Source organism: Falco peregrinus, chromosome 1 (genome assembly GCF_023634155.1).
Source record: "Falco peregrinus isolate bFalPer1 chromosome 1, bFalPer1.pri, whole genome shotgun sequence".
Lineage (NCBI taxonomy): Eukaryota > Metazoa > Chordata > Aves > Falconiformes > Falconidae > Falco > Falco peregrinus.
In genome coordinates, this window is record NC_073721.1 from 24,703,962 (window position 1) to 24,848,140 (window position 144,179).

At 42.1% G+C, this 144,179-nt stretch overlaps 3 protein-coding genes and 1 pseudogene across 4 annotated transcripts; 1 reads left to right on the plus strand and 3 right to left on the minus strand.

Moving 5' to 3' along the window:
* Positions 1-7,807: 7,807 nt before the first annotated feature.
* On the minus strand, positions 7,808-27,435 carry DRGX (dorsal root ganglia homeobox). The gene is made up of 6 exons (XM_055813243.1): positions 27,232-27,435; positions 24,373-24,470; positions 24,077-24,178; positions 21,331-21,503; positions 20,909-21,021; positions 7,808-10,665 (listed from the first exon to the last, which is right to left on the minus strand). Exons 1-6 carry the CDS (start codon positions 27,263-27,265, stop codon positions 10,400-10,402), a joined length of 786 nt encoding a protein of 261 aa, XP_055669218.1. The 5' UTR covers positions 27,266-27,435; the 3' UTR covers positions 7,808-10,399.
* An 11,878-nt stretch (positions 27,436-39,313) lies between these two features.
* Positions 39,314-44,310, minus strand: LOC106112594 (bone morphogenetic protein 2-like). Its single transcript, XM_055819031.1, has 5 exons — positions 43,839-44,310; positions 43,505-43,647; positions 42,635-42,751; positions 41,254-41,455; positions 39,314-39,805 (listed from the first exon to the last, which is right to left on the minus strand). The coding sequence occupies exons 1-5, from the start codon at positions 44,308-44,310 to the stop codon at positions 39,363-39,365; spliced, it is 1,377 nt and encodes a 458-aa protein (XP_055675006.1). The 3' UTR covers positions 39,314-39,362.
* A 7,268-nt stretch (positions 44,311-51,578) lies between these two features.
* ERCC6 (ERCC excision repair 6, chromatin remodeling factor) lies at positions 51,579-102,502 on the minus strand. 2 transcript variants are annotated; one of them, XM_055803649.1, is made up of 22 exons: positions 102,415-102,502; positions 101,866-101,942; positions 100,910-101,346; positions 98,309-98,429; positions 95,650-95,758; positions 93,022-93,745; positions 83,643-83,768; positions 79,526-79,684; positions 74,732-74,867; positions 67,869-68,039; positions 67,237-67,413; positions 65,806-65,922; positions 63,144-63,239; positions 61,084-61,302; positions 60,211-60,321; positions 59,669-59,788; positions 58,516-58,610; positions 56,650-56,795; positions 55,836-56,567; positions 54,999-55,200; positions 54,554-54,632; positions 51,579-54,111 (listed from the first exon to the last, which is right to left on the minus strand). In XM_055803649.1, the coding sequence occupies exons 3-22, from the start codon at positions 101,338-101,340 to the stop codon at positions 53,683-53,685; spliced, it is 4,500 nt and encodes a 1,499-aa protein (XP_055659624.1). In that variant the 5' UTR covers positions 101,341-101,346; positions 101,866-101,942; positions 102,415-102,502; the 3' UTR covers positions 51,579-53,682. The 2 variants fall into 2 exon arrangements, with proteins under 2 accessions (XP_055659624.1, XP_055659615.1); XM_055803640.1 differs by lacking the exon at positions 102,415-102,502 and having other exon boundaries at positions 100,910-101,343.
* Positions 102,503-125,812: 23,310 nt separating this feature from the next.
* LOC101911404 (uncharacterized) lies at positions 125,813-126,895 on the plus strand (annotated as a pseudogene).
* Positions 126,896-144,179: the final 17,284 nt, after the last annotated feature.

The window sequence follows — 144,179 nt, forward strand, 5'->3', positions numbered from 1 at the left end:
TCTGCCCCGGGGGGGCTCCATTTTCCCCCTGGCTTCCCATCTTCCACTACCCCAGGGAGACAAATGTTCGCCTCTTTCCATATTCTCACCAGGACCAGGGGGTGTACCTGGGATACCCCCATATCTCCATCTCTCCTGCTGGAGGAGTGAATGGTCACCCTCACACAGACTCCTCTTGCTAAAGGTGGTGCAGCTGGTGAGTCCTGAGCAGTCCCCCAGGCTAGGTCAGATGGGACTTTAAAGGGAGATGGAGAGACCCTTTTGCTTAATATTCTCCCTTCATGAAACCACTGCATTATTGACCCGAGACAACAAACACTTGTCCTGGCAACAGGATCAGTCCCAACAGTCCATCCCAGCAGCATAACTGGCCCTAGTACTGATCCTACTAACAGTAAACTCCTTACCTTAGCAACCAGATGAGAACATAAACCAAGCAGGATCAAATACCAGCTGGAGTACTGGCCCAAAAACCTACTAACATAGCCAAATCATGTGACTGCACCTTAGCAGGAATTTTCCAATCAAATAGCTTCTCCACTGAAAAATTAAAGGCTGCTTTGACAACACCGGTGAAAAAAAAAGGCACATTTGGCATGGTTTTTTTCAACCCCTATCTTTTGAGCTGGGAAATTTGCTGAAAATTTATTGAGAAGTCCTCATTTGCTTACATAAGTAAGTAGTCCTAGCCCTTTTATTTTGGACTGAAACAACTTTTTAAATAAATCATTCATTAAAACATATGTATTAAGAAGTTGAAACTAAAGCAAAAGATTTTAAATATCTCAAAATCTTCCAGTAGTCCAAGCTGGTTTAGTATTTTGTAGTTTGTTGGGCTGAATATTGCTTTGGCTTTCTTTTTCCGGTGTTTGGTTTTTGGCATGTTAAGGAGGAGGTTTTCCCCTCCTACCCTTTATGTTCAACTGGTCTGTCAACATCCCAGGCAAGACGAGACCCTTGCGCTCAGCCAGCCTGGCCCACGGAGGCTCTGCTGGGCAGCACGCTGCAGCCAGGTGGCCTGCCCGGCCTGTCGGGGGTTCACGATGACAGTCACTGCTCAAGTGCAACTATTCAAATGTCCACAAACTCACACAGAACAGGTCTTGGCTGAGAATTTTTTATTGTACTGGGCTGTGACAGATGAAGGTTTGAGGTTGCTGTTGGTAGTGCACTGACTGCAAGAACGAGTGTGAAACAGTACAGACACGAAACCTAATGGCTGATAAAAGGCAGTGGCAGTCAGCGTGGCTCTTACCCAACAGGTGTCCCAAGGGGCACGGAGGAGACAGGGCTGGCCCATTGGCTAGGCCCAAGAGTTACAGTGGACTCTTCCCTCACTTCTCCCCTTCCAAGCTTACTTTTACGCTATTTCTTTGCTTCTAGGTGGAGCTTGAGTGACCCTAGTGTACACACACTGACAGGTGTAAAATTCTCTCACTTTACCTTTAAAGGTACAGTCAAATAAAAATACAAAGCACATGCTCAGCAAGGGGGGATCGTACCTTGGGGGCAGGCAGCTTTGGGGTAGAGCTGTGCTTTGGTGTTACAATGAAATTATAATAAGCAAAGTCCACCCGAGGGAAGCAATTTCACCATAGTTGCTGGCTCAACAGCCGACATCTTCCCTTACCTTCCTGGCTGGACAGCTATGATGTGGTTTATCAGTATGTGGTACCACCAAGTTCCCCCAGGGACACAACAGGGCCTGCCCACAGTGCCCTCACTCCGCTCCAAGCTCCAAGACCATTCCAGTCCCTCTTAGCCTGTGCTAAGGTTGCAGGCTGTGTTGCCTGGGGAACTACTGGGGAGTAGATACTGTGCATACCAACTGCATTCCACCCTGGAGGTAGCGGCTGCAGGTTTACCCTAAAATTTCCTTAATGTTATAACTTTAGTCATTTTTCCACAATTTTCTGTTGGGTTAGGGGGGCTTTTTGTCCTATTTGGAATGAGGAAGAGACGTCACCATCACCAAAATGGCTATGTGAGGGGAAAACAGTTTCTCATCCAGTCACAGACAAGTGCTCTTAGGGCTGGCTGCCACCCGTGAGCCACTATGGAGCACCCTCTCCTGCTGGACTGTCCATATCTCTGGATACAGCTGCCATGCGATCAGCTGCATGCTGACCGTCTTGTTACTAACGCTGAGGGGGGCTATTCCTGCTGCTAAGTGTGTTTTCAAGTGGTAGAGGAAGCTGGCAGTAGCTGTATATCCTTCTGGGCATCCAAGACATGTTTAATGGTGTGAAATATCTGCATCCCTGGAGTATACTAAGAGGGGTTATCTGATTGTGCTCAGTAGGACACTAACCACGTGGTTTACACTTGTCAATTTTTACACTTCTCATCTGAAAAACCTAAACAACAGCCTGGTCCTTGAAAAGCTTCTTAGCCTCATTCATGCTGGGAGAGTAGGGCTAATGTAAGAGCAGTTGTATATCCATACTGCACTTGAAGCACTCCTTCAGGGGGCACAGCTTTGCCAGTAAAACTGGTCTTAGTACCATGGCAGTAAGACCAACCTGTAAATAAATCTGACTCAAGTGGTAAAACAAAGGTTTTATACACTTGACTGCATCTGTACTACAGGCTTTTGCTGGAACAGCATTGTCGGCCAAGGTCATGTATGCCTGATAAGGCTGAGCAGAAGAAAGCCTGTGATGTTCAGAGGCCATAGATAAAACCACACAGATCCCAACATATGCTTTTTATTCCCACTAATCCCAAATCCAGCCTGAATAAAACTAAACCCTTGTTCATTACCCCAAATTAATGCCCACCTTGCTGTGTCTACGTTGTTAACTAACACGGCACACAGCAGACATCATCTTCCGTACCATGCTAGGCGCTTTGAAGACTTTTCTGCCCCTTGCTGCTTATTGCTGTCTCTGCCAGCAGAAGCATTTCACAAGGGCTTCCCGGTCCACCTGCAGCAAGCACAAAATGTTCCCTCCTACTAACAGAAGCGTAAGGAGCTGAGCTCAGGAAGAGAGAAGGTCCCAGGCAGAGGGCAGGGGGAGAGAGTAAAGAAAGAGCAATGTGCTTAAAAGGTGTCATCATCTTTGTAGCATCTGGCCAACACACGAGCCCTTTGTGGCAGGTGCTAAGGTTTGTTTTCCTATGAGCCTTGGTAAATTGTGGACCAGATATATCCACCATGACATGCAGGAATTATTTCAGTTGAGCACATATAAGTCACAGAGGCAGAGACTATGAAACCAAGGCTAAATCACCTGCCTGTGCAGTGGCAGTAGGAACAAGGTGTCTCCAGTACCTTGGCTCCTCCTTTCCTGGCTCATTAACATAATTCTAAAATCTAATTAATAGCAATGACTCATTTATTCAATGTTTATTCACTCCTTTCCTGTTTTCACGGTGTCTGGCAAATGGTGTATTGCAGAACAGAAAAGTGCCAGTGTCACCAAAGTAATTTTAATATGTATCTCATTCACTGACCTGGTGCAAAGGCATAGCTCTTAGCTCACTGGATTATTGTTTTTAAAGTTTGATTTCATTTGAACTGGGTAGAAATTGGAAGATTTCCAGAGTTTCCCATAAACAAGAGGCTTCCTAGCCTCAGCAGCTCTCTAGACATTTGACATTTGCACAGAGCAGCAGACCTATGCATTTTAACAAAACAAACTGAATCCAACCATCACTACCTCAAAAGAAAATTTCAGACCAGATCTAGTGATTCCTTTGTGTGGAGCAAAGAGCATCACTTGTACCTTCAGCTGTACTGCTCCTCATCTCTGGTGACAATGTGATGCAGCCAAGGCAGTGTGGCATTGAGCAGCAGGGTGACACACTGAGGCACTGAGGGGTTCCAGATGGTTCATGAGCCCTCACTGAGAGGACAGGAAGCCTCCCAAGCTATGGAAGCTGATTCAATTACCGAAAAAGGGGACCACTTAGCAAGAAATGCCTCCCTTTGGTATGTCTGCACTGAAAAAAACCAGAGTTACATAGGGCTCAGGATGGCTGGGCAAAGTGCAAAGTGATCACTAGTAAGAGAGCGCTGAGTAAGAAACCCTTCTCCTTCCTTTCCTTCCAGCTTGGACCCAGGTTGTGAGTTCCATCCCACGGCCTCATAGTGGAGGTAGGGACAAAACATAGTGCAGTGAGCCCTGGCAGAGAAACAGCTCTGTGGGGTGCATGAAGCTGACCCACAGGGGCTGAGCCCTGTGGAGGAAAACCCCACAGAAAAAGAGACGGAGCTGTGGTTTGCACATGTGCACATGCACACACACAAACCTGACTGCTTGTTGTCTGTGTTATCTGTCTGAACAACAAGCTGCAACATCGATCTGGATTACTCCCAGGTTCAGCCCCACAGAAGTATTCAGGTATTTATTTGGTTTTCCAAGTGGGATTTTGAAACTTTCCTTTCTGACCCCTGTCAGATGGTGATTGTGAAATCCTTCCTGGAGAACCTCTGGCTCAGTCCCAGTTAAGTTTAGCTCTAAACACAAGTAATGGTTCAGAGGAGAAATAGGATTAGCTCTTTTCTACTGTACATCTTCCTTCCCTGCCAGCAGCCGGTTTCTTGTGCAATGCTACAGAAATATTTCTAATAAAAATGAACAACTCCCAGGGACACTCCTATACCTTGCTGTGCCAAGGACTGGTGATCACATCAGCATCTTGGTTCTCAAGCATCTGCCAAAACCTGACGGCTTCAGCCAGCACGACAGAGGAAGGGTGAGCCAGCTGTGATATAACAGGCAGAGTTCAGGTTTCTGGGGAGTCTTCTTTCAGAGATGGGCTTCTTCATTTAATGGGCTTTGGATCTTATTTAACACATCGGCTCATGTACAGTGCAGGTGTAAAGAAGCTATGTGCATATAATAAAAAAATTCAGCCTGTTCAATACCTAGGGGAGTCCTAATAAATTTGCCGCTATAGCAAGTATTAGTCTTTAGGGCCAATACTGGATGCTGGAGTTTAATAAACAAAAATTCTGAAGCAAGAGAACAAAAAGGTAAATTAGTTCAGCTGACAAAGCAAACACAATTTAATTAGAAATTAAAAGTTTTCTCCCAGTGTCTCAGACTGGTTGTGTCTGGGCTGCCTTCTGATGGCTGCTCTTGGGATGCATTTTCTGACTATACTATCAGAGGTCTCCCAACCTGGGCTGAAGGGCACTGCTCCAAGTACACAGGAACTTGAATACCAGAATAGACCTTGTCAGCTAATGAGCTATATATGTCCAGGCCATCCATGGGGCAGAAGATGGGTAAGTCATGAAGGATGACATACTTCCAGGCGTCCAATTGTATACAGTATTAAGGTCACAGTACTCTGGCTTATGCTGGGGCTTAGAAAGTGGGCCAGTAACAACCACCCTGCCACTAGACTAGCCCAGAGAAGTGGGTATTTCCTCTGTACAAATAAAGCTGTCTCAGTCTTAGGTGCCTCATGATCCATGTAAAGGCTTCTTTGGTTGGTATCAGGAAAAGATCATATTTTGTGGTAATATGGTCACCTGAAGTCAATATTTTACTACAGTGCAAAGGAAGTTTTTAACTCGAAAGAATAAAGCATTGTTTATTGTACTCTGCTGCTCTTTTATTTATGGCAGGGGTGTCAAACTATTCAGTGGAGAGGTCTGAATTATGTACTTGGAGCTCGATTATCAATTCAGGGCTTCTCACTTCCCCTGCTTCACACACTGCTTCTACCGCACAAACAGCCAGACACAACAGGATCTTTATCGAGTAACAGCTCTTTTAGAGGGAGAATGTGCCACAGCAGCACACCACAAGCATTTCATCTCCATCCCCTGCTCCCTCGTGGTCCGCCTGGCAGCAAACGACTTCCTCCTGCTCTGTGCTGGCTTCTTTCTGCTGCAGGGAAGCAGAAAGATTAAGCATGCAGCAGAAGTGCAAACTTCCCAGAGACACAGCCCTACCAACAGGCTTTTCTCCCTGCCCCTGACACGGGATGGGGAGTCCTCTGGGAGATGCAGAGAAGGTCAATGCAAACTCACCAAGGGCAGCAACCTGTAGGGAACACATAGGGAAGGGCACCAACTGCAAGAAGGAGAAGTTTAATGGTATACCAAGATCATTTCCTGCATGCACATGGCCTTCAGCATCATTGTAAATAATACTCTTAATAAAGAGCCAATTAGCCTAACAATCTCATTACTATCCCGCATGCAGTGTAGGAAGAACTAGCCTACAGCGTGACTGAGCTAAGATGCATTCTCGACTGCACGTTTCCTGCTATAATGTATGTAGGCATAAGGAGGCCTAAATAGATGTGCAAGAGGCAAAAAGCATGGAGAGCTGAGAGAGTGGCATGCAACTTTATAAAGAAGGTCCCTTGGCCTGGAGCTTTGCATCAACCCTCATTAACAAAACCTAGACCAACTTGCTGCAACAGCCCCGCACACCCCCTCTGAGCACCGACTGCCTGGCTGGCTCCACAGCCTCCCGGTGCTGGGCTCGGTGCTGGGGCAGGGCTCTGCACAGGGCAGGAGGGGCTGTGGCGGGGGGGTGGCACAGGCTGAGGGTCAGTACCAGAGCTGCAGGCAGGACCGCAGGCTTGCTGCAGAGCAGTGAGCGAGGATGTTGGGACATGATCCGAGCAGGGAAGGTGGAGGGTGAGGAGAAATCTGGGCACTGTGGATGTCTGTTATTTCTTGAGAAAAGAGTCCAGGACTGGAGATGCTTTGCCAAAATCATGCAAGTGACATTTGCACAGAGGCCATTCATGTTACACGTGGCTCATGCTAGCATGGAAATTCACAGAGAATTATTGCATAGGTTCTAGTGACAATGCAGTAAGACTTTAAACAAAACGGTTTTGTCTTATATCCGTCCCTCAAACCTCAGGCTTCCATTTTTCCTTCACAGAACTGAAAAAATATGCAGGCTGATTTTGGAGTAGCTCGCATGTAAATCATCCCCTTGGGCTTGGGCCTCTCATGCTGGAGTTCAGCCTGAGTGACTTTTTATAGCTGAGTTATAAACTTTTAAATGCCAGACTTAATCAGAGCTACCGAGATGGCCATTACAGGAGCGGTTTAAGTGGCACAGCCCTGATATATGATAGCACAGAAAGAAGGTAGGTGGCTTATCCACAGTGAGCAGGCTGTCTGGAAGGGAGGGGTCTGGTGGCTGGAAGTGGGCACAACTGGGTCGCAGATCTTCTGAGTTTTGCTCTTGCCCTTGTGCTACTGCTCATTGACTTCGAGCAAGTTCCCTCAGGCTGTACTGCCCTGAGCAGACAAGTCTCAGACCAAAATCTGAGAGGAAATTGTGGCTCACCATGCCCTGGTTTTCCCAACATGCTAATGAGAATGCAAATATGTATCTGCCTCCCCCAGGGAAGTCGTGAGAATTGTTGGTGAATTGGACTGGGGTTTAACGTATGTCATGCAGACTCAAAACATACAAATCTGAAAGCTTCATTTATGGTGGACTTAGAGCAACCACCCATAAAAATCATACTGACTAATTATAATCACAGACACATCAGACACTGAAGAGTCTAAAAGACTTAGGGCTCAGGTTTAAGGGGGACTAATGCTGCTTTGCTCTGAACAGGAAGCTTTGCAAAACTTCAAGACCCCTAATTTTGCAAGTTCTGAGACACCCAGCAGGTTCCATCTGTGGATCTGAGAGCCTCCCCAGCTCTGCAACATCTTTGTGGTCTAAGCAGAACTGGACAGTCATCGGTGTGAGAGCAGATGCTTGGACAGAGAAATTGTTCTGAATGAAAACAGTACAGGAACTTTTCAGGGTCTTCTTTCTAAATTTATTCAATTATTAAACAAACAGAAACTACAGCATGCATCAGATACTTTTTTTTATTGTACAACAAAACTATGGACTTGTTTGTATTTGCAGCATTTCCAGCAACATCAGGCAGACTAGTTTTGCACAGTCACTAGAGTGTCGCATCATGAATTATTAAATCAGTGCTTCGTGGTAATACATAATTTCTTATCAATTATTCATGCTAATGTGTGTGTAGTTTACTTAATTGTGTTATTGATGATCAAAAGTAATTTCCTGAAAATCCTCAAGGACAGAAAATTTAATCAGCGTAACTACTTTTCAGATGCAATGCTGTTAAGTATTCTTAATTTGCTCAACAATTCACTTATTTATGTACCTTTCTGGAGGAAATACGAGTTTAATCAAACAATTAGATTGAAGAGTTAGTGTACAGAAGGGCTGAAGTTCAACTGAATGCAAGGTAATTATGTTGAAATGAAGTTGGGCCTGCCTCTTTGGAATGGAATATTTTTTTAGTCTTTTTTTTTTAGAGAGGGGGCGCACAAATAAATTACGGTTGGGAAGATGACTAAGAAAACAGTGATTCTCTCCTCATCACAAAGCATACAGCAATTGATTTTGTTTTGGTGGAAGAAAAAGGTTGTCGTTGTTGTTTAAACTAAGCCATAACTTGCAGCCAAAGAAGCCACCTCCACCTACAGTTCAGCAGAGCAGCTCCTGAGGCTGGAACACAAAGGCCGATCACAGACTACTGCGTCTTCCTCCCTGCCATTAGGACAGTTCACGGTTGCCAAAAGAAACACACGGTGTGGCAAAAGTAAAGCAAAATGACTCCATTTGATGAAAGTGGGCCCTGTCAGACTTTCATTTGTACTTGGATCCAAGGGCAGACCCAACAATGCCCTCTCTGTTGGCTTGTGCCCAGAAGGTGCAAACGCCACTGTGGGGGAATGCCTGGTACCCTTCGCTCCTGGAGCAATGAAGGTGCAAGGTGCTGTCAAGCTACTCCCTGAAGACCAGGGCTTCCACCCTTTGAGTGGGTGCTGACACCGCGCCCTGCCTCAGGGAAAGGAACCTCAACACCAGGGAGTACGGGAGGGTCCTGTGAGCCCCAGAGAAGTCTCAGGTTCTGTGAAATTCCTGGTCTGAGATCACCTAGGTGGGGGAGAGACATTTTTGCTGCCAACCTCACTTGGAACTGCCTTTCCAAGGACATCCCCCAGCCCAGATCCTGTGAGTAGCCAAACAGAACCCCACATAAAAGCATGTGCTCAGCACATTGCAGGAGGTCCTCAGCACAATGTGCAGGATCAGAGCTGACAGGAGTCCTTCCACTAGTCTCCATGTTACTTGGCCAAGTCTCAAGAGAAGTGTTTTCACTCTGTCCTCCGGGGACACCTGCAGACAAACCTAAGGAATCTGAAAAGACACCTGAGAAAAGCAAGTCCTTGTCACTAAGTTTAAATCTGCATGTGCATTTCCCATGTGAAAAAATGTAGGGCAACCCAGATTAAAATGCCTGCTCCAGCATCAGATCTGTCTGCTTTGCTTTTTGGGCAAAGGTGAGTTTTGGGTCTAGATAAGACTGTATTTCCTGAGGCATCAATTTCTCCTTTGCACTGTGCTCACTCTGTAATAATTAAGACATTTTTCCCATCTAGATTCATTACAACAAGCCTTCAGTGAATAGAATAGTCTGATTTTGGATGACATAAAGGAATATCCTTCCAAGCTTTATTTCCTCTTTATTAAAAACAAAACATGCAAGGACATATTTGCAGTATTGCAATGCAGGATTATTTTGTTTTCCAGTCTGTCTCTCCGACAGAATGGTACTGAGTTACTCCCAGATTTGTGCAGATCTAGACACAACTGCACTCCCCATTAATTACCAGCATTACCGTTTGGAGCTACGAACGCTGCTCGGGAGTCATGTCTCTTACGTCTAACCCAGGGAATAGCAAGAGTAACAGGCTAATAATGTTCACATAGAGACTAGTGCAAGGATTTTATTCACAGGTAAACTGATCTCAGCAAATTCCTGGTAACCTACTCCGTGGAAAGTTTCCATTTTGGGGAAAAGAAGGGAGAAGGGGAAAATTATGAAGAATTTTGTTCTGTTTGCTGCTTCTCTTACCTCTTACACCTGGCTTGCCTGGGATAGATTTGAAGTCAAATGCCATCAGAAAACAGTAGGCCAAATCGGTATATACCTGCATGTTCCTTCACCTCTGCTGCGCACAGTGGGGTAAATGGCGCCTGGATGCCTCTGCTGCCCCAGACCTCACTTCTGGAAGCGCTGCCCCGCTGCCAGCCCTCCAGCTCATGTGGGACGGGAAGCTGAGACGTGCGGGAGCAAGCCAGGATCCCGGGCGGTTTGCTTTATCTGGGATGCAGAGGCAGAGCTAAAAACAGTTTCACGAACGTTTCCAAACACAGATAGTGCCGATAAATCAGGGGAATGAACCTACAGCAGCGCAAGAAAAGCAAGGGTGCGTGAAAGGCAGCCTGAGAGGCCGCTCAGACTTGCCGGGTCCCTGGCAGCCCCGTGATGTCCTGCCGGCCCGTGATGTCCTGCCGGGGCACGGCCACGCTGCAGTTCCCTGTGGCAGGTCCCTGCCCTGAGCTGAGGGGCCTGTGCCAGGCCGGTCTCATACACTCTTCTCCCCTTCCATGTGCTCCTTGGCTGGGGGGGGCTGCTTGTCCTGGCCGCCCTCCAGGCCGGCTTTGGCGGGAGGAGTGGGGCTGCTGCTGGCGGCGGGCAGGAGGTTGGCGGACTGCAGCACGGCCTCCGAGTGCTCCCGGGCCTTCATGCGCAGCGCGGCCACGCTGGCGGTGCGGTTGCTTTGGCAGCCGTAGGTGGGCAGGAAGGAGAGGCCCATGGGGTCTGGAACGCAGCACGAGCACAGCGGGCTCCCTGCGGAGGAAGGAGACAAGGCAGCATCACTGATGGGGGAGGTCATGGGCACTGTCCGACTGTTCCCTCCGTGGTCAGTCTGGAGAGGGCAGAGTCAGGGTTGGAGTCTCAGATGGCAACAGCCCCTTCTCCTATTGACCTGCAGTGGGTGCACAGAGGTTCTCTGGGTCAGGGCTAGAAAACAGCAGATCCTGTTCTGCTGAGGCCCACTGCGAAGGACCTTACACCATGAGTCGTCCAGGGTGGCAAACAGGGTGAGCGAGGGTAAGCAGAGCCAGAAGGGAGCAGGGAAGTTTAGACCACGAGTGAGACTTCCCCACAAGCAAGGCTGAGCTTGTCCCCTGCTCTCATACCCAGCTGCTGCGCTGTGGCTACCCTCAGCCCCATGCTGGAGGCATCCCTGCCTTCCCCTGCACACTGAAGCCTGATCACTTTGGGCAGCTGCATTTGCTGGGTGTGTGGGGGTCCCATCACCTAAAAGGCCCCACAGCTGAAAGATTATTGTGGAGAGAAAGGTGAAAATATCCTGATTATTATGCAGGAACTAATGATGTTTTCCTGTCTCACTGTAGGATGAGATATGCTTTTCCTTGGCCAGGCCCCTCCCAGATACTTGGCGTCATGTCTACCTGCAGGTGTCTGTTCTGCCTTCACCCACCCAACATCTGCGCTGCTTTGAGGATGGCACCTCATAAAGAATGGCCTCCAGAAGTGAGCCAGGGCCACCTAAAGCTACTGCTTGGCTTAAGGGTCCCTTAAGGGTCCCATCTTTCCATATGGAAAGATGGGCCAGACCATCTCTGCCCTGTCATCTGAGACACATAGGTTGTTCCAAGCAGGCAATAAAACACTGGAGAGAGGGTAAAGTGGGTATTTCTCTCCCTTTAAACCAAAAGGCTCCCCTGCAACCCACTGACAGAAGCAGTCATCACTCCACCAGCTGCCTTCCTGAACTGGACCACTGCATGCTTTTCCTCTGGCTTATCTTTGATAACCCTGGGACCTGGGACAGTTCCCAAGCGAGCACATCTGGAAGTGTAGGCTGACCACTGCACAGGACATACAGTCCATCCGAAAAGCCACCCTCATACCTAGCTTAGATGTATCTATTGAATGAAAGAATGTGTCAGAGGAGTAGGGAGGGGAGGCAGGGTGGGATGGCTGAGCTCCTGCTTTATTTTTCTCTCTGGTGAGAAATGTTGGGTGACACCATTTTTCCAGGGGTCTCAGAGGCTACACAAATGCCACATCCTCTTCTATGCCCCAGCAAAAGCCTGTCCTTTGCTGATACACTGCCTCCCAACAAGAAACAGCCTGGCCACACACATCCTGACACAATGCAATGTCTTCCTCTGATCTTTCCAAGCCAAGGACTTGCTTTAATTTCTGCAATTAATATTTGAGTTAAATGGCTCATGACTAAGTGATGGAACTAATAACCTGCAGGGAGCAGGTAGTCTTTCTTTTACACTTCTGCTCTCGGTAGCAACGGGTCAGCACCCATCTGCTAAGGATGAAGGCAGACAGTTGTTTGTTTTTAGGATGTTGGCAAGACTTCTCCACAGCAATTGTCAGAGATTAGCAGCTTGCAAGTAACATTCAGGAGAAAGTACTCTTTGCATTTTAAAAAACAGAATCTACAAGGGACAAGTTATTAATATAACTGGAAAGTCTTCTCTTCTCTTCTCTTGTAATACTCCTCTGACAGAACATATGAGCAGCAGACCAACCTTCCATGGGTCCAGCCATTCAAGTGAATTGCACAAGCAAGTTTCAACACTTGGCTAAAATCCTCCATTTTTGCTTTTAGCACTAGAAAGCTCAGTCTTGAAAGTTGTGGCTGCTTTGAGCAGGTCAGAAGGAGGGTTTATAACAAAATCCACTCAGGAACACAACTTAACAGTTCTTGCCACCACCAACCATGCTCATAAAGTCATTTTTCGCTCTGCTGAATTGCAGCCACTTCAGGGGTGCTGGACAGCCACTGTTTTAACAAAGGGGAGGAGAGGAAGATCGGCACTTCAGAGTCCGTATGGTATGCAGCAGGTCTCTAGCTGTAGAAGCCACACAGAGGTCTGTTTTTTCACTACTGTTAATCCCCACTATCTTCAGGCTCTGCAATGGGGGAGCATGGAAGCCTGCCTGTGCATCAGCTGGTTTTGCACTGCTGCTTTCTAACACAAACTGAGTGAGACTTTTGAGTGTGGCTGTTCAGCTCCCAGGCTGAGGGGAGGGCTGCCCCACCGGTGGTACCTAACGCAGGACTGAGCACAGACATCATCTGCTTAGTGGGAGGTGGGGAGAAGTGCAAAAGAGTCTTCCCTTTTTCAAAGGAGCAGGAATCATCTCTATCCCCTAACAGTGATTTTCATTCCATTGTTAGAGAGGGATAAAATATTTATCAGTATTCAGTACCAATCTAAGCTCTTTGTTTAATAATTAGATCTGATATTACCTAGTGGCTCTGCAACCTGAGGGTGCAGCTACCTGTGGTGGAAACTAGGCTGTCTCTAGCAATAATTCACCTATAAACCATTCCTTTCATTTTCACTGAGGTTAAAACACTTGCAAACAAGTGTTCACACCCAAAATAAAATGTAAAGTAGCAAGTGTAATTTGTCCCAGGGTCCAGCTAGAATACAAGACAGTAGGATTTAGCCCTGTTTCTTTTTAATGCAGGTTGTAAGGCAATTTGAATCTACCTTACAATTGCCTGTGTCTGTGAGTAGTAACTCCAGTGAAATCTATCGGCCTTTGCTGGCACAATAGCCAAAACAAATGATGGGAGACTGAGGAGCCCGAGGTCTCTACCTGTCCTTCAATCAGACCACGCTGGACAGTGATGTGACTTACATCAAGAAAGAAGCATCCACATACAGCAGACATCAGCGGGTTTTTTACATCTTATTGCAGTAACCCTGAGTCCATAGTGGGGAAGGAATCACTCCTACTTATTTTGATCTTCAAAGGGGTTTAGGCTCCCATCAAAATTAGTGAGGGTTTAGCCATTAGCCCTAGACCTTGATCCAGCTCCCACTAACACCTATAACAGTCTGATATTACTTTAATGGGATTTGGAACAAGTTGCTACAATACTGACAGGGTACCATTTTCTTTCTTTCAGGAACTTACTGCCTCCTGTACACAAAATTAAAATACACAATTAGATTTCCATTAACTTACAGCAAATTCTGCTGAATTGATCTGAACCTCCTTGTATTCCTATATGAGATCATACTTTAAATGCTCAGCCTGAACATAAATACTTAATGTAATAAATACAGTCTGAAATATTTGATCCACTTGGCAGTTTAATTGATCTACTACAGAGACTGACAGGAAAAATTAAATTAGTTCTGTCTTGTGTCTGCCAACATCACATTTCAATTGTAAGAATATTTGATCTACAATTTTGGTTGTGGACCCTCTTGTTCAGTTTCAAGGTTCAGTTTCAGCTGAGAAGAGTGGGGTGGGAGCAGGGCCCATATTTAAAATATATGGTTTGTATTTCAACTCAACAGTTTAAAGAATTTATTAGATTAGATAGCCTTTCCAAAAAGCAAAACCCCAGTTCCTTTCCTTTTTCAGTATTTGTGCATATCAGCATTTGATGTGGACAGCCGAATAGCAACCTCTCATGGAGGTTTAAAGGAAAAAATTCCATTTAAAATCCTCATCTGTCAATGCATGCTGTTTAGTTTTCAGAGAAAATATTATGCTTCGTTTAAGTATTGTTTTCTTCTGATAGTAATCACATTGGTTTGCTTGAGCTCTAAATCCTCATAAACTCTGAAATCCCTTTCAGAAAGGTTGGAAGGTCAACAGCAACCTCAAGTTCATACTGTCATGTACCAGTGAGCTGATTCAAAGGGAGCTCCCTCTTGATCTTCATACATGATGTCAACACTCCGTCTAATAAAGTCTGAGGCACAAGCAGGAAAAGAATAAGTGGCTTTATCCAAATCTTCTTGAGCTTTGAAACAGGAGGTTCAGAAAAGCAAGAAAGGCATGAACTTAAAGCCTTATACGGAGAAGCGCCAGATGTTCCTCATATAATTTAGGGTAGCCTCAAGGCTGCTAAAGTTGAGCTAGATAGTTCCTCCTTCTAGTGCCTAAGTTGGTTAAGTGTGGAAGGCACCCTGTGCTTCCCAGAGGCTGGAAGAACACTTCAGAGCTGACAGCAGAGTCCAAATCTTATAATTTCACATCTCCTTGGCTTGTGAAGCCTACATGCCCAATATAAACAACAGAGAGCTGATGATCTGGTTCGGTTGCTCTAGCAGGAGTCTTTTTGTGTAAATAACTTGATACTGGAACTAGAGGATTTCATCCTCCTTTATTTGTGCCATTAGTACTGTTTCAAAAAATAATTCAGAAGCCAGGACCTTGCCTGTTTGGACAGGAAAGCTGGCAGCAAAACCCATAAGAGCTGGAAGAACAGAACCAGTCCTTTGAATACTGTCAGCTCAGCGATTTACCACTCTTCCCTTGCACATCAGAAACATGATCTGACCCTAAATACTGCTGATGTGTCACTCCAAGACACTGTCCAGCTAAGATTTACTGAGCTAATCAAGATTTTTCCTGGAGGAACAAGTCATCACGCTTTTCCTTCCCACGGCTCTTAGGGCTTCTAGTATCTGCATATTCTCTAATATTTGCGATAAAAGACAAAAAAATCTACCCGAAAGGTAGGGCAGTGCTAGAGTCGAGGACTGATGTTATGGGAATCAAAGTAATTTGCTGAAGGTCTGTGCCTCTGCAGCAGACTAAATAAATGTTATAAATCCTCTAAAGTAGCAGGTAGACTAGGGAAAAAACAGAACCTATTTGATATATTTGCTATATTACCTGAGAAAAGTCAAGAAGTACATAATCAAGAATGACAGAGAAAATAAAGGACCCCAAGAGTTTTGATTCCTATTTCCCAGTCTTATGGTAAGCAGTGGGAGTTCAACCCAGTAAACACCAGTTCAAGGGTAAGTTAGGTCCTTGAACACTTCTTTCTCAGCTTTGGCCATGGGAATTGCCCAATGGAATCAGGCAAATTTTCTTCATCTTTCCATAATAGAAATTGAAATGTAATGGGTGGGCAGTTCTAGTTGTTACGAGGTTTTTTTCCTGGATACTGCAATTAAGCCTCCCTAATATGAACAACAGCAACCACAGCAGCAACAAACCATAAAAGAGCCTAATCAATGGTGCCCTGGAATATCCACTTTGATGTGCATAATGCAGTCCTGCTTCTCTGTCAGTGGTGTGGATGTGCCGTGAAAACCAACTGAGCTATAACTTGCACAAAGAAGAGCTGTGGGTGAATTATGAAAGTAATTCCCTGGCAAGTGTAATTATTTCTCTCCACATACACTTCACTCATCACGGGGTCTAGGGAAATTTCAGTGGAATGGAACAGACACACTCTTGGCCTCAGCCACCAGAATGGTAGAATACTTCCGCTAAAAAATGGAGATTCTTGTTTACACCCATTAATAACATCTTCTACATTAATGAATTGCATTCATGCTGTCATCCATTAAGAAGGTACTTTGAGGTCTCTCTCTACACAGAACACTAGCTTCTCCTGATGACTCTATTGTTATACAGCCCATAAATAAAACAAGTATTTTCCCTTCATATTTGAGGTCTGCAATTAAATCCACTAAATGGACTGCAGATGCATGGTTTACAGTAAGTGATGCATCTTGGAAGATCATGGAAATGTCAAAGTCACCACAATGAAGTAGCATAGTTGTCAAATTAGGGCAATTTCGGAGAGTAACAAACACCAGAAATTTCATTTATGCAAACCAACCTTCTTCATGACTATGGACAGTGATAAAGAACTAAAACCCTGAAGCAGGAAACCCTGTATACCACAGAAATTATAATCTTATGCTAATTTTTCAAATGAGAAATCGTATTTCTTGAAAGAATAGTATGTAGTGAGGTGTTATGGTAGCTGACAGATGCTTGCTAAGTACAGCCGCCGATGTGCTAAACTTCAGGGAGGGAGAGGACTCAGCTAAGGAAAGGAGAAGGTCTGTTGTATTACTGAATAGAGAATGATTGGTAGAAACAAACTGTCCAGTGGTAATATACTCTTCTTTGGAAAAGTCTAAGCTCTGAATTGCAGTTACGGTTGCTATTGTATAGCCAGCCTGCTTTCTTCACAGAACACCCTGTGATGGTAACACCATCCCTTTGAGGGAAATATAAAAATCTCCATTTCAGAGATAGCAGGGTTCATGGGGCATAGTGCTTAGGGAGAACAGCTTTCTCCTCATTCATCAGAGCAGACCTAGTCTCAGTCTCCAACACTATCCCCCATGTACCTGGAAGTGGCACATGTGGGGTTCGGATGAGCACTTACCGAGAGCCCAGAGCCACACAAAGCATAAGGCAAGCTTACAGTGCACTGCACAGTCTTTCCAAAAGCGAAGTTGCAGGCTCAGTCCCTGCCTCATGCTAGGCCGTCCAGAGATTTCTTGTCTGACCAACTTCACCGTCAACTGCTATATCCTTATACTACAAACTAGATCCAGGAGCCATGTGTCCTAGACAGTTTATGTAGCCTTGGAAATCTGGGTCTGGAGCCAAGCAATCAAAGTCAGAGGAGAAAGAGAGGTATTAGTTTCTTTACAGAAGACAGAACTCTCAGGTGGCAGAATGAAAATGGTCCCTGAGAGCATAAAATAATTATTAATTAGTTACATCACCATCATCACTTGTTATCCACTGTATTGATTTTAATTGTCTCCTTCTAAAGCATCAGTGAAATATTACTCACTGACACCAACAAAGTGTTGGCTCACAAGCCCGACAAAGCATGTCTTGTCTCCTCAAAAGGGTAAGAAAACAACGTAGACTTCCCAGTAGTGTCTGATGTGCTGAGAGTGCCCATTTGTCTGCAGGCAGCTTTTACAGCCTTATTGAAGATAAGATCCCCTTTAGTGGCCAGGATTATTCTCCCAAAGGTGGGAATACGTATCTATTTAGGGGATCCACGTAGAGGAGCTGTATTTAATTTGACATTTGCTTAGAAGAAAGTGGGGTTATGCATCCATTGGTAGTGAAGTGGTGCTTCGATTCTGGAGCAACTATTTTGCTTTCAAAAGCACAGAGAAATCCTGGTAGTTTCAAAACATGGCTGGCACAAGAGAGATACCAGGTGCTCATCCGAACCCCACATGTGCCACTTCCAGGTACATGGGGGATAGTGTTGGAGACTGAGACTAGGTCTCTTGATCATTTCACTCTTCAATAAAACTTGCAAAATCTTGAAAAGACTTCCTACTTGGTGAATTTGTCCTCATCCAAGCAATCAAAAAATGAAACAGCTCAGAATTTTATTCCCTGTGCTGAGTTTGATGGGATTTCATGTAGCATGAAGTCCTATGCCCTCAGAAACACTGTGGCAGAGTTTCCACTGCAAAACACGACTAGATTCTCAAGGTTTAGATCAAGGTTCCTCAAGGCTTAGGTCACTTGATTAAGACACATAAGGACACAGACTAATGCCCACCTCAGTGCAGGGTTAGTTCTTGTTTGACAGGCCTGAAGCGTACAAGTCAGCTTCTAGCTCAAAGGGGGAAATGAGAAGGGAAATTCAAACAGAGTTGAGCAAGACAAAGAAGGTCATATAAAGGTTTTGTGGACACTGTGTCTCTCCCTGTCCTTCCCTTCCTTCCCACAACCTTTATCTCTTCTTCCAGACTGGCATGTGAGCTTGGCCGTGCTCTCAAATGCATTGGTTTAGATGAGCCATCATTCACCTCATGTTTCCATACCAAAGAAAAACAACACACAAATCAGGCCTGTGATACTTTTGGTCCCCTCAGAATCTCTAGAGACCGTCCTATTCATCATTGACAATTAACAAGACTGAAGCTCAGGTTCTGAGGTGCATAGTCCCTACCCCAGCCCAAGTGAATTCCTCTTGGAGATAGAGGGAAATAGGAACTTGTGGAGATGAGCCAAGGAAAGAGGAGTCAATACTCCACATAAAAATACCACAGGAAAGATGCTACAATTATCCTCTGCTGAAAAAACGATCACATTTGCCACCTTATAGAATAAGAAATTCTACCCCCTTAACCTCAAAGCCAAAATTTGACATTACCTGAGACCTAGCTGCAGAAGAAAAAGACCTCCCCACAAAGCAGGAGCTCAGCCTACCAGTTCTTTGCAAGTGTAACAATATGCTGACAGGTATAGGCAAAGCTCCACAAAGTAGGTGGATATGCAGATATGAACATCTGTAGCTGGATTTCTTAAAATCAGAATATACTATGTTATCCCGGTCCCCTTGCATGTATCTGGAGATTTCTGGTAACAGGCAGGAATTATAAACCAGACATTTCAGCAATGAACTGCACACGTAGCTGACAACATTCGTCAAGATCACATGCATGCATCTAATAACTGACCATCATTATACAAATTATAAAAAACCTAAGTTTACAGTGGGGACAAATTTTTCAGGGGCGCTGCCTTTTAGCCTGGGCAACTGACTATCTAATAAGTATCTCTATAAGAGATTCAGGAATAGGATTTTTCCTGCCCCTAAGTTGTAAAACTGATATCAAGCAAAAAGGAGCAAATTATTAATTTCTTAGTTTAGCGGGTGAGCTGTAAAATCAGAAAAAAATATCTGGAAATCTTCCAAATAAATAAAACAGAGGGGGGGTGGGAAACTCATGACAATTTTTTCCCATTCATTTCTATTTCACTTTGCTTGGGTTTTTTTTATTGAGGTTATTCTTCTTAAAATTTAGGTACATTTAAACATGAAACAAGTGAGAACAATGTATTGATGCACTCAATTTTGAAAATGCTTAAATGTAAATTTTAAGGAAAAGAAATCCCTTACTTCCATCCAAAATTATTCATTGAACACAACCCCATTTCCACACCTTTACACCCACCTGAGACTACATTTACCAATGAACAATCTTATTGCGTGAAGAGTTTCACCTGTATCTACACCAGAGATGCTGTTCCTGCCCAACAGAAGGCAAAAGTCTCTGCCCCAAGACTTTGCAGTCAAGGGGCAGAGAACAAGAGGACTCATGCAGTCCAGCAGCCCCTGACTGCTTACGGGGTTTAGGTTGACAGTCATCTTTAAGTTTTAGGGTTCAGGTCACTCCTGTGCGGCTTTTCTTGATTCAAAATCACAGATCCCACACCTATCAAAATAGCAGTAGCTGTATGGTGTGCCTGACTTCAGCTTTTCTGGAAAGACACAAAGGAAGGGGGAACAGAGATCTGGACACTGGACTTAATGCAGAACTCAGCATTTCCAAGCATTTGCCTCAGGAATATACCTTGGCAATCCTGAGTTAACTGGAAATACCCACAAAGAGCATGAGGTGTGCCAGAGAACATAGTGAGAGGTATTAGAGGACATTTGTGTTCATAGCAGAGGGTCTTAAACTGGGAAACTTTCCTCACAAATTATTGCACTACATTGGAGCATAGAATAAATGTATGTGCCACTTTGTGCTTGGCAGTGCTATGAGGCTTAACATCCTATAAATCTATAAATTGAATTCATCCTGCTTACACCCTTAGTCTTATAAATTGTTAGACTAGGAACAGCTAATGGATCAGCTGGCGATTTATTTTTAAAAGATGCATACTGCTGCTTTCTGGGAACTGGAAAAGATATGGACACTGGATGTACCCTTCCTGAAGCATGGGTCCCAAGTAATGAGGAATTACTTTGTATCCTCCCCTGTCCCCACGTACAAGCTTTATTCAAGTTCTCAAAGGGGACCTACTGTTCAAGAAGAGAAAAGTCTGGCGTTGTGCAGAGATGTACTGCAAAGGAAACCGTATGCAAAAAGCGGATGAGGCATCAGTAACGGTGCCAGGTAATGTATAATGCAAAAGGATGTGTATAACTAATTTATTAGTATAAATTCTAGTCTGAAAATAAAAGCATATGCAAAGAAGGCTCTGAAGGATCAAACCCTGCCTGCCTTGCTCCCTGAGACAAACCCTGACCCCACTAAAACTAACTGCGTGAAATGAAGGAGCTTCACCACAAATGGTGCTACAGGTTACAACAGGAGACTCACTCCTGTACCTGCAGCATTGGTTAGTGCAATTACTGCCAATCATAACAGAAAGAAGGATCCATCATTTCCCAAAGGCTTCCCCACTGCCTCAAGTGGGACCATGCTGCTTAGCTTGAGAGAGCTGCTCTTTGAGCTTACCCCTGAAGTTAAACCAAGTCACTTACCTTTTAGAGAAGCGACGTGAGATAAAGCTTGTGCATAGGTGGCTGTGTTGAGAAGAGTCCCTGGGAGGCAGGAGGGGAAGAAAGGTCCTGTAGGACCCACTGCTCGACTCAGGCTGATGGAGAAGAAAAAACAATGTCCTTAAAATACAGAACAAGCTGATGCCAAAGACAGCATTTGTGCATGCACACAAACACCTTGGTTTCTCAACATCCAACTAGACAGGACAAGCCTAGATAACATTAACCTCCCACAGCCACCAGTTTCTCAGCATCTCCACTGGGAGAAGTGAGTTGAACAAGAGACTTCTTCTAATGATTTGGGCTGTACCTGAATATGATACTGCGTAGGTCAAGACTTAGCAGCAAGCAAGTCTGTATGCTCGCCTCAAAGAAAGATAGTTGATAACAAGTATTACTCTTACCTCTGCTGGACCTCCAGACCCTCTTTTTTATTCCTGGCTTGATCTGCTGGAGAAGGGGAATTTAAATTCCTCGCAGGAGGTGCCACCTCAGCCATTGTTTCCTTAGAGCCCTCTTGGTCAGAAGCACCCCTCTCTGTTTTCCTCCATTTAGCTCTTCGATTTTGGAACCACACCTGGAGCAGGAGAGCAATCCAGGCTGAATACCATGTCTAGCCAAATGCGAAGCAAGGAAATTGTAAATTGTTACTTTGCTGAAATCAGTCAGTTAGAAACTTGGCTAAAACTTCCTCTTCTTTTGTGTCACCATTGTTATTCTAGTTGAGCCTTAGGATTACATTTGTATCTGGAATATTTCTGTGTCTGGAAAACAAGCCAAGAATGTCTAAAGTTTTTTTATTAAAAAGTAATAATAAAAAAGAGTTTTAATGTTATTGTGCCAGTTAGCAAAATATTTTAATGTGGCCTTGCCTTTATGCATACATTGAATTCTCAATGATTTCTATGTTTTCACATGTCTAAAAGCCTCTAGTATAGAGATGGACTTAAATACATATCTAAGCACTCTGATGAAACTTTATAAAAGTCTTTAAGTGAGCTGCTGCTAGAATCAGAGAGGTCAGAAATGAAAAGGTATGTATTAGGCCATCTTGTCCAGCCCGTTTCCTGGAGAGGACTGATACTTGCTCTTTTTCCTCCAACATATTTTTCCAGTCTGCATTTAGAAGACTCAAAAGGTGGTAGATACTAATTTCAGAAGATCATTCTGCACTTTAATAAACACCAGTTTCCAAAACTTATTTCTTTCCTGTAATGCAATACACGTATTCAGGTTCTTGATTTTATCCCCTGACTTTCAGTCCAAACACTTTTTTTTTTCCCCCTTTTCCCTTGGAGCAGATGCTCTGAAAGCACCTTACTTGAGGTGGAAAATGCCAAGCCTCTCTTGAGGTCAGGAAATCCACATTTTAATACATGACTTCAAGTATAGGCGAGATTGTTATTATTATTATTGTTCTCCTCCTACAACTCCATTTTAGTTAGCTGCCTTTTAATTGCGTGTATCAGCAAACATTGAATAATGATTTTATCTATATTCTAAATTTAGAGCAGTTAAATGCAAAGCAAAATGCAGACACTTTCTTGTGTCTTAATTGAATGAAGGTCACAGCTATAACAACATTTAATTGAGCTATTTTTCATTATCATATTTTAATGACTTTGCACTGACAGTTCGCCTGCTTCTGAGGAAAGAGCATGATGAAGTCGTTTATTTCCCTATTTAGTTATTGTTTGACAACATCATCTTCGATTAAGACTCTGCTTTATAGCACATTAATCATATTTGAATGAGCAAGGGGTATAAATGTAAACATATCTCCCATCCTCTGTGTTTCCCCATGTCCCTGCATGAAAGCAGGCTAAACAAATGCTTGCATCTATTGTCTGTTTGCATAATAGCCAACAACAAGGCTAAACACCAGTCCTCAGCAATCTAATTGTCACCACCCCTATCTCACCCTTGCACCTTTCAGGAAGAAGTTATGATCTTCCACTTCTGAATGCTCAATAATTGTCCCATTTATCTCAATTTGCAGTTCAGTCTTTAGGCACCAATAGCCAAAATGGCATTTTTTATTATTTTTTTTAAGCCAGTACCTACAATGCAGTGGCAAAAGGAGATTTTCATTTCCAAATAATAATCAGTTTAATTTGCCCGCATATGACCAATGATTCATGTTCAGATTTAATAATCAGGATCGCATAATCTGATTATAGGAGAAATAATTTGTTTACAATCCCCAATTTACTGCGGTGAATTCCATTATCTCTCTTCAGCCATTGGGTTTTAAGAGATACTAACATGACCCTAGGGAACAAAAGGCAAGCTATTATATTTCCTACAATTAGATCTTTGCATAGTTTTAACCCCAAGCACCCAAATAAAAAAAAAATACAAAAACAGCATGAAGAAAAGCCCCATAAATAAAATGAGTATATAATTGTGTTCAAAAAATGGTTTGCAACTCTGCGGTGGATGCCTGCAGAGTTATAGGGATCCATCTCTGACAACTGCAGGGCTGCTGTTCTTAGCAGAGCTTGTTGACAAAAGTTAATCGCTGGATATGAAAAAACCACACCTGGATTAAAAAAAAAAGGGTGGGGGGCGGGAATGGAGAAGGAAGGAAGAAAGGAAGGGGTGGAAAAGAGCAGGGATGGAAAGAGGGTAATCGTGGCCAATGGTATTTACTGGCTATATCAATGGTGTGAGAAATCGCTCTGCAGGCTCCTCAGCTGTCTCAGTGTTTAGAAAGAGGGCGAAAGGGAGAAAAGTTGAAGAGGTGCAGATTTCTTCCTGGCAGCTGGGCTCCCTGCAGCTGACTAACCCCATTGCTCGACAGTGGTCATAGTTGCTTTGGAGAATCACGTCTCAGCTCTTTTCTCCACACACACCCCCTCCAAAAGCAAGGAAATGGATGTGCATTGATGTAATTTAGTACCTTGGAGACGCGGACAAATTAGTGTAGAACATTATCACTAGTTAATTATGAATGACCGATTAATCAACCTAATCTAATATTCCACATTATGTTGATGTTATTAAAGTGCATCATGAAAATGACAGATCGTCTTCATTTGCGTTCTTTGGCCAAATGTGCACTCTGCAGTCATGATGTCAAAAAAAAAAAAAAAAAAAAGTTTGCCAGTTTGAATACCCGAGAGTTAAATAATTGCCCAGAATGTTTACCTGTACCCTGGCTTCCGTGAGGTTGATTTTCATGGCCAGCTCTTCCCTAGTGAACACATCGGGGTAGTGGGTTTGAGCAAAAACGGCTTCCAGTGCCTCGAGCTGGTGGAGGGGAGGAGAGCAAACATCTGTCAGGGGCCGGGCACGGCCCCGGCAGGGAGCAGCCCCCTCGGGGGGCGTCTGTCCGGCTGCCCCGGGGAGTTTCTGCCAGCGATGCGGGGAGCGGGGCCGCCCGGGGCAGCGGGCAGGGGGCAGCCGGCGGGCAGGGCAGGGGGCAGAGGGGAGCAGGCTCCTACCTGCTGCAGGGTGAAGGTGGTGCGGTTGCGGCGCTGCTTCCTTCGCAGAAACCCGTCGTCAAAGTCGCCGGCGGAGTGGCCTCCGAAGGGGGCCGCGCCTGCGGGGGGACAGCCGCGTTAGGGGCCGCGGGGCGCGGAGCCGCAGCCCCCGCCGCGCCCCGAATTGGGGCACAGGGCCGGAGCCGGGGCCAGCCCGGCGGGACCGGCGCTCGGAGCCGGGCGGGAGCGGGACGGAGCGGGCGCGGAGCCCTGAGCGCCTCAGCCGGGCGCGGCAGCCGGAGCCGCCCGGGCGACGGGGACCCCACCGGGCCGGGGTGTCCCGCCGGCATCGGGGGGTCCTGCCGACCCGAGCTCACCCCGCCGCGGGTGGGGGGCACCCTGCCGCCGGTGAGGGTCTTTTTCGGGCCATTTGTGGGTTGAAAGGACCAAGAGACGAGGCTTTGACCTATGCGTGGTGACGGCAGGTCAAGCTCGAAAAAGCCCTGCCAGTCTGCCAGGAGAGCACGGGGCAGCCGCGGTGCCCGGCAGGAGCAGGGCTGGGGCCGCTGGCAGTTCTCTCCCCGCACTCCCACACACCCTCCGAGCAGCGGCCGAGCGGTCCCCGTGTGCTCGCCCTCCCCGCTGGGGCCCAGCCGCCAGCAGGGGCCGGGGCTCCGCACAGCGCCGAACACCGCGGCCGGGGCAGTGCTCGGGGGGCTCGGCCGCGGCTGGGCCGCCGGGACCCGCCAGCGGGGCTGGGAGAGGGAACCCTGTCCTGGGGGGGTCGAGGGGCCCGAGGGGGAGACTGAGGCACTGGGAGTTTGTCCCTGGTGGGAGGCCGAGAGAAGGCAGACGACCCGCCGGCATGCAAACCACCTTCCCGGGAGCAGACCCCAGCCTTCGCCGCTCCCCCAGCACCGACGCCCCTGTTTCTCTTCCTTTTTGTTCCCTGACAAAACAGTTGACAAAAAAGCACCCCAACCCAAAAAGCACCCCAACCCAAAACCTAAACCAAACCAAGAGAACACGGAACAGAGAAGTCCCCATGCCCACAGAAACGCTGTTGAGTGTCTCTGGGACCCTGGGCTGGCAAAGCTGCCCGTGAAGTGCCCAGCGCAGGGGGACACCGGGGCTGAAGGTCGCCGCTCATCTTGGAGCATCATTTGGAAGATAAACGCGGCCCTCAGTCCCCCTCCTCGCACAGGCAGAGGCTCGCTGCGGCCCTGGGAGATGCTCATCGGAGAGTAAAGCGTACTGTCCTGGTGAGCCCCAGAGCGCAGTCACTGACCTCCGGCACCACCGGGCACCTGCCCAAAACCCACCGAAAAAGCCGGCCGAAAAGGGACTGGCTCTCTCTTGCCACTTCGGCTTGGTGATGGGTGGGTGGGTTGCTGAGGATTTTTTTTGTACTGGGGGTTATTGTTGTTTGATGAGGTTTTTACTCGGGACACTCTACGATGTTTTCACCCTTTAGCAAGGCAGACCAGCCACCCCACCACCCCACTGCTGCCCATGCCGGGAAAGCGAGGGGCCGGCCCTGGCGCGGCGCCCCCCGCCCGCAGCCCACGGCACCGGGAGAGGCTGCAGCTTGTGGGGACCGCTCCCCATCTCGGGCCGCCAAGATCAGCCACCAGCCCCAAACTGCCACCGGAGAAGCAAGCAAGCAAGCAAGCAAACCAGCCAGAGCACGTTCCCAAAGCTCTCTGCCAAAAACTACCGCACAAAGCCGCCGGGTGGCGGGGCGGGGCGGCAGGGCAGGCTCCGGGGCGCGGGGGGACCGCGGCTCTGCCCTGGGGGAGCGAATTTTGCAGCCGGCGACGCGCAGACCCGCTCGGGTTCGCTGGCCCGGGTGCAGCCGTGCTTTAAGGGGGGGTGGCCCTTCCCTGGAAGAGGGCGAAGCGGCTGGACCACCTCTTCCCGGCAGCGCCAGAGCGGGGAAAACCCCTCGCTCGCCGGTGATGCCCATGCGAGGAGCGGGGGGAATTTAACAGGGACGGGCCGCTCCCTCCGCCGCGCCGGGGGCCGGCAGGGCAGGCTAGGGCAGGGCAGGGCAGGGCAGGCAGAGCAGGGCAGCCCGCCCGCGGCTGGTGTTGTGTGGCTGAGGCTGCGGGGGTGATCCCTACACTGGCTGCCGGCCGGAGGCAGCGGGTGCAGAGGGACATGGACATATAGGGGGTGACACGGGGAAATCCCAACGGGTGCCATACTTGTAAAAAAATAAACAAATAAACACACAAAAATAAACAAAACCCTCTAATCAATAACATAAAGAAAAAAAATCCACCCAAACATTTTTATGTTTTTTCCCAGTCGTGCCCCGTCTTTCCCCATCCTCCCGCAGAATGTTTGTAAAATAGCATTAAAGATTTATGCGGTCCCTTTGGCTGGAGGGAGGAGGCGTGACCACGTCCTGAAAGTGTCCCGATTACAGCCATGACACCAACATCTGTGCTGGGAGGGGAGAAAAGCATCTCTTTCGTAGCCTGAGGCTCAACTGCGGGATCGCTATCCACAGAGGGGAGGCAGGTGGCAAAATGACAGGGGTGGGGGTGTAAAAATAAGGCCTTTCCAACAAGAATCAAATTTTTTAAAAAATAATAATAATCATGCAATCCTTCTTTCCATCCTGTGACAAGAGGGAAAAGCTGGGCGCGGGGAGGGGGGATAGGGCTGCGCTTTCTCAAGGAAAAAGGTTTTATATTTATGTTTTATATTTAGCTGTCTCTATAGATCTGCACCTTAGCACATGTCTGTACCCCGACAGTCTTGGAGCAAGTCGGACCACGGATTGTCCCTCCGTCCCCAGCGCACGCACACGCACACCCCCGCACCTGGAAGTTCAGCCCTTGTACTTACACATCTCCGTGCGACAACACTCACCCTCTAGCTGCGGGGGGCAGTGGAAGTAGAACATGGCCCTGCGGCCGGGAGGGCGCCCGCTGCCCGCCGCTGCGAAGCCGTCGGGGGCCGGGGCCGGGGCCGGGGCCAGTCCGCGGGGCGTGGGACCGCCGCGCACCCCCCGCACCGACACACCGGCACCAGCTGCCCAGCCGGGCACCGCCGCGCACCGCCGGGGTGTCTCCTGCCAACCTAAAGACGGAGAGAGAGGGAAAGAACAGAATAGGTGAATAACCAGAAGAAAGCACCTAAAGAAACTCACTGATCGTCCCAGCTCCCACAGCAGAGGAAGCAGAGAAAGTAGTGGCTAACCCCGTGCAACGAACTGCAAAAGCCAAAGGCAGAAAACTCCATGGTAGGTGCAAGTAATCAGAAGTAAAACTTTGCTGCTGCTCTTTGGGTTTTTTTTCTTTTTCTTTTTTTCTTTCTTTCTTTTCTTTTTTAAACGAATAGCACATTATCTCTTGTTCTTCCTTCCATCCATCCATCCATCTATCTATCCATCCATCCATCCATCCATCTATAGTCATTCATCTGTCTATCTGTCTGTCTAGCTATCTAATTATCTCAAATAATCCTTTCCGGAGCAAATAATTACATATTAAAAAAAAAAAAAAAAGCTTATAGCTAAGAATAAGCAGTTTAAACCCCCTCGAAATTATTCTGCCAAAATGAAACAGCAATAAAACCTAAAAGCTGTCTTCTTTTTAAAGCATCCAACACACTGGGAATCGTGTTCGGGTTGGAAACCAACGTCCTCGGCAAGAAAAACAAACTATTCAAATTTATATGCAGTCATATAAAAAATCCAGAAGGCAAATAAAAATAGTAATCCATACCTAAACCGAAGTAAAAATCACCAGTAAGTTTTGTGGGTATTTTGCACTGGAATAAGGTGCTGTGAGTTGTTGGCAGCAGAGACAGAAGGGCTCTGTGGAGTTCTGGAAGTGGCCAGATGTCTTTATATCTGTCTGCAGCATGCTCTGCCTCTCAGCACTTGCCTTTATAATCTCACGCATAATTGGCCTTAATCTGATTATTTCCAGCGCTGTCTACAGTGAGTAACTTGGATAGGTCTATTGGGCCCTACAAATGGCCCACGTGGTGTGCAGAGCAAGGGCGGGGGGGGGGGGGGGGGGGGAGAAAAAAAAGATGGAAAGAAAAAACCCGTCATTTCTCAGCAAACACCAGGAATGTGAACAGCAGCAACAAAATCCCATTATTTTCTGAGCGCTGGTGCTCCGGGTCTCGGCGGTCCCCGCCGGTCCCCCCCCCCCCCAACCCCCCCCCCCCTCCCCCCGCCTCTCCGGGGCGGCCCCGGGCTGTGGGGCCGGGGGGGCCCCCGCCGTGCCCTGCCGTGCCGTGTCGCCTGGACCACGGCTCTGTCAAAGCGCCGGATAATTGCCGCCGGATGGGTTTTGGGGGGCCGCTCTGCACACGCCTTGCCTTTCCAAGCGATCGTACCGCAGCAAAGTTTGATTTTGTTCACAGCGAGGGGTCCCTGGATTTATGCTCGCTTCCCGTCTGCAAATGATATGCGGCGGGACCCTTTGCAATTACTTTTAAAATGCATCCGAGACATAGGCTCAGCGGAGAGAGATGGCCCTTGCCTCAGCCCGGGTGAAAATTAGACTTTAAAGTACCCAGATGAAATTTTCAAGTCAGGGACGCGGGATTGGATCAAATCGCATAAACTGCAAAAAAAGCAAGTATAATGGCGCATAATTGGTTCTGTAATAGCATTACACAAGGATAATAGCCTGTTATGGCCCCCTGCACATTAAGTGCTTCCCTGGCGTAAAGCCTTTATGATATTAAAGGGGGAATATAATGATATTTTGGTTATTAAATGCGTGTAATTAATTTATGCACCACTGAAAATAAAGTTGGTATTATGACCCACTCAAGATGCATCAGAAGATGTAAGTCAGACAACTGTTGATAAGTTCTGGTGTCTATGTTTCGTCTAGACTGCTGATTTTATTTTGGAACAATTGCTGCTCCGGCAGACTACACAAATTTAATATTTTATAAACATTGTAATGTTCTGTGCAGGAAGGGCGAGCAAATCTACACAGGCTCTCTTAGATCTGATGGGAGTTTAAAGACATAGCACGTTCATACCAGAGCAAAGGAGATGGATACAGGCGATAAAGGTCCAGAAACAGACAGAGATTTTGAAGAGAAGATATCTTTTGAAAGTTATTCTGCATATCTGATCTCATCAGATAAAGACTAATAAGCCCTAGAAATATCACCTGCTCTATCTGCCTTTCACACTAGGCACAGATGCGGAAATTCGCCATATGTATATTCAAGCTGAAGTTATGTTTCAGTACTGTAAAGTATTGTTTTAGCAAAGCAAGGCAAGAATTAATTGTACCCACGATCCAAATTGATTTCATCTGATCTTATCCGTTCACCTATAATTTTAGCATACTAGTGATAGATTCAGAAAGCCGCATTCAAACGTGTTTATATATATATATACACACACACACACACATGCACACACACATACATATATTTACACGTATACACATACATAGATGCTTTTAGGGATACCTGTGTTTGACAACAGATACTGACTTACCATCCAGGCAAGTCTCTGAACAGCAAATATACTATGAATTGAGGCAAATTTTACAGGACTGTACAAGACCCAAGACCAATGTTCTGAATCTGACTGCACTCAATAATAGCAGCACAAGCTTTAGGTCAATTAACCTTAAAAGGAAAAACATAACCCAGAGGTGCCGGCTGGATCTTCCCTGCCAGCCTGTCCATCCCAAGCTTTAAAATCCATGCAGGACTGGTACGGCAGGATCCCTTTGCAGAGAGACAGATGTGCGTTTTCTCTGATGTTGGGAAGAGAGGAGTGAGAGAGTGTTTTATCATAAGAACCCCTAATAAAATAATAATAACTTCATTATGGCGCTCTACAGGCCTTGCTCTAGTCAGGGGGCTGCATTGCTCTTTTGGCTCCAAGACTCACTTTCCCCAGCAGTTTGAAGCCTGCAAGTTCAGCGCATTGCAGGAGGCAGAGAGGGTGAAATGGAGCACGGGGAAGTGCTCCAAGTCGCTGCTTTTTAAATAGAAGCAGAAGGACCCCAAACCTCAACAAGGGCAAGGCTCAACTTTCTCCCAAGAAGCAGCAGCTGCAAAACAAGGAGATAAATAAGCAACATACAACCCCCCACCCCTCGCCAGCTCGGTCCCTGTTTAATTTTAATGCACGAAAGGTGGGGTCGACATAATTAAAAGTTAGCGCCTGAGAGCCTTGGGTGCCGTTCGCGGGCGGCGGCAGCGGCGCGGCGCGTTTCAGCACCACGGAGAGCGCCCGCCGCTCCGCGCCCCTGGCAGCGCGCCGCGCCCGCCCGCTGGGCTGAGGCAGGGGACGGGGACGGGGACGGGGACGGTCCCTGCCCGGGCAAGGCTGGGATGCGGCCGGGGACGGTCCCTGCCCGGGCAAGGCTGCTCTCGGGCAGCGTCTGGTCTTTCCGTGTCCCCCGTGTCCCCTCTCTGCAGCCACTCTCCCGCGAAGCTGGGACCACAGGTAAAGAAAAAACCTCAGTACATTGCTTTCGATCACGGCTAGTAGGCAACCACTAAAACCAGGCTGCAGAATGAAATAACATAGAGGTGAGCTATAATATTTCAGCAAAAGATCCCTTTTAATGCAAAGTCCTTAAAGTCTTACATGCATACATCATCATTATTATTATTATTACTATTACTGTTATTTCTTCAGTATGAGTTACTGCAAGCAAAAGTCCAAGTAAATATAATTCTGGATAGATGTTTTGCTGATTGTGTCTGTCTTAAAGCAGAGCTGCCCCTGTGCTGCACACACAAACATACCTCTTCCTATTTTTCACCCATGACAATAAAACCTAGGACTGAACTGATGAACAAAATCACTGAATGGACGTTTTCCTTAAGAGCACTCAGCTTTGAGGGCATCATTTGTAAAACTCAAGAAAGTCTAAGTGGCTCAAGTTTGACGAAATGGCTCTCTAGCCTTTCCATGTCCAAGCACTTCCTTTCCCATGATTCCCAATACCTGACCACAAAAAAAGGCTAGCAGCTAAAAGGTTATTTTACCCTAATTCATGTGCAGTAAAATGTATTTTCCAATTAACCAAATTTGCCGATTTGTCCCGCTTGGACACTCTTATAATTTATAATGTAAAAGTGTTCTTTCTTTATCTAAAGACCAAGGTGACTGCTTTTAATTTTCTGTAACCTCTTTACACTTGATGTTCACCAGACTCATAATGTTAATTGGCTTCATATACGGATCATCAGTTTAATGAAGGAATAAATTCTATGTTGCTTTATGTCCCTCTGTTTTAACAATGATTGCTTTAATGAAGAATGTGATGTGTTTGAAATCAAAGCTGCAAAAGACATTAGAGGTGTTGTTTTCCTTTTTTTTTTTTTTTTTATGATGACTGAAATGCTTATTTCAAGCTAAAACCATGAGGCTTCCATATTTCAAAAGCTTTTATCTAAATAATTTTCCATGGAAAATACTGACACGTTCTTCAGCAAAAAACTTATTTTAAATTGTAAGCAGAGACTGAGAATAACACAGTTTTGTAATATAAACATCCCAAATATCTCTAAGCTGATTTTATACCACTGCAGTTTTCATTCAGAGTTTAAGTAAAACGCCTAGTGAGTTAAAAGGAGCTATGCTGCCTAAATACGGAGTATTTTGGGGTAACTAATACATCTCTGTCAATCGACTGTATTTCTATTGTTCACATGTAGATGAAGAAAATTATATGGGAGAAAGAATTGTCAGTTCACACACAAAAGCTCTGGGTTGCTGTAATCTGTTTCTCCCCATGGGAATTTTAGGATTTCGGAAGCAGGGGCAAAATGTAATGAAACATGGGCTTGTAGAGGTAGGTGACTGCAAATCAGAGCATCAATTAGGTCAAGCTGGAAAGCAGCAATTAGACCCAACTGCATGTGCTGGTTATACTAGCTACAGCAGGTTTAAAATGTACAAAGCAAATGCATTCTGGTAATTGAACTTTTACATTCCTGGTCCCATTTATAATGAAAGTAAGCCTTTTTTTTTTTTTTTTCTTCCTTCCCTTTAATGGGCAGTGCATATACTGAATTATTTTTTTTTCTCATTTGAGAGCTGCTGTCTGGACTGAAATTATATGATCCTTAGATGTGGGAACATGCAACATAGAAGAGGAAAGTCTCTAATCAAAGCCTGGGTCAGGGCTGAGCAACAATGGATTTGGACAGAAATTTCATGACATGGCAGAGAAGGCACATGAGAAGGAAAGGATATTAGCTTAAATTACATACCACTGAGAAGTCATTCATTGCACCAGTCCTGATCCCATGACCTCTTGAGTTGATGTCCCCACAAGTATTATATTCATTCCATTCAGGTCACGCCAAGCTTCAAGTAGACACACGCACATCTTCTTCTCCATCTGCCACACATTACTGTGTCTAAAAGAACAATGTGTTTCTTTTCAGAGCTGGCCAGAACTACAGTCCTATGGCCAGAACTATATGAACACTCAGAAGACAGCCCATAAACCATACTTTGCCCTCCCTCCCTGTGAAGAACAACAAGGTACTTTGTGGCGTCTCTAGTGGCAGAGAGGGTTAGGCTGCCAGAAGCCTTATTCAATAGCAAAAGTTCTCTACCCAGAGTCATGCCTTTACAAAACCTGTGCCTGGTCCCTGCATTGCTTACCATTTGAAGTGACTCAGAGTGCAGGCTGAGACTATGCCAGGGTTTGCTGGGGCAAAACAGCACTGGTTTTCAGGAGGATTGTCTGTTTTTTTAGTGACGACTTCATATAAAGGCGTTTCTTCCCAGATGTGCTCTTTCCCACTAAAAAGAGTCTTCTAACCAAGATCTGTGAGGAAAGACTTTCAAGGGATCAGCTATAAGAGTGAGGAAAAAGTAGTAGCATTACTTGAAGGTAGGAAAATGAGATACAGGAAGACTAATTGATTTGCTCAAGTTGTCCATAATGGACAGCTACTGCAGAATAGAGCAGCAAACTCAGACTGTGTAAGTTAACATCTTAAACATTTGACCTTGGCTTTGGAGAAAAGTTTTTCCCAGAAGAAGCTGCTCCGGCTTACCAGAATCCAATGTCTTTGAAAATTGAAGAGATCTCAAATGAATGTGGATGCTATGATTATTGACATTATTTACCCTGGTCAAAGGCAGAAAAGTGATTTCCTGTTGCCTAGAAAAGGTACCCAAAGCTACTAGAAGATTGAATGCTGTGGAGGTCAAAGTTGAAAAATTGAAAGACACATGGTATCTCATATTTAGGTTTGCACTTTCTTTGAATCGTCCTTTTTCTTCCATGGACTTGCCAGTTTATTTGGAATTTTTCAGGTGCTTGCAAGTCTCAGGAACTGGTCCCTGAAATATATGTCAGTTTACCAAGCTAGGTTTTTGCAAGCAGATCTGAAGCAGGGTACTGGGATTTAAGCCATAACACCGCTTTCTGTCATGAGGCCTGGATGCACAGCATCACCAAATCATGGTTTCAGTTCAAGGCCAATCACATCTCAGTAACAGGCCATTTTTCCACTTAAAGGCAAAACTACAGGTTTTGTTTCCTAAAACCAAGACAGGCTGTGATCTAGCTCTGAAATAGGGCAGTTAGTATCTGCATTAATCTATAGATCCTTGTGGCAACAGAAAGTTAGCAGTCCCTCTTATTCTGTTCATGGCTTCTAGCAATCAACCTAGTAGAAAGAAAGAAAACATTTAATTAGCTGCTTTAAGGCACAATTGTCTCATTCTCCAAAGGTCAATTCACACCTGCTAACTACTCTCCTTGGAGGTGGGCTACACTCAAGGCCAGAATGGGAGAATAGGCCTAGGTGTGACATACTTTTGCATGAAGCCATTGAAATGCACCCTCCGGATGTGACAATGTTCTCAAATTAGCCCTGAGCACCCCACCTCAGTTATTGGTAAGTAAGTAGTAACTGCTTTGGGAAGCAGTTTGGGATGAACCAGGAGGGAGGCTGCCTCTGTACATGAAGGCATGTGCCCATGTGTGCACCTAAGAAAGAACCCACATGTATACATGCATATGCTCTTATGTATTTGCATGTGTGATCTTAAAGGGACTGGAGGTAATCTGGAGGGTTCAGTCTCTCTGGGAAATCCCTGGAATTTACGATAGGCACCCAGTTTCTCTCCTCTCTTTTTAGGAGACAAGCTCCAGGGCTATGAATCAAGTACCATGGGTTTTTCAAGTAAAGCACAGAAACGTCCCATTTCCTGCAGGAAGAACAGGAACTATAGTAACTACTCTTGGCAGTCTGGAAACGACTCAAGAGCATTCCTAACTGGATGCCTCATACCGAATATCATTTTCAAGCCTGCAAAGCAGACAGAATAGACCTGAGGCCTTTCAGCTGCTTACAGCATTGCTGTGCTCCAGCTTCCTCAGGGCAGGCATATTTAAGTTATCTTCCCCTTCACAAAGGAAACCATCCCAAACCAAATTCCCCAAGCCCATCCCTTCTGCCTTACCCACCCCCACAGGCCATCCCCAGCACATGCCTCCTCCCGCTTCAGTGCTCAGAAGCACCTTTCCATCATCTGTATCTTGTGACAGAAACACCACAGAAATCCCTTAAAACAAACAATTCTACAAGCAGGAGACCGTGCAAGTCTGATCTCTTGTGGATCTGTGCTCTTTACCATTAGTTCTCCACCACAACATACTCAGATCCTACTACCATCCCACTGCAGTGCTCCTGGGACTAGGTTTAGTGCTGTCCCCACCTTATGTGATAACTGCACATACCTCACATACCTGGACCTCTTTGGTTGCAAACCCTGGCCAAATTCATTATCATGGGGTTAAGCATAACCCTGCAGCTTTACCAGGGGGTTGGATTCTCTTTCCAGGCATTGTCTGAGTCTTTCTGCCTCTGAAATCCTGCTTTCCACATGCTTGTGGGTATGAAATGCAAGGTGTGTTGTTTACCATAAGAGAATCACACTGTTCTCATGCTACGGAGAGGATACAGAGATCCATGAGCTGTCAGAGATCCAAGCCTGCAGCCCTTCAGTTGAAGAGCTGAGTGCAGTACAGATGTACCACCATGGATGGCTGATAGGGCACTCCACCACTGCCAGCCACCAGCTGAGCCAGCTCAGACAGCCCCACACCTGCTGTAGCTGTGCCTTCAGTGAGGCTTGGAGCTGGAGACAGGAGAGAGATGCTGCAAGGCTTTCAGTCCTTTAATGTGGGACTTCTCCTCTGTATACCTCCAAATTTCAGTCTCTGGGGTGTTGATGCTTTTGGTGGCATCTTGCATATAAAATCTGTGGTCATTCCTTTTTGTTTCTGCTCTTTACACGGGAGAGGTCTTCAGGGCCAGGTGTACTCCTCATTGGTCTCAGTACAGTATTTCTCACAACAGGGTTTACCACCAGCCTTGCTTCTGCTTGCTGCTGTTGTGATGCAACATGTATTAACAATGCACAATCTGAGCCACCAGTCCTTTTCCAGATTGCCCATGCTGAAGATTACTCCTATTCCCTCCAAAACCCTAGCTATTGCTTTTTGTTATGCCACCTAAACATATGATCTTCTGATTAAACCAAGACTCCAACGTGTGGCATTTCTAATTTTGGAATTCTTACTTATTTCAGTTAATGAACAAGAAAATACACCTTTATGCTAACACGAGACAGAAAGAGAGATGGGGAGGGGTCAGGGAGAGAGAGAAGCATACTTGTGCTTAATTGTTATTCTAATTACAAGTTCTGGTGTAGTGTAAATTTTTTCCCTTGGCATTATTATGATCCTCATTTCCTTACAAAGTCCAGGATAAACAATTCCAATATATTTTGTTTTAATTATCAGGGTTTAATGGGGCATAATGAGAGTATGTTGAGTGGTGCAGAAAAAAATAATTTAATGTGTGCAGAACTACTGAGTGCTCCTAGCTTGGCTGTGCATATTCACCTATTGTAGGGCAACACTATGTTAGCTAATATGCAATTTGCCCATCATTTATTTATTAATCAGACTTGCTTTTCAATAGAAATTTTTCCTTTTTTCCCCTGGCATCTGAAACAAGAAGAAAGCCATTAAAAAGTCCTGGTAAAAATGGGCAGTTCTCTGAGTCAAGCAATGAAGGATGCAGCTGATACACAGCTGATGGTGCTAGAAGCATCTGTCATGTCATGGACAGAAGATTGGAGTGTGCCGGACATAGAACCTGCCTCAGCCACTCCGTTCCAAATGCAGTCCTTCTACAAGCATTGTTTGGCAGTGAAAACTTCTGGCTCTGGTTCCTGGGGCCCCTACCAAAAGAAGCATAGATAACTATCAGAAGTCACCATTCCGAAATTACCTTGTCCGGACTCTCACTGTAGACACATTTCCCCATTCCCAAGGTGTGGCTCCTACAGATTTAAAACACCACAGATACTTCTGCAGTTAAAAGGGAAAACTGCGGAACAGCAGCATGGAAAATAAATCAGCAAAGTGAGATTGTGACCCTTTATGCTTTCCAAGGTCCCTTTTTGCCAAAGGCAAAAATCTGAGCCCATGCAGCAGTTAGCATCACCCTGCTACCAGATTTATACTCCACTCTACCAGGGTGACCGTATACCAAGATCAAAACACCCTGTTCTCTCTCCCTGCCCCAACTCAGAAGTTTTACATAGAAGATTTTGCCCATTTGTTTGGGAATTCTGAAGACGAGGCAGTGTGCTCAGCACGGCGATGACGGGCTGTTCTGTGGAAAGGATAAATACTTTTTTTCTGCTATGCCAGGCACATGCAGCAGGTTTGAAACATTCAGTCGTACTGAAGACCCTGTGCCTGTGCCGTATAGCTCCACACCACCAGCTCAACACATGGTCTGCTGAATGGAAATAGAGGAGCTGTATCACAGCCTGTTTCCCTGGCTTGGGGGAATCAAGCCTTTTGTACCTAACAAAATTGAGCTTTCTGAACACTTCACTGCCTGTTCCAGTCTGGACTAAGCACCAAATCCTCACCTTAACCACTGCTCTCAGCAGCAAGACCTGCTTTTGGAGCTGTTCTGACAACAGAGTATCACGGCTCTGCTGATACTTACCCTCCATACCATTCCAGGGAAAAAAAATAATGGCAGAAAACCCTTCTGTCCACACTGACCCACGGATGCCATCCTTTCTTTCCAAATCCTTGTCATGCTCAGGCTCCTCTACTCCACATATTCCAGGCTACAGTTCTGATAAGCACATGCCCTACACGTATGGCACAGCATATATTGTACCTGTGAACAGTTATTTCTTTTGTCCTGGCTTCCTAACTTAGTGAAATTTTAATGAAGGCATCCTAAGATTTACAACATGCATCAAAATAACGCACCAAGAAAACTGAAACCATCTCAGGTATGTTCAGTTTGGGACCTCCACGAGCTAGGCTTTGTTACCAGCACAATGTGTGACCAACCTGAAGGGCTTTAGTCTTTGTGCCTAACTCAAGTGAGAGTTACAAGAAGCTTCAATGTGAGTTTCACTTCAGGAAAAATTACTGGACCCTCCTCCCTGAAGGGTGACACACCCATTCTGCTTATTCATTGTACTCCTTGACATGGAGTCAGAGGACTGGATACAGTGTCCTCTGAAGCCAATAGGCACATCCTCTCTTCTGGAAAAGTATTTGATTCATGATTCTAGGAAGGATGTTCCAAAACAAAACAAAAACCCAGACCAGTGTTACATTACATTTATTTGAAAATTATAATTTTCTATTACAAATTAAGTTAAAATACTCCAAGTGTTTGGGTTTTAAATAAAATAGATTTATTACAGAAATCAGTATTTACAGAAAGAAAAAATTTACATAATTTCATCTTTTTTTTTTTTTAAAGAATGTCACTGGAGTAAAAAAATTCTCCATGAAGTTTCTACTCACAGGAGGCATCACGTTCTGTGAGAAGTCAGCCTCCTTCAAGGATTAATGGAGGCAACAAACCTAACCAGGTTTAAGTTACAACTCTGTGAGTTGACTGAGGAACTGCAATGGGCTGGTTCCCTGCATTAAATTGTAGCAAGACTGAAAGACCTCAGGAGGCCCCCTTCCAAGTCTATGTCCTATACTTTGAGGAAGAATGGAAGGGAACAGTGAGCACCTTCCATCAGACTTGCCTCAGATACAGGACCAGGCCAGCATCCAGTATGTTCTCACAAGCCTCCAAAGCTTAGTGGTCTTCTTTCTTCCTGCTAAATGACGGGGATTCTGACCCAAGCTTAGGATCCCATTGTACAGCCACTGTATAAATACACAAAGGCAATCAATTTCTGCGGCCACACAGCCTAACAGCCACAGCAGACCATGGTGGAAGAGAATGATTTTACAAAGAAGGGGACTGGCTGACTCTATCATACAGAGGTGTGGCCCTGCATCAGAAGCCAGATTTGCTGATTCTCAGACAAATACTGATGTATGTGTTCCCTCAGACTGGCTAGCAAGTCCCATGGGGACTTACAAGGTCTCTGCATTTGGTAGGCTACAAAAGAACAGGGGGAAGACGTGCATTTCTGGGTAATGCATGAGCTACAGATAATAGAGGCCTCTGACATTAGCTCTGGGCTAATCCTGGGCTCCTGAAAGCTCTACGCAGGAGTGTACATACCCACTGGATCATGCAATCAAAACTGAGTAAGGCTGTGTTACTAAGAGACCTGCACCTGGTCCTGGATGGAAGCAGGATACCATGCCTGTTAAATGATAGGAAACTCTGAGTCTTAATATACAGAACAAGACCTTAATTTGAACAGTCAGCTAACTGGGTTTCAATTCTTCCACATAGCAAGTTCCTGTTTTTAATGGTTTCCTCTGGTGTACTGGCACTCAAAGAGCTCTCCACGCAGGTCACCATACCCTAGAGAAGCCCATGGCTCTTTGACAGCCAGCCTTAAACATGGTTCCACAGAGCCACGGTGAGGGGAAGAAGATCTGAAGCACAGCTGCGTTTCTGGCTCTCCTGCCCTTTAAACTGAAATGCCATCTCCCTTGGTATTATCAGTGGCAAATGGGGAACTGAATCCAAGTGCACACCAAATGCAGACAAAAGAGGTCCTGCTAATGACAACCACACCTTGTTGCCACCATGTCTTTATAATTTTTAAGGACCACATTCTCTTTGTCATCAAAGTAGAGAAGATTGAGGGACTTCAATTCATCTGGCACACAGCAGGGCGTGCTAATATCTTGAGACAGTTTAAGTGTATGGACTATGGACTGAACTGTAGCATGATTTGTTGCATTTAGACTTTCCCCCAAGGGGAAGAGACAGGATCCTTTGCAAGAAAATGCATTGTATCCATTTGGGTAAATAATCCATCCTGACCAGCCAATAGCATGGAAGTCAACGTAGAATTCCCTTCGATGACATGCTGTTACCTGGCTTTCGGCAGAAGGGAGTGCAGCAGCTCGAGGTCTCCTGCTCATGCTTGCACTGCTGCTTTCGATGATCTGAGTTTCACGAGGCATGTGTGAAGCATCATTTTTGTCAGGGTTCATCTCTGGTTCTGAAAGGAAGTTGCATGTTAATCTTTCTCAAAAGAAATTAATTTCCTAAGTACAGTATTCTGTATGAAAGTCTATTCCACAAATCTACATCAAAGTCTTCAGACGAGATTTTAAAATTACACTTAAACTGTGACAGCACCAGAAGGGGTGTGTATTCAACTGCTGTCACGCTGAGCAGTGCTAACAGAGGCTGGAAATAATGCCTTTTTCTTACGCATACACTTGCAAAACAGAGTGTGCTCTTGTAAAGTAATATTTAAAAAAAATAAATTCAATTTTGGATCTGAAAACACTACCACCACTTTTATGGAACTCTGCTAGAGAAGGAAGCTTACCGATAATAGGTTTGCTTTCTTAAAGTATCTTTTGAGAAGTCCACGGAGACCACAAGATCCATGTACAGAGGCTGCAAACCACTAATATACAGGCTGGTGGGAGAACTACCTGTGCAGATCCACTGACCACAAATAACAAGCACGTCAACGGAGCTTCTTCAATGAGAAATGGGTATCTACTTGCTCGGTATCTCGTATAGAGCTTGATTCTCATTGGATCCAGGAATTCACTATAAAAATTTTATTTGGAAAACAAACAGGCCAGCCTCATTTTTGTTTTTAATCAATCTAATCACCTACTTCTTAATACTGATGCAAGTCCTACCTAGTTTCTTTCTAGTACGAAAATGCAATGATTTACCAGAAAAACCTGCAACCCCAAAAGAGAATAATTTCTGCCCCTCCTCCAGCTTTTGTTCTTTGGATTTATCAGGCTCTAAAATCCAACTACAGCTGGATTTACTGGAAGACCAGTGGGAGAGGTAAGGCACTATGTTTTGTAATTTAAAGGACGAGGCGTTGTCTTTGATGAAAGCAGCCTTTAGTCACAATGCTAATTAGTCACTGAAGTTAAATAGGTGCTTAAAAACCAAGCCAAGGACAGAGAGGCTTAAATTGCTTATTTAACAACCTCTTCTACTCTTGAAAACCGCACTTAATAACTCTACTTACAGTTACTTTACCAGCATTTTCACAAAGTTTTCCAGGTCACTGGTTTTTTTTAGCCTAAAAATAACCTACAATTTTCATGCACACTTCACCACCACAAAAAAGAAATATAAACAGTAATTAATTCCCCCTCCTCCCCAACCCAACCTAATAGAACTTCCACCCCTTTACAAACAAAACAAACCAGATTCCCCCTAGGCTTTATGAGTATGTCCTGCAAACACGTTTTTTCTGAGGGGAAAGGCAACTTAAGGTGCTGGGTGACCTATTAGCATGAGCTATCAGATCAAACTCTGATCAGTGACAAAGCTGAACTTCAAACCTGTTCAACACTGCAAGTAAATACTGAGATTAGGTATACATGAGGCAGAAGATAACAGAAGATGAACAGGGAGTTCATATTCTACAACACAGCTGCTGCTCTCGCGTGAACTTACTTGTGGAAGAGGGCGCAAAGCTGGAAGACCTCCGTTTGTTACTGTTGGTGAAGAGGACAAGGAAAGCATTTCTAGTCGCCTGCAAAGCACCCTGGCTCTTAGCAAACTTAACCACGTTGTGCTCAATTCTGTTGTTGAATACATGTGTTGTAGTTATCAAAAAGCCATGGTTGCAGCTGCTGTTTCCAACCCACTTGGAAACCTGGTAATGACAGGGAAATGAAAAAATATTGTTTCAATATTCTTATTACAGCATTATGATTAAGCAATGTTTATATTAGGAAAAGGGAACAGGCAACAAGCTAGGAGAGCATAAGAACGTATATTATGACAGAAATAAGGTAACTGTATAGCTGAGACTCAATTGAGTTTAATATTTAAACCAGTAATTCAACATTTAAAAATACAAAATACCATATGCATTCCCCAAAGCTACATTTACAGGAAAATAATTAATTTCAGAAAATTTAGTAGTGAACAGATGAGTCCAGGAGTTAAAATTAACATTAAAATAAATCCTCTCTGACTTTAGTCAGGAATTTATTTTTCATAGCAATCTTAATAACAAAGTAATATGAACTCTCCAGACTTTCCACACTATTAAAACTCATTTAAATCTAACAAACATTGCATTTGAAGAAACCAACCCTGCAACTGAGCAAGTTTATCTAATAGTTATAATTGCAGACTAATAGATAAGGCTAGGCCACTCTCAAGCAGGGCTATCATGACCTGAGATGCAACTCAACCACTCATCAAAGCATGCTGGTTTAGTCTGATCATAAAGCTCAGGCAATAAAAAACACTGTCCGAGAGTACAGATTTAAATCCAAGAAACCGTATGCTTTAAACCACGTTTGGCTTTTTGCTGTGGAAAGGCACTCACATACTATTACAGTTTAAGGATATCTATAAAACAAATCTTGAAACTGAAGAAGTCTACAGCAGAAGTTAAATGAAAAACAATGGAACCATGATAAATTCCAGAAACAGAACGTTAAAGCACACTGCTGTGTAGTAATGCCACCAGAATAAAAAGGAGAAATGAAAACCTACTTGTAGCACACAATCAGTGGCATCTCCTTTGGCAGCCTAAACAAGTTTTAATCACAATGACATAATTGGCCTGATGTCCCTCCTATGGACTAGGTTTGGGTTACTCAATTCTCATCATGCCTGTGCTGCTAGTGGCATACAAACACTTCTCCTTTATTTCAGGTAGCACCAGGTGTACTTTTAAGTGTTAGAAACTTCTCCTTCTGCTTCTGTCTTTCAGTTTGAATTGACCGCAATACCTAGCATAAATACAATGCTGGAGTTACGAGTTGTCTGTAATCTTAAGAGATGTAGAATTAAAATTCAGACAGAATTCTCTGCTTACTGTCTCCGTGACGTTGAATACTTCCCAGCCTTCTGTGTACATGGACAACAATCTTGATGCAATGAGATGTCTTTTCTGTGGCTTACTTCCATTCTCCAAAAGCTCATACAGTTCCACCTTGATGAGAGCAATAAAACAAAACAGTAAAGAAATGAAACCAACTACTTTTCCAGCAAAATAAGGAGGATGAAAATTATCACACTTCTGCCACATCATAGCTGTAAAACTGTTCCGTCATTCTAAACCAGGCAAAAAGTAGTTTTGAGACAGTTTAACAGAAAACCAAGTATCGCTCCATACATCTAGGTGTGTTCTGTACACATACTTCTACACGTGCAGGATAGTAGACTGTTTGATATTACAGAAAAATATCCTGACCATCCCCTTTTCTTTCTATATTGATTATCTGCTGCCATGAAAGGCTTCTGCTTCCCCACATCTTTGTCTTCAGGTTTCCAAAAAGCCCCATCCTGCATTTTGCCAAAAGAACAGACTCAGTATCAGAGTCCTCACCTGCCCTATTTTCCTATGAATCCCTGAGGGCTACTATTATTTTCTGGAGCCGCTCAAACAGATAAATTTCGATTTAAACTTTAAAACATCTCAAATCCCAGAAAAGCACGGTCCGGCCTGAGCCAGGTCCGACGGCGGTACCTCGGGGGGGAGCCGCCTGCACAGCGCGCAGCGGCCAGCACGCTGCCACAGCCAAGCCTTGCGCCTGCTCGGCACGCTGAACGCGAAGGAAAAGTGAGTATGGCAAACAAATAAAAGTAAAAATAACGCAGGCTGACGTGCTAAGTGGTCGCCCTCCCCGTTTGCAGCCCGGTTAGCAGCGAAGGCGCCTGCGCTGGACAGGCGGTTCCCGCTTACTTTGCAGAAGTGCCTCACGCCGGCCCCCGCCGCGCGGCCCCGCCGCAGCCCGAAGACGCGGAGCTCGGCCCGCAGCACCCGCTCGCTCCTCTCCACCGCGCCGACGTCGAAGTGGAAGCGGTGCAGGTCCGCGCCCAGGGGGACTGGAAAAGAGCCTCCCTCAGGCACACGCAGGGCCCCGCACTGTCACCCGCGTTCCCGCGGCGGCCGCCGGCCCCGCTGCGCCCCGCCGGGGTCCCGCGGCGGGCACCGGAACCCCCCGCCCGGCAGGTGCCGCCGCTGCGGGGAACTGCCCCGGCGTCGGGCCCCCGGCCCCGGCCCGCCCCCGGCCCACCTCGGTCCTCGAAGCTGCGCACCACGTCGCCCTCCAGCAGCCCCGGGGCGCGGCTGATGCCGTTGGCGTCGGCCACCGCGTTGAAGAGATCCACCATGAACTGGGGCGGCCGCTTGCGGGGCAGCACGTCGGGCGGCAGCGCCTCGATGTCGAAGACCTCCCGCAGCCGCTGCAGGGCGGCCGCCAGGACCCCGTCCCGCGGCGCGGGGACCAGGGGCAGGCCGCTCGCCGCCGGCAGGCTCAGCAGCCAGGCCAGCCCCAGCCCCAGCCCCAGGCGCAGCCGGCGGGCCGCCGTGCCCGGGTGCTCCGCCGTGCCCGGGTGCTCCGCCATGGCCGGGTGCCCCGTGCCGCTCCGCGGCGGTGGCCGCACGGGGCTGGGGGCGCCGAGGCGAGTGCGCGGGGCGCCGGGCAGGGTGCGCAGCCCGACGGCCGCTTCCCGCGGGGGTGGGCGGGTGCGCCGCGCCCGGGCCATTAAGGGCCCTTAACGGCTGAATGGGGCATCGCCGCTCGCTCGGGAGCACCGGGGGCCGCCGGCCGGCCCCGGGGCACCGGCTCTTGCTTTCAGGGGCAGCTGAGAGCCTGCAAAGGAAACCGCGCTTACGGAACGCTTATTCTGCAAGTTATTTTTTTGTTTGGGTTCTTTGTTGTGATGTTTAAAAAAAAAAAAAAAAAAGGGGGGGGCTTTGATTTGGACATTGCTGAGCCCCGGCGCGCTTTTTCTGTCATTGCCACAGCAATAAACCGTGCCCCCGGGAATGCGCGTGAGCCGCGCCCGCTGCAGCTACAGGGCCCGCGGGGGACCCAGGGTGCGCGGCGGGGCCTGGGGCCGCCCTGCGGTGCGGCAGGAGCTGCCGGGCTCTGGAGTGACCAGCGGTAGGGGCGGGCACAGGCATCCTGAAAGGCTGTTTTAAGGCCCAAACCGAACCAGCTTGTCCTAGTTTGCCGTTTTCACCCCTTGGGTTGATGGAGTTCCACCATCCCACACACCCCAAAGAAAGCCCAGCCAAAACAGCAAAGCACCAATGCCGAACAAACCCAGATCCTACGCATCCCCTGTACTAGTCCTTCCTAAGGCAGTCTGGCAACTTACTAAGGAGCAGTTCCACATTGCTGATGGTTTCACACAGCAGTGCCTATCATGCTTGTGTCACACGGCCCCATGTCCCCTTTCCAGGCAGGAAAGCAGAGGGAGGTGGGATACTGGGCAGGCAGAACTGTCCTCTGGCTGCCCTGCTTAGGCACACTTATGTTAGACAGGGGCGCTTGCACTGAGCAAGCGTGTGGGCCCATAGGGGAACGAGGTAGTGACAAAGAGGCTGCAGTTCCACATGCTCCCAAACTAGCTGTTGGAAGGGAAAAATTAAAAGGTTTTATCTAGATTGTTCAAAGAGCTGTGATGCAGGAATTGCTCACCTTTTGCTGCTCTAAAGCTGGAGTTCCTGGGGCACTTGGCCACGCAGCTCTTCAGCTCCAGACTTCCTCCTACTGTCACTCGTTCCAGCCTTCAGCTATTATAGGTACATGTTTGAAAAAAATGTGTGTAGTTCTTATTGCTACGTTTTTTTCACTAGGAGAGAAGCTTGCTGATCCCATTTGCCACTTGAGGTGCAGAGGAATGATGGAGGAAAATGAGAAGCAGCGATGGGTTAATCAGACCAGTGTAAACAGCACTGTTGCTGCACATAAAACTACAGCCAACTGAGATCCTCAGAACCCTCCAGTTGTCTTCTAAAGGCTGCAGGTATCTCCACTCATGGCTAACAGCAGTGCTGAATTAAGTAATATCCATTGAACTACCTGCCTGCGAGCATAGAAAGAGACAAGTAAGATGTGAGAAATCATCAGAGTGTTTCTCAGTCATCCTAAAAGCTTTGTTTCCACTCCACTGCTTCTTCACAGGCTTATCCTCACAAACCCTACCCTGCCCTTGGGCCTCTTCATTTGCTCCTAGTATCCTCCCTAGGCATATACCTCCATTTTTACTCTCATGGTGCTGCTTCCAGACATTAATGTCTGGAAACACATAGCTAGGGTTCCCAAACAACCTTAACTCTGCCCTAGAGGCAAAGATTTATGAAGAAATCCTCTCTGTTTAATATAAGCTGGGACCACAAACAACAAAATGCCTCAATCATAGTAGTGCAACTGCAGAAATTCCAGCCTACAGTTAGCCAAACATAACCCACTGAGTGCTGTGTTCTTTTATTTTCATATTTCTGATTAGGCAAACAACATAATGAAAGCCTTGCTCCCTATTCTTTCGTAAGACTGTATGACTCACCACTTATGTAAGCTTTTATGCAGGAGTTGGTCACAGCTCCACTGATGATACTACGTACTGGTTTGCAATTAGTGCAAGGCTCAATCCTCCCTGTTCTGTACAATAAAAATAGGTTCTCTCAACTTACATGTTGTGAGCAGTGTGGCTTTGGGAACCCAGGAAAAGCAGGGAATCTGTAGAGAACCAAGACAGGTAGTTAATAACTTAAAATTTTAGGTGGATTCTCTAAAGAGTTCAGCACTGGCATCGCTTTTCCTACACTTCCTCTCTGAAATGACTGGATAAACAGCTTGGAGGGTTGAAATAGTTCAAAATTATCTGGCTTTCAAGTGTAGCTTATGGGTAAGAGAGGTGGAATTTATTATGTGCCTTACTATATTATCTTTGATGCCATTATAGTTATCATAGGTCAACAATATTGAAAAAGCATGGTCATCACATGGTATCATCAGTGGACAGACCAAAATTTACTTGGGGGCCTTCGTTGTGCATTTCAGAACCTTAGCAAGACTGGTCTTAGATGCAACTCCAACCCTGCCATTCAGCTCAGAACAGACTCTCCCTCCTGCTATTAATTTCATGTTAGCACAAACAGTAAGAAACTAGTGGACAGAGCAGGCTGGAAGTTGCTCCTTTTCCAGCAGAGCTGCCTGACACTTCTCCATACACTCTCTGTGCAGGTTCTGTAGTTTCTGGTTTAGTGACTCACAACAGTTTTGTTGGTTTTTTTTTTTTTGGGGGGTGGGGTGGGGGAGCGTGGGGAGTGGGGGGTGTACACAAAAAAAAACCAACCAAAAAAGAACAAAACCTGGAGTAGTTCTCTGCTCCCTGAACACAGCAATTGTGCACTGCAGACTTCACTGCAGCTCTCGCAGGCAGGAAGCAAGAACATAGGGTATTTCACTCACTTCATAGCAGCTGTCTTAGACCCATTTGAAAAAGAAGAATGACCATTGCATGAAAGATGTCAGTCTTCTCTTTACTTTTAATGATAGCAGAGGCAGCAAAACCAGGATCACCAAGAGAAGTTAAGAATTAGTATGGAAAGCTTCATCTTCTAAGTCTCGGCTGAAGGAACAGGACTCTACCACATCAGCGATATTGTGTGAAGTGCGAGTGACGTCACCCCAGAGCCTAGAATAGCAATCCCTTGAGGGCTGGGTAGATGGAGAGAGCCACTGAGTTAGTAACCGTATATTCAGCATTTAGCTTGAATGTTGGAACAGGGAAATTATAAATGGCCCTAAGTAGCAGAGTGTTTTTACCATATATCTAATATATAAATACCTCTCCCAGAGGAGATAAACTCCCAAGCGCAGACTTGCTGGCACATCCTGACTCTAAGGCATGTGCCCTACTCAAGCCCTTCAAAAACTGGACTCTCAGCAAGTGTTGTGGTGAACTACAGTTGCTGAATTAATGACTTAGACAGAAAGATGCCATATTAATTCTGTTTTTTCAACCAGGACTTCTTTGCTGTCATTTCCTGAAGCATTTCCAAAATACTTGAAAGATTTCTTGCCTTCTCTGAAAAACTGCATCCATCAGATGGGGGAAACCAATGCAACAGGCAATGTAGCACCACATCCGAAGTCACTCGGAGGTTTGTATCAGGAGAATCCAGATCTCCCTGCTCCTAAAGGCCAAACAGGCAGATTACTCCACATTTTAAACCATCTCAGTGACTATGCTACCTAACTTAATTCCTTCATTTTTCTTCATGGTTTAAGTAATTTCTTGGCCCATACATTGGGAGTAAGTTGAGTTTGGATAAAGCTGCTCTGGGGTCTCTTCACATGAAATGTTTTCATCACCTTTATTTATCATTTGAGAAAGCATAGCTACCACCAGCACAAGAGACACTGCATCATCCTTCCTTGCTGAACCACTGAGGTATGGCTGTTCCACAACACCTCCTCCCTCCAAGAGACAAAACTGCTTAAACTGTTATTACTAGATTTGACATAGGAATCATAGCAGTATGTAAAAAGAATGCAAGTCAGGTATTATTCTACCAATGTTATTATTAATCTACCCAGTTCCTTCTTTTAAAAATAAAATTATGTCGGAAACAAGTGTCACCCTTTTGGAAGACCATTAGTCAAGTTACTGTTTTCTTTAAGGCTGTCTTGTCAAATTGCTGAAATTAATACTCCCTGTGACAGCTTTCGCTGAAGGACACATCCTGTAGCAGTAACTTTCGCATGGCTTTTTCTAGCTACACAGTGCCTGTATGGATATTGTTACTGAGAAAGTATGGCATATCATAATATGTGGAACTTTTTTTTCTTTTTTTTCTTTTTTTTTTAAAATAGATTTCAATGTGTAACATTTTAAAATCTACTGGAAAATTCCCTCCTTCCCCAGCGATGTTGTTAGGAGGATTCCTCCTAACTGCTCAGGAACTGCAGTATCTGCTCACTCTTAGCAAATGCAAAACATTCTCCTGCTGCGTAAGTTCCTTACATACTAGTGATGGGGCATTACCGGTCCTGGTAGTATTCGTTCATTACCAGGCTGAGTTAGTTGGTAGATGAGGAAAAAAGCCCTGATTCAACTGCAAAGTAAAGTCATACATAACTTTATAACTGGAGAGTGAAGACAAAGGTTTCATTGGATGGCTACTAAAGTCATTGCCATCACCTATCTCCATGATTTTTGAAAAGCACATCTCAAACTGTATCTGGAGTTCAGCCAAAAATGGAGCCCCCAAGACCATTCTTTGTGAAAATCAACCAAAAACTTGTGCAACAGACTATGCCTTTTCAGGAACACAACTCTAATTGTCCTTTTCATATAGCAGTTTTCAATAAACACAGAGAAACTGGAGAAAGGCTAATGTTCTGTGCCTGTTTCAATCACTTAAGTGCAGCGTCCCAGATACACTGTTTGGCTCTGAAGATGGCTAGTATCAGAAGGCTAGGTCCTCGAGGAAGAGCATCAGCCCATCTGTGTCAGCTGAGCTGCATTTACAACAGCTGAGGAACTAGAAAATTCTTAGTCCTAATGTCTCAGTAGCTCAAACAAGGGAATTGCTGCAGGATTTTATGAACAATAAAAATCCCATCAAGTCCTTTTGTAAGTTTTGTCCCTTCCGTTGTAGCTTCTTGAAAGGCAGAGAATTGCACTACTAGAAGACAGTAAAAATTTTCCAGGTCTAGCAATCTTGGAATCAAAGGCAAAGTTGACCTTGTCACTTGAGTACAACTGTCTATAGGTGACTACCACTTGAAGCCAAAACTTAGATAAAAAGCCCAATTCGCTACAGATTTACTTGGAAGGATAACACTTACTAGCTGTAGTAGACTCAATTCTCCACATGGTGTAGCCCTTTGAGAAGAGGCTGAGCCACAGGATGAAGTTATGGATTTAAAAATACTCCTCTCCATTTTAAATCACCATTTCTATCAATCTATCCAATTCAGCATCTTGCTAATGTTTCTGAACAATAATGACCCACCACAAAAGTAAAGTAAAATGCCTACAACCTTTAGCAGAATCTCTTTTCTCTGGGTCAGGATTTATTTCTTACACCAGAGATCAGTGGGTTTGCTACACAAGACTTAAGTGTTCACCAAAAGGATAAACACAGAACAAACACCTGGAGAAATGTAAAAGGAGGATGGGATGAGGGGAACGGGGGAAACATCTAATAAACAAAGCAAGAGGTTTTTTACCCCCCCCCCCCCCCCTTTACAAATATGGTTTGAAACGAGAAGGAACAATTCTAGTAAGTTTTAACTTCTCTCTTAAAATACCAGTGCAGCATGTTTTACCTGTGTACACAGTCCTCATACCCACTTACAGAACAATTCACATTTTTGCTATTTGTCTGCTCAGCAGATAATTTTACACTGCCATGACATTTTTGAAGCAGCATGGTGCTTAGCTTTTAGCATCTTTAAATTAAAAAATAAAAAAAAAAGGTATACCATAAGGAACTACCGAAAATTTCTTTCCTGTAAAGATTATACTCACTGTTTCATGCTGCAAGGTCTTTCCTTAATAAGATGTCATGATTTTTTTCCAACTTGATTCTTAAATTAACATCTGTATTTTGATCATTCTTTATCTCCTTTTTACCGAGGTAAGAAACAGTAAAACCACAAGTATTCCACATAAGTGATTTTTGGAGTCACGCACAAATAAAGTACAACTACCAACTGCAGTATTGAACAGTAGGAAACTGAGAAGGCTAAAATACAAGCTTTTAGAAGTATTACGCATCTATAAGCTATTTAACTGTAAACGTATTTGACTATGTAGTATCATTAGGAATTGTTTCAGATATTCTTTGAAGATGTCAAAGGAATTTACACAGGTGTGGCAGATGGATGAGTGGACATTTGCCTTAAACATTTCTTGGTACAAAAAGACATGAACTTTGCCGACTCGGGCACATAGCAGGTGTTACAACCACAAGGACAAACGAGACACTGGTTTCCAGCCCTGCAGAGGCAGGTCGGAGACGGTGTTTTCTGCCCTCACATCCCCTGGTTTTGGTGCCTGTAAACAGCTAACTGCACATCTGCAAGGGTACTAGGTCATTGACCTTGGGGAGGGCCTCATCTGATGTGACCCCGAAACAGTCCCCCTGCGAACACCGAGCCTGTGCAGAACCAGACGCACCTACCTTTGCCTAGCATCACACCCACCACACACATGCATGAAGTTTCTTGGAACCAGGCAGAGATTTTGGGACTTGGAACTGTATAAAAATGGTACCAACAGAAACTCAGGTGGGAACCCCCCACCCAACATACCCAGAGTGAAGAGGACCAACGGGATGCCGCTAGATCCATGGGTGGTGATACCGCTTTCCATAATCTTCCTTTCTCCCCCCACCCCCCCTTCTTAGAAACCCATGGCATGGGACTTGCTTATCCAGTTAAGTAATTGCCATTGAGTTACTGTATCTACCCACATGCCATATTGTGTATTAATAAATCATAAAAGTGGTTGGCTGGTGTTGTTTCACATCATGATGGTCATTAGTCCCGAGGGCAGGGAGGTTGTCCTGAATAGCTCCTTTTGGGTTGCGACAAGTAAAGCTAAACAAACAAAAAACCCCAGATAATGCTTTATGGAATAAAATTAGGATTATTCTGAAATAACTCTTCTACTTTAAAATGTATAGCAGCTATATTATATTCCAGAACAACTTTTATCTATAAATCAGCCTGCAGACCTTTAATCACACACTTTTGAGCTTAAATACTTAAAAATATTTTTTTTTTTAGTATTAAGGCTAATATTCTTTAAGTCTTTTAAACATTTTAAACAAAAGCTAGTACTGGAAAAAATCCAGTTGCTAGGATGCATAATTTGAAGTTGTATAAAATATGGAAATATACTTAAAGATAATGCAAATCATTTAGTCAGAGCCACACTATACAGGAAAAGATGGTTCTCCCACCCCATTCTTCCCCTCATCCCCAAAGAACACTTCTAGAACAGACTTTTAGTTTTGCTTTTTTAATAAGTCCATAAAAGCCAAAGAGCTTTAAAAAACACATGCAAGTCCATTTACATTATCAGATCAGCAGGAAGCTGCAAGTTTTTCTTAGTACAAGAACTATGTATTTAAGATTGGAAGTAGTAAATAAAGCAGGACACCAGAACTGACAGCTGAGGTGACAACAGCAGCTTTGCTTACAGCTGAATTCCTGGTTTGTTCTTGGGACATAGCGATGCATGGGGACACGACACTCAAAACCAATTAAAATTCCCTATAGCTTTGGAGAGAACAGCAAAATTCATTTTTTTTTTTTTTTTACTCTTCTACTGCTCCATTTTAAGTCATATCAAGACATACAGTTTTTGAAATGTTTTGTAATTGCAGTCTAAGTTCTTGGTTTCATCTCTCTCCTGAAAGACTGAGTGTCAGTGAATACAGATAGGATCAGAAAAGAGATGTTAGGAAAAGGTGCAACACTCCCACCTCCAAATGCCACGAGGAAAAGAAATTCTTGGACTGTCTGCCCTCAAACTCCAGTCTGTGAAAAGCCAAGTGAACCATTAGTGAAACAGTGAGGCACCAATTCCTGCAAATTTCCACAGATTGTTTAGCACTGAGCAAGATCAAGAGGAAAAGCCATTGGAATTATCTTAAAGACTTTTTTTTAGGAGAACAAAGTAACAGTTTATATTCTCGCCTCACCATTTATCTTTCAATATTTGTACTTCCACTCGAAATAAACAAGATACTTTCACACTGAACAAAGAATTAAAAGTAGCTCAGCTTTCCCCTTTCTCAATAGCTTAGGGACAGGAAGGACATTAGGCATATTTAACTGTTCCTAGTTTAAGCCATACAGTAATTTAATGCTGCTGCATGAACACTGTTTTCTTCTCAAAATCTATCCATTTCCCCCCCCCGCCTTAAGATTTCCTTACGTAGCACACTAATACCCTGAAGACAGACCCAATGGAGTACTCTGGTTTGCTACAAATAATCCAATCCTTCATTCCTTGGAAGAAAATGGGTATTTGAGCTTGTCTGACTGACAGGAAGAATGACATTTTCCCTGTCCACAGAATAGGTATGAACTGTAACTTCCGTATATGCTCTAATTATGTCTCTGGCCTAAAGCGATTATGGTTAGTAAAATACAATGAAACCATTCCCCCTCTGACCAACTAACACCTCAGTCTTTGTCAAGGTTTAAAATTTTAAGTGGTAACTGGAAATTTTTTTACATAAATTACAGTGAGACACATGAATTGACATAATGGGATTTCAATTACCTGTCCACAACCTGTGTCAAACATAACAGTTACTTTCACCTCAGTGGTAAAAAATACGCCAAGAAATGTACCAAGCAACTGCCAGTGATGTATGGAACTATAACCAAATTGACGATTATGGTGTAAATCAGTTTTCCATAATTATTAACTGTCAGTTATCTCAATGTCCTACCAGATTTTCCATTTTTTGTGATTAAACCTCCATGGCAGTAGAATTATTTCTAAAGTCAGCTAGCGATTTAAGTTACATAGCATATTGCTAGATGCTGGCAACAATGAAGGCATCAACATTAAACCAAAATTCTCACTACTGATGTAAGCGTCATATAATGATTTTGATGCACTTGTTGGCAGAAGTGAATCTCTCATGCTGACCACTATAATCTCTATTTTTTGCTGGTACACTGTGTACCCCATGACCGTTCAAGTAACATACAGAAAACTGAGGAAGACGTTCTTGGAATTTCACAGAAATCAAATAAAAGTCTTACAACCCATGGCGACATCCATGGTTCTTATTGCAATAAAAAGTCGGTATGTACTCTTCATCCTGTTCATACTAAGATTTCTTCTAAAGAAAAGGTGCTGATATTTTGTATTGTTTCATCTATGAGGTAGATGGCACTTTCATATAAATAGTGTAAATCAGAAATTAAGTTAGCTCTAAGCCTGCAGCAAGTGTTGGGACACCGACTGTTCAAGTCAATTATTAAATCATTAATATGAAATTATTCCTCATTTTAAAAGACAAACACCAAGTCTTTGAAAGGAGAGTGGTGGCTGAATGCACAGACAAGTGCCTTGCCTTGGCAAAGCTCAGCGGAATTCTGGCTTTAGCCTCCAGACACCTTCACCATTCGGGCTCCTATGGAAGGTGCAGAGATTGCGGAGAAGTTCTCTAAAGGTGCAGGACTGTGCTGCAGGCAGCTTAGACTCAAATTCTTGCAGTAGTTCCTGAGTGCTAGCCTCGCCATCCACTCGGGCCTGGAATGCTATGAAGTTACGCATATTCACGAGCAGTTCACCGCCTTCTGTTGAACTCAGGGCTGGGGTGGGTGCTTGCTGATGATTCTCATCTCCCTCATTCCCCGTGGGTTGTGGTAAAATAAAGTGGTTTCTTGCCCTCATCTTAGCTAGTAAAGATGAAGAATCTAGTGCACTGGATGATGGTCTTCCAGAATTTCCATCAAAGTACCCATTGGAAGTACAGTTCTTTATGTTTTCGTTCTTTATTGTATCTGCATCCTGCAAATAAACATACAATGGAGAAAGCTGGATATTGAGATTCACAGAGTCTGTTTTAAAAAAAATAATATCTGCCTGCTGTTTTGACTTAAATAACAAACATGAACACTCAGAAGCTTGTCATCTGAAACACAATAAAGAGATATGTTCTAGTTTCAACTTTAGAACTGAGCAAGCAAAAGAAAAGCATTGCTGGTCTTGAGAGGCAACCCGATCATGTGGCAATTTCTGACTGCTGTATCTAAATCAAACTTCAGCAAGATGCTGTACTAAAACATGAAATATCAAATTCATGGGCGACTAAAATTTCTAGAATTATACATAATCATACAACAAATGGGTATGAAACATCTACAGTATAAATCATATTTGTTGCATAAATTTAAACATTTCACATATATTAGCTATTAAAAAAAGATAAAAGTTAGCTTGTGTCTCTTACCTTGCTCTTCTTTGCAGGTGATGCACAAGTGGGATGTGAAGAAAGCATCATGGTGCTTCTTTTTTGACCAAACCGACTCCTAAAAACCCACAAAAGAATTAACTCCATAAAACATCCGTCTCAAAATGATTAGGATAGTTTTGCCAAAGACACTGACTGGGTTTGCACTTTAGGGTTCTCAAGAGCCCTCTGTCAAACTCTCTCTCCTCAGCTGTGCAACAATAATGCTTTCTTTGTACTTCAGAATGGACTTCCTAGGCTTGTAATATGCCTTCATGTCTTTATTAAATAAAACCCATAAAACTCCACTTTGATACATGTGACTGCAACTACCAAGTGCCAAAAAAAAAAAACCCCAAAAAAACCAACCAAAAAAAACCATAAATCCATAGCATCCTAAGGAACCCTTCTATTTTTGGAAAAGCAGTGTGAGAATTGAACTTACTTTATTCCTGATGGTGCACCTGAAAGACCACTCATGCCTGTCCAGGTTGGCACACCAGAAGTAGCTCCTAAACATCGCTGTCGAGAGACTTTTAAGGCTCTTAAGGCAACCTGAGCCACTCTGTCTGCTTCTGCTTCCACCAGCACATGGTCTGCACTGGAAGCTTCCATAATGACATCGTGCTTCATAACACTGTGTACGCCTAAAACCCAGAAGATACAAGAAAAGGTGAAGCAGGACATCTGATAATTTACATGGTTATCTGTAAAACTAAATATTCACCATTTAAGTGAATGCCTCAATCACATTTTTACTTTTGCAGGTTGATTATATTCAGCACTTCAGTACAGTTATTTCTAATAAGCGAACACCCTTCTATCAGTTAGGCAATCCCTTCTACCAGTTAGGCAACCAATTTGACAGCAAACCACCTCTGCTGTGCTGATGAGGTCATTATTCACAACAGACTTGACAATTATGTGGGTAAATTGATAATTTCTATTGTTGTGGACAGGACAGAAGCGAAACGCTTGTGCAAATGAAGGCTGGTTATGTCTTTATTTCCAGAAGAAACACTGCATTACCTCTACATCCAGAAGTGTTTCTGGAATGCTGTAGATCTCTGACATGTGTGTGCCAAGGTAATTAGCACATTCATAACTGGAGGATTTCAACGATGAGTATTTTAATGTTTCACTACAGTAACAGAACAGGTAAACCCCGTTTTTTATTGTAGCTCTAACCATTACAGTACCAGAACTGCTCTTTAGTCACTTGCATCTTATATACCTCTCTAAGAACTGTGTCACTGTTGAGCAGCCAAATAACAAGGGTTACCTGATTTTTTGAAAAGTTTCTCCAACACGTAATCATCATTTTTCTTTGAGTCTTCCTCCTTCGCCTCACTGTTCTCCCTTCTGTACTGCTTTTGTTTTACTAGATGAGGAATACGCTCTCCTTCAAATTTGGCATCTTTGTGATGTTTCTTCTTAGACTTATCTTTGTGCCTTTCATGTGACAGCATACCCACCCTGTGCTTTGTTTTCGAGGTACATTTATAATGATTATTATCCAATTGCCCATCTTCAGTTTTAGCAACATGCTTTTCTGGAGATCCAACAGCACCACATATAAGGCTAAAATCTCCCCTGTTATTTGCATTAGCTGTTCCACGTACTTCATCAGCCACCACGGCATTCGGACATTTGGCATTCTCTGAAGACCCTGCATCACCTCGCAATGACTGGGACATAGATTTGTCAGCTCTTTCCAAGCTTTCCTCCTTGCTTCCATTCAATGAATTTATATTAGTAGCAGCTTGTGCATTATCTTTTGCATAGCTATTTTGGCCAAAGGCTTCCAAATTTCCTTTGGTGTCCTCACTTGCCTCTATTGCTTTAGAAGAAGAACTTGTCATGTAGGTGGTTGAGTAGGAATTGGATGGCTTGCTGTACTTTGGTGAGCTGCTTTCCATAAGATGGAGATCACCTTTAGAAGTGTCATTATCAGGTTGCTTTTCAAGTTTCCGTTTCAATTGGTGTCTTGGGACTTGAACATCTGAACCAGTACCTGAGGGATGAATTAAATTAGTGTCCATTTATCAAACATTTAAAACATTTTCTCTTTTAAACAAATAGAAAGAAATATGTACCTGCAAAAATTGCACTTGTTTCTGTCCCCTGAGACACATCTGGACTGCTCAGTGTAAAAAGTTCATAAAGGTCATTTGATTTGAAAAAGCGTCTCTGCTTAGGGTCTTTCAGCACTCTGTTTGTTAAAAACTGTTTGAAGATTTGTCTAAAAAAGAAAAAAAAAAAAGTACTTTGTGCATGAAACAATGTCTAGCTATGTTTAAGTACTGAATACAGTACTTAAACAGAAAACTGTATAAGCACAAACGTTACCCTGCAGAACAATTAAGCAGTGGAAAGATTATGTTAGTTTCCAAAAAGCAATCTTGAGTTAGTAACTTTCAAACAACCCTCTAAATTGTTAAACACATGGATTTATTGTTTTGCAACAACCCTATAACACAACAGGTAACCACCATCCTGAAATGTCCTATGAGACATCCCTTAACTAAGCAATAAATAACTTCACAGCTAGATTTTTTTTTTGTCCTTTGAAGTTGAAAAGCGTGCATATATTACAATAAAACTATCAGAAAGCTCCTGAAACAAAAACAAGAACTTGTTAAAATGATAACATTTTAATGGCTTGATTGGTTGGAGGAATCAAAAGCAGCAGAGTAGCTCAGTCTGATGGCGATGCCTGGATGACAACCACTGAAAAGGGAAATCAGACTTGTGGTTGAGAGGGAGGGGAAAAAAGAGCCCATCTGCAGAGGACTAAAAGGAATAAATCTAGGGGAGAACTAAGCTGCAAAAAGTCTTCTAGTATTGGTAAATCTACTTCTATGCCATGTTTGTACCACACAGCTTTTGACTGCGAGATCTAGGCAGTATTTCCCTGTACAAAAAATACATCCCTAAATAAAGCTGGAAATTAGTTCACAAGTTTTTTATGATGGTTTTGGCTCTGCTGGCATTAAGCGGGGAAACTATTTTTAAATCCAACTGGCAAAAACTAAGTTCAAACATAGGTGCCAGTTACTGTAATGCACCCATTAGAAGACTATGAAGTTTTTAAGAATTAACTGAGCTTCTTATCTTCCTGCAAGCATGATCACATATTTGCAGGGAAGAACACACATGCCAAGAGAAAAGACAACTTGTTTAAAGTTCAGGGCCCATTGCACTGTTCTGGAAATAAATGACTATCTGATGCTGTCAGAAGAGCCCACTTCCTTGATGTGGTCAGCGTTGTTCAAACAGAAGTATGCCAGAAGGACACAAGCCAACCAACAGTGGATGCTTTGTGTCCATGAGGTAAAACAGATTAAAAAAGGCATTCAATAAGTGTGGGTATTTCATTATTTAGAGATTTTCGTTCATCTGCGTCCAGTTCTAAGGAGTAATGCCTAGACAGAGGATCACCATGTATATTCATTTGGAATTCACAAATAAATAATGTTAATATAACTGGTGGTTCTTGGGTTTTAATTCTCTTACTTTGGAATAAAATCAAATTGGGTGTACAGAGTAGTAAATGGATGTACGTACCACATTCATCTTTATATATCCTAAGGACAGGATAAAGAACTTGTTGATTTCAATTTGCAGACTTGCTGAGTCTCATGTTCTGAGTAAGGGGCTCATTTTTTCCTGTCTATGCCTTATACTCTCTTATTTCCAGTGAATTCTGGATGGGCTGGACACAGCTGCTGGAACAAATTGAGGAGGCAGCAGCACAGCCTTGCAGCTGGGAGTCTAATATTAGAAGAAGGACCATTTCTCAGCAGATATTGTAAAGAGTTTTCCATGCCCATCATGACCAGGGTTGGAGGTTAGAAGCCATGGGTGCACATGCACAGGAATGCCAGAGTTACACCACCTCAGATTCACTATAAGCATTTTCTTGAGCATACAGCTGTATCCAAGAAATTGTTCTGACTGACCTGTGGTATATCTTCTCTTCAATAGTACCTGCAGTGAGAAGCCTATACACAGTCACCTGTTTCTTTTGGCCTATTCTCCAAGCACGTTCCCTAGCCTGGAACACAAAAGGTTTGGTTACCAGATATTAGCATCAGACATGTGTTTGACAGAGAGCTATTGATACCACTTCTTCATACCTAGTTTGGACATTTAAGAAACAGTTCAAGAAGTCACATAGCTGTGGTATTTCTACAGCATTAGGACAATTAACTTGGGAGAAGAGGAAAACAATTTAGAAAGCTTACATATGTAAAAAGCCAAGTCTCTAATTGTACAAGACATCTATGCAAAAAAAATCTCAGAAAATAGATTATATTAAAATTAGAACTCGTATGTAGGATATGTACTTCATATACTTATTCCAAAAGGGATTTATTTCACAATAGAGCTTTAATATACATATTTACATTGAACTTTTCTTTTTCTCAGCTGAAAGCTTTCCTACAAACATCTTGAACCGATCGCTAAAATGAACCACTCTTGGTCAGACTACACAGTTGCAGATGTCAGAGCTATGTAGGATTTCCATAAAAAATAGTTCTTTCCTCTCAAACATGTAAGCCTCATATACTGTTAAGAGATCTGATAAACCACAGTTGCATCACACCATCAGATACAGAACAACTTCTTTAAGGTATTGGCTTAACAGCTTCTAAGGGCGTAGTGACATATCATTATTTAGAGACAAAGCCAATTTAAGCAACGCTTGTTCTCCTTTTCTTAACCAGCACTGCCACCATGAACAGCCATGCTTAATCAAGAGCTGGCACAGCTGTACTCTCTCTTCAGAAACATCTAGTTTGTTTATTTATTTAAAAAACCCAGGCAGTTTCAACTGTTTGTTTGGCTGCACTCTAAACAGACTATATGAATTGACAATATTGAAGTGGTAAGGTATAACAGCATAAAGAGGATGTGGTGGGAACCACTTAAATTGGTTTTGCCACAAGAGTAATCATAATGTGAACTGCACCCTAAGCGACCATTGCTGGGAGCAGCAACTTAGGGAAGAACAACATAGTGCTTTAATACTATTTGAGGAGATAAATGTCATTCTGTCTTCAGTTTTATTTCAACTTAGCTGGTAAATGGAATGCAATGAGCCAAACTCACCTGTGTGTCTGTACTGGGATTCCAGTCAGGATCATAAATAATAACCCGGTCAGCACCAGTCAAGTTAACTCCAATGCCACCAACACGAGTCGTTAGAAGAAAAATAAATATGGATTTGTCCTATAACACAAGAGAGACTTTACTAAAGCAAGAATTAACAAAGTACAAGATAAAAGAATTCAGGAAACAAAAATTATCAGCATTATTTGCAAAGGTGCAAAGCAAGCCAAGAGAAGCAACGTATTTCCTTGTTTGCCTCTCTTCTGACAAATAAAAGTAGTGTGATCTAAATCCCATTTACTGTTGTCCAATAAAATTTCTATTTTCCCTCTTTTCAACGGCATTTTTCTTAGCAGAAAACCCAACTTCGGTGTGAAATGAGCGATGACTTTTTCACCACCCTCTCACAAAGAAAGTGGGTTCATTTGACTGACCTCCCCAGTCTTGTGTCTCAAACCTGAAGCAGTCTATTTAAAAACAGCCCAAAGAGGAATGAACCATACTCACTAATAGGCATTAGTGTGTGGGATGCAACATCTCACCTCATTATATCTTGTTATAAGGGGCTGTCTGGAAGCTATCGTCGTGGTGCCATCCATCCTGAGGTAGGAATAGTTTCTGCTTCTCACAAAGATTTCAAGTATCTGCAGCATCTGTTGTGATGGGAAAAAATTAATGAAATCCAGACATAAAAGACTGAGCAACTGTCTGATCAAGTCATAAGAATTTCTGGTACTGACTGCAGTGCCAATCAAACAAACAAGGTAACAACCAAAACCAACTGAATCTTAAATGAGCAGAAAATTCATTAACTTATGTAATTGGAGGAAAAGAAGAAAGTAGTTCTTTCACTGCTGAACATGAGTGGAATGTTTCTGCTTGGTTTGAGAAGCCCAGAGCCATGGTCTCAAGACAATGAACTGGGTAAATGCTGCAGCATATGAAAGGAATCCACAGAAGCAAGATAAAATGGTGAATACATAGGGAAAACAAACGAAGATCACTGTCCGTGCTACTGGCCCAAAGCACGCAATTCTGAGGATTAGATGTGCACATGCACTAAACACAGCAAGCACACTGACTACTAATTCTATCCTGAAACCACACAGCAGGGACAATGAATACATCACCACTGCTTCAGCCTGGTATTAACATGGGTACAACTGATATAAACTTTGATGCATCATATTGAATTTGGACAGCACCACAACACTATCGTTCTTACTGAGCTTTGGAACTGGTCTCCAATTATTCCAAAGACAGTAGTCATTTTGGATTTTTTTTTCCAAAAGATGTTAATTTTCTGAGAATGACACTACAAAAGGTGGCTCTAATTACAAGTGTTGTTGGGACACACAAAGGCACTTTTGTAGTTTTAGTAGCAACTAAAATTAAAAACAATCTGATCATCTTACCTGTCTTGACTGAGTGAAAAACAATACTCTGTGACCTTGCTTGTGCCATATTTTCAGCAAGGATTCTACCACTATCATTTTTCCAGAACGTTTCCAATATCCAAATTGATCTGCTTCCTCCTCTTCAGTATCTTGTACACCCTTACAAATGCAAGGACCACCAGAGAAGAGGTCAGGGTGGTTGCAAATCTTTCTCAAAGCTACTAGTCCTGTGAAAATCTAAAGAATACAGGAGAAAAATACTTTTATTTTCTTGACAAATACTTGTATCTATTTTTCTCAACCACAACCCATATAATCAGCAGTGGATTAATACAGTCATCATCAAGAAGTCTGGTTTTAATAGTGATTTGCTATTTAGAGAAGCCAATGGACACCAGTATTTGTTTCACGGGAAGTTTTCAGAAAAATTAGTACAAGAGAAAGTCAATGAAATTTTATGTTCTTGTGAGCCTATTCTGGTGATGATGTTAAGAGAATTCTACAACGATTTCCACATTAGCAAAAGCAGTCCCTAGCTGTAACTCAAAGTCAAATTTTTCCTACCCAAAAGGAAAAATTACACCAAGCTTGTTACTTGAAATTACCGTGTCCTTCCTGCGAATCCCCACCATGTTAGCAGGTAACTTAAGCCAGACCTTGAGGACAGCAAGTATACCTACCAGAATGCATGGTAACAAAGAACAGATGGAGTAAACATATTTGAAAAATATATGAAGCTGAAAATTGCCACTTTTGATGCCACATTTGAAGGGTTCTGTTCAGTTATTCATTCAATAATATTACAAGTGTTATTTATTCTTCTGATATAATAGGCACTCATAAAAATGAACTAGCTTGAAGCAGCAAATCCCTCAATCTTCTATCACTACAAGTTGGATGAACATACACATAATTTACGGTTTGTTTGTACAATGGGGTTTTTGTTTTTCAGCTGGGATTCACTGCTGTCATCGCAAAACATCTAATAAAAGCACTCACATTTACCATTCAAAACTTTCAAAACTCTAGCAAACATGATAGCCCATTCTGTAACATCTTGTAGAAGTTCCTGCAGATAGGCTTGTACAAGCCCTCTCTTGAAGATCAAGCTACTTAAAATGACTTTCATCGAGATAATTAAAAGGGACAGACAATTGAAAAAACTCGGCCAGTATACCTTCGTGAGATACAGAAAAATAAAAAAGTCAAAACAGTGATAAGGTCAGCATCCACTTTGCTATATACATGGCTGTACTGATCATACAACTAGCTGGAGCCATTGGGGGTGAGGGGAGAAGGGATTTCACAGTTCACAAGACAAGGAAATGTGGTAGATCACTTATAATAACTAAGACATATTACTTTTCCTCTTATAAACAATAGATCTGTATCCTGGAGCTAAAAAGGGGAGTGAAAAACGTCCACTGCATGCATACAAAAGTCAAATGGACCAAACACGTGCAATGTAGGAGTCACAGGGAATAGCAGGCTTTTTACACAGGCAACAACAGGCATTTGAAACTGTATTTCAGTTACCACTGTCATCCCAGCCACAGCAATTTCAACACTTAGGTTGTGAGGCTGGAGGCAAAAGATGTTGAAGTGACCAGCAAGACATTAATAAATATGCTTGCTATTTGCTCTGCTGTATGTTAAGACTCTGTGAAATCATCAGCTGTTGCAACATGAAGTTATCATACCTGAACTGTAGTCTCAGGAGAAATTATTCTTCCTTTGCTTCACTTTTTCCAATTGGTTAAAAGCATGCATAAAGTTACCTACAGCAGGTCATCCACATTTTTGGCTCCCAAGATCCGTAATTTGCTCCCAAGATCACAAACATGTTGCAAAGCCCGTTCCATTCCTATTTTTATCTGGTCATGCCGCTACATATGAATCACTAACTACATATTCCATGAAACATTTCTGAGAAAAAAAAGAGCAGACATCCACAAAAGCAGAACTGAGCTGAGTGTGTGTGCTTCCCTTTCTGCTCAGAATGCAGCTACAAGAACGCAAAGGTCACTCCATGACTTTATCCACCAAACTACCTGTCATTAACCTTAATTAATGCCAACCTGCATGTCTCCATTGAGAATCTGGTAAACTTCTTTAGAGTTGATGAAATTTTGATAGACTTGACGCTGCTCATCGGTCAAACGGCAGAAGAGGACCTACCAAAACAAACAAATTAACCACTCAAGCCCAACCTGAAACGCCAAATAGAGTGAATTTTGAAGTTTTACAATGTGCTACAATGAAGTTTTAAAGATGTCTGACACACTAAAATGCTGAAAAGATACAGGGCAGAAATTGTTAGAATTAAAAAAACCTGAAGAGTTTTTAGAGAATGAATATAATCATGTAGGATGGGTTTCCTGAGTTTTTCTGTGCCCTTTCCCAGTTGTTATTTTTTCCCCTCAAATTGCTTTCATTTTGGAAACTCTGCCATTTTCCAGTTTTAATGATGCAACTATGCAATGTCAGCATTCTCTCAAAGCTATGTTTACAGGAAATACTTCCCATTGTGTCTTTCATATCCCTCACAAGTAGCAAGTTCTTACTACCTCATGGGAAGGTTAGCACATGTAATCTGTTCTGTCATCAGACTTTCAGTGTGAGCATATAATGATTTTTCAGATGGTATGATGGGCTAAAATGGAACAAAATCACTTCCTCACATTCTGCAAGGCACCCAACTATGCTAAGTCAAGTTTATGTAGTGTCCTATGACTGAAAGAACAAAAATCAAATTTGTTTAATCTGTTTATGATCGCACTCTTTAGAGCAAGTATCCCAGACTCTAAAAAGTATATAGAAATTCAAAATTTTACTAAAAAGAGATCATTAGACTGCACAGCAGAAACTGAGTATGGCCTACTCATTTATAATGTACTTTTCAGCACTGTCTTACAGACTAGCATGTCTACTTCTCTTTTAGAGGGAGAAGACAGGAAAGAAAACATTGAAGAGAGAACAAGAAAACCTGAAGCACTGAAACCCGAATGGCAGAAGAATCTAATCATTCCTACAAGTGAGTATTTGTAGGAAGTCTGTCATCTACCTAGACTTATGCAAAGCGTCTGAAACTGTCCTGCACAAAATCCTTGTCTCTAAACTGGAGAGACATGGATTTGACAGACAGACTACTCACTGGATAAGGAATTGGCTGGATGGTCACACTCAAAGAGTTGCAGTCAACAGCCCGATGACCAAGTGGAGACCAGTGATAAGTAGCGTTCCTCAGGGGTCGGTATTGGGACCATTGCTATTTGACACCTTTGCTGGTGACATGGACACTGGGATTGAGCACACCCTCAGCAAGTCTGCCAACAACATCAAGCTGTGTGGTGTGGCTGACATGCTGAAGGGAAGGGATGCCATCCAGAGAGACCTTGGCAGGCATGAGAGGTGGGACCATGCAAACCTCATGAAGTTCAACAAGGCCAAGGCCAGGGTCCTGCACATGGGTCGGGGCAATCTCAAGCACAAATACAGGTCGGGTGGAGAATGGATTGAGAGCAGCCCTGAGGATAAGGACTTAGGGGAGCTGGTTGAAGAAAAGCTCATGATGGTCTAGCAATGTGTGCTTGCAGCCCAGAAAGCCAACCGTACCCAAAAGAATGACCAGTAGGTTGAAGGAGGTGATTCTGCTCTTCTGTTCTGCTCTCGTGAGACACCTCCCAGAGTACTGCGTTCAGCTCTAGGGCCTGCAACATGGATCTGTTGGACTGGGTCCAGAGGAGGGCCACGGAAATGATCAGAAGGCTGGAGATGCCCTCCTACGAAGACAGGCTGAGAGAGTTGGAGTTTTTCAGCCTGGAGGAGTCTCCATGGAGACCTTATTGCAGCCTTCCGGCACCTAAAGGGGGGGTACAGGAAACTGGAGAGGGACTTTTTACAAGGGCATGGAGCGACAGGACAAGGGGGAATGGCTTTAAACTGAAAGAGGAAAGATTTACATTAGATATTATAAATAAATTCTTTACTGTGAGGGTGGTGAGACACTGGCACAGGTTGCCCAGAGAAGCTGTGGATGTGCCATCCCTGGAAGTGTTTAAGGCCAGGTGGGATGTAGCTTTGAGCAACCTGGTCTAGTGGAAGGTGCCCCTGCCCATGGCATCGGGGTTGGACCTAGGTGATCTTTAAGGTCATATCCAACACAAACCATTCTACGAAAATATTTTTTAAACAACTGAAATTGTCTTAGAATCAATCTCCTCTACTTTGAATCAACATGCTTCCTAAATAATATCCCACCTCTTTGTAGAGCAAATAATTTTTAGATCAAAGGCTAATATTTTGGAAATTTATTAGAATGTGCAGGCCAGCTAGCCTGCAACATGAACAACTGCCATCAAGTATTTCTTTACTATTTGCTGCCCAAATTAACCTTTTAACAGCAGGAAACACATTAAAGTGTCCAAGAGATACAGCACAGGAAACCCGCCACAGACAACTCATTTGTATGCACCTGTGACCTAGGACAGTGTTAAGCAGACCTGACTACACTTCATGTATACTTTGTGTTTTGGATGAGTGTACTTGTACAGACTCTGCAAAACTATGACCATTTAATACTTAGAACACAGGTGAAAAGCACATGCAATTTGAAAGCTCTACATCTTTAGTTTAAACAGTATTTAATCTGCTGTTAGCACAAATTATTTCCAAATGTCCATGAAAGACCAGATTTTGTGGAGGGAGAGGGCTCAGATCTAATACTAAAGATAAGCAAACCTGTTCATTTTTATCTGGAAGTGAAAGGCTCATTTTTACATCAGCTTTCATTCTTCGCAGCAAGTAGGGGTTTATGGTGTCCCGTAACACACAGGCACATTTGTATGCAGTTTTAACCTGAAAAATGAAGAAAAAGCAAAAGTTGTGTTTTGGTTCTTGATATTAATTTTATCAACAAGCAAAATTCCATAATTAGTAATAGGAAAATCCTAATAAAATGAGATTGTTTATGATTTATGTGGATGTACAGCTACATATTCAACACAACATGAACTGCAATAAAATTCATGTTAGTAACAATCACATTGAATAAGTAAGCGTTCCTCAGATGCCACAAATTTATCTTTCCTAATTTAGTGGACTTTAAAAGAGACCAGAAATGAAATGTCTTCTAGAAACCAATCTAAGAATTGAGTATAAACTTGCACAGAACCAAAATCCTCATGAAAAATTGCTAATACATATACTGAAGATCAACAAAGAAGCCTGCAGCAATGGTGGTTACTAGACAATAAGTGAAGATTAGTGCTCGCTTGAGACTATTAAAAAAAAAAAAAATCAGTACAAGAAAATCCCCATGATCACAGAAACTAAAGGTCACTCTGGCCTTAAATGGAGCATATGGTTCTATAATGGGTAATGGATGTGTGAGATGGGTATTAACTGTACATAATGGCTAAAAATACCTTCATTTCTCTTAAAGTAAAACAAAGAATATAATAAATTATTGATATGTAAAAAACAAATTGGATGTCCAATTTAGTAAATTAGGAAGCTTTAGACAAGAGAAGTACTTGAAAAGAAAATAAAACTTTAGAAATTATGTGTGCAAAACATTACAAAGAATATTTAAAAGAATACAAGTTTATTAGCATTTATATGAAACTTAGTCTGCAGATTATTATGCAGATAATTTATTTACCAGCTAATTAAAAAAATGTTTAAAGGCATAAATACTGACAACCACAACGACAAAGACTAACAGAAATACTTATTCAAAATAATTTTCCAAAGAATTTGTGCTTTCAAAATTAAGTAGTTTATTTACTTTCAGACTTCCAATACCTATTTCAGCTCTCTGTTGCATAATTTGCCAACGCTTGATATCAAACAGCAAAGTTCTACTTAAATACATCGAAATACAAGATCAGTCACCTCCCACCCCAATTTGCTTTATCTTTATATAAAATACTTCTAATGATTTAAACTTCAGGGCTTTTGACAAGAAAACCTTGTATAAGCTATATCCCTGTATAAATGAAATGGTCTCATTTAGTTGAGCAGTTCTTTTCATACACACAGAGCAGTAAAACACATGTGCCACTCTCTTTTGAGTTAGTTATAACATCCAGTAGTATGTGTATTTAAAAGTGAGTTTAAAAACAACCTAACAGTTTCCTTCAAGCAAGGTGATATTTTTGATGCGTTTACCTGGACAGGAGAGGCATTGGCATATCCTCCCATGGTTATCGGAACAGAAAATTGCTCCATGAATACAGGTAGTGTTCCCAGTTTCCCTGGGAATATAAAGTCAAAGAGGGACCAAAGCTCCTTTAGGTTATTTTGCATAGGGGAGCCAGACAAGATAATTCGATGGGGTGTGCGGAACTATTAATTAAAAACAAAACAAAAAGAAAGTTATTTTCATGGTTCATGGTTTAACCTCCCTCCTGTCTCACAGGATATTCAGTATCACCATCAACTAATTTTCAGTTTAAAATATGTGGCCTCATATTCCTGAAATAAACAGCCTTCTACAATATATTGTCCATGAACTGTTAGCAGAAAATGAATACCAGCAATCTGACACAATTTATCCCTGACAGTAAATTACTAGACAATTTAAATTGTCTGATTTTTTTTCTCTATCATACTTCTGTAACTTTACTGATGTAAACTCAAATATGTTAAGTAAATTAAAAGTCAAATACAGACCATTCTGATTTATGCTTTTATTCTTTATGAATGGTCAAACGTGTATCTTTATGATAAATACAGGCTATTAGATTATGGAACCTCCCCCCAGAGCGCTTAAAGTCTTTCATTTATTTTTTATAAAGTACCTGCTTGCATACAAGTGTAACTGCAGCGTTTGGATTTCGGATTTTGTGACCCTCATCCAGAATCACATAATGCCAGTCATAGCTGTGAATGTTATCCCGCATCAGTCGAATGTATGAATAAGATGTAATTAAAATTCCATGGCATGAAGCAATTTCATGAATTAGTTTCACCTAAAAGCAAAAAGTGCACATTGTCAGTAATAGTGAGACAGAAAACTCAGACCTACTGAACTACAGGTTTGCAGTCCAATATATACAGAAAGTTTTGAAAAAGCACATACATAATTTACTTTGCAAAAAAAAAAAAAAGTATAGGCAAGATTTTAATTATACGATTCTTAGCTCATCTGTAAAAGAATGAAGCACTTGACTACTGAGTTATAACAGATCAGAAATCAACCAGAAGGAAACAGTGTTTTTGTGTGTGGGGTGTTGTTTTTCTTTCTTTCTTTTTAAAGGCAATCTCTGAAAGAACAAACAAATTTGATTAAAATAACTGGTTTCTTCAAGTTCTTCTATATTCACCTCACAAACCTAGCTTTGTGTACTGCATGCAAGATCTAGAATGTTAGAAGAAAATTAAACAAGTGAAAAACTGAAAAACAATCACAAGAATCTATTTGGTTAATCCTAAATTCTGTTCAACATTTCTCATTAATAGGATTAATATATTTAAAATCTTCAAATTTTGTTTTTCTTTTGTAAGCTATATCCTTTCCCCAAGTTTTACTAGCCTTTATAGTTGTAAATGATGTAGGGCAGGGACAGTCGATGTAACACTCCACAGCACTGACAGTATTCAAGACTCATCTTTCTTATATTTATCCCCCACATATAAATCTAGAAGACTTAAAACAGGAGATGATGGGAGGGCTGGCAATTCTGGATGAAACATGCATACCCAATGTAAAAGAAAAAAAAAAAAAAAAAAGTAGAGCCACCAGAGAATTTGCTAAAGGAAAGACAAACCCCTTATTACTGGAAGTGCCTGAAAGAAAAGAAAACAAACCCAACAAAAAAGAAGGGGAAATATCCATCTCAAAGACTCAGATGGTGTTAAAAGTCCATGATCTCTTCCTGTAAAATTTCTTGCTCAGACATACTGCAAGATCCAAAAAGCTCTTCTGCATTTAATTGTTCAAGAATTTCTACTTTCTGATTATCCTCTCCTGAAAAAACCATGACACATTATTTAATGTTGACATTACTATTCTCCAGAAAATATGTAATCTTTAGAACAATTTATGTTACAGACAGGGTACATTTTCTAGGCAGGGGTGGACACCCAAAGCTTAATTTTACCTGGTACACTTACACTGCCCATAGTTTGCAATCATGTCCTAGAGTCTCAGCAATGGCCTATCATAGAGTATTGTAGTCATCTCTACCCAAACACTTAAGACAAATCATCTCGGGCGATTTCAAATTAAAAGCTTGTAAAATATGTAACCTCTCCGAGTTTTTGCAATTAATAGGGTATGTCTGCAATTAGCCTGACTTACAGAATGCTACACTGTTGTCATTAAAAGATGTTTTGTGAAAGTGCTGCTGTTATTATGGAGGCTCAAGAGACCAATCCCTCCTAGAGGGCAAACAGTGGACTAGTAGAAAACAACAGCCATAAATCACATTGTCAGGTAGCAGAGAGAACAGAAGTGAAACACAGGCACATGAAGGCCATTCACTGTAAACATACCACAGCAGAATCCTACTCAGGATTTACTGAACCTGTAATTAATTAAAGTTTCCTTCAAGCTAAATTTTTAATAAACAAGGATTTGTGCTGACAATGAAGAAATACACCACCACAATTTTATCAGCTCACATACAACACTTATTAACTCTCATTTTACTGCGTTGGGTACTTTCTCGGAGGTTGTCTTTGCATTAGCTGCAGCTCTTGGAATAATTGTAAATATTTGAAAATATGATAAGAGATCTAATATTGGATACACACTGTTTTAAGGTTGTGGTATTTCTGAATTTATGTTATTTTATCATATATTCTTTAATACATTAATTCCTGTTTGGTTAGGTTCAGGCACATTTATTCCCCTACCCTACCACCGCCCCAGGAAATACACTTCAGGGAATTATTTCAGGGCATGCACTATTGAACTAAAAAAACCCCAAAACCAAACCAACATAAAAAAAAAGATCCTATCAGCTTAAGAGAGACAAATCCTACTAATGCCAAAAGATTACACAACAGTTACCAGCTTTGAAATTCTGAACTCTGGCCTTTAAAGGATGCTAATGAATACAGGAACATGCAAGTAGACTGAGTAATTCTGATCTTGTAGTTCTGTTCACCACAGTATTTGAGGCCTTTACAATTCACGGACAGTATTTTCTCCTAACTTAGAGTGGTAAGTTGGTTGTGTTGCCTTGTCTTCACTGGGACACATATGATGTTACAAAGGCTATAAGTTTTTTGGCAAGCACCACTTCTTAAGGCTAAAACATTTATGATATATTCTTAAGGACACACCTCTAAGCAAATTATTTTTTTTTCCTGTTGGTACCTCACTGTAGCTACAAGTTTGTTTATGAAGTTACAAAAACAGGACAATTTTTTTGACTGATGCTTACAGAAATAAGGTTTATATTTTTTTGCAAAAAGTAGTCTTCTAAAAAATATTTAAAAGGACCTGAACTCTTCTATAATATTAGGTATTAAAAATGGTCATTTTCTTAAACAGAAATGTGTGTGTGTTAAGACTGAACTGAAAGAACTAGAGCAGTGATAACTACAAAATTCTCTAAACATTCGGATACCTTTAACGCAAGCGTGAACTTACAGAGTATCTAGTGACTTACACAAATGTGTATCACTTCTGCTGAAGAATGCATTTTTGATTCAGGCTTATCACTATCTCTTAAGCAATGATTAAGCCCAGAGATCCATAAATTCAACCTACAAAAGCTCTTCATTATTTCCCTGCCCCCAACAATCTAAATGGCACCATGAAAAGGCTTCAAAAGAACACATTACAATGTTTAATAATGTAAAAGTTGCAATAAAGAGAGCTAAAGCACTTACTACATATTTAACAAGAATGCTACTTCTTCTGGCATGATACTAAGTTTATCTGAGTTTGGTCCTTAACTCAGAAATACATAGGTTTAAACAGAGCTTCCATAGGCAGTCATACCAATAACTGTAACCTCTGAATCTTATTTTCTTTACATGTAGATTGAGTACTCTACTGTGAGGGTGGAAGGTCTAAAATCTTCAGCGTGCAAAGTCACCTTCAAATAGATGGTTCCACATGTGCAAGCATCATGAACTGACAACTGCTTTTGAGGGCTGCATTGTGTGTCCAGCATTTGACCAGAATAAGGCAATGTAAAGTTACAGCATTACAAATGGTATGTAAATACCACCAGAAAGAATTGCTAAGCTCAGTGATACCTGTTCTAAAAATCAAGAAATTAAAAGTTCAGCCTTGATCTTAAAAAATTCAGCCTCCTTCTGTATGAGTTATTTTAGTTGCCTCTTAGATGATTCACAAATGCTCATGTGCCATCAGAAGTTTTGAAACAGGACAAGCTCTTTGTACAGAAAGTTTTTTTCCTATATTTAGACCTTAAATAAAACAGTATTTGTAATACATGACATTAGATTTACTACTTCATTTTCTCTTATCCTTAGAGATCTCAGAGCACCTGATATTTACAAGTCACTTTAAGCTACACCAGATTTGAGTGTAAACCATAGCAGGAGGTTAGTAGCATAAGACAGCACCACAGGACATATTTAGCCACAAATACTAAACTGAAAGCTGACTTCATAGGGGAAGACTATTACTTAAATCTGGTTCTTCCTACTGCTTCCAACTTAAGCACATTTATTATTATAGGAGAACCAATGATCTTCTGCGATCACAAATAATAATTAAAGAAACTAAGTTTTGCATTTCATTAAAATGCTTTAAACTAGCTTTGAAGTCTTGGAAACCTATCCAACTTGCTATTGTGTCTTCCTTCCATCATTTAAAATACCAATCTGCCTTCCCTTGTGGCTAGCTGAAGAACTTTAAACTACTAGTCTATTTCAAAGGGGAAACTGGAAGTTTAGACTTCTCTCCCTTTATGCCAAAATTGTCTGCCATTGTTATTTTAGCACAAGAATGAAGTAGTCTCTCTTTCCAAGCATCGCATACGCTAAAAACCTACACAAATACTATAGCAGCAGAGATATCTAAGCAGGATGTCTCAATGACCTGTCTGAAACAGGCTGACCAGATTTGCAGCAAATCTGGTGCTCACAATTCAGGCTGTTATTTCATTCTATTATTGGGAAAATCCTAAAGTTGCTTGCAAAGAAAATGAAAATGGACTGGCAAGAGAGGATATGCCAATGTAATAACTGGTGAGCCTTTCAGTCACCACATTGCTCAGAAGTCCTTTTGTAATACTGAAGTGTCATTAACCAAAAAGATGCACAAGGTATTGCCTAGTATCAATTTATGATAAAGTAATCGAACAGATGTCTTCCCCACTCTTCACCACCAAGCAAATACTTTTGTTCGTAAGTCTAAAGGAACTGGGAGACAGGATCTTGCATTGATGCTTTGGTACCTTAGAAGCTGCAACAGAAAATACCTATTCATAAAAGCATGTAATTTCACCAGCAGTGAAAGATTTAACGTTTGCTAATATTTCAGGATTTCTGACAATGTCATGGTAATAATTACACAGATCATCTAACCTAAAAGATCAACTTAATTTTTATCAAATGAAACTTCATCTGTTGTCTCTGCTACAAAACACTGCCTTGCCTTATGGACACCTGTCATTGCTTAACTCTTTTTCCTCCAGACTTCTCCCTCAATAGTTTTAAGATCAGTCTTTATCTGTTCCTTAGAGATCCTTTGTTCTTTCACAGGCCTGTACAGAACAGGATGCAATACTGTGTTTTACCACAAACAGCCTGCTGGCCAGCTACTGTAGGATAATGCATCCCTCAAAATCCATTAAGATCTTCACTGTCTGGTGTCCCATTAGTTTGGGGGACAGTTCTTCCACCAGTCCAGACCATTATAACCTCTGTTAATCTAGAACCTGAAGTGACCTTTCTCACTCAAAAGCAGGTAACGATGTTCAGTTCCCCAGTCCTGTCTCTCCTGGCAAGCTAGCTGTCCAGCACAAAACTCTTCTCATTTACTTTGTGATAAACCATGATATACTAAACAGAACAGGTGAATCCTGGAATTCTCAGTTTAATTCCAAACAGGTCTGTGCAACACCGGGACTACAGGTGCACAGTGACTTGAGTTTTGGCCATATAAAATTAATACCTATCAAAGATCAAATGTATGTTCTTATGTAGTCTAACCATAATTTTCATTTCCTAACCTTAAATAAGCATAAAGGCAGAATGGTCCCTCGATGAGTATTATAAAGCTAACATATGCAAAATTAGTCTCCTGTAATGCCATAGGTTATCAGAAGATGGAACTGCCATGAGATCAGACCAGCACTAAACATATTCATAGAAAGAATATATATCAAAAAGAAATTCTAGGCAGGATCCATATACTAGCAGAGTATACACGTGTTATTTATGCTAACAACTTAGAAGTAAACTTTTTCTTGCAGGCATAAGAACAACTAGAAAGGGAAAGTTTGGTTGTTAAGTCTTTTGTTTTGTTTACTTCAGTCATAGGCTTTCTCTTCTCTGATTAAGAGGCATCTAGGAAAAAACATGCATGAAGTGAAGACTACATCACCAGTGACAACTGTTTAAAGCTTACTGCTGCATCTCTCAGAAGATGAGGCATTAGGGTAGAATTAGAGAACTGAACCTATCTAAAGTGATCATCTGGCATCCACATTCCTTGAATTTTAAGTTATTGAGTAGGCATTTGTGGAAGGACAACGGGAAGGCAAAGTCCTGAAAACCTGACTATTCCTGCAGATGGAAAAATTTAAGCCAGTCTGTCAAGTGCATTCATTAACAAATACCCCAAAATAAGCACACATCATTTAATTTAGGAAGACACGTGAGCATGTTATTGAGGTCAACAAGACTTTTATGGTTTAAAAACATACCGAGTTGATTGAACAACAGGAAACTATTAGCACATTAGAACGTGCTGTTGCTTTTTTGCCATGTACTGTAACTGCATCAATTACCTCAGAATACGTTTAATCAAGTGCAATTAAGTACCATATCATTTTAATGTTATTACAAGAAATTCAATAAATATTTAAAGAGAAATTTAAAAATGCTTTGCTGAATCCTGAAAAATCCATTTAAGTATCTGAAAGATGAGGCCAAGGGAAAACAAAAATTTAAGTTTTCCAATCCAAGGCCTGAAACTAGACAAGTCAGGCTTATCAACTTAAGAAATGGAATAAGAACATGCATATTAAGAGACTGGCCAAGAAAATTAAAAGACAGAAAAGGCACTGCTTGAAAGAAAGAAAACCAACAAAGTAACACTCATTAAAGAAAATGAGACTAGGTGATATCATCTGACACACCAATCAACTAAGAGAAATCGCCTGTGCAAGCAAAACATATTAAATATTAGTTCAATGACATACTGATGCATGGAAGTGCAAGGAAAGAATTCACCAGTATCAGAGCAAGAGACCTGTTACTATGTGTAACTTGGTCAGGTAACGCTAGTCTATATCATAATACAAATGTACTCCATGTAATCTCTTTTTTATCCAGTTTCCTAACAAATCTATACAAGACAGTGAACTTTTGTTCTTCTAAAACCATCAGAGAAAGAGCACAAGCTTGCACAGAAACATTCAGGCAGAGGATTTTTTTTTTTTTGGCTAGCACAAAAGGAAAAAAAAAAAAGAGAAGCTTCTGGAATTACAAAATGGATGTCAATCATTACCTTTTTGTTGGTATACGAGCCAGTTTCATGGAGAACAGCGACTCTAAACGGAGGCCACCACGTATGGAATTCTTTTACCCACTGATGCATCACAGTAGCTGGACAAACAATTATTGTTGGACCCAATCCCTGATACCTATATAAAGTATTCAAGAAAAAAACCCAAACTTTAACATGAAATAAATAACCTTTATTAAGTGACTCATTAAAATACACACATATTAAAATGACACACTTTATAGTTCAAGTGGAATATGAGAGCTATGGAAATTAATTGGCACTTTGGTTTTCTTCGAGTGTTTTTTAAAGGAAAATGAAAGGGGTACTGCTGTAAGAACCTATCCACTGAACAGTTAATGGATGCATCTATCAAGATAAAACACAGAAATAGAAAAGCTCCAAACAATAAGGCATAAGGGAACTTCCTCCTGTGGTAATACAAATCAGGTTTAGGTGACTGCTGTTTCTATAAGAGAGAAGAAATCATTAACAAACAACTATTTTATTACTTCTATTAAAAAGAATATGTAGCTGGAGTCTCACAAATGGACTTACACACAGGTGTTCTACTTCATGTTGGTAATGTACTGTACTATTATCACCATAATTTACAGATAAGACAAGGACTCTAAAGCAGCAGAATATATCATCCATGGAAGCTGAGGTCTGAGCTGGGCTTAAACTGTCTCGTAAGTTTCTTATTCATAATCATATGATTGTTTCTGAGAATTACTGAGAATGTTTGAAACAAAGTCTTTCTGTATATTAAGTTCAGAGCTACTCTTAAGGTTAAGAAGCGAAAAATTACTTGCACAACAGCCAAACAAGAAATATTACTATGACAAACAAATAACAACAATCATATAGGCGATACATTAAGTAGTGGTTACTGGTAGTTTTTTTTCAAATTCATTTGCTCTTTAAAAAACAGAACAAAATGAGTTTGCAAACAGAAGCAATAGCTACAGTTACCACATACTGATCTGTGTCTGGCTGACTCCATACTATTCAAGTGGTAATACATAAACAATTTAAAAGATCACAGTATACATTCAAGATCACAAGCATACAGCAATAAAGAAGGATTTCCCAGACACCAGCAATACCTTGCTTTAAAAAACCCCCTGTTAATGCCTTCAGAAACTGCTGACATTAAGAAATAATATTTTTTATTAAAAGCTTATACATATGCAGAATAACAACCTGGATGTTTCTTATCTCTTTTATTAGGAAAAAGTATTATATAACAACCTCATATAGTCTAATTAAAAACCTCCCAGCAATCCATGGGGTAGTCAGGAGTTGGAGATGCAATAACTTCAACTATGTTATGAATCCAAACAACCACTGCTACTGCTCTTAATATCTACAGCAAAAAAGCCAACTTTCCCAGAACGTATTAGATCCTCAATTCTTCAGGGGTAGTAACAAATTACTTCTCTTTATTCCCCTGGTCTGTATCAAACAAGCTCACATCCTGGGTTTACCTGGATTTTTCCCTTCCTTCAGCTTAAACAGAGAGTTCACACTTCCTTTGATCAATTTTCAGAAAAAATCCACACCCCCTCTGCTCTGTTGTGAAACTCCTATAGTGTCTAGTCTGGCTCCAACCACTTTCCACTAGCCAACATTTTATTCTTCTCTTGAGAGCTTTTATTTATTTATATGAGCCATCTAACTTCCAGTCTATGCTGTTTGACAAAACTAAACAAACCATGCACTTCTGCTTGCTACACTTTGGAGGCATCCTTGATTCTCCCAATTGCTGCAACAGATTTGCTCTGCTGCCCATCCAATTTATATTTGTTTTCCTTGAACAAAGGTGACACTAACAACATTCCAAACCAAAGTCTTGCTAGTGTCTTCTACCAGAATGATAATGCCGCCCTGTTCCTATCCCAAATATACGTCATGACATATTCTGTCTCTTTTTCACAGTTGCATCATACTATCATAAGCTATTAAGCTTATGGTCAATATCACATATGATCAATATACTCAAATATCTTTTTTTTCTGTTGCTTCTGGTTTATAAAACTCAATTTCACAGCGATATCCATTATTCGTCCTTATTTAATTGGATATGATTAGAATTGCAAATAAGATCTATTCCTACAACTTAGTAGTAAGAAAAAGGAAGCTCTATTCACATTATATTTAGTATTTTTGAGTACTAAAAAAAATATCAGAGGAAAACATGTTGCATTATAACCAACTCTACTGCCAAGCACTGGCTAATCATGCCTTCAAAATGAAACTGAAATGATAACTAAATCCTAGTGAAAATAAAAGTACAGGGCAGCAAGAGCAATACAAGTTTTCTGGGGCAATGGATTTTAATTTATATAAACACTACGGAAATTAATGTCTCTGCCACTCATAGTAGAGACTGAGCCTTAATGTGTAATATGTATGATTATATCTCAGTATCCTGAAGAACACAGATGAGTAAATAATCAGTGTATAAATGTTGTATAGCAGAGTTTCTCATCTGATCTCTCAAATGCAATAAAGTAGTGAAAGGCAATAACTTTGCTAAAATAATGTATTTGGAACCAAGCAAACTTGTGGACCTCCCAAGTCCTTCATCAGGTTCCAAGAACAGATTTATAACAAACCTTACTTCCCTTATATCCTTACACCACCATAGCTGCAACACTTCTGGATATGACATCTGGCTTTCCCCACATGTATGGCTCAGTAACTGCTAAAAGTGAGACATTTTAATTTTTGTAATAGTTATACTCCATGAAACAAGTACTTCCTTACTCCAGCTAGCTTTCAGGCTCCTTCAAAATCCGAGTAGTACTGAAATCAGAAGCAGTTTACAAAAGGAATTTTCTATTCACCTTATTTTGAAGAATATTTGTGCAGAAAATTTCACTGGCAGAAAATACAGCTGAATATTTTGAATATCAACAAAAGTGACCCTATTGTCTCTATACTCAAGTGCCTCCAAATATAACAACCTTTCCAATTCTGCACAGGGATGACAGTATTACCTTCATTTTACAGAAGAGCAGCTGAAGCTGGGAAAGCCTGCAGTGCCAGAATCATACAGTAGTATGCTAGCTCCACCTACACATCAAGGTAATGAGATACGAGCTAGGCTGGAAGACATTTAAACATGCTGACAACACAGCTATGTCCACTCAATCCCTGCTTCTCAGCCAGACTGACCAGAAGGTCTTCTGCTTACTTGACTACATGACTGTCAGACAGAAGCTAGCTAGCCAGAGTTACTGCTTCCTAGGTCAGAGTGCAGATGGGGAAAATGCTCAACTAAGCAAGCTAGTTTGGACCTTCTGCCTTAAAGCACACAAGTAAAATCTGACTAATTTCACCAGCAATTTCACCAAAAAATTAAACCTTGTCTCCAGCTGTGGAATTACTATCGTGATGGACTTAATGACTGCACCAGCCAAACAATGAAGCTGAACACATTATCTTACATGCAGAAAGAACACTGCAACTTAAGTTTGCCATTATATTTTGGCCTTTTCAAAGTTTTGTTGTAGTGTCACTGCAGTATCTTAGGACTTAAGCTGCAACTGTTTAACAGTGTCAAGAAATGTTCCTGAAGGATTTCCATCAACTCAGTGGTTCTCCAACCCTACACAAAATAATCCGTACAGTAGCATCCTTAAATCAGGCAGCCATAGTCAAAGTAAATCAGCCAGCCCGAGTGATGGAGGATCTGGAGGGGTTTTTTTATATAAAAGCTACAGTAGGAAGCAACTGAAGAAAAGACAGTAATATTTTCTCTTTAAAGCATTATTTTACAGCTCATCTACATGCTGAACATAATTTAAATATGCCTCTATATCAAGTTAGTTTTTTTGTTTAGTATAGTACTATGATATTTGCTTAATTGCATGTAGCAATTTGTATCAGGTAAACAGGCCAACAGAACTAGAAAAATCAAGGATTATTCATGCATGCATTTGTAAATCCAAGGACACCAACAAGTATCTTTTCCCGTAATTTCACCTGTGAAAAAAGAATTTTAAAGCATTGCTCAGTAACAACAAAACATAAACTATCCTGTAAGAAAGGCCAGTCATTCTAGCATAGTTTTGAAAAACAAAAAGTAACAACAAAACATAAACTATCCTGTAAGAAAGGCCAGTCATTCTAGCATAGTTTTGAAAAACAAAAAGTAACAACAAAACATAAACTATCCTGTAAGAAAGGCCAGTCATTCTAGCATAGTTTTGAAAAACAAAAATAACAATTAAAAAAAGCAGCTGGAAATTCTTCTGTACAAGTTACCATTTTCACTATTTTTTTTGGCATGGATAACTCCCTGACTATCAGAAACTCTAATTTTCACTGAAAATCAGCTTGCTACTTCCTGTAAAGCATTTACCTGGTTGCTTGCCAGAACAAATATTTTGATGTAAAATTTAATAAATGGAACTAAAGGTATTATATCTAATTTAAAATTCCATATTGTGTAAACTATTGATATTAATGTAATTGAGTTTGTAAACAATCCATTTGTGGAAGCTAACCTTAGACACTGTATTGACCCAAAATATCTAGAGCGGCTCATCTGCAAAATGAAGCATCAATGCCTGGAATTCATTAAAAGTGTTACATGTTTAATTTTTCCTGCCCTACAGCTCCATTGTCTCGTAAAATTTTTCCTTTGATGTCCCCCACTAAAAGAATTAAAGGAATATTGTAATTGAAATGTCATTAATAATTCACAGGACCCTCCTCCACTAGCAATACATCTGATGAAATATTCATTGAGCTCCACAGACTGACAGTCTGCAGAGGAGCACTTGCCTGTAATTTGAACCACGAGTCCTCATCTTGCTGTAGCTCAGACCTGCCAAGAAGGCAATTATCTGGATGGTCTTGCCCAATCCCATCTCATCTCCCAGAATTCCTCCTGCCTGCTGGCAGTGCAATTCCCAGAGCCACCTAACACCTGTCTGCTGGTACCTAAAACAACGAAAAAGAAGATGGCAAATGTTTGATAATACAGAGCATAACAGAAAGTACTCATGAATTAATCATTTGGTCAGGTTCTTATACTAGTTACAGTAACATGCTGGATGTGTGTTTTACATGAGTGCTGTATTTACTAGGTCATACATTTTTGATGCACTCAGACATTACATGTGACTGTCATTCTTTATGCAACACTAAAACATTTCTAATTAAACTGATAGTCATGATAATTAGAGGGTATTTTATTTCATGTATATTTTAAGTGTTAAAAGCAACTTGGAAAGCTACTCTAACAAAGCATTATTTTTTCAGAAAAAAGATGACATGTAAGGGTCTAGTAAACTATATCATTTGGAATATATACCCTGAACTGAAGGAAAAGCTTGACTTATAACAGGTACAGACTTCACACTCCACTGTGAAAACTGATCATACCTGCCAAAGCATGCTTTCTTTTTACATAAATTCATTTAATAACATTTAGTCTCTTTCAAAGAAGAAAAAGCCAACAAGGCAAAATGTTTTGCAAGGCAAAACAACAGAAACCATTCCAGTGAATGGGATGCAGCAGAGCCTTACTATGTGAGAGTATCAGAGCAGTTTCTACTCACAGTCATTCACTGGAAACTATATAGGCAACAATGCAAAATACATTCCAACTAAAAGAAGCAGACTGGAAAGCAGGATTTACCATGGCAAGCTAAAAAGGTGGAGATAAGATGCTGGACTGAGAATCCCTTTAGGACATGTATGAAACAGAGAGACCAGCAGCAATAACACATCATGTGTGTGGGTTAAACTCAAAACAGAACAGAAAGAAATGAAGAAACAGTATATTTAAATTACAATTAAAAACATAAAATACACATTTCAGCACTTCTACATCTTGTAACTTAAGAGGAAGAACAAGGTTACCTATTTCATTTTCTTGATGGCATGCATTCCTGGAGTGCAGAGCACAGCAAAGAGGCAAAACACTTTTTGTTGTTGTTGTTGTTAACAGGGATTTTTCATTTTAGGGCACTGCCATGTACATTTCAAAATTCTGTTTCATTCTCTGAACAAATAATATTTAGGACTACAATGACACTAGTGTCTACAAAGTACTATTAAAAATGAATTTATGGTGAGTTCTGTATGGATTTAGAGAGTGCTAAACAGGGACAAACAAATGGCTTGAGCAGTTAGAAAAAGATGATCAAAGAACACACCTAATGGTTCAGACGTCATACTATCTGCTGGTGTCTCAAATGCATTATACCAAGGCAACCTTAAAAAACCCTTTTATTAGAAATTAATTCAGCTTAAAAATGCAGGAACCTAAAACCAACTATGAAATGGCTTACAGGATTAGCTATAATCAGGTTAAGATGCTACCATTACTATATTTTATCAAGACAAAGCATTTTCTGGGAGAAATTAGAGAACTGGAGAGAACCCAAATTCCAGTCAGAAGCTGCTCCCCCAGACTAATGTCCAACATGTCTCTTCAGAAGACAACCATTCAAGAAATTCCTGATATTACGTTCTATTATTTCTCAGGATTACACCCAGTGATGTAATCACTGTAGCCACATTTATAAGCATCTTCCTTGCTCTCCCCCTTCTCCTGAGTAAGTTCCACTTTAGAGAATTAAGTTTGTGAAAAATTCTGCTCCAAGGTTACCTAAAAATGGAAAAGATGCAGTACCTTCTTTGAATAATCATATAAACATGCAATAATAGCAACTACGCAAAAGAAAAAAAAATCCCCCTCCCTAATGTTTTACGGTTATATGGAGAAGTAATAAATTCTCTTTAATCTTACGCTTTCATTGCACCAATTTTTGTTTCAGTCTAAAAATATCATAGAAGGAAAATAAAGATGTTGCCAGGTCTTTCAAAATAGTTATGTTTGGACTGTATTTCACATGAGCGAGCAATCATGCTGTGATGCATCCCTCAAAATTCACCATAGTAACTAGCAGAGTTTAGCTGCGTTGTTGCTGAGAAAAAAAAAAAAGTATTTAAACGTATCTGGCAAATCATGCACTGAAAGCAAATACTGAAGAAACCTGGTTTCTTGTTCATACAGACAGCATTCTCTCAGGCTAAGCACAGACAGTTAAGGCAATGTTTGTAAGTCAGTCTTGCTCACTATGTTTGGTTTTGTTCTACAGCAGCACCAATGGTATTCTTGCTGAATGTCCCTCAAAGCAGACAAGTATATAGGGAAGAAACTAATCATCCACATTAACAGGCTTACCAGAGAACAAACTTAAGGGTCTACTGTTTCTAGCGTAAGCTAACTTCTTTGGAATTACGTTCAACTATGCGGGAAGATCACTTACAGTATACTGCTATACACCTCCTTGGGTCAATATACTTCGATGCTTTGTACTAAACTTGCTCAGAACTCCAAGTTTAATACCTAATGACTATGGGCCTTCCTACATTGGAGATTTCAGCAATTAAGTTACGAGTCAGACGAATCATTCAACTGAATTGATCTTTCTAACCACTTAAGAAGTTTTGCCAACTGACTCATGCTTGCAGGGATACCCTTCATTAGTGAGGCTGATATAGCTAAGATTAATTTTTAGTTGTCTGCTTTATTTCAATTCCCTTTGTGCTGCTCAGACCACACATCCGTTCTCAGGATTACTCCTGCAGTACCTTTGTGTAAACAACTGGAGACCACATATTGGCTGTGTATGGTCCTGGCAACCAAGTCATTAATTCAATTCCATTTCAGAACTAGTGCTTTCCTTCTGAGGAACTGCAGGACAACAGTAATAATTTCTTTGAGGTTAAGACTAAGTGGTCCTGTTGGAAGGGATATCACGCATGCCCATTATAAAGCAGGGCTTTCTACTACACTAATTTTAAGCTTTTGGAGAGTTAGCTTTTGAAAGAGAGGATGTTTTTCCTGATGTGCAAATGTTGCCAGCAAAACTGAATTCAAGCCTATTATGCATGAAAGTTATGGGAGAAATTATGGAGGAAGGTAACTTGTCAGCTGCTAGCTTGTTTGGACTACCTTTTGTAAACAGCTTTTTGAGATGAACTTGAAAGTGCCACTGGGCACCATGGTCTCAAAAAGACTGAAACAGAAAGCAGTCATATCCAAACCTGTAATCCAGCATTAAATAACTAAAGAATGAGTTGTGGAGTGTTTCCTATATACTAAAGGCATTAAGAACACATTCTCTGTATTTTAAAACTTTACAGGGCAAAATATTCAAGACTATTTTATGGTATGAATTATGGGCAGTTACTTGGAGTAATTAAAGAAAAAGTTAAAGCAGGGGTCCTCAAACTTTTTAACCAGGGGGCTGGCGCGCGGATGAAGTGGCAGGCAGCCATCTGCGGCTGTTTGGTTTCCCCCCCTCAACCCCCGGCGGGGGGTGGGGGTTCTGTAAATACCGGGGGTCGGACTGAGGACCCTGGGGGGCCGTATCCCGCCTGCAGGCCATAGTTTGAGGACCCCCGAGTTAAAGTCTATATTTTTTACTGGCAGAAAATTTCACTCACTCAACCCAATCACAGAAACACTTACACTTGTTTTCACTTACCAAAACTTGCCAACACCTTATACTTCCAAATAGTTAGTTATTCTACCACTCCACACCTGAATTAAAAGCAAGCTCTTAATAATAAAAAAAAGCATTTATAAAAATAGACGAGTGCTTCTCAATTCGAAGTTCAGTTAATTTGTATTCACATTATTGACTTCAGGCTGTTATCATCTGTATTTTCACGTAACTGCATTTTTTGCTTATAACAAATTAGTTTCTTTGAGGTTTGATCCTTTCTTTTAAAGAAATAATCCTACAGAAACAAATGAAGTAAAAGTTAAGGCATCATTCACTGAAGTAAAAGTTACAGCAAGAGGCATCTAGAAATCACTGACGAATATTATTAACAGCAAACAGCAGTATAGTATTAAAATAAAGTACACAATACGTACTTAAAAAGCTTTTTGAAGAGAAATCCTGGAACTTTGAAACCCTCTTCAAATTCAGTGTCACTTTCTTCAGAAAGTTCCTCATCTGTTTCATGTTCTTTGTTCTTCAAACGTTCTTTTTGCCACTTCCTGGAGTGACAAAAGGAGTCAACATTCAATTATTGCACATAAAAGATACAATATGAAAATTACACTGAATTTTCAATCAGGTAAAAACCCAACAAAAATGCATTCTCTGATGTCACAATTTAATTAGTAATACTTTTCAGGAGAGAATTATGCAAGTAAATGCTGAAAATATCTGACATATTAAAAGGTGCATTCACTCCTGACTAGTTATAAGCCTTCAGTTTTACAGCTAGTTAGAATTTTCTACAGACAGAAATACTAATATAATGGAATTAACAGTTAACACCATAAAAAAAAATCAGCTACCTTAAATTCCTAAACTTCCATACCCCCTCCCCCCAAAAAATATCAATAAAGCTGATATTCCAAAGCAATTTTATTAATTTAACCAAACACTTAAATAACTTCCTTCACCTACAGAAACATGCAGCTGTGGATAATCTTATACAGAGGATTCTGTTGGAAACATCACCATCTTTGGGGTGATGTGCTCTACATCTGTTAAGCAGACATTATGAAGAGAATGAGTTTTCTGAGGTTCTGAAATTAGAGTAATTTGTGGTCTCCAGCCTAATTTCATTTGGACTCTAGGCATGTTAAGAGAATTACCTTCCCCTTCCACCATTCCCCTCCTTTTTAAAAAGTACCAAGGATCTTCAACATCCAAGAAAATGATGGACTTGCATTTCAGTGCCCCAAAAACACTGCAACAGTAAAGTCTATGCTACTGCCAGTTGGGTATGTACTGAACAATAAATAGCACTTTGCTGACAATTTGGGTTTTGCTGGAATTCTCCCATGAAAGTGCCATTCATTGCAGGTACACTGAACATGGTGTGTAAACTGACAAAATCCCTACAGAAATAGGCAAGCTAGAGAACAGATGGAAAACATTCTTATGTTACTGTTCTGGATACAGTGCAAAACCAGCCATATTTCATCTCATAAAAAGGATGAAGGAGAAGACCACCTGATAGTCTAGAACTATCTGAAATACAAAACACAAAGATTGCAATGGTTGAGGTCCCAAAGAACTCTAAGTAGCAGTGATGGGATGAAAAGGAGCAAATGGAAAATTCAGGCCAAAAAACTTCATTTAAGCTGCCTAGCACTGCTGCAATTAAGTGACAAACAGCCTCCCAGGTGAGATGCTGGAAAACTCATCTGTCTGGTCTTTTAACTCTGCATTGAGGAAACCCTGGCAAATGTACTCTAGAACAGTCCTGCAGTAACTGGACGGAGAAGGACTTAACAGGATGCAACAGCTTAGCAGTACACCTTGTTTCTGAATGACATATTACAGGCGAGTGAACAGTCTGTTTCCCTCCTGGTAATATTACACAAACGGCTTCTTGTTAGCTTAAGTTGCCTCTGTAGCAACAACAACAAAAATAGCAGGATAATGGACTAACAGACTTATAAAAAACAAAACAAACCCCCAATGCCAATTCCCAAAACTTTTTATTCTGGGAAAAAGGATTTCTGGACTACTTAAAAATGTGAGGAAATTCACATTTTCCTCTTTTTTTAACTTTTAAAGTTATTTAACCCAATTTTTCTATAAAGTTGTGCATCATTTTCAAGCATGCAAAAATAAACTGTATCTAGAGGTTGACATAGAAACTGTATTTTATTTACAGACTTGCTATGCATAATCCAGTGTGCTATAAGCCTATGGGCTGAGTGCCTTTTTTCAAAGCTACTATCCCAGTTTCATCCACGTCAGGAAAAAGAAGCATAATCATAAAAAAGTTAATTAATTTCTGGCCCATAGTTGACAATATCATCAGCTATAGAATAACAACTGAGTTTCATTATCTTGATTTATATTCTGACTTAACTAGCCAAAAGGAGGGAGACAGAAGTTGCTGTTAGAATTTCTCAAACTGCCCATAAGACAGCTACCATACCTGACATTTTGCACTTCCAACCTGGAAAACAAACCTAAAAGCACTACAAAACATCTCAAGTGTTGCTACAAGTCTTTTAAGACTTCAGCAATGCTGTTATCTAGCTCAGTCACGTTAAGAGCAGACATGACTGGCACAACGTCACATACAGTACTGTAACTCCTTCCAGCTTGCTATGAGAAGTGCCTTCTCCACTAGAGAAAAAGCCTGTCAGCTAAACTGTTTAAAATCAAATTTGATTCAAGTTTTCAATCTTGAGCACATTAGCAAATTAAAAGCCAACAAAACCACAGACAATGAAGTTCTAGTGTTCCACTCATATTTTTTAACTACATAAGCAGTTCTGAGGGCAATTAAACCAATGATGCCTGTCTTCCTAAGGACACTATTCTGTATTCCTTAGTATGAAATAACGTGAAAACACTAAAACTAAGACTCTTCTTGCTATTAGGCCATTCAAAATCATCTTCCACGGGATCTGCAACTCCTAACAAGACTTGAGCTCATGCTGTGTTTTCTCCAATGCCAGCATTATTAATTTCTCTTTTCTTCCCGACCACTTACTTCAGTGAAACTTGCTGGAACTTCCACTTAAAGGTTTCTGCATCTCTGGCAATTTTGTTTAAAAAAGCTTGGGTTAGGAACAAGAGAACAGGGAAGAAGCTGAACACTTCATATACAAATTATATACTTCAACACAATCCTAAACTCTTTCTCATGAAACAAAGCTAATTATGGCAGGTTCCTAGATCAGCTTTTCACCAGTTTTGAGAAAATACCTACAATCTGCCTTTACAGAACTTGTCACAAACTTGGAATGATGGAATTATTTTAAGTGAAAATAAACACCACCATCTCCAAACATACACAAGTTACAATAACTGCCAGAAATGAATGCACTGAAAAACTAAGACAACACAATACTGGACAGGTTTAGAGCACCAGCTCCACTGGAATATATTTTGATCTCAAGTCACAAAGTCTGCAGAAGCAAAAATCATGATGGAGGGAAAAAGCAGCATATACAGGGGAGAAAAACCAAGATGGACAAAAATAGTCTTCAGTTTTCTGATCAAAAACTGTTGAGTTGTTAATGTTTATAATCAGATTATTATTTCATTATATGCAATCATGTCCAGTTAAGTAGTAAAAAAAAAGAACTTACTAAAAATATATGAAGTGTCAGTTTTTCCCACAGATACTTTTATTTATCTATCCTAGCACAGGAATGGAAATCTTATCTTAGACTAGGAGTCTGTTAAATGTTTGATTTAGGAAAAGAAAATTCACGCTCTGGAGTCTAGCAGGCAGATATGATACATTCTAGAGGCACAGCATAAAAACACATCTATTTTTGTTCAGTACTACAATGTTGTGCTATCAGGCACAGATGGTCAATCATTCTTCTGAGTTCCAGAAAAAGATCAATGTTTCAAAACTGATAAATGCTGACTGTCATTGCATCAGCCTGTGTCATTACCGGAACAGAGACATGTCAGAACTTGATTATTTTATCTGATTGATATGACAAGACTCAAACCAAGGAAGAAAAGTTCTACTTAGCCCACTAAAATCAAAACAACTGTCGATCACAAAGCTTCCAAAGGGACAGCTAGGTAAAGTATCCAAAATCCTTAATACGTTTCAATATTAATATTCCACTATATTTATTAATATTAATATTCCATTAATATGGAATCCATATATTGCCACTAGCCAACACTGGAGCTTCAGTCTCCCCTGGGAAGTAACAGATTGCCCTCTAGTGTACATTACAAAAAGTGATCCAGAAACGACTAAGACGAAACGTTCGGAATTTAGCTTCACCTTAATGTAACTGCTACACTTTCTGCAAGATGTGTGATCAATGTTGGGATTTTTCTCAAAATTATTAGAGACCTAGAAAATACGTACATCGAGAATTTGAACTAATAAATATCATACTTAATTTTCCTAAAGGAAAGTTTATTTTATACACACTGTATCTTTACTGAAGTGTATAATTACACAAGCTGTATGTAGTACCAGAGCCTTCAATATTATATCTCTTCCAAAGGTCTGGAGGGTTTTTTTGCCCTTAATTACCAGTTTAAAGAAAAAGCAGCAATTTGTTGTTACCACTAACAACTTCCAATGTTTGAAGAAGCTATTCAGTTTTTGAAAGGCTTGTGAACTTAATGTAAGACATTGTATTAAGACATTCTACACTAGAACTCCATCATTTTCTTTAGAAAAGCATAAATACCTAAATGGCTGAAGCAATGGGAGGACAAACACTATGTGCTAGACCAGATCAGTCAGTTCGTCAGTCTGGTCTTGTACCTTCCCTCAGAAGTCGAACTTTGGAGGGAGAAACAGCAGTAGCCCATATTTGATTTTACACAGGAACGTATTGACCATTTTGTCAACATATTTCTTACGTACCTCAGTTAAACATCATTAGTATGCCTAAACAACTACAAAATACAGGTTTTGCTGTTGCCAGTCTCTTGAAAATAAAAGCATGACCTTTGATAAGTCTATTTTACATTGTCCATGGTCGTTGACATAAATACAATTTTATCCTGAAAGTGGAGTATGAATGCCATATATCATACAATTAAATCTTTCTTAATATAAGAATGTATTCAGATACTAGGCACATTTCCCACTTATTGCAATACCCTAGAAAGAAATACTGCATCCAAAACAGTAATAAGCACAATTATTTTTTTTTTTTTTTAAATACAGTCAGGAACCAAACTGAGGTTTTAATATAGTTTGCATTTGTGAAGCACAATATGTTTTCTATTTTCTCCAGCTAAGAATCCCTTACAGATTATTCTAATTTGCTAAATTGAAGCATTCAGCATTACTTTTCTGATCTAACTTTTTATGGTCTAGATGGGTGGATTTAATTGGTACATCCTAACAGATGAAATACATGCAGTTAGTACCACAAGTCTCCTTAAGTAAATTAAGACTTATGTAGACAATTACACTCTTGAGCTTAGAATGAAAGGTGTACTCAGCAAGTGAGCCAAAATATATCTTCATTTGTGTCTTGGTTTTGTCATTTTAAAAAGCAGTTAGGATGCTCTAAGAAAGTATCTTTCAGGAAAGGTAATATTTAATCCTTTTTAAATTTATAAGTCTGAAACATCAAGAGATTCAGTGCCTTAGGTACTTCAAAAAGAGCTAGCACATGAAAACTGACCAGGTGACAAAACCAACTGAATTTTAAGCAGATTTTTTGTTTTGTTTGATTCTTTGTATCAACTGCTTTGTGCACTGATAGCCACAACTTCTAGCTACTCAGCTGCTTGGATGTCACTTGGGAGACACTGAAATAAACGGCTTTCCTAGCCTTGCCTCTGCGCTCTTGACAATTGAACAATTCAAACTGTACTCCACAAACTATACAGAGTACAGAAGAAAACAGATATAGCACTTACCTCCCATAATATAACATATAATTCCTTCCTTGAAGCAGCAGGCAGATACATACGGACAACTGCTATGGGAATAGTGACAATAAGACTGCTACTTTTTGAGTTTTGAATCCAAGCGATTACCTTATACAGATACTGTATTATCAATAATATATGTATGTACTGTGTTACATTATAAGCAGCAAAAATTACTTGGTTATACTTATGCTTTGCATTTTAATACATGCAAAAGAAAATTTTGGTTAATATGAAAAAAACCCACCAAAAAACAACTCTGTAAGTTGCAGTTTCCACATCTGCAAAGTCTTGAGGATAATACAAGAAAACCATGCTGCAGTTCTCTTGTTGAGAACCAAGGAAAGGTTTATTTCCTATGAATTTAATCTATATACAATGTTATTTATTTTGTGATCCTAGACAAAAGAAGCTGAAAACAGGTGCGTTTTTTCTTATTCAGTAGTCTTCAAAGAAACTGGCTCTACCATGACCTGACCATTCCAGCAAGCATGAGGCAACAGGTTAGGATTCTGCCAACATTTCTAGACCAAGATGGTCACTGTTGAGTACGACAAAACCATTGATAACATACCTGGTGATGGGGATCAAGTCTCTGAGACCTTCAGTACCATTCTGGAGACTGATTACCTAATCCTGTGGGTTCAGCTGGTAATAGCCAGTATGAAGGACAGTCGGAAACTATCATATGCTACTTTTCACTGAATCGTAAAACTTACCTTTTAGCTGCCTGACAGTGTTCTACTTATTTACCTTACTCTCCATGACCCTGATGTTCCTTGTCATTGTTCACTATTCTTGCAAGCTATGATTCACCTTAGATGTTGACCTTTGCAGAACAGAACATTTTTCCCCTGTGCATCCGCACAACAACATGGCTCCAGTGACAGCAACTAGAGAAAGACAAGCCTCACACAAGCGAGAAGAACTGAAATCACTGAGAGTGTGAGCTGAACTCTGTATAGCTAACTTTTACTTTTTCATGTTCCACTGACCACATCTTGCTTTGAGTGACTAGGCTGACCACTGCAAGTAGCCTTTAGAAGGAAAGGAAAAAGCCGGGTGCTCTCCTGCCTGCCCTGTTTACTGCACGTAACACCAGCTCCTGGTCTGAAAAGAGTCTCTTGTTCTAGAGATGCTTTGCAGTCCTGCAGTTAGCTAATTATCATGCTTTAACAACATCATTGTAGTTTCCCCTTGACACAGACCAATCTCTTCAAGTCCCATCTCTGAAAACTTTTAATGTTAAGGAAACTAATTTTCAATCTTTAAGAGTACAGGACTGTTATTCAGCGACAAGCACAAGACTAGATGTTCAGAAGACTAAAGTAATCCTAAAGGACTTTCCCCTGCCTATCTCAGGGGTAAAATATACTATAATCTCACCCATTCATTTGCATTCAAAAGTAAAACTGACACAAAACAACACATAAATGTAAGCAAATGACAGCATTTCTGTAGCATTCTTAATATGTTTCTTAATTCACTACATTTTATTTTCTCATGGCAGTTCCCATAATGAAGATTACCTGGGGGTGTCAGCATAAAAACGTCAATGTGGACAGCTGCAGCTTAACAGCCATAATAACTGTAGCTATGAAATTTTTAAGAGATGTAGTGTTTTGGTAGCAATTACAGTTATTGATATTTCTAAAATTCATTTAGGCTTTTATTGTAACTTTAGTAACCAAAAGAAATGTAGTCTATGATATGACTTTGCTAAGGATAAATTGTCACAATCTTAAAGTTATTAAAAAACGTGTTTGAATGAATTTAAACTGTGAGTCATATTAAAACTTTCAATCAAAATAAATTACTCTTGATGAAAACACTGAATTAAAAATGATTTAATATTGGTCTAATTTAAATATGAAGAATACAGTTTTATTAAATAAACCAGTAAATATTTTACCAATTAAGTACAATTAATTTTTGTTAATGCATCCAATAAAAAACATTTCTTCTGGACATTGTTCAGATTAGCCTCTTGCCAAAATCTTCTATTCAAGAGCAATAAACTACGCTTTAACTTTAAAAAGCAGCATTCTGGGATTGCAGACCTATTGCCTTGTATCTGCTCCTGATCTGCTTTTGTAACCTGGGACGTGAAAATGAAGTTGAGCTCTTCCTACCTGAGGTTTTGTTACCTAATATTAATTCTACAACTGTGAGTACCTCTGCTATCAGCAGATACCTCTTCCTCCACAGCAACCCAGGCTCTCACCACAGGAAGAGATGGTGTTTATACCTCTACTTCTTGACCCCTTCTCTGATACTGCTTTTCATTTAAATCTGTAAGATTTTATATTTCTGCAGAAGTGTAATATTTGAGTCTCCCAAGTATTAACCAAGTTCCTATGCTAGGCCGTTTCACTACATCGATCACAACACTGATAGCCCTTATACATAGTCACCTTTCCTCTCTAGAGTAGCTGTTTTCAAGTCAGAATCCATGATTTTCTAGAGGACTATAAAACTACTTGAAGGACATTCACTAAAGAAAATTAATTAAAAGTAAGCATGCTATCAAGCTGTAGTTCATTACACAAAGCTCAACCCTTTGAAAAAAGGCAACATGCGAGTGGTTACAGAACAATTAAAACAACCATTTTAGTGAACTTTATCTTTTGACTCCGAGTATGTGGAGAAACGTATCTCAACTTCACTGGCATGTCTAGTTAGCATTTAACAGCATAACAAATTATTTGTTGCCCCTTCAAAATGTTTTCCAGGCAGTTGTGAAAATGGAAGCATTGCTCAGTCTTAGGAGCTCAGCAGTTAATGCTATCACTAGAGAAAACATCTCAACAGCAGACTGTAGCTAGAGATGGTCCACACACAGGTTATACAAATTTCACAAATCACAGATTAGCACAAGACGTTCCAGTTGCTATTTTAAAAATTAACTCGTGTTCCTAGCTCTAATTCCCCACCTAACATACTAGACTCTCCTTAGAAACTTCACTCAGTTTACAACCTTAGGTCATCAAGACAACAGAAAACACCACTACTACCACTGCTGTCACTGTGTGTTTTAGATAAGGATGTTTTTACTCTCACTTTCATCAAGAACAAAGAGAGGGAAATCACTGTCTAACAAAGCAGCTCTTTTTAGACTTGACTAAGAGCAGCATGTCTTGTCTTCATTACTTATGTCTTTTAATATAAATTATGTAAGAGATATCATGTACTAATGTTCAAATACAGACATTGTCCTTTCCAGTATACATTTTTTGCAAGTTTAAATTCAAAAGATCCTTTTAATACTGATTTTCAAATAAACTTGTTAGCCATACAGACTACATGTAACTGCCTGAGATTTCAATAAACTAACAGATTCTACAAAAATGGTATGTAACTAATTTATTCAGATTTTTTCTTCTTGATGAGCAATTAAACATTTAAAGCTGAAAACAAAGCATCTCACCCCATCCCGAATCATCATTTCTCTCTCAGTGGAAAAGTGCCATTCCTGTGAAGAGGGAGGGCACGGTCTGCACTGTAACGTTTCCTATCAAACAGAAGACTCCCCCGCCCCACCCCCCCCCCCCAGCAGGCATACGATCTACAGACTTAAGGCAGTACTTAAGTATAAAGCTGCTCAGTAACATGTTGCTCTATATATATTCGATGATTTTGGGCACATTCACAGTTTTGCAAACAACAAACATAAGATACACTAATAGCTTATTACTGAAGGACCTATAACAATCAGAAAAAAATCTAACAACAAAGTCCTTGTAATTAAAAGGTATGTCTGATTTCTTTTGGAAGGCTATGATCATTCTGACTGTCCTGGTTTCCTTACTTCAGCTCTTAGCAGTGTGTTACAGACATTGCCCTTTGCACGTTCAACATAATTTGTTAATGTTACTAACAAAAACGCTGAGGACTAACCTTAGTCTCTGTTTATAATAGTTTTCATCTCCATCATCTCTCCATCTCTTTACTTTGCGCTTCCCCAGTGTATGCTCTTCTTCCTCAGAGCTCGGAAAGAAGTCAGCATCATCTTCAGCTTCTTTAAAATCCCTCTTCACCAAATATTTTCTTTTTCTTGACAAATTCTTGAGTTCATAATCAGAATCATTCTCAGCAGAAGATGCCTGCTCTTCCTCACCTTCTTCTGCTTCTGGGTCAAACAGCTCCTCGTCAGGTACATAATCAGACTCTCCACTATCATCCTCCTGCTCATGCCTGAACTTCTTGGCCTCAGGATACTTCTTTTTTTTTGGAATCTCTGCCTTTGGCTGAATCCGAAGGACATGCTTCTGAAGTTTTCTGATGTGTTTTTTTAAGCGCTTATCTGTTTTTGACAGGGCTTTAGCCCTTTTTTCCTTTGTAGTAGATGTGGGAGCTACACACTGAATATTTTTGGCTTGTGCCTTCTTCTTTGCTCCTTTGTGAAGGGCTAACTTCTTTCTTTCAGATGACAACTTAGCCTGGTCTGCTAAGTACTTCTCAAAATCAGATGCTTCATTTAGCATTAACCGTCGTGTCTTCCCCTCTGGCTTCTGAGGTATTTTAGTTCCAAATGGAGTCATCTGGCCAGTACGAATAAGCTCTTCCCACTCTGTTTCCTGAGCAGGCATAAGCATACTGCCCAGACATGATGGACCAGGTTCTACAATAAAAAAATAGAACATCCAGCATGCCTTTAACACCTTCTGGATAACACAAACACATGAACAAGGGTGTTTTGTGTTTCCCTCCCCACCCCCAAGCATTATATGTGTTCAGCTTAGTTTTTATATACACCTTAAAAGTCCAAATTATCATCACACATAATACCTGAAGTTTAAAAAAGGCAAACCACAACAAAACAGAAGGCCAAAAAGGTCAGACTGTAACTTGCTTCAAACTACTTCTCAGACTTCATATAGTAAATGTTACACCTACAATCACAACACAAATACTTCTGAAACAACACATGGCAGCAAGAACTACCATAAAGTTACAGCTCCCCATGGCACATGAACTCTAATGTGCTCCCTACGCTGTCAATGCAACATTACCACGTTCAGTGCAAAACACCACGGTGTTTCCATATGCAGCAACATTGTCCATCTCTATTTTATTATTGATTTCTCAGTTCTACCCATAAGCTTGAAATTTGACATTTCAATTACCAAATCAGGACAGATACAAATCTAACAAAACACGTAAAAGGCTTTCTTCCCACATGCTTTAAAAAAAGAAGAAAACAAAACTCATCTTCCTACTCTACAATACTAATATTAGGATTATGACTTTAAAAGTCATATTAGCTGCACAGCATGTTGCCATAAAAGAGCACTTCAGTTAAACTGCATACACAATTACTATACATTACTATACATATTAACACAAACTATAATTGGTTTGAAACCAAAGAGGGAGAAAAGCTCTTGAATTCAGGAAGCTGAAGTGGAATTCCAGAGTGAAATCTATTATTAGGCTCCAAAATTCCAAAACAGTTGTACCAGAATTGCCAGCACGGCATGCTACTGTATGTAGCCCTATTTGAAGCACTGTATTTATCACCAAAACATGTTTAACAAGTAACTGATGCATCAGGCATGACACTCCTCCCTCTCCACACACTCAGTTTCTCAAACTACTTGAACTGCTCAACTCCATTTCTTCGGTCTTGGGCTCCATTCACTTCTATTTATATTTCATCACACTGGGTGCCTGAGTTTTACTGCATGAACTCATTCAAAGAAAAAGGATTAAAGATACTTTTCTACTAAGAAAAGTTTCCTGAGGTTTTTACCTCAGTTTTATTGAATCAGGAAAGAAGCATGAGCTCTGTCAGATCTGGAATTCACTCCAGCCACATGTGTAATGGATAAATAGCACAGATTTTATACCTCTGCAAACAATAATACAATCTAAAGGTGATCTGCAGATGTCAACGGGGTGCAAACTTGCCTTGCAGAATACTGCAGATTAGTGATTGTGGTCAAGACACAGCTAAGCTGGAGTTAGAAAAATCCAAGCTCAGTTTGCAGACAGCAATGAGAAAGAACACCTAGTGAAATGCTGAGAGAACAAATACCCTGCTTTGGAAGAAACCTCCCCCCCTCCCCCCTTTTTTTTTTTTATCATAGTGCAGCCTTAAAAAGAGAAGCACTTCCCCCTTCCATTTCTAGTGATACTTCCCAACAGTAAGAAAAAACAATTTTGTTAATGCTGATTGATAGCATCCAGCACACAAAATGTAATTCAATCATGATGTTAGTCATCTTTATCAAATTAGCTGCAAAAAAATGTTAGGGTTTCCCATTTATTAAGCCCAATACTCTAATGTGCCTCAGTCATCCCTACTGAGCTGAATATGAATTAACATTCATTTTTTAAAACTTCCCACATGAATATGCGAAGGTTTGCAATTCTGCAGGTGCAGAGAGTAAGTGTTCCTAACTCCCTCTTTGAATGCAAACCACTGACATTTATTTCCTTATTGGCAAAGACCTTGCAAACTAGCTTCAAAAAACCAAAGGCATTACATCAAAGTAGAACAGAATTCCCAGCCTTCTTCCATACCTTCATCTTCCTTAAATTCAATCTCATTTACTTTATCAAGAATCTCTGTCCCACCAAGAATTGCTTGGAGACGCTTTTGTTTTGCTTGGATCTTCTTTAGCTGTTGCTCCTTGAATAACAAGCAGACACAAATTTTATATTTTCATCTGGTTCATAAACATGCTATCCTTTTAAACAGGACTTAAATCACTACATTTGCAGTATTTTCCAGCAGAATTTCTTACTCAAATGTTCACAGTATTGCATTTGAAACAAAAAAGCAAAGAGGTGTCATCACAACATCTGTAGGACTACAGCCCACACACACAATTTTGTGTGTAAAATCATTTTATGATACACATACAGTAAGATCCGATTGTTTATACACACAAATTTCACATGCACGTTACCCATTTTTATGTACATCTTTTGAGGTCATTTTATGAATGTGTTGATCCTAGTGAAGGAAGCCCATCAAGCAGATTAGTGAGATGCATAGAGAACACCGAAAGATTTGTTCATGATTTGCAAGACTGGGCAACGGTTAATAAGCCACTAAAACTATCTATAAGATTTAGTAAGATCTATCATCCCAGAACTTCTAGAATATTTTGTTAGAAACTGAAATTGTAAATCAGTCTTTCATCCCAATATATGTTTGTACACAGTTAATTCAGGAACAGTCACAGCTAATTTATCAGCAAAAACTAAAAAGTGACGTGAGTAAAAAGTAAGTGAAAAAATCAGCAATACAGATGCTATAACAAGTACCATTCATTACTGCTATGAAAATAATTCATAGCTAGCTGATCTGTTGCACCTTTTATCTGGTGCACTACCCTCAACTCTATATTTAGTAGTGACATTGTGATTTCTTGGTGTTGATAACTTCCATTTATGAAAAAAGAAATTCCAACCAGTAAAACAAAGACATCAGCAACGTAACTTTCTACATTTGTAACTCCTTAACTAGAGAGGCACACACTTCAGTAAAAATCAACTTTACGGCAAAATGAGCAAATTTTTTTTTCTTTTTGGTGAAGAATAGTTCACTACCCTGCCCATGTCTTCACGTAGCACTTTTCAAACCATAAAGGTTAAGTATAATAATGTATGGTACAATATGTTATCTCCTGTGTATGCACTATTATCCTTGCTACCAGAGCACTTTACATCATAAAACACTCCCTGTATGATAGCTCTAAGGAAATAGCTGTCTTGTACCAGTCATTAATTTCCCATTTGTCTCAATAATGGAAGAATTCAGCCTTTAACCATTTTTTAAAAATACTACAAAAGGAAGAGTACTAAAAGGCACTTCTTGCAGTAAGTAGCTCCAGACCAGCTTTAAATATACTGCCTGCCTCCAAAACACTCTTGAAGTTATTAGGACCACTTTTACAGATTATAGGTTTCATACAGGGATTTATTCTTACACTTCAAGGACTGTTGGAAATGGCTAACAATGAATTCCAACGATGTTTGAACTTCCCCTGCAACTAACACCTTCGTAAATTAAGTAATATGAGAACGAGCAAAATACAGCATCCAATACATGATCACTCTTTAGTGATTAAATCTGGTTTAATGAATTTCTTCCCACTACTTCCAGCTACTCATTCTTAGTCTTATTCATTACTATGACACTATTCAACACTGTCTCCCTTGGTCTCTTTAACTGGCCAAACTGCGTGCACAATGTTATCCAAGTTGCTGAAATTATCAAGGTTAAAAAACAAACAACTGCACGAGTCAGTGGCAAATGGCCTGAGACTGTGGAGTGTCTGAGGGCAAAGAACAGTAAGTTTTTCAGTCAGGTTTATCATTAAAGAAAATACTAGGGTGAATTTCCATCAGGCGGTGAGCTGATCAAAGTGCTGTATTTCTACCAGGAGAAGTTTCTCTTTTCTTAAATAATCTTCTTCCTATTCACAGCTGTATAGGTCCACTGCTTAGATCAGGGGTCCTCAAACTATGGCCTCTCATATTTACAGACCCCCCCTGCCGCAGGTTGGGGGGGGAAACCAAGCAGCCGCAGATGACTGCCTGCCACTTCATCCATGCGCTGGCCCCCTGTTTAAAAAGTTTGAGGACCCCTGGCTTAGATTACTACCCTGACACACCTGCTAGGTTGCTCTCCAAGGTCCTTCAATTTATTACTCTGGCAGAAAAAAGTTGGAACAGTTTCTGCCAAATTTGTGAATTAAAATGGCTCACAGAAAGGAATGATGTGTACTGGTACAAGAAGGATACAGACAATGAAAGAGGGTTAAGGAAAGGAAGGTAGGGAATGAAGACCGGGAGAGCTGAATTTAGGTCAGCTATTGAATCACACCCTAACAATGCTCTGCTAATACTCCAAATAGTACTGGGAGGGATTTAATTAAGTTAATGCAAATCAGTCTTCCCGTCAGGTCCTGGAACTTCACTTCAACAGCTTGTTCTGAAACTTAGAATGAAAAAAAAAAAATATATAAAAGAAATTCAGCTCTGTTTCACATCTTTAAATTAGTTATTTACATTTTTTGGTAGAAAATGAAACCATTTAAAAGGCAAGGGAACAGCAATTGTAGACTGAGTCTGAACTGTATAATTAAGCAAAAATCGCATCACATAATCCAAACCTTAAGCTAAGGCAAATCTAAGTATTGTCAGCAGGAAATTAATGTAATCTAATCACCTTGTTATATTTTTGCCGTTTCACCGAATCTAGTTTTCTGTTTATATCTTTGCTGTTGGCAGCTTGAGGTGAAAGTTGCTCAATAATTTTATCTATTTGTTTCAGAGATGTTGTACATGATCTGAAAAAACAAGATTGCAATGCACTAGTCAACTAGAAAGAAACACAACACATTCTCCATGCAGACAGTTTAGAAATTCTAGGAGATGTAAGGTAAGGCTTAAAAAGGTCTAAAGGTAAGTTTCTAAATAGTCATCTTGTATTTAAACAACATCAGAAGTACTAAACACTTTAACAAAATTTTGCTAACACGCTGATTTCAAAGGCAAGGAAACTGAACAAGCCACTTCAAAATTTAGTGCCTAGAAGTTACACGTCTAATGATGACTATAAGCAAGTGATAGTGGTTACTTGTATTACTCAAAGGTAAGCAAAATGCAAAACAAAAATCTGAACTGGAAATCCCATGTTTTCATTTTCTAAAATGGCTTCAACAGTTTAATGATATTATATAAGGAAGCCTGATTCTTTCACTTGACAACATCTTTTTTACACAAAAAATAGATTACGAGATACAAATAGTTTCAGGAAGACAGACTAGTTCAAAGAATTAACAGTACAACAACGTTAAACTTCCCTTACTCATGCCCTACCATTTTTCATATTTCCATATACAACATGAAATTCAGGATGAACCACATAGTATAACATACTATCATCTATTTCTGTTGTTGAATTTGTTTGCAGGGAAGGAGATACTGCCCTACCATCAGAAGCAATAAATCTAGGTTTGTTAATTCAAACAGAATACTTCATAAGGACATACAAATTAGCATCTCAAAGCATTATGAAAAATGTCAAAGAAAACTCTGTACAACACTTGCAAAGGGGCCATTATTCCCCTTCTATGCAAAGAAAAGCACTACATAAATCTCCTCAATTTTTAAGGAGGAAATTGCTGGGCCACATTTCTATCCAGCTCTAATCTGGATCCTACCACTGTTCTAGGAGATGGATTCTATCAGCTCCCCAGCTACCACTGCCATCTTCACTTCTCCATTCTCTTTCAATGCTTTTGAACCATCCCATCCCCCTTTCTCAGTCTTCTGCCTTGTTGCTTCCAAATATACCCTCTCTTATATCTCTCACACCTTTTGGCTCTTGCTTCCTTGGCCCTAGGGTCTTTTGACACAGCACTACTGCCATCTTCCACAGTTTTTCTGGTTTTTCAAACTTATTTAACAGAACTGTGGGATTTAAACAGGATTTAACTTTGACCATTTTTATTCTCCTTCTGCTTAAATTTGTGTGTATATTATAGAATCATGCAGCTTCTACCATGATCTCTGCCAACTACTCAAAAACCACTCCTTGCCTGATTTTACCTCTAGTCATGCATTCACCGTGTTACAGGACTTCAACTAAATCTGTCACATTCTAGTCATACATCTTTACTTTTGTTAGTCCCTCTGCTCAACAAGCCAGCTGTATTTCTTCTAATCTTCTCCAAAAGCAACTTTCAGCCTTGCACATTACATCTTATACAGACAAGGTTCTACAAGTTTGTATGAACCATTTGCATCCCCTCATGCAAATCTCATTTTAAGAGGTAGAAGGTGAAAAGAGAGGGGTAAGAAAAATCACAGAGGGCACTTACTAAAGAAAAAAACGGAAATTAACAACTGACTGACAGTGCCATGCACCACTTTTTCAATAGCCACATAGTCTAATTGCAATGGTTACGCTACTCCATTCTTCCTCTCAATGACCATCTTGCTCATTACATCCTTCTGCTACATAACATCTGAAATCAGGTTCTAGTTTTTCAAACTGACTTAGTTTCACATCTCCACACCCAAACTGGAAAGTTAATGAAGTGCATAAAATTAAGCATATGCATAACAAGAGAGCTATGCCAGAGTTCACATAGGTAGTGGAGGCCTACAGCACTCCTGAGCACTAAAACCCCAACATTAATGCAATACAGTGAAAGATGCACAGGTAGAGTTATTTACCTGCAGTAGTTCACCCATTAACTCTACAATGAGACTAGAAACAGAGAGATTAAGATCAAAACTCAAAAGATTTGTGGCTCCTACCCCTCAAAGTCTTCTGTTATCAATATACCCTATTAATGTAAATTAATCAAGATGTCATTAAGTAATTCATACAAGCACTTATGATGAAGTTGCTTTGGTTGTAGTACACTCAGGATATGGAGTCATCCCAAGTTAGAGAAAGCACATAACTTGAAGCAGATAACCCCACAAAGCATACAGAGTAAGATGCAGTTCCTCACCGCCCAGAAAGGACAGACATCTTGGTAAGGCAGGAGACAAACAAACAAAAAAAAAAAAAGAAAGATTTGCTGTCCTCTACTGCCTTGATGCATGACTGAATTAGTCAAATAAGAGCAATGAACCATTGCTCTGATGTGGAAAATATTTTCTCCTTTTTTAAAAGGTAGGTAACTCAGAAGGGCACATGATGTAGTGCTTTCAAAACATCTTTTTGTCTTCCAGCTTTTAAAAACATGAGACACTGAGCCTCATTAGAGTCAGTATCAGAAAGCAACAGTAAGAAAGAAAGAACACAATTTACCTGAAGTCATCCAGAACTGATTGATATTCTTTCTCTGCATCAGCTATTTTTGTTGCATTATTAGCTTTGTTAATTGCATCATCTACTTGCTGAAGAACTCCTTGCTCTAATACATCCTGGTCATAGACATCAACTCCTAAACCTCTGAGCTCAGCTGCCTGTGCCTTATATGAGATGGACTGAATCTGTTGTCTGTTGATCTGTAAAAGGGGTTGTCCTCTGCTGGGCACCTCCAGAGGAACAGCCATGGATGTGGATGACTGGCTGACAGAGTTGGGAACTCTGATACTATTACTCAGTTCACTCTTAGAAATGCCATTTTCTTGCACAATTCCCAATTCCTCAGCATTGTGCAGACAATTATTCCTTGAAGTAGTAACAGGGTCTTGCTCTTGGATACTGTCTGACAGGTGGTTGTTGTCCATTGGCATCCTCTGCTAAAGGCAACAAAGAATCACATCGTCATAAGCGCGTTCGCACACAGAAAGTTCCTCAAGAAGACTGCCCAAATAGAAGTAACCAAAACAATAAGCATGTTTCTTCATCAGAAATTCTTGTTGCAAAACATCCAGTAGTCTACTCCATGGGTCCTCCCCCCACAGTCTTATCTGCAATCAAAAGGAAAAAAAGGCCACAACTTCTTAAAGACAACTATATGGAATAGTCCTGGAAGATGCTGACATCAAGACAAGTAAAACGACCAGTAAAAATTACTCTCCTTGCCAGAGTGAACTCACTCTTTTGTGTAAATGGTCATCTTCCAGCAAAGTATGACACAAGAAAAACGTGACCTAAGGTATCCAAAAGCAAAAAATACAGATTTTTGAAAATGAGTAAGACTTGCCAGTTAAAGTACCCATCAGATAAGGGGCTGTAGTCTTTAATTTGACAATTCAGCTTTGAAGTAGAGTGTAAAGCATCTTAGTTGTTAGGAAATTAGCACTGGACTGACTTACCGAGGCAAGCCCGGAGCTGGTATGGTTTGGAGCCTTCAGGGTGAGTCCATTTGCTGAAAGGATGCGTTTTTTGCAAACTTCGGGGAGAAACAAGTGTTATTAAGTGGCTGGAAGACACCAATACGGCAGGTGGGCTTCATCGGCAGCCTCTCCTAGCACGGAAGCCCGTGGACCCCAGTCCCAGCTCACGGTTTCCTTCCACCGGCTCCCAACGCTCCCGCGGGTTCCGGCCCCGCACCCACGCATCAGGAACCGCTGACAACCCCGCGCACCGCCCAGTTCCCCTCTGAGGGACCCCGGACCCACCCACCCCCTACACCGGACCCCCACTTCTCGTGCTTCGCCATCCCTCTCTGCCGGCAAGGCCAGGCCAGGCCGGGCCGAGCCCGCAGGCCGAGGGCCACCCCGGCGGCTGGCGAGAGGGCCCGGGCAGGATGGAAATGCGGGGGCGCCGGGCCGGGCCGGGGCGCAGCCGCGGGCGGGCAGGAGGGAGGGGCCGCTGAGGGCCCCCGCGGCGGCGGAATGGCGGGAGCGGCACGGCGGACTCACCTGGCCGGCGGCAGCCAGCACGCCTTGCCGCCAGCACGCATGCGCGGCGCCGCTCCGCCGCTCGCCGGGCACACGAGCCGAACGCGGATGCGTCACTTCCTGCACGTCTGTGACGGGTGCGGGTGCGCGCGCGGGGCGGGGCGGTGACGTGCTGCGGGAGCTTCGCGCGGGCTCCGGGCCGCGCCTGGCCGGGCGGGTGCCGGTGCCGCGGGAGCCGGGTCCGGCTGTCGGGCCCGGCTGTCCCCGGGCCGCCGGCCTTCCCCGCGGGCCGGTCAGCTGCCTCCTGAGCGCGCGTTTGCCTGGCAGCGCACGGCCCGGCCTGGGCTGGCGGCCGCCCTGCGGGGCTGGGGCGGTGGCGCGAGTGCCCACAGGCCGGAGCGCAGAGGGGCTCCTGGCAGGGACCGCTCACAAAGTGCGGTCTGCTCCTTGGGATGCTTTAAGGTGGCTGTCCTTTGAGAGGCTTAGGGAAGGAAACGTTAGTGGTTGCCAAATTTGCCCTGGACTCAAAAAACAAGTGTTGTTGAGCAAATCATATAGTTTGACTGCATCGAGCTTCCTCCAAGACAGAAAGAGGGAAGGACGCTGTGTGGCCTGGGATTTAGCCGCAGGGATCCTTACGGGCTCTGTAATCAGGCCGTGAGAGGAGCAGTCTTCTAAGGGCCACAGAGCTGCCTGCTGGGCTCCATAGCAGCAGTCCCATATGTTTTCTGCATACCTTCCCTATTTTCTCCCTGCTTCTCTGGGTGGAGATAAATGAGGAAAGCTTAAATTTTCTCCAGGGATCCTTTCACTTTCTCTGCCTGCTTTCCCCATCCTTCTGTCTCCCTGTTCCAGTGGCATGAGAGCCATGGACCCAACTCCTTCTTCAGGCAGCAGAACTGATTTTTATTTGCTGGTAGCCTTGCGCTAACCATGTGAGGGTAAATAACCATGTGAGGGTAGAATACATTTGGAAATATTTTGCTAATAAAGGATGAGGCAGATAGAGCTTAACTCTTGGCTTCAGAGGACAATTTGTAGTTCAGTTTGACCAGGAGTTGCTTTCTTCAATTGTTTCAGTTGTCCTGCTCTGTGTATTCTTAATGCTATCTTTTTGCAGTGAGTGTCTTGAAATAAGATGCAGATTTTAAGAACTGTGTTACTATTTCGTAAATTTTTCAGGGGTGGAGACAAGGCATGTGTAAGTGATGGAGGCATGATACCTCACCCTTCTCACACTTAATTTCAACAAAATGCTACAGACCAAGAGAGAAAGAAAACTTGTCCAGTAACAATAATACATTTATAGTGCACCTTTGATCCAGAGAAATCCCAGATCCTACTGATCAGTAACTCTGCATGTAGAAGGTTGTGATTGTAGCTATGCAGAAATGTCATAGTTGTTCAACAGAGGAATAGCAGAGGTGGTGGTTTTGTATGACTAGATGTAATGTTTTAATTGTGAAAGTTTAAGGATATATGTTAGGGTGTATAGGGAGAGAAGATAACTTTTACTAGATTTTGGGCTTTGTCTTCTTTGCACCCTGCCTTTAGGTATTCGCACACATTGATGAGATCTTCCCTTCCTACTTTAAGCTATACAGTCCCAGCTTTTTTCAGTCTTTCCTCACAGGGCAGATGGTCCAGTCCCTACTCATCTTAGTGGCCTTTTTCTGGAATCTCTCTAGTAGGCCCCATATCTCTCTTGTATCAGAAAAACCCTAGTCTCTCTAGACACTGATTGTCTGATGTTTTCTCAACTGTGCTCCTACAGTGCATTGATGGAGCCCACATTGCTGTAGTAAACCACTGTTGATAAATTTAAGTACCCAGTGATTCAAGCATTTCAATCATTGAAACTTTTTTTGCCAAATTTGTGGCATAGCTAACACACCCACAGAATCCCTACACCCTTGCTCCAAGAGTAGGAGTTCTGTTACTTTTTCTCATGTCACCACTGCTAACAGTTTTTGTAAAATACTGTATCCTACCAAGTTCTCCATGTTGCCAGCTCTCTCTAACACATTATACCATTTTTCTTTAATACCCACTTGTAGAGAAATTATAGCAGAATGAAGGCAGGTTAATTAACATTGATAATATACAGCTGTGGGCTTGCTTCAGGGGCGGTGGGTTGGCTGATGTGGATAAAGTGCAGCTGTGGCTGGTTCCTGCTAAGTAGTTAAATAGCTCTAAGGGGTATGGAAGAGGAGCAGCCAATGAAGAGAGATCTGGAAGAAGCAGAGGGAGGAAAGAGAGTGCACTGTATGTAGGAGAGCCAAGGAGAAGGATGCAGCTGAGGTAAGAAGCAGGGTAGACTGACCTGAAGACTATGGAGAAACAGCACAAACAGTAAATGAACTGTTGAAGCCTTGTGGGAGGTTGGTGGCTGTGCTGAGGCAAGGCGTGGGAGCTGCTTATTGAAGTTAACGTGGTATGGGATGGTAAAGGCCTTGTTACAGCTGGCTAGTTTGGATAGTGGTGTGACACCCACTGGTGTAAGTTTTAGTGAATAACTTCCAAAATTGGTGGTTTTATTCTGAACTATGGTTTCAGGCCCTTGACGGAAGATGTTCCTTTCCTACCTTTCCCTTATTCCCTCTTTCCCCTAGGGTCTGGAATTCTCAAGAATGTGTTCTCTAAGGTCTGTAAGACCAAGATTCAGAAGGTTAGCAGGCAAATAGACCAGTGCTTAGTTGATATGCTCGTTTGTTTCCTTTGCCCTCAAATAATGCTTTCACTGCAAATATCCTTTACTTAGTATTCAATGACTAGAATAAGGAGGCTTATTTGTAACCTTTGTTGCCATGTTCTAATTACAAAGAATAATGCTTTGTAACTGCTGAAACAATTGAAAATGTGGAGTGCAAAGTCTTTCAGCAGAGTGAGAAAGGCAGCAACCAGGGGACACTTAAGGACAGAACAATGTCAAGCTGTTGTCAAAACTAAACTGCTGTAGGGAGGGGTAGGCTCAGTTTTCCAGAAGCTGATTAATGAGGTGGAAGAGATAAGTTGTCCTGGAAGAAGAACAAAAGAGCTTTGTATTATTTACTAGAACAGTAGTTTTCAAATGAGAGGCTGATTCTTTCCCGAGCCAAGAGGAAAATGAGTGAAGATTTTCCTAGAAGTTAACAGACTTCTGTGGGTTAGGAGACTACTAATGTGGGAGATGGTCAGTACCAACTCCAGGAGAAGAGGCTGTAACCCAAAATTAAATACTATAGTTTTAAGGCAGGTACTTGCAGGACAAAGCATTTACAGTGGTATCCTGACTGTGACTGCAAAGATCCATGGTAGATCTTGCTTTTAAAGACCCTTGCTGTACTCTGTATGAGGGGGTATATGGGTCTGAAGATTATCTTTATGGGAGTGTTCTGAAACCATGATATAAAAATGTGGGAGGCACTGACTGATCAATGTCATCTGTCTGTGAGACACACATCACTTCCTGTGTCTATGGTAAAACACATGCATATTGTACAACTGGTCTGTTGCAAATTGGGCAGGCCTCCAGGTGGTGTGAATGAAGGCTATTTGACTGAAGTCTGCTGAAGCCAGATCTCTCAGCAGCTGAAAATCAGTATGGTTCTACTAAAGTCCATAGGAGGGATAGATTCTATAGGCCTTTAAAGCTTGTTCCGTGGTGGTCCGTCCTTGATGCATTTGCAACACTATGCCTTGTTTTACCTCTTCTCTCTCAACACATTGTTTTGCCTAAACAGGTGACATCTATGGTTGCAATCTGTTCTCAGCCTCAGCTGTTGCCTGGTGTTGTCCATTACAAAGGCTGTGAAAGTACAAAATCCATATCGTAAAACAGAATTACTTTGAAGTTATATTTTCACACACAAAATTAACCTCCAATGAACTGAAAGATCAAGTCTGCTCTTGGCTACGTGCACGTATTGCTACTAATCTTTTCACATACTATATATGCATGCATGTTTCTCTGTATTTTGCTGAAGTATTTAATTTACTTTCAATTTTTTAAATTTTGTTTTGACATGTAGATGACTGCTAGCTGCAGCACAGCTACTCTGTTAAACTGCTGGCGGTGTGGTTTTCTGGGCAGGACAAGTCCTGCTTATTTGGTTAGGTTTTTTTTAATGATGCTAACATAGCCACAATCTTCACACACACACACACACACTCCCCCCCTTGTATGCAAGCATTAATGATGACACTTAATTCTTGCTGGAGCTAGTTCTGGCAACTTTTGACATGCAGTAATAAAAAAAAATTAAAAAAAACTTTTTACTTGAACTAGCAAGACTGGGAAATCAAACTGCATGGATGTCTTCCCTTTCTATCAGACCTGCAGGATTACTGGGAAAGATCCTGGCAGAGTGTGTAAAGCAGCAGGTCAGAGCTCAGCTGTCAATTCTGGAGGGCTGTGAGGAAACATAAACAGGCTTCCAAGGAAGCTCAAATAGAGTAACAACTTGGAAAGAAGAAATTTGTTTATGTGACTCTGAATTGGGTGATGAAAAATCAGGTTCTGTAAATTATTGTCAGTGATGAGGGGGAAAGTGGCAGTGGTTTAATTTCTAGTCCATCCTTTTTATTCAGTTTCCTACTCTAAAAGGTTATCCTGAGAGTCATGGCCTGGGAATTCTATTAGAAACACGTTCCAGTGATGTATCCAGTAATAACCTGCCATGTATAAGTCCCTGGTTCTTAGCAGGAGATGATCCTTTCAAGTGCCTTAGTGGCCTGGTTGTGCTGTGAAGGATGACAGTTAACTGCTGACAGTTCACCAACTCTTCAGTCTTGCTTTTTCAATTAGGCCTTTCCTCCACAGATTTTAGTATGTGTTTTGCCAAGCTGAAGGCTAAGGAAGGACTTTGTGACAGAAAACATATATAGATTTTGTTCTGAGGAAATTCTGTATGTGAACTATGACTGATTGCAGTGGAGCAACTGCACAGAAAAGCTCAGACGGACTGGTTAAGAAAAAGGTAATCTGAACCACTATATTTTCAGAGTTAAGTGACCCCAGGATCTGAACATTTTCGAGCTCTCATCACACAAGTGTTTACATGCATTAAGGTGACCTGAGATGGCTGAACCCTGAGGTTCAGCCTGAGCATGACTGCTACTGTTATTTACAGAGCAGTCCCAGTGGATGCAGTGCTTTGCTAAATATTTAAAGATGCTCCTTGTCCCAAAGTGCTTAAGCCAGAGATTTTCATTTATTCATATAGCTTAAGGCCAGACAGGACCATTAGATCATTTTTTCTGACCTCCTGTGTGACACACAGCAAAAATTTTCCCTCAGGAACTCCTACATCAGGCTGTGACTTGGAACTGAGGCAGCATGGATGGTTTAGCAAGACAGCACATTTTGATTTAAATGCACTGAAGAGTAGAAAATCACTACATGACTTGGTAGACTGTTGTAGGGGCTAATTCCCCTTGCTTTAAAAAAACATGTTTCAAGTAGCCTGAAACACAATAGCTTTAAAAAAAAGCCAGGTGCTTAAGTAAGGGGAGGGAAAGACTCCAGCAGAATTTCAGAAGAAGCCTCAAACACAATTTTGTAAGATCTTGAGACTGAATTTCAGGAGAACAAACTTTCCCATACCTGCTTAGAGGTCTGCAATAGGATGGACACCTCAGGTTCCACCTAAAACTTCCGTAAGTGGTTGGTTATGTATTGTGCTATGGCTGTTCCTAGAAATGCTGCTTTTGTGGCTCAGCGGATCAGCAGGGTACACTTGTCCTGCCTGAGGCCATCTTAGAAGCTGAAAATCCCAGCACTATGCTAGAGGGGTCAGTTAATCAGGTATGAAGTGTCCTTGTGCCTACAGGCAGCACTGTTCTGTTAAAAAAACAGATGGCAGCAGCAGATTTTAGTGTGTATCAGTTTAGCTTCTGTAGTTTTCAATCCCTTCCTGATGAAGTATCAGCTGTGGGTCTGAACCAACACCCTAGGAGATTTCTGTGCTGGTGGTGAAACTGCTATACACTAAGGCACACTGACACTTTTAAAACAAAACGCTGAAACTGTTGAGTTGTGATGAAAATAGATAATAAGTGATTTAGGGCCTGCATTACTTCTCAGGAGGGCACAGAATTGCCGACAGCATTGCCAGAAATGGGAATTCCATATACAGTTATAAAGCATCTGTATCTCTTTGTACCAGTGAGTTGAGTGGCAAGTATCTCTCAGAGCCATGCCAGTGTAATAAAGCTAATATATCAACTTACGAGAGATACTAAGCTCTTTGAAAATAATTGTGTAGTTGGCAAGCAATAGCTTTTATTCTTTATATTGCAGAGAAATAAAACTGGGTTTTTTAATCCCCCTCTCTCCCTGCTGTGGTGCATTTAAAAAATTAAATGCAGAAATCTACTCCTAATGCTCTATTAGGTTGGAAAAATTGTGACTGCAAATCGGAATCAATTCCAGAAGTGAAGGTTCCTCCCACTACTTTACTGTTGTTAGGTTGCTCACCTTTTGTGTTTCCGACAAATATTGCTGGACTCACATGTAGGAAAGTTCTTGACAATACTGAATTTTTAGGAAAGCCCTGTATTTGTGCTTATTTGGGCTGCATGTTTCTCCAGGGGAAGACAAAAAGTGACTTTCTAGCCAAATCCACTGTAACTCATAGAGGACTTGTACCTGAGCTTGCAGCCAGATCATTGCTTCACACTGCACTGCTGTCTAACTTTTATAGCCGTGTGCACACAGCATTTAAGACCCCATATAGAAAGCAAACAAATGTGCATCAGTTTTAAGTACTGAGTAAGCAGGTAATAGGATATTGCCAGAGCAATTGCATCAGTCTCCTGCAGGCAAGGAGGGAGGTTGAACCTGGAAGTTTGTTGGGTCTTTGCAAACCAGCCTTTCACATTCTTTCGTACTTCATCGCTGTTCAGTGGGAAGCTTATGACATGTTTCTGGCCCTCGTATCCCAGAAGCAGGATCTTCTGCTGACATCTTACCCAGGCCCTGTGAGCTGCTTTCTCACCTGCTGATGACCTGGGCTAGGTGTCCTTGCAGTGACTAGCACGTATGTTGATTCAAGCTCACTGGCAGGGTCATGTTGAGACCACGTTTGAACTGTCATATGGTGCCAGGAAGAGAAGCATATAAATATTCAATTTCTCGAAAATCTTTCACCTCAAAAACTGGGCTGACAGACAGACTTGGTAGTGGCCGCCTGCCTTTAACACTAGAGGGAGGTATCGCCTAAAAGAAATCTCGAAGGCTTCTAAAATAGTGCGATTGAAAGTGATTTATGTGTATTGTTCCCTTCCAAGACACTGATTTCTTTTTAAAGCCTCTGTTTTTATTGGAGTACATTATGGGAGGCCTCATTTGTTGCCCAGAATGCTCTTGGCCAGAGTGAAATTCAACCTTCCTGAGGAGGCAGGCAGATTCAGCTTGCACTGCTCTGCTTTGTCTTAGCTGGGTTCTCCTGGGACAACCTTATGCACAGGGCCTGGAGGTAGTTCAGCCTCTATAAATAGCTCATTGCTGAATTTTTGTGTGAGCAGATTTTGAAGGCTGTGCCAAAGCATAAAGAGTTGTGTTGTTTTTGTTCACTTTAGACTGACACACTGAAACAGATTTCCCTCTCTGGCCTCTATACTCAAAGCAGAGACCAGGAAGATGAAATGTCGGTGCCTCACTATTTATTTCTCCCTAATTGCAAGCCTATAAGCAAAATAATAGGAATTGACAATGATGGTGGCTGTGTAGGGATGGTTGTGGTCCCTGAGGAGGGACCTCTCCCCCTTTTTCCCATTAGCTCTTCCTATTGCAGTGTGGATCCTTTACCATTTAAGGGGTAGATAATGCACAGCTTCCTCATTCATGGTAGGACTGCTTTCATGTCTGTAAACTGCATTTTGCTAGGTTGCACAAAAAGACCATAGAAAAATGTGAATAGTTATTTGAGGGCTCCACAGCAGTTGACAGTAACCTAGAGTTGTATAAAGCATATAATTGTACTGAGCAGACAGTGGAAGTTAAATTTCTAAAGTAGGGGGCCAGGTAGCTGAAAATTCTGCAAGTTAATTCCAGCAAGGGGGGAGAGGGAGTATGATTACCTGTTCTTTTCCCCACTCCTTATTGTTGGGAGTAAAGGTTTGTTCAGGTAGGAAGGGTGAAACACTGCCAAGGGAGCAAGAGAGGCAGAGCTGGGATGTGCAGGTGGGAACAGAAGCAGATGTGAGAAGGAAACACGTAGAGGGGGACTGGAGAGGAAAGAACAGATATGAAGGGTGAGGTAAGGGCTGTCATGAAATCTAGGGGCCAGAATTAATTGCTGAGCATGATAATGCAGAGGCGAATGGGTGGCTGTTTCGAATGGACTTAAATTCAAAGATTTAAGTGAGGTATCGCGTATGTGCTGATAGGCCCATGTGCTCCAAGTTCACTGTGATGAAGGTCTTGAGAGATAGAACTTCTGTTGTCAGAAGGTGCGAGTTACAGACACTTCAAATGGATGGTAGGAATTTAAAAGAATAATAAAATGTGTAAGTTACAGCTATCAAGACCCTGTTTAGGGTCACTTAAGCTGTTCCATGAATTTATCTTTTAACAAGTTCCAGGCAGTGCCTTTCATCCTTTTGGCAATGCTTAAAATGTCCTGGGTCTCTGCTGAAGTGGGACTTGTTCCACTGTTCCTATTACATCATGCTGCTCCAGCTCAGCTATATACTGCTTCTAATAAAGGAACTTTCACAGTGTTCTGTCCACAGTTTCATTTTGTTGAATCCCTTGGACGCCTCATCATCTGTGATTCTCACTAAAGGCCTTGAGATATGTTTTGTTAAGCAGCTAAAAGAAAATTGCGCTGGGAAAGCTGCTGATGTGGTTTCTTTTGCCTTTCAGAACATAATCCTGCAGATCTGTAGTTACTATAGCAGATCTCTGTTTAGAAGAAGGAAGATTTCTCAAGGTGCTGTTTAAGACTTCCTGGTTTGTGCTGCAAATTGTTAATCAGTCCATGACAGCATAAATAAAATTAAAGGGTTTAATTAAAACTAATGAATGAGTGAATGGAGAATACACAGCATGTTCCATTTGCAGAGCGCTGGTGCTGTGAATAATTAAAATGTCACAAAGTAGGAGATGTCTTAGGAAAAATGTTGGAGTTGCAAAAATAGAGGCTCCTGAACTTTGGTAGTTTGGGAAGGTTTTGCTGTTTAAATTGGTTGAAATTATCAGTTAGGGGAAAGATACAAAAATACATACAACTCTGATTTTTATTAGGATGGAGTCAAAGTTGGAAGCTTCGTACCTAAACAAACCCTACTGCATTTTAGATCAGTTTCCACATCTCTGAAGGTCTAACTGTTTTCACACTGTATTAATCCTAAAACCAGGTCACCCAGGGGATTAGTTTCTTCTTTTGGCTCATCTGTGACTGTATTCTTGCAATGTAAACTTGCTATTACATTGTTATTACTTTATAATGTTCTGTCTACTCAATGCACAAGCATTCTTTTGATTTAAACCCAAACCTGAACTACAACCTGAGCTGGATTTGCCTTTGGCTCAAGTTTGGTATATGTGACATGGTCAAATAACAGGCCAAGAAAATAATTTGAGCTGGATTTTTTTTAAATAGATCTAGGATCCATGAGGTGGAAGTTAGAAAGATGAGGCTGATCAGACCATTTTAAAGTTTGGGATTACAGATTAGACCCAGAACATCACCTCTAGGAATAATAGGAAAACATCTTCCATCTTGCTGCTTTACAGTGGCTTGCTATTGTCTGTGGGACGACAATTGTTTGATATCATCCCTCTGTGACCCATTCTGACGTTGGCATTCTCCTTCTCCTCAGATGTGGACTTTTCAGCAGATCTCCTGACCCTATGACATTTTCTGAGGCAAGGAGCCTGTTGGAGGATGAAATAAGATCTAGATAAATGTCCTGGCTACTGACATCACTGGTGAAATAGTAATGCTCCTGCAGCCTGCTTTCTGTGTCATAATGACCCAAGGTGAGCATCAGTGAGGGACCTTACTCAGTGTAGGGTTTAACTACATGCGTTGGGAGGTTTAAGAGGTACCATACCTGCATCAAGTGCCTCTAGAGGCCAGATCTAATAGTAGGCAGTATTGGATGCAATTTTGGGTGGTGTAAAAAGGTGAACGTTGCCTATGATGCAAGTGGCTACATTATTGTATAATCCTAGCTCTCTATCATATAATTTCTTAAGATGGCTGAATAAATAAATTTACCTTGAGAATTTCCACCAATTTAGCCCAGTGGTTTAAGACTAGAAGAGCAATGCAACTTCCAAGTGGCACCATAGATTCTTGCATGTCCAGACTGGGCATACGAAGCCTTGCTACTAACAATATCCACAATATTTTCCCTCTCAATGCTTGGCTGTCTGTTTAGCGGAAGATCAGACAAGATTATGATACTGGTTCCTCTGAGCCTTAAACATTTATAAAGGAATGAGTAAACTTTGCCAGGAACTCAAATGATTTCTTAATGTTACATTAAATAACATTTAAAAGTATGGCATAACTCTAACATATTTGTTGTTGGCTTAATGCTTTGGCATTCTAAATAGCATGGAAAAAAGGTATCTCAAAAATGCATTTCTTTCAGGAGAAAAGATTTTTGAAGAATATGGAGGTTTTATGCCTAAACTTTTCTCTTTCCATATATTTTTTTGGCTTATTTTGGTCCAAAATTCAAATGTTTTGGAAGCAAAACATCAAGAATCTACCTACAAAACCCCATATTTCTCCCTTCACCTCACTTTGGATGTGTTTGAATGGGGGGAAGTTATACTGAAGAAAATACGGGCCTTTCAATATGCTCCAAATCCCAGATATCTATACATTATCAAAGCAGACTAAACTTTCTGGCTTACCCTGTAGCATTAGGGGCCTCAGTTACCCAGGAAAAAAAATTAATAATCGGCAATTGAAGTTAATTAGGTATGGTCAATTCATCACATAAATTATGCTGATTTATGTGAATTCTTAGACTCTAATGGTTACATTAATAATTAACTACAAATTAAAAATAATCACAAGTGCAATTGAGAAAATATCTTCCCACTGGTTACTTTATGATTCAGTTTCAATTAAAGGGTTCAGTACTCATTTTTGATCAACCAGGGCTTGTATGCTGCTCATGGTGACATTGCTGTAAATCTGGGGTGAAGTTCATATGAAGTCAGTGGCATTACTCCAGATTTACATAGATCTAGCCAAAGCAAATTAGAGTCCATAGACTAAAGCATTCCCTTATCTTCAAAGGGAATTGGTTTCATCTGTAATAAAATATCCTGGGGCAGCTCAGGCTAAGTCCAGTTATTTGGCTTCACTGAGTCTCTGTGTAAATGAATCTTTTTAGATTTCAGCCTAAAAGGTTGAAATCCTTAAGCAACCTTCCATAGACTTCAATGGAGGAGATCTAGGCTCTATAGAGCCTCTGCTAAGAGGCTTTTCTTTATGGCAAGGTGCGGTTAAGGTTGGAAAAATTTGTTTGGGTTTTCAGAAGCACACATACAAAAACTTGTATTTCCTAAATTCCAGAAGCTGCCAAATATGATTACAACATAGATAGAGGAAAGGATAAGGTGTTTGAGACTCTGTCCATGGCGGTCGGTTTTTGCAAGTGATAGTTCTGGTCAGCTATATTCCCTTGCTGTATATATCAAATCAATATTTGTTTTCCAAACATGAATCAATCGGTTACCTCATCAGTTTTTCTTAATTACTTTTGAAGTGATCAAAAGCCAAAACTCATATCAGGAGTCCTCAGTGAATAGTCCCATGTTTTTAACTTGCTACACTGTAGGGTATAGATGTATACTTCTAGGATGTAGGAGCTCTGGTTTGTATTTTGCCTCGTGATTATGTATGGCAAAGCAGAGCAATACCTTCGCTTAGGTGTATATATAAGAGGTATTGCTGTGCGTTCCTTCAGTGCCCATAGTAGGAACAGTGAGCCAGTAAGTTCCACATTAAAATACACATCTTTGCTCAGTCCACTCGAAATGTTGGGATAACTTTTCCCCATTATTACATCTTGCTGCAAGAATAACATAAAGTAGATCTAGGACTGGTTTACAGAGCCCAAGATTTTTATCCGATGCGTTATTAGCTTTCTTTCTGTGTGAAGAAATGATGGCATGGTGCAGCTTTTCCTCTACCATTGGGTAGACTGGTTGATGCTCCTGGAAGCATATGTCCTGCTGTTTATCAGTATCACTGCTGTTTGGCACATGTAGGGAACATGGTACTTCCAGAACTGCTGGATGAGGGTAGGTGGTAGCACCATGCATGCACTGTAAGGAAGGGCTGGAGAAAAGATGTCTGGGGGTAGACTGCTGACACCAATATGACTTTGACAGCATTCAGTGTGCTTTCACATTGCTCCCAGGAGTGGTCCTAATGAATTGTCCTGGAAGAGTCCACAAGATGAGCAGGCTGATCTAGCAGATCTAGGAGCTTATAGCTCCTACATCAAAAGAAAAAATTCTCACAAGCTTCCAACACATCCGTGAACAATCATGTAGGGAAGAGGGGATTTTTGCTTTGAGTGGAATCCACCCTAGGCCTCCCACTGTTAGGGAAACTTTTGTGTTCTCTGAATGTTTTGGAAGAAGCTACACTATTTTACAGTCCTTCTCCCTGTACAGTAGCTGGGGACAGTGTTCATTTATAACTAGAAGTCTTATGACAACATTAAAAAACAAAACTTAGCCTAAATATTAAAAAAAAATCATGACAGCTATATTTATTACAGTTAAGTCAGCCTAAAGAAATATCAGAAGTTCTGTAGCATGGGTCACATACAACTATGATATAACCAAACATGGGAGAATACTGTGTAAGGAATATTCTTGGATTCTTGTATCTGGATGATGAAGAAAAATAACAGTAAGGCAAGTAAAACCCTGGGGTAGGGGCCCAGAAATCTCCATCCCTAGTATGTAATTGAAATTGCCCTTAGTGCAGCTTGCGTATTGCTACTGATAGTATTCTGATTTTAGACTGTTTATGCCACCAGGCCATAGTCATGCAGCTGTGAGTCAACTCCAATAACTAGGGTAGGATCAATAGCTAATTCTATAAAGAAATCCTCTTAAAAAGGACAGGAGGCCAAAGCTAGGATTAATAGAGCCTTGCAGTGTACACCTCCAATTGCACATCAGAGAGTTGTCAGTATCCCTGATACAATTTACATTACATCAAAAGCCCAAACCTCAGCAAGTACAGAAAGTGAAAGCAGTTTTGGAATGATCTGTGCTAGAATAATTCCCTCCACAATAGGTCTAAGCTAACCCAAACTGATGCTTTTTACACAAATGATTACAAATAGAAGCCAAATTTTTGTCAGACCAATAGTGCAAACTTAACATATTGGCCCCTTGGTGTCATTTGAAGAAAATTAGTGCGGAGGGCCAAAGAGACAGAGTCTGCAATATGTAATGCTCTGGAGACATAGCTGAGATTTTGTTCCTAGTGTTGCAGAAATAAATGCTCTTGGCAAGTCATAGGGGAGAAATAAGACGTGCATAAGTAAGATTAATCAGTAAAGCCAGTGTCTATCTCATGAGTCATATCTGACATCAAAAAGGCCAAGGTTGTTGCATGTTAAATTTGTGCTACTACAGGAAGGGAAAAATAATCTCCTCTGCAAATTGCACTGTAGATTTGGAGAATGTGCAAGCATTAGTGAGAATGGGGGCAGGGGAGGAAGGAGGGGGGAGCTTCTTTTCCTTCTCTCAATAGAAAACTAAGTGTGGCATCATGGCCCAAACAAAATCAGTGACAGTGCTCCTGTGGCCCTTAGCGGGGCCAGGTCCTGTCCATGGTTTGTAGATACTGGATTACAGTGGAAGGGCTGAATTTCTCAGCCTTTACTCAGGTACACTCTCAGAGAACTAAGTAGGAGTGACAACTGGCCAAACAGCCTGATTCTCTCTACTGAAAATGCTAGATCTGTTAAATCAGAGGCAAGGGAATTTTTCCTCAGTGAGGGTCAAATAGGCTTTTCCTATACTTGTTGAGCCACCATAGTGTGATTGAATAATGGAGGGACTGGGGGGAAAGAAGTGGCTTCCAGGGTGTACAGCTGTGGCCCCCAGGCTGCCAGTCTGCTGCTCGCCTCCCCTTCCATGCAGTATGTGCGGGAGTGACCTGATGCAGAAGTGCCGCTTCTTTTGCACACTGAACTGCACACTGGTGTATGCTGCTTTGTCTCCCTTTGCAGCAAACAGCTGTGCTAGCTGTCTGCCATTTCTGCAAGGACAGGGAGGTGTGGAAGGAGAGATACTGGGTTTCTGCAGCATCGTTCTCTGTTTCACTCCTAGATTTCCTGGCACAGTCAAACTGTGATGCACTGGACGTGGTTTTGATCTGCATCAAAGACAGCTCTCAGCAGGGTCCAGGAGAAAGTACATCAACAGAACCAAAAGGTTCAGGACATGGGGCAGAGATGCCTAGTCTTCTTTTTTTAAAGAAGTCTGATGAAGGGGGCAGATACGAGGACTCTTTACTCTTTTCCTACTCTTTTCCTACTGGTCCCTTCCCCAGCAGGTTTCTGGGTCTTACTTTCAGAGCTCAGCGGACCTGTCAGGCACAAACCACCCTCGCTGTTAGCAAGGGAAGGGGGCAGTGCTTTTAGTATAGCAGAGATAACTGTCAGTTGATGGAAGGATTGCACCTTCTCTTGGAGAATCACATTTCAAGCTTCTGTCCAGGTCATGCAGCTTAGTGATGCTCCCACATGGGCCCAAGCCTTCAAGGCACAATCTGGCTCTGCTAGTTTTGTGGCAGTGGTTGTCTAGGCAGGTTCCCCCAGGACTGAAATGAGAGACCTCCTGTGCTGAAAACACTTGGGTCTGTCCAGACTAAGCAAAAACGGGCTCTGTAATTAAGGTTTGTAATGGGCTTATACCCTTGGGGAAATGACCGCAGGGCTTGGGAGAGAGGTGAACAAAGACTGGCCAAACAGTGGCTGGTAGGAAACAGCCACACAGGCATCAAGCATTGAGAGTCCTGGACACCATGACAGGAAGGTGGGTGGGTAAGGGTCCCTATTTCATTTCCATGGCAGGACTTGGTATGGAAAGCACTGAGGAAGAACACTTGTTGCTGCAGTGTCAGAACTGAGCTGTTAAGCTGGAGTTTCATCTTGCCCTCTGTGTTAAAAATGCTGTCCTGCTCCCCTGTGGCAGAGGAAAGGCTAACAGTTGTGCTACTCTTCAGGACAACTTTTTCCCTTTTTTTTCAAGTCCATTTTTTACTTGTCAGTTTCCTCAGAACAGGAAACTCAAATGATACCCTGGTACAGTTTAGGAGATCAACCACTGCACAGGCAAAATAGGACTCAGTGGAATGAAATCAGAAGGGGAAAAAATGCCTTGCTTGCACCACACACTCATCCATTGTGAAGCATTTCCAAAGGGCTTTGAATGCTGATACCAGCAGGGAAGAAACCAGCATCCCACAGGGTCCTGCTAGACAGGGAACAGGGGGAAGGTGCAGCAGGGCTGGCTGATGAGCCGGTGGTAGTGGCAGTGCCTGCAGGCTGAGCAGCCCCAGCCAGCTGGCCTGCCTGAGCTCGGGGGCCTGCTCCTGTTTCTGTTGCAGGCAGAGTGCTGGCTCCCCAGGTGTGCATTTACGAGGTACCAGTGCCCAGTTTATTAGGATGCAAGGGGATGCTTTGTGAGCACTGCACCCAAACCAGCATGCAGGTATAGAGCATTTTAAAAGCAGCAAGACTTAAGGCTATCTTGTGTGCGTGGGAGCTGATAGTGTAGGAATGTGCTAGTTGTCCTGCTGCTGGCTTATTTGTATTAAGCATCTTAAATAGAAAGTGCAGAGAAAAGCTGGTTGTCAAATGCATTGCTAGAATAAAATATGTAAGGATGGAGTTAAAGGTGAGGCTGTGCATCAGTTATTTAAAGATTAAAATCACGTAATCAGCTGTGACTTTCTGGAACTTCTGAATTCAGATTATATTGTCAAGACAACCTGTCATGTTAAGAACATGCAATTAAAGCTTTTTTGCCTTCAAGTGATGAGGATGAAAACCCAATAAAGATGGCAGACTTAAATTGAAAAATCATTGTGCCCCAGCCCTGCCTTGCAAGTTGTAAGAAGAAAGTCCCACTCACATGGTTAATGCACAGATTTGTGCAGTGAATGGACCTGTTAGCTACCCTGCAGTTTATTTCTTTGGCTGTGTAGAGCCACTCTGTCCTTCTTGGATGCAGGGAGGGAATGAATGGATGAGTGTATGTGCTAATAAACTTACCTGCTTCTGGAGTGCCCATGTAGCGCGTGTGCCTTGGGACAAAATACTTGCCCTGTGTTAGAAAGTTTGGTGATTTGTGCCTCCCTTTTTTCTGGTCCAGCTTTGTATTGTCTCTTAGCAGAGACATCCTTTGCTCTGCAGCTGTCATAACACTTGCAAACTGCCCACTTTTCACAGGAGCAATTACATGTAACCCAACCCCTTGCCGTATGTGCAAGCTGATCTCTCCCACTGCCCTAATTCAGGCTCCAGAATTCCTTTGTTTTGCAATGCTGTCACCTCTATAGCAATCGTAGCAGACCAGCTTCATTATTTTCCAATTTGTGCTCTGGGCTCTGAGACCTCAGACCTGCTGGCCTTCTCCCAGGGGTATTCCACTTAAGCAGCTCAGACAGGGTGTTGTCTGCTGGAGATACCCTTGCCTGCCTGTTTTGAAGTAACTTAACAGGCTGATTTGTCTTCCTTCTAATTGTATCAAGCTATTTGTCAGCCATAATTTTTGCTTCTGATTTAATTTTCTCCTCTCTACAGCAGAAATTTGCTGTAGAGCTTGGCTTATTGGTACAGATTTATTTGAGCACTTGTTCCAGTTTACCGTGGCATGCCTTTCCATGTCTGTGCTGCCACATCCCTTACTGTATCCTGGGCCGATTTGAATGGAGATCATGGGGAAGAGGTCTGACAAAAAAGGACCCTCTTCCCACACATGAAATCCAGTTAGCTTTATATTGTTTCATCCTGCATTTTTAGATCAGGAAATTGGCTATGGTGGGCAGGCCTTTCCAGAGATGCTGTGCCTGCAGTTGTTGCCACTAATTTTACTCAGCCAGTGTTTGATTTCAGCTGAGGTGTTCTGACTGGGATCTGGATTTTGGTTGCTCCGAAGTTTGATGTTTGTATCCACTCAGAATTTAGCTATTAACTGTCTGTCCCATCCCCCCCCCCAAAGAAAACCCAAACAAACCCCCAAACTACTACGTATTTCTTTCTAGAAAAAAATATATGTTAAATACTCGCGTTTGATTAGAATAGGTTTTTCTCAGGAAACCCCCATTTTGGTTCAAACCAAAACACAGTCCATACTGGCTATTTAAATCACTGATACAACAGATAGTTCAGTTCACAGTTAAGGCTGATAACTTTATTTATCCAACTTTGCTCTGTACAGCTTGTGCAAAAAGTCTCTGGAAAACTACTGGAGCTGGAAATACTCCAGAGATGCTGCATGTGATGGAGATAGTCCTTCTGTGAGTCCCTGCTTGGGCAGTTCAGAGCCTACCTCATGGTCAGGCAGGATCTGGAGCGCTGGTGTTGCTTTGGGAAACTGAACTAGTGTTAGCTGCAGAGTTTGCTTTGCTATGGGCTTTTGCTATGGGGCTCTGTTGCTCTCTTATGTACCTCAGTCAGGTCCTTCTGACCTTGCTGAAGGTGGACACTGAGCAAGACCTTTCAACCTATTTGATTTCTTGAGGAGCTTTTCCAGGCGAGCACCAGTGCCACGGAGTATGGTAGTGACCTGTGACCTGGACCCGGCCTGGGCCAGCTTCCCTGGGTGCAAGGACATAACTAACTTCATTTTATGCCTTCATGGTGTTTCTGATAAACACAAATGGCAATTAGGCAAAAAGTGGTGAAAAGCTACATAAGATTTCTTTCCTGCCTCTCTGACCAAAAGTGTTCCCCAGGGATTTGTGTTTTGCAGCTGAAAGCAGTATTCATAGGCCAACCCCTGAAATCTAAACATAGGCATCTGAATAGAGGTAGTCTAAAGATAATACCAGCCTGGAGTAGGAATCCTCAGAAACAGAATTCTGCAGTCAAAATCACACTTTCTGGACAAGCTGGCCATCTATGGGGCTGTTGACATAGTGTCACAAAAATACAGGTGCTGATGTAGGCTAGCCCTCTCCTGCCCCTTCTGTATTGAGACACACAGGAAAATGCTGTTGTGTCCATAGGGAGAAGGAGGACGAGGGGCTGATGAATTTACTCGGTGCTATGCAGTGACAGTGGGCAGATGCCATTTTGACACTAGTTTTATGGGTCTGGCATGCTGCTGTTCTGTGGGATGGACTTTCGGGTGAGGAGTCAGTGGTTGTCTAAAGCCAGAATCAGAAAACACCAGTAGCTTTGTTTGTGCCGTAAAGTCACCAAACCTAGAGGTTGTTGGTAGGGAGGAAAATGACATGGAAATAAAGTACTGGGACTGTCTGGACTGTCCTCTCCTCAGCAGCTGGTCCTTGCATTGCAGACATACAAGGCAAAACTTCTGCCCTGAGTGTAAAAGAGCTGCCCCTGCGTGGGGTCTATAGGTGTGCAATGGCTTTGAGTGCCTTCCCTCTTCCTACAGGGCTGTACCGCAGCTGGGCATACCCGCCTGCACATAGCTAGTGCAACTGCTGGCAGGAGATCCAGCCTTCAGCTGTGGTGGAAGTGCATTTGGCTTTGAGTTATAGAAAGCAAAAAGACAGCAGTACAGCAATTTTTTCTGCCCAATAGATGGTGCTGTCCAGCTGATTTTCTGCCTTGAGTGGGGAGTTTGATAACAGTTTGAAGCAAGCCCTTTTCCTATTGTTAACTGCAGTAAATTTTTTCTGGACTAGGTTGAACTACCCAATTATGAAACTCAGAACAGGCTTTGGAAACTCTATTCAGAGCAGACCTGGGCTGATTGACTAGGCAGATTTTTTCCATTTGCAATTAAATTTTATTTAAACTTAAACAATGGTTAAACAAGAAAAAAAAACATCGTCCCCCATGTACAGTGTGCTGCTGGCAGCCTGACAGCTTGTGACTCTTAAATTACACAATGTGTACCAAGTAGGAGCAGAGCATATTCTTTAACATACTATCAGCTAGGAACATAACATGCTTCTAAACTCCCTGAAGCCTTGAATCAGATTGTGACAAGCTAATACAACCAGGTGGCAGGTAAATCGGAGCAGAATAGTTCCTTCCTGGCACTTGGGACCCTTCTATTGGAGATAGAGGTTCACAGCTAATTTAAACCAGTTGACAGCTGTGCTGTGGGTGAACAAGGTGCTGCTGTGCACCTCTCTGCTGCTGACTGGGTGTTTGCACCCTCCCTGTGTGAGCAGTGCTGGTTCTGTGGCCACTGGATGGTGTGGATCAGTTAAATGCAGACTTGGTAGATCAGCAAGCTGGTCCAGTCTGTCCCACAGCCACTCAGCTGTCTGGCCTAAGGGATAAAAGAGTATTTTGCTGCTGTACTTTCCTGTTTTTGCCATCAGAAGCCTGGCCTTACACTGCTGCTATGCAACTGCTATTCAGTTTTACCTCATCTTCCAAAGTCTTCCTTGATAGTATTTTGGTTAACACACTTGAGAGAGGTAGTGTATGTGTCTCTTGCTCTTGATCCTGGCTGTGTCATCCCATCTCCTCTCTTCTGCCCACTCTGGGTCCATCTGTGACCTGATTCATTTCACTAATGTAGGTGAAAATTATCAGTGGAGAGGGTCAGCAGGACTCTTTCAGCAGCAGTGAGCCCAGAGTTCAGTTTAGTTTGCAGAGGGAGCTGTGGCTGGAGCCTTCAGGAACCTGATCTTGCTCACGCTGAGGTTTTCAGCAAAATTCCACCTGTCACGGGTGCTGCAGGAGCAGTCTCAGGGCTTCTGTCTTGCACACTGTTATATGGAATAGCCCAGGCCTAGGTTTTGTGCCTCCTTGAAGTTAAGCATACCAATATGTGCTTCAAATAGCTACCCGCTGTCTGCATATGTCACCTAGGAAAGCAATATTTTAAAGGACTCAAAGCTGCTTACGGGAAGGCAATATATCACAATGGAGAGATGTGTTGCATCAAAGAGAATGTTCTGCAAATGCTTCCTCTGAGTTTAACTTCCCAGCTGTCTCTTGATTTACTTATAATCAAGGCATGTGAGCTGCAGCTTCCTTCCTCTACTCTTCCTTGTCAAAAAGACTTGTTTAATGCAAAGCTGGGAAATATGTCAGGACTTTCTTTATGCTTTGTTGGTGGCTTTTGTGGACAGCGCTAGTTTGAGTCACTTGATTGGAGTTTGGAGCACATTCTCCTGTGTTAGCTTGAGAGAAAGTATCCAATGTATTCAAGCTGGCAAGAGTTTCTTACTAACTCCCCTTCCCCCAAAAGTGTTATCACAACCATCTAATGCATTTTTATGGGTATGAAGTCTTCCCCTTATTACTGAGCTGAAGGGAACATGAGAGCAATTTGTTCTGGCTAATAACCAGGAGGCTTAACTTGAAATTGGAATGAAAACAAGTGTAAACCAGATGCAGAGGGAAGAGAGTTGTGATCTATTGAAGAAGTGCTTGAGGTTCCTTGTGCACATTTTTCTTCAAAACAAATAATAACATATTGAGAGTGCACGTCAAATCCATGCTGCTTTGTCCTTCCACTGTGAAAGCACAGTTATGTGCTGCTGAGAACAGGGAAAAGCCTTGCTTTGAACAGCATGTGGGAGCAAATGACAATGGTTAGATTGCACCGTTGTAACTCTGGAATGGGCTTCTCTGGTGGCTGTTTTGAGATTGCCAGATGAGCACAGACTGTGGTTTTATTTATTTAATTAAACGGCCAACAATTAAAGTTCTTACCAAGACTATCTTGGGTTTTGCAAGACTGACTTTCTGGTTCTTATAGCCTATGCCAACAGATAAACTCAGAGGAGGCAAGTAGATTTATACCTTAATTTCCATCTATCTGCAGAGTGAAATCACGTTGTTTCTCTTGTTTTGTGGTTTTGTTTTTTTTTTTTCTCCAAGTTATTGCCTACTTGTTTTCATGTTCAGAAAGTTCATATCCACCTGATTGCTTGGTGATGTCCTAGAAGTAACTGGAATGATTCAAGGACCCAGAATACAAGTTTGTTGAGGTGAAGAGGGGAAATTGTCTGTACTGTCAAGGCTTGCTTTTGTTATGATTTCCATGTTAGGCAGCATTGGTCACATGTTCTGAAAGAATCTAAACCATGGAGCCTTGCTAATGGCAAATTGTGCTCTTAGCACAATTGGCACGTTAGTGGTTTTGTTAACTGTAACTATGGGTTGGTCTGAGACACAAGGTTGGTCGCTCTCTAGATTCAACAGTTTATGGAGGCTCAGATCATCTGTTCAGAGGCAGATGTTAGCAACAGTGTGTAGGCCCAGAAGCTAGATGGTGTTGACAGCTGACTTGGAATTGCATCTAACAGCAGCATTTTTCTAAGTATTGGATCAGCGCCAGAAAGGGAACCCCAGCTCTGGTTGTCTTAGCAGCACATGAGACCAGTGCTTAGCTCTGTGTATTTTTGCTGTTACCTTACAAGTTCACTGGTGCTGCTGTTCTTTGTCAGAAAGTTTAATACATCCCAGGGCACCCCATCAGTGTCTGGGTATGGAGGCTGTGTGTCCACTTTGCAGTGTTTATTTCTCTGAAGCTGAGTGGGTGGTAGCCATAAGAAAGAGACGTCACTAAAATCAAAGTGGTTTTATTTTTCTTTGACGTACTTCTTTCTGGTGTCTTATTCAACAAAGTCTTAACAGCTCCTTTCTGTTATCTGGAAGATAATTGTGAGGCATGGGAGCATATCCATCTTTCCATAAACCTCAGTCTTGACAGAACTTCACATGACTGCTGACACAGTCAGGCCAAGGAGGCTACGCCAACTCTACCTTCCAGAAAGCTGTATATAAGCAGATGCTTCAAGCAGATGTAGCAGCAGATGCTTCAAGACTAGCATTTTGTTTTCTGCCGCCCTCTCTTCATCGAGGGTAATGTAGCTATTTGTTTTTCCAGCCCAACCACGGTGTGCCCTGGTGGGATCTAGCCAGCATAGAGCGTCCCTGGTCTCCATGGAGTCTACTAGGTCAGATCCTGTGTCAACACACAAGTATTTATTGTCACCAAAAGATTCAGGCATTTTGTTTAATCATTGTAAAGAGTCGGTCCAAAGAGAATGATACTGTCTCAGCATTGCCAACAGAGACCTGGAGATGGAAAGTGGTCCTCATGGACACGAAGACACAGAGACCCTGGGAAGGAGAACTGCATGGTATGAGGAGTACTGTGCTGCTCCCTGCTCCCTGGGATTGAAAGAAACAACTACAATAAGGCCACATAACCGCTGTCCAGAAGATGGATCATAACCACTGTCATAGCAACGAACCAGAAAACTTTAACCTAGGTGAACTTTCTTCATTATAATACAAAAAAACACCTCCTGGTCTGAAGCTATTGGCCTCTAAGGCAAACAATGCCTCGGGCAGTCCTCTTTGGACATGCTGGTAACTTTGCTCAAGAAGGCGGAGACTGGCAACAATCTATGGGCCAGAGGAGGAGCAAGGTGTGTTGCTTGGCATAAAAGATGGCTCCTTAGCAACTGAACTTTGGAAATCTTCCCCACCAAGGATCACGACTACTGGAAGGACCAGCAGGACGCTGCCTGGACCTGGGACCATAGGGATGCCTTGGACCTGTGGTGGTAGCTATAATCCTCTTTCCTTTTCTTTTTACTTTACCTTTTCTTCCCCTCCCATCGCTTTATCTCACACCTCTTTACGGGTGAACAGTAAAGTTGTGCTGTTTAATCAAAGCATAACCCCTTAGCGTGGTCGCCTTGATTATTTGCACTTCGAGATCATAGTAAACGAACCATCACGAGTCCACTGAGTGGACCATGACATAAAATTGGCATCACGGACAGGATCCTGAGAGACAGAGGGGTGCAGGTTGTGTGTGGTTTGTAACAGGGGAAGGACGTTTTGTTCTAGCCGCACCTGGCCCTACACCCAGCTGGGTGAGAGGTGTCCAGAAAGCAAGGGGGGCGACTCGGATTTCCCACATACCCCACACGCCCAGGACTTAGCACTCCAAACTCTAAGGGCTCTGTTTATTGGGATCTAACTAAAAGAACTCAAAGTGCAAAAGGGGGAAAGTGCTAAAAGGGGGGTTGCCCTCATATTAATGAGAATTGTCTGCTTGAGAAAGTGAAGGGACAACTTTGTAGTAACTATAAGCTGCCTTCCCAAAGCAGATTTTGGTCCCTTCAACCACTTGGGGAAGAGGAAGGTGACACAGCAGTGGCTGCGCATTTGTAACTAAGTCTAGCCTCCCTGAAGTGGGTTTGGTCCCTTTGTAGTGAGACTGGCCGAAAAGGCTGATAATCAAGGCTCTTTGTTAATGAAAGATCAGGACACATTTTACACATTTTTGGCAAAGTATGGGGCTCAACCCTCTGTACCCGGAGAAGATTGTGCTCAAGATAACTGGACAAACTTGCAGTGTGTAGTGGACCGAGTGACCTCTTTACAGACTGAAGCTAAGGTTAGACCAGGTAAGGGCAAAACTATAGTCTGTGCTGTTTTTAGGAGCCAACCTGGTCGCAGCAATTGAAGGTTGCCTTAGGAAATGTAGTAATGAAAACAAGATTATAGAATCCCTGGAAAATTGGTGAAAATTCTGCAAAAAACAAATTATGACTTAGAACAACAATTAGAGAAAGAAAGGGAAGAGAACGGCTTATTAAAAATCAGTGTCTTTAAAGCATTCCACCTTCAGAGTGAAGTGCTGAGTGAGGTAGAGCTGGAAGTGGAGGAAAAGGGTATTCGACAAATAAACCCAATGTACCCTCAGAAGGAGTTAGAGGAGGCAAGAAAATGTTTTGTGGAAAACCCTCAAGTGAGACCCTTAATTAAAACAGAATATACTTACCTGAATGAGGACGATGATGACCCTCACGTTACAACCAAAGAGATACCGTATACTGCCACTGAGCTAGCCAAGCTGAAAAGAGAGCATGGGCGCCTTCCTAAAGAATCCAAAACAGAGTGTGTGTGGCGCATATCCTTAACTGGGGGGGACCAAATCCAATCAAGTGAAAAGGAAGCTAATGGCTATTCGGGTCATGGAGTTTTCTTGACAACAGGAGGTAAACATGCCCCATGATCCCTAACCCAGCTGGCTGCTTATTGGGCTGGAGGATTGAACCCTTTAGACAGAGGAGATCCCCTGGCAATCACTGGCGCAGCTGATCAGTTCCTAGAAAGTGTACACAAAGCAGCCTGCTTGCAAATGATACATGAAAGAAAATTACTTCCTGGATACGAATCCCCAGTGATGCTGCTGGTGAATCCTGAAATCATGACCCCCTTGATAAGGGGACTTCCAGAGACACTCAAAATTTTTTACTATTCAGGTGGGAATGGCCAGAATTACTTGGCTGCTATAGATCATCTGTATGCCAATTATCTGGATGAATTATAGATATTAGCAGGCCTGCAAAAAAAGTGGTTAAGCAGAGTTTACTGTCTTTCAGGTTATTAAGCCATTTAGCATTGCATTACTTATAAGTTCACATCAGATATATAATAATCTGACCATTTCTGTTTGTCAAGAGCTAAACCTTTACCGAAACACAAAACAACCATGGCTTAGACACTATTAGAGGTGCAGGCTGTTACATTTATTTAAGAGAAGGAACATAAATTTAAGCAGAGGAGCTTTAGGAGTCCTGTGGGAAAACAACTTTTACAGTAAAGCCATCTTCTACTGTACACTTGGGTAAAGCAGTGGCTCAAGAAATAGATAGAAGGAACTGACTTCCTCAGATCCTGAGAAGTCTCAGATTTTTGCAGGTGAGGCCATGAGTAGAACTGTGATCCTTTCACTCACATTAGTGGCCCTTTTCCCTGTTCCCTGTGCAGCACAGTGTGGATGCAGAGACAGGGAGGGTGGAAAGTGAAGGAGGCACAGCAGTTAGCTATGGGCATTCTGCATGGTTGGGGAGACTTTCTCTGCAGAGTCTGTGTAATAGCTAGTGAGTGATACATGCTGTGGAAATAATTCATTGCAGAAAGCTTAATGGATCACAGATTCTGTGGTGGTGCTGAAGATTTGTTTCCTGAAATTATATTTTCCCCACTTTGTCCACCCACTCTTTGGGAAGAAACCCAAAGTTTTCTAGTATTGTTAGGAAGCTGCCTACGGACATAGGAAATTAAATCTGTTATTCTGATAAGGATGGCCTCCCTCAAAGAGGTGTGGTAATTCTGTGTGTCTCATTTGATGAAATTGTTATTCTTTTTTCTTTTGGTCTGGCCTGGCTGGGGCACTCTGAGCAGCTAAACAACCAAGCTCATTCACTCAGTAGCCTTTGCTGCAGTTGTGCTTCGCAGTTGTTTCAAAATCGTTTTTTGTATAAGTTCACGTTTAAGGTAGAGTTGAGAGCAGAAAAAAACCCACAAGCAAGCTGCAGTTGAAAGTGGACTGGGACTGTGTCCAGGGTTAAGGTCTCTAATACCTACATCTGTGACACACGTAAAGAATATGCAGTGTCCTGAACTGATGGGGGAGTATGTGCTCTCCTTCAGTACAGTGACTCACACAAATGCTATCCACATAACCCACCAGGGAAGTATAAAGAAATATTCACTCATACTTCCTAGCTTTGCATTAAAGAGGTCATTTCAATAGGGAAGAATAAGGGAAAGTGCAGCTCACACTGCCTCTAATTACAAGTAAATTAAGAGGCAGCTGGGATATTAGTGTGGTCCGTTGGAGAAAATGGGGATATGAGGAACTGAGTGGATGCAGTGAAATGTTTCTTCTTGACTCCCTCCATGCTTCTGTCCTCTCCCCAGGGTCAGGTCTACTGACATCTTTTTCCAACAGAAAATCTAAAGTTCAAGAAAACTACATTTTCTGACAGCAGAATACTGAACAGTAGCCCTGCTGAGCCTGCTACTTGACGTAAAAGCCAGAGTCAGGGTTGGACCACTACAAAATTTTTGGTTCAAGCTCAGCTTTTCTCTTTCTTTTCTAAAAGGTAAACATACCACTGTTCAGGAGGCAGTGGCTAAGTCACCAGCCCCGAGTTTTTACATTCAGCCCAGCATCCATGGAAAATGTTGCCTGATCTAGCCTTATGGCGACTGAGAGAGAAATAATATAGAGAGGCATTTTTAAATGCAGAATGTGACATCTTACATGTTTCAAGCTACTGTTTTTCTGGTACAACAGAAATACTCTGTAGGGACAAGTAAGCTGTGTAATTTTTAAGTAAGATTAATCAACGCCCTTTGCTCCTACTCATTAAACTATTCTTCATCTTCAGAAACACCATGCGGTTGCAGTCTGCTCCTTGAGTTCATCCTATGGTTGTTTCACAACTCCCCAAACCTGCAGTACATCATTAGTTCTGGCAGCGTGTGGGTAAACATCCTCTGAGAAACTAAAGCATAGGGCTGAATGAGGTACCCTGTGTTTTTGTTACTGAGGGAACCGGAGTGCTCTTTAATATTCAGTTTCCTAAATAAAGAAGTGGTCAGATGTGACCCAATGTTATTGTCATCTGGAAGATCTTACTAAGTTGGGTTTCTGAAGGTAAAGGGGATGCTACACAAACTGGATCTTCTTGGACTTAAGCATGAGTGGAGTTATGACAGCTGGACTGGACATCCTAGATCAGAGGATGCAGGATGGGAATGTAGCTCTTTTCTGCAACTTCCTTCATGGTATCTACATTTTGGCCTCTGGTGTATGCTGTCTCTGTGAGCATGGAACAGTATCAGAACAGAACCTAAATGTCAGCAGGGTGTTTGTAGTGTGGTTGCTTCTCTTTCAATCACTGGGACAGGTGTCCTGCATGGTTTAATTTCACTGTATATAAAATTTGAAAAAAAAGATATGGTTTTGAGTGAAAGGGCAAGACACAGTTTAGGCCTAGGTTTACTAAACCAGTAGTTGTTTCTATTGCCACTCCTATGTTTGCAGCTGCCTAGGCACTGAGCAACTACTCAAGACTTAATAGAGGCTGCAGAAGTCAGAAGCTGTTGGGAAAGCTCTGAGGCTGTCCTAGGCAATGGTGTGAGACCCAGGCATGCACATGCTCACGCACACATGCTGGCCAGCATGCTACAGTGTTTCCCAAAGGACTGTGCAAAAAATAACTTCAAAAAGGAAATGGCGTTGTTAAGAATATTTTCAGAATGCAAAATAAGCTCTGGTCCAAGAAAAGGTATTGTTTTGGAAGATAGCCAGAAAGCAAATACAGCCATGACCTGCAATGACCAGCTTCTCTCTACTGATCCTGGCTGGCTTCTAGCCTCCTCAGGGGGTGCAGTACTGATTAAAGAGAAGGCCAGCAGCTTCTGTTCTTATTTATCTCTACAGTGAAATGACCAGACTGCCAGGGTACTGGGCTTGAACAGTGCCTTGGCTTGGTGAATAGAGAGCCTGGCAAAAAAAAATCCCACCTTGCACTTAAAGGCTTCCTTGTGAAGGGGAGGAGGAGGAATGCTCCAGAAAAATGTGCTCAAGAGCAAAGCATGTAAGATCTGTCGCTTCTCCAAATACAAATTCACTATACTCATTCAAGGATATGGTTGTCCTAGTAAAGAAGCACCATTTTTATTGGATTATGGCAAAGCAATTGTCATTAAGATTCACAAAAAGGGGAAGCATTACATGATTCATTCAGGAATTTTTCCAAAGAGTAAACCAGTCTGAAATATTATGTAAGCATCTTCAATCTGCTCACGCTACTAGAGTCAAACCAACAATATGTCCTTGCAAACAGACCGATGCACCATTCTTTGGGGTCAGTGGGTTTCTTCCTCTTGATTTAACAATTTTAGACATAATGTTAGCCCCTTTTAATTAAGGGGGGGCGGGGGGGCGGGAAGGCAGGCAAAATAAACAGCCCAATGAAAACAATCAACTTGGTGCAAAATTGCAACACAATGGTATGTATACTCATCTCAGCCACTTGAACTGCTTGCAAAGATGCTGTCTGAGGTCATTATATTCTCAGAACATAAGTGTGTTCTCCCAAGTATGATGCTGTATATTCTGTCTGTCTGAGCGTCTGCTCTGCTGCTTTTCCAGGTGGCTTTCACTGCAGAACAGCCAACCTGCATGAAGGTTAATACTGCCTAGCCTTCAGTGGTGCCTACTAGTGGGTGCTCCATCTTCCGAGGCTTTTTGACTTGACTCTACAATGCTACATCACTGGAAGAGGTGGAGATGGCTTTTCAGAAAACCTGGACTTAGGTTTACATATCTCAGCTATGACTGACCTTTGCAGATCCAGACAGGTCACAACAGCAGGATAGGGCTGTACCTAGTGGGCAGAGAGGGACTGATGTAGTTAGAAAGGCTGGTGGAAGTACTTGTAACAAGTGTGAAATAGTTGTTTTGATAAGACACTTTTTAAAAAATAATGTCAACATGAGCGGTTTTGCCTTGCTGACAACACAGGTAGGTCAGGCAGAGTGTTTTGTTATCTGTTATCTGGGAGTGAATGACTTTTCAGAGCCCTGACAAACAGCACACACCCGATTTTATTTGAACTAATTAACCGCCAGTGGAGGAGTATGTTCAAAATGATGTATTCCTCTCATTGAGCCCAAAGAGCTGCCCTTGTTTCACATCTGTGTCTGATTATGCCTCTTGAACTTTAAGGCAGCTGTCTTACAGGTTCATTTTCTGTAGGAACTCAGGAAATTACTCAGGAAAGCCACTGACACTACCTACCACTTACTGCCAGATCTCTTTCACTCCTCATGTGAAGAAGCCTATTATGGGGAACTGTTGGCATGCAGCATAGTCAATGGAAGCCTAGCAATTAGAGTGGAATTTATAAAGAATGATTGCAATAGTCCCTAAATGTTACCAATTGATGCATATTGTCATGGTTTATGGAGCAGTCCCCAAAAACTGTGGCCCTTCCCCCGCCAACAAATAATAAGGGATTCTACAAATTACCTTGAGATCACAATGGGATTGATTAGGTGTAAGGGAGATAATATATGAAGGAGGATGTAAAGTGATACGTGCAGGGCATTAGTACAGTGAGGGACTTGATTGTGGTAATATTGACTCAAAACGCTGGCATTGGTTTTTGCTGCATGGAGCAGCCTTTGAAGTACTGCAAAAATGACTGTTTCACTTTTTATTACATTTTAATATAGAAAAAGATAAGTGACTTGGAACAACTGAAATTCATTCCTTGTCTGGTTATTTTCCTGATAAAAATGAATTGAAGGACAAAAGGTGATTTCTTTAGTGCCTTGCCAACAGCTATACAATAATTACTTCCAAAGGGCATGCAGCCCACCAGTGTCGACCTGAATGAGAATTCAGGGCTTCTGATGATGTTGGTTGACTCCTCCCTTGAATTTTCAACACACTGCTTTGGGCTGTGATCTCATCAGATCTCAATGCTAAGCAAGAGTCAATCATGCCAAGACTTGGCAGGGAAGCAGGCAAGAACAGGTGTTTCAGGAAATGGTGTTGGTTTATTGAGATATTTTATTTATTAAAGCAAAGTTCTACAGTTACTGTCCTACTGAAATTGCTTTGGTGGCCATATAAACACTAAAGTCCTGCTTTTCTGGTAAAACAAACCTATATTTCTTTTAAAGTATAGCCTTGGTTACTTGGACATCCTTGCCAAATAAGCTTTGGTAAATTTTCTCATGAGCTTTTTTCTTGATTTCTGCACTCTGTAGCTACAATAATGCTATGTGATTCAGAAGACAGATCAGAGGCCGGACTATGTTTATATTGAACATTGACTGAATAGGTCAGAATGGTAAATTCATAAGAATCAATGGATGGTGAGATTCCATAGAGCTACTGCTGAGTCTTTCCTAGCCACACACTGGTCACACAGGAGAGTTGTGTGCATTATATAAGGTGTAGTTGTGTGTAGTCATGTGTGTGTGCTGGCATGAAAACAGTAGGCCTTCTAAGTACTGCTGAGTTATCTAGAAAGTAGGTGTATTCCACAAGAGATGACCAGCAGCATTAATGTTTTTTTTGAATTGTGGTTTTGTTGTGGTTTCATCATGTAAAAACCCAGTGTTAAATGAAAGGAAGTGACAAGAATATAAAGTCTCTACGAAAAAAGCGACTCTAAAATTAATTACATGCAAGTTCCTGAAATCATGATCAGTACAAGGAATAGGGATAAAAGGAGGGGAGTGCGGAGGAACCTGCTTGGCAGGAAGAGGTAAGGAAAAGTATAAAAACTGTATTCTAGCATAAAATGAAAAATCATTTAAATACCACCATTTTTCTAAGAAGTCATACAGATACTATTTGTTCTTGTTCAAGGCTTAATAAATAATTCAGGGTTTTAATGTGTTAAGATTCCTTCCTCAGATTCATTGCACTAGATGTCCCTTCCTCAAACTAATAGTACAAGTAGCCTTTGACATTGCTCTCAAAATCTATCAGGAATTTTTGATATTGGGTGGACAATGGTGTACCAATAGGTGTTTCAAAGCTAAAGGAAGAGAATCTGGGGGAGTACAGACAGATAAAACTTTTTGACCCAACTCTGAGTGACAGTTATTTGTAGAATGCAGCTGGGGGGGGATGAAAGTGAGTATGTAATTTGCTCCATGAAAAATCAAATCTAGTGCTGCAGTGCTGGGTCTGGCCCTGTGTCTGCCAACCTTTCTGATGACTTTGGAGAGCATGGGATGAATCTTTGACAAACACCTGTCTAGAAAGAAGCACCTGAGAAGAAAATTCAGTAACTCAAGAGTTTTATGTTGACTGAAAGATGGCAATCAGCTCATGGATCTCATCTGCGAGTAACTGCAGGCCAGCACACCTGTGGTGCTGAATGAGCTCAGTCCACTGTCAGGCACCAAGAACTCACATGCAGCCCAGCATGAGTTGAGACTAGCGTAAGTCTCCAGGTTGAGTACGTGTCTGGAGAGCTCAGTTTCATACTACAGTGTGTGATGATTAGCTGCAGAGATTCATATGCTTGTCAAGATGGGATCAGTTTTCCTGGCTGTTGCTATCTACTTTCAGCAGATTTCAGTGCATATCTCTGTGCCAGAATTGGTGCAAACTCGGACTGGACTAAAGCAAGTTAGGGCTGTAACCCAGAAGGGCAGTAGAGGAAAGATGATGTTTACATGACTGGCTTTGCAAATTCCCTTTAGCATGATCAGAACTGAAGAAGGACTGGGAGGGGACCTTTGCAGAGGAAGAAGGTGAAGGTTTAAGGCTACAAAAGGGAGGCAAAAATGGAAAAGACAAATATGAACTGTCAGATGATTTGCTTGATCAGAGGGTGTACGGAACAGAGGAAGGCAAGCCCAAGTGCCCAAAAGAAGTGCAGAAGAAAATAGTGCTGTTAGTCAGCCTATGTGTAACAGATGCTAAAAGCAATAATGGCTCTACTGTGCTTTGAAAGTGTGTGTTTAAATCCTCCCCTTACTTCTTTAGTGGTGCTAGGGACAGGACAAGGAATAGCTCCTCCTGCCCTACCTGTGTGGAGCCCTGTAGGCTTACGCATTGGCTATGTATATGGTTATGATAAGTTTCTACAGAGATAGGGGAGTCCCATTTTCCTAGCTGACTGTGACTGGAAGTGGTGACCCCTACTGGGATGTAAATAAAGGGAGAAACATCTGCAAAAGAGAAGAATACATGGATTCAGTAACAGTCATTTGGCTTTTAAAGCTTTCTAAGATTTCCTGGAAGCTAGAGAGCTGTAACGAACCAAGCCTCAGCACCAGACAAATGCACTGCAGTGTTTGGGTGGGGTTTTTTTTCCCCTTTTCTTTTCTTTTAATTTAAGAATTATTTGTTGGAGGGACAGACTAAATTAAATCAAATTGCCAAAAGACCACAGGGGAGCTCTAAGAGGTCTTTTTTAAACTGAGTACATAAACTTTAGCTCCCATTGGTTGGGCGCCTTTGGAGTCTTTAATCTTTGTTGCTGTTTATTTTTCATAGCTGTCGCTCTCTGTAATTCTGATTATTGGTTTCCTTAGTGGAGTCATGAAGTGTTCTGTTGGCTCAGAGGCTGATGCTTGGGAACCTTAAGTTGTCTGGCTGAGTTGTGACAAGTGCATATCACTTAAGTCTCCACAAACTCCTCTGCAGGATTTGAAACAGCCTTGACAATTATTTGGCTGGCTGAAAAAAAGACAGTACCAAAATTAATAAAATGTGTTCCAGTAAAGCAATTTCCTTTGCCTTTCCCTGTTCTACTTCCCTACTTTATTTCACCTTTTGTCCCCACAGAAGTTAATTTTAAAATTAAAGAATGCATGCTACATGATACAGCTTTGGGTTTTTAAGTGAGCCTAGAGCTGAAATCAGAGAGGCAGTGGGAATTCGGTTTGACTGCAGCACTTGCCAAGCACGTAACAAGCACGTAGATGCCGCACAGTCACCAAGGTGAGCTGAGGAGGAAGTGTGACCGCAGATGGAGTGAGGGTCGCTGAGTGGACCTGGATGCACCAGCTAAGCAGTATGTGAGCTGCCCTTCCTCTGCAGGCTTTGCACTGTGCAATGCACACCAGGACTGTCCAGATGCTGCTGATTTTTCATAGTTCTTTAAGTTCCATGCAAAAAATGTATTTCAGATTCCTTTCAGAGCTCTCCTCAAGGAAGCAATCTTAACTACCTACCCTTGCAGACTTGCTGCTACTTATGAGAGGGTGGAAGAGGAAGGAAGTGGGGTGCAGGGGATGCAGGCATGAGGTGGAGTTGCAAGGGATCTTCCTGGGCTGATGTCCTGCATTCCTGACTAAATTCCAAATACCCAGTAGAGAGGACTAAGACTGAGGATGGTGCTGACTTTACATGTGGAAGTTCAGTGAAACTCCCTTGACTGTGCTGCATGATGGTGCCTAAGAGTAAGGGGGTTTGCCACTCAGATGCTCACTGGTTCATAGCTTAACAGTGACCTTGATGTTGATCCCAGTAATCAGTGTGAACATGCTGTTGGACTTAGGAGCCCAGCCTTTACTTTCAGCTGTGGTAGAGGTTGGTATGTAAGTGCCTGTGTGTTGAATTTTGCAAATGCTAGCAAGTCCCACAGTCTTACACTGTTTGCTGTCTGTGTTGCTGCTGTGTTGCTATATTTAGTATGTTCCTTCTAGTCCAGGAATTAGTACTAGTGTTCTAGTATAACAGGCATTTTATTATCACATGGAGCTGCTATGACTGCAAGCAAGCAGAGCCAGACATGTAAATCTGAATGAGTATCTCAGCCACAGGCAGTGGGTTTATTGGCCTCAGATGGAGGTCAGATTCTGGTCCTAGTTATGTCTGCATGTATCACCGTGATACATCAAATGCATTTAAATGGTCAATGTACTGATGTGTCTGGATGCAAATGAATTCTTGACTGTACTTCAACTCTTGGCCACAGCATGAAGATGTTTACTGCGCTTGGGCCGTCATACTGAAATTGTCTGGGTTGTCCTGACTGTCTATCCAGACGCAGCTGTTACCCTTCACCCGAGGAAGTATGTCCTCTCATTAGAGAGCCAATGAATATGACGTCCTGCGTAACTGTAACCTGCTATTTTTGCACTTTGCTGCAAGCTTAGCCACTGGCTTCAGCAAATTATCACGTACTGATGGTACAGGACAGTCTAGCAAAGAGGTCTTTACTGGGGACATCTAGAGATCCAACAGCTATTGTCTGTATCCAGCTTACAGTCCTGAGCATCTAGTGTCAGGTCAAGCTAGATCCCACATGTGCTTCTGCTCTCCTGGCTGTATGAAGTCGGCTTGTTAGTTGTTATTATTCAACACTACCAAAGCATTTAGGGGTTCTCAAGGAATCAGAGGGTGGACCAGGAGAATTCTGGATGTCTACAAAGAACTTTCAGAAGGAATTAAGTATTTTGCTTATGTGTTGAACATGCATAGCCCTGTGCAAGCTGTGATGAAGAGCAGCCTGGACAAACAACTAACAATGCTAATATTGACCCAGACCTCCATTTAGCCTTGCAGCCCCCTTTAAAAGGAAGCAATCAAAAGAAAGTGCTATGAGATCCTGAAGGCTGCTTGTTTGTTTTTTCACATGCTGCTCAGCTTGGGAGGTGAAAATACCCTTCAGTATGATTTCCTCTTTCTCAGACATTGGTCAATTGCTGATGGCTTTATGTTTTCAGTGCTGGAAGGGCAATGTTGAAATAAATCTTCAAAAGATCATGAAAAACATTCTGGTTGAAGGAAGTTTTGGACACTTTTTAAAGGGCTTTTTTTTTTTTTTTTTTTAGATCACAATGCTGAGCCTTAAGATTTTTTTTTTTTTTTAATAAATGGATTATTCCTACATGTGGTTGTCACTCATCACCTCTGGTGACACACAAATTGTCTAGCAGGTAATTTTCCAGTCTGAAATCTACAAAGTGGATTTTGCAAAGCTTTTGCAGTATGGTGATGCTTTCTAGACAATGGTATATAAATGCCATTTCCAAGGGAGACTGCTGTTATTATTCCCAGATGTTCCAGTTCTTTAGTTGCCTAAATATAGTTGTTGGTGAGGGGTTTTTAGGCTTTCAGGGCAGAAGGTCAGCTTGAAAGAGACTTAGAGTTGTAAAGTAAGCAATTTCTGGATTTTGAGCCTTATCAGCTCTCACTTTGAGTGTGATGGGAAAGCCTTTAAGCTGTTTTTGTCAAGCTTGGGAGATAAAACTGGAATTTCTGGGGTCTATCTCATAGAAAAAGATGCTGAGGCCTGAGTCAGTTTGGGTCACAAGTTCCATCAGTGTAAGTTTGCCCCAATATATTGACATCAGTAGAGCTAACATAATTTGCTCTGTGTAGATCCAGGCAGCACCAGTAGAAGTATATTAATTTTAAATGGGAAATGTCAGAAATACCGCCACTTCCCCATCTTGTCTCGTGGGGAAAGAGCAAGTGAAGAGATAAAGCCTTTGTTGGAGCCATGGCATTCACATCCTTCATTTGAAGAAACAAACCTAGGCTGATGTGCAGTCAGCAGTAGAACTTTAGATTTCAGTGAGTCTAAGGGAAAGCTGCACCCAATCTGATGAGCTGCAGCTTGATCCCCTGTCCCATTTCAGTATTTATGTGCTGAATGCTTTTTTGTTTAGTGGAAGATATTGTCGTGTAGCCATCTGTGTTAACTAGGCTTGCACCTTTTACATACCATAAAGAATGTGGATATTGTAGTTTGATATGCTGGAGCATAATAACAAGGTATATGCAATGAACAGCACTGTAGGAAAAATGGATTGTGATCTTGTCATTAAAGAAGGCAATTTAATGTGTGGCCCTGGTCTTGGCCAAAGACCTTATTCTGACTCCTACATTAAAAGAGCATTGTCTTTGTCATTCTTATGCACCTCATTAAATCTGAACCTGTGCTTTAATTTTACAATTTCTTGTCTCATCCCCTTTTAAGTATCCTTCTTCCTTTCTCAGTTGTAGTGGGGCATTCTCTAGTTTATTTTAAAGTCTTTTCTTGTAGAACTGTAACTGGACCCCTCCCTACCTGACCCTTCCTCTTCCTCTTGCATCTCCCTGTGAAACGAGGCAACTTTTCACCTATAAACAAAGAAAAGTTAGCCAGGAGCATTTGGCAGTCTCACTTTCTTTTCAGTCAAAAGGTTATGACAAACACTCTGTTTTCTACAGAAAGCACACATTTTTCATATACTCTAAAAATTTCACTTACTCAAGGATCTGACTTCTGTCCAGAAAAAGAATTCGGACAAATTTTTCAACCAGCCCTTATTTTTCTTCATCAGGATTTTATTTTCTGCTCCACCATTTCTCTTTCTATAGCCTCTTGAGCAAAATAAGATACCTATAAACATTTGAGTACTAGATGAACTTTCCAACCTGTGGTATTTAGGTGGATTAAAAATAAGGTGAAATAAGTTTGCCAGTGCCCTATTTTTGACAACTATGGCCTAGACGCTTACTTTATAGGTCAGTAAAAGCCTTATATGTTTGTAGAGCGAGCAGAAAAAGCTGGCTTTCCTCATAGCCTGAACCAGCGCCATCCTGAAGCTCTCTGAAGTCACTGAGATAAAGACCAGGCCCTGAGAGAGAGCATGAAAAATGCACTAAATGCACAGCTCTGGCCCTTGGATACATCAACATCATTTGAAGCAAGTGCTGGAGGTTAAAAATAGGACCCTGCGCCTCCATCCAGACCACACCAGACAGCTCAGCGTTGCTGTAAACGCTGCTATCAAGGATGAATTCTGGTGCATCTCCTTCACATCAGAGCATGCAATACCTGTGTCCAAAGCCCAGCCAACCAAGGCCATTTGAGAAACATGCCAGGCTGGGGAATGAGGAAAGGCTGTATGGCTTTTTCTTCATAAAAAAGAGGGCAAGATTCCTCCACCAAGAAGTCTCACCACCTCTGCCTGTGGGATGCCAAAAGTTATCTATATATGCAAATATTTTTAGGTCACTTCCTTCTAGCTGGTACCTAAAGACCAGAGGTTTGATCACTGCATGGGATACACCTGTAATATTTGCAGGGTATTGTGTAGTTTTTTGTCTGTCTGTCTTTATCTTGCCTGAACAGCCTAATCTGGTTTCACCATGTTTCTTTCCCCATCCTGGGCTTTTTGGCTTTTTCTCTCTCACAGGGTATTGTTGCTGAGGGGAGCTGGGAGACAATCAAGTTGGAGAATATAACCCAAACTCGGGAAATGCATGTAGTCTGTTTTACACAGACTTATTCCCTGGGAGAAGTGTGGTGCCTAGTCAGTAAAAAGAGTTTCTAGGGTATGCAAGATGAAAAGAATTTCTCTATGAGAAGATTTCTGGTAATTTAATTACTACTAACTACCATCCAGTGCTGCTAGCGGAAATGGCTGCAGTTTTCAGCTAACTTGCTGTGAAGGCTGTATGGGGCATGAGGGTAAATGTAATATATTCTGCCTTAGTGATTAGCATTTGTGTTCAACTCTGCAGCCTTTAATGGGAGCTCTGTGGCTGTGTGCTCTCTGGTAGCACTGGTTTCCATGACAGCTTCTGTGTCAACTATTTTTCACACATGCTTTATGACTTATTGTACTGCATGTGTTGTTTAGTTTCGCAGCCTGTGCTACAGTTTTCAGGAAACCTGTGGCTCTTTAACATCTACATTCAAGAAGCAATTGCCTGCTGGAATGAGAGAACAATGAGCAACACATATAGTAAAGGTGGGGAAAGCACACTGGTATGTTAAAAATTTGGATTTGTCACATCAAAATACAGCTGGCAGGAGTGACAGGCTCAGGAACATCTGTGAGACCTTGGACTCGAAGGAGCTGATTGTAGTGATGTTTTTTTGTCACTTTGTGAACTTGGCAGCATTAGATTTTCAATCTCTGTCACATTTTCCAAACCTCTTGTCAAGTCCTGCCTGAGGGCTCTTTCTCATGTGCATGCCTGCTTTGTTCCCATGCACCATCCTTCCTGTATGAAAAGCTTCTCACTCGTGCCAAAAAGACATTTCTAAAAATATCAAGGGAGAACTGTGCCAATCTGGGCACTTCTATGTATGCCTGTGCTGGGTCAGTCTTGCTACCCCAGCTGAGTTCTCACCATGTCCGTGTTGGTGAAACCTCTTCTAGGAGCTGGAAGGTGTCCAGCCTTGTTCTTCTCTGCCCCTCACCCCATCATATGGGCAGCTTGGGAGGAACAGTGGCTGCAGCTTCTTTTGGGGAGTTCCCTTGCTGAGAGCCTCCCACTGTGAACCCACAGCCGATGGGGCGGGTAGGAGCATCTGGCTGTATCTCTGGCTGAGGCTTCATTGGAGGTTGTCTGTGTCTGAGCAGGGTGCAGGCTACTCTGCCTCGGCACAGCTGAGAGCACTGGTAAGTTGCTTTCTGAGAAGGATGTACCAGAGGACAGAGGGTGATGAGAATTTGCCTGAACAGAATCTGAGGAAAGTAAAAAGGAAAGTCTGCAATGATGCATTGAACCTGGGGTGGGTGTACGTGCTCTGCCTGAAATAGAGCAGCCAGAATTGGAAACGGTCCTTTGGCCAAGTCCCTCAGAAAGGAGCTTTGCAAAGCAGCATGGTGTGCTTGCCATGGGGCGGTAGTGGCCCTTGCTGAGTTGGAAAGGAAAGCCTGCCTCTGCCTGCTGCCTCCCTCTGAGTAACGCCCGACAATTAATGCTGTGGCAGGAAATAGGTGGGAGATTAACAAAGGGTTTGTTGATGGAGCAGATTGTGTGGCCCCATCAAAAGGAGCTGTAATTCCCATCCAGTCTGATTAGTTCTGTCGTGGACTAGCCCTGTTACTTGCTTCCCCTATCAAATAAGGTTAACACCTTCAAAAATTCGGAACTTGCTAGAGACCTGGAGTCTGCTGCAGACAGTGGTTTCCACCTCCCCTGGGGGTTTCTGTACAGTCTTAGAAGTTGGCAGGATTCAAGGGTGGAAGGGATCCTGGTCTTTAGACTGAGAGGGGGACAGAAAGAGAACTTGACAGAGAGCAGCATTGCAGCCTGGGATGGGCTCCTTTGTCATCTGCCCAGGTACCTGTCAGATTGGTGCAGTCCCTGGGAGACAATGTTAAAAAATTAAAAGCTTTCTAGTGTCTGAAGATCAGCAGAGCCTGCTGCAGGAACTTTTGTATACCTGACTTACCTCAGATAATCTAAAGAAGTAGAGGCTGCAACATAAAACACTTAAAACCCGAGAGCCAGTCGGGAACTGTTTCACACTCAAAGCTGTGTCCCCTTCCCTGGCATTGATGAAACCTCAGTTTTGTATTCCCCAACTCCCACGCTGCCAGACTTGCTGCTGGCCTAGCTCCAGAGGAGAGATGCAGTCTGTGACAACTGTTAGTGGTTCAACATGGTCATTGAGAGGTCCTGGGTCTTCTAGGGACCCAGCATGCACCTCATCCTGGCCCTGACTCCACCAGGCACCCGTGCCCTCCTGATGAAACTTTTGTCCCAGGTTTGGAGAGTCTGTGGGTAAAAGGAGTCCCATGGACACTGGAATGTGCTTAACTTGTGCTAAAGCCTCTTAAAATGCAGTGTGTGTGCCCTGGCAGCTTGTAACCTGGAGGTTATATCCTGACATGCTGGGGGCAAGGTCTAATGCCTTCTCTTCTTGGGGCATCTGGCAAGGTGCTGCCCCATGTGAGTGCTGGGGTAGGATGAGGAGGGGGGTGCCACCAGCAGTACTGTTGGAAAAACATAGGATTACCTCAAAACCTACCTGCACAAGATGCCCAGGACTGAGAAAATAGGACAGATATCTCAGAAAGGAGTGGTGTGCTGGGGGTCTGTGGCTTTGGGGCAAAGCAGCATCATGAGGTGGAGTATGGTGGAAAAGAGGGGTGAGACCAGGGGGGCAGGGGACTGCTGGTGGGAACATGTGTGGGTGCCAGCAAGTAGGTGGGGGCTGTGTGGAAGCACTGGGCAAAGCAGGGTGGGCCGGTGCATGTGGTGGGTTTCTGAGTGGGAGCAAACTGGGATGAAGCGTTCACAAGAGCTGCACTGAAGGCAGCTGGTAGCTGGGTGGGAACGCAGGCTGTGCTGAGGCAGGGCAGTGCAGTGGCTGTGGAGCAGGACAGTCTGTGAGCCTGGGGGGCTGCAGGTCTGCAAGGAGCAGCTTGTGGAAACAGTGTGGGAACAGGCTTGTGGCCTCAGAGTCCTTCTACTTAGTTTCACTGTCCTATCCTTGGGGCAGTTGGCATTGCAGTCACAGGCTATATGTGGCAGACCCCTCTGGACAGCTGGACCAGAGAAGCTCTATTGACCACCTCTGCACTCAGGCTGGGACCCCCAAAACCATGTGTGGCTGCAGCTCCACCCAGAGTGAGCTGTTTATTTTTGAAGCAGCTGGGAGATGCTGTGAGAGAGGTGGGTAAAGTTCAGCTGGGATTATTTTTAATACCCTGTGTCCTAGAGGGAAATTCAAAGTTCCATTTTCTTAGAGCTGCTTTTTCCTTCCCAAATGTGTCTGCTTACAGTGCGTGAAGTCCCTGCCATTTTTTATACCTGCCCATCCATTTCCACTCTCCCCCTTTTGGCTGCCCCTCAAAATGCTCAGTTTGGGACCAAGACCCGGTGGCAGGTGATGCACTGTGCCTGAACAGCAGAAGGACCCAGCCCCACTCCCCTCCATACTCTTGTGAGCTATCTTTATGGCTTTTATGGCTTTTTCTCCATCTCCTGCACAGGATGAAATCTACCTTACAGCAGGCAATTCATCATCATACTTGGTGACAACACGAAGCTCTCCTGTTGAGGTATCTGAGTGTGTCCCCTGGCTGAGATACTACTTTACACAAAGCTTGGGAATTAAACTGTATTACTGTGTTTATACTGGGCTGTAGCTTTGCTCTGGACCCTCTTCCAGGCTCCAGAGTGAGTCAGTAAGTGTGGAGTCAGCAAGCAGGCTAGGCTGAACGGTGGAGGATCTACACTCCCCTCCTCATTCTGCCTCTAGCCTGCATGGGACTTGGTTTGGCTCACTTTGGCTACTCTTGGTCTTTGGTTCCCCAACCGTGAAGTGAGGCTGGCAATACTGCCCTGCTTCTCAGGAATGCTGGGGAGATGAAGGCATTAATGTTGTGTTGCTTGCTATCGCTTGCTATACTTACTCTTAAGGGAAGCCAAGTAAATAGTAGTTATGTGTTGATGAACGGCCAGATTTTCTCCTCACTCACACCTCCACCTTCTGAAACCACTTGGATGTCACCACAGCCTGATATTTGTAAGCACTTGAGTGTGTGTGTACGTGTGTGCATATGTGTGACACTACAGCATCTCTCTTACCAGATTCAAAACAGATGTTGAGATGACAATTTGATCCCCTTCTGCTCTGGCTGAGCTGAGTGGGTGGAATCTGGGCTATAGCTCACAGCGGAGTGTCCGGCCAAGAATCTCCAGGCCTTTCTCTGACATTAACAGGACCCCCTGGAAGTTTGGGAAATGTTGCTATATCAATGTGCAGCTGGCGAAGCCAAAGCACATGAAACAGAGTGGGCTTGCTCAGCGTAGGTTGAGCTGGAGCCTGTAAGCCTCTCTTTCCTGGCCGGACCACTAGATGGAGATGTCTCTACCGGATTTGTGAAAAACGCAGGTATTTATGAAAATATATTTCCCAGTGGTTTCTCAAGGACCTGCCAGTGAAAGTGCAGACATTCTTCCCACTGATTTCACAATGAGTCAGTTCTGGGCAGTAGTATGGGAAGGGGCTTCTTCGTTTAGTAACAGGGTATGAGTTGCAGCTTTAGAATTGCTCATTTTGAGCCATCTCAGTTTACCAAGTACCCTCCCTCCCATGCTGGGAAGTACAGCATAGTGGTTCAGAGATCCCAAACATCTTTCTGTCTACTGCACAAGGATGCGCTGCCAGCTCTGCAAATCACAGGGAGCCCAGAGGTGACCACACTTGCAACAGCGCTTTGTGCAGCTCTAACTCAGTGCGCACACTTTGTGGCACAGTAATGGTGATATCCCTAAGGCCCAGAGCAGCTCGTTTTCAACTGCCTCCACCCTGCATCTGGCAGCTTGCTTCACTCAGCCTCAGCACCAAGGATCATAAATATGGATTAGTTTCTGCCCAGATATTTAATTTTGCTTAGACAAGAATTCTTCGGGGGGGGGGGGGGGGGGAGGGGGAAGAAGGCAAATATTGCTCTGTGACTTCAGCTGTGCCTGGTGGCTTTTATATCTCACTACTTTAATATACATCTGACCTTACTTGCCTCTGCTCTCTGGATTTGTTCTTCAAGTAGAAGGATATTAATGACTTTGACTTCAATCCAGTTCTCCCTTCCCT

Excerpts from the sequence above, each read along its gene's own strand:
- DRGX (XM_055813243.1), bottom strand. The coding sequence starts at position 27,265 with ATGTTCTACTTCCACTGCCCCCCGCAGCTAGAGG. Across the intron at positions 21,504-24,076 it reads TCACGGAAGCCAGGGTACAG|GTGTGGTTCCAAAATCGAAG; the intron begins GTAAACATTCTG and ends CTCCTGCTCCAG. Across the intron at positions 10,666-20,908 it reads TCACGTCGCTTCTCTAAAAG|GGAGCCCGCTGTGCTCGTGC; the intron begins GTAAGTGACTTG and ends CTTCCTCCGCAG.
- LOC106112594 (XM_055819031.1), bottom strand. The coding sequence starts at position 44,310 with ATGGCCCGGGCGCGGCGCACCCGCCCACCCCCGCGGGAAGCGGCCGTC. Across the intron at positions 43,648-43,838 it reads GCGCAGCTTCGAGGACCGAG|TCCCCCTGGGCGCGGACCTG; the intron begins GTGGGCCGGGGG and ends GCTCTTTTCCAG. Across the intron at positions 42,752-43,504 it reads GCGTGAGGCACTTCTGCAAA|GTGGAACTGTATGAGCTTTT; the intron begins GTAAGCGGGAAC and ends GCTCTCATCAAG.
- ERCC6 (XM_055803649.1), bottom strand. The coding sequence starts at position 101,340 with ATGCCAATGGACAACAACCACCTGTCAGACAGTATCCAAGAGCAAGAC. Across the intron at positions 63,240-65,805 it reads TTCCAGATAAAAATGAACAG|GTCCTCTTCTGCCGTTTGAC; the intron begins GTTTGCTTATCT and ends TTGTTTTGGTAG. Across the intron at positions 58,611-59,668 it reads ATCCCAGTACAGACACACAG|GCTAGGGAACGTGCTTGGAG; the intron begins GTGAGTTTGGCT and ends TTTGTGTTCCAG.